The sequence below is a fragment of the Martes martes genome (assembly GCF_963455335.1).
Source record: "Martes martes genome assembly, chromosome: 6".
NCBI lineage: Eukaryota > Metazoa > Chordata > Mammalia > Carnivora > Mustelidae > Martes > Martes martes.
Window position 1 is genome coordinate 98689642 of NC_137893.1, and position 121896 is coordinate 98811537.

Below are 121896 nucleotides of genomic sequence, written 5' to 3' on the forward strand. Positions count from 1 at the left end.
GTTCCCTTTTCATTCTGTTGATCATGTCCATTGATGCGTGGAAGTTTTTAAGTTTGATGTCATCCCATTTGTCTGTTTTTGCTTTTGTTGTCTGTGCTTTTGGTGTCATCTCTAAGAAATCATTGCCAAGTCCAATGTCCTAAAGATTTCCCCCTATATTTTCTTTCAGGAATTTTATAGTTTAAGTCTTACCCTTAGGTCGTTAATCCATTTTGAGTTAATTTTTGCATCTGTTGTAAAGTAAGGGTTCAACTTCTTCTATTTTTTTTTTTTTTTTTTGGCTGGTGGATATCCAGTTTCCTCAACATCATTTGTTGAAGAAACTACTCTTTTTCCATTGTGTAGTCTTATTAAAAATTATTATATACATGCAAGGGATTACTTCTGGGCTTTTTATCCTGTTCTACTGGTCGATCTATGTGTCTTTACACCAGTACCACACCAACTTAGTGACTCTTGCTTTGTAGTATGCTTTGAAATCATGAAGTATGAGGTCTGATCTTTGTTCTTTTTTAAAATTGTTTTAGCTGTCATATTTCCCTTAAGATTTCATATGAATTTTAGAATATTTTTTCCTTTTTCTGCAAAAAATGCCTTTGGTATTTTGATAGAGATTGCATTAAATCTGTAGATCACCTTGGGTAGTATGGCTATTTTAATAATATTAAGTCTTTCAGTCCATGAGCAAGGGACCTCTTTACTTTTGAGTGTGTGTGTTCTTTTATTTTTTTCAAGCAATGCTTTGTAGTTTTCAGTGTACAAGTTTTTTACCTCCTTGGTTAGGTTTATTTCTAAGTATTTTATTCTTTTTGATGAATAGTAAATGGGGTTATTTTCTTAATTTTCTTTTCAGATTGGTCGTGGGTAGTGTATAGAAATGCAAATGATTTTTGTGTGTTGATTTTTTATCCTGTAACTGCTAATTTCTTTTATTAGTTGTGATAGGCTCATGTGTGTTTGTACATGTATGTATGGAGTGTTCCACATGTAAGATCATGCTGTCTTTGAACAGAGATCATTTTACTTCTTACTTTCCAATTTGGGTGCCTTTCATTTCTTCTTCTTGTTTGTTTTAGATTTTTGAACACTAGAATTCAGATTCTAGTCTGCTATGCGGCCCTTGGCGAGGAAAACCAGGGCCCTTGCTACCCTGTATGGCATCTTTACATAAGTAAGAGAAGCAAGCTGCCTCTTCCAAGCAGTGCAGGCTGCGCTAGCAAATACGATGTGGACAGCAGAGCACAGGATGAATGTCAGTCCTTCTGATCCCCTTGACTAAATGCTCTTGGGCAGTGGACGCTTGTGGTATATCACTTCACATCCTCTCGGCCTCACTTTTATTCCAGCCCCAGCTGCAGTGACCAGTTCTGTGCGGACATCAACCACTTTCACACAGGTGCCCCTGAATAATGTCTCACCTAACACTCCAGTCCTCTCATTTCTTGTCTGGGGGCTTTTGAGATTTCCCTTCATGGAGATGCTCATAGGAACCTTCTTGGCGCTCACACATGTGTAAGATTAAAGTGGGGGTGAGGGTGAGGAAACAGGGACAGGAAGGGATGGGAAGGGATGGGTGGGGAAGAAGGGACAGGAAGGGAGAAGAAGGGACACTTAAAAAAACCCTATGAACCAACCTTTGACGAATGGTAGAGAGGGGTCAATGAATACATGTTCTGCTCCCCCCTAGAAACTTCCATGGAAGTTTCTGAGACACATTTCATAAGACTTGTCAAAGTTTCCCACGGGATAGGGCAACTGAGTCCCCTCGGGAAGGGCACCATGAGACATGTTTGTGGAACCGTATGCAGCAGTGCTGACCGTAACCTCCGACAGCCCCAGCTTCAGATCCCACCTTAAAGAGACTCATTTGTCCTTGATGCCTCACACGCCGCATAACTGCTTCACATTTCTGAGTTCTGCATCCTCTTTATAAAACAGAAGTAAAGTGTGAAGCACTAAATACATTTAAATTACTAACATAAAATCACTATTTCTCTTTTTGAATCTCACACCCACTACCATATAAACGAATATTTGCCTTTGTAGAAAATCATTTATATGGATGTGTAGACACGTGATGGCAGGCATTGAGTGTTTTAGACTGAGCTGCTGACTCTAGAGAGAACTCCTTTCTACTTTATCTTTGACTCTATCTGGACAGCAGAACTGTTAAGCTCTATCGGCCTGATCTGGACTCTGGCACGGCCCCACTTTTCCAGAAGTTTATGCCAACACCGACCCCATGGTCTAGGTGGTTTAGACAGCCTGCCTGTGTCCCATCTTAAGCACTACTCATACTACATGGATCTTTGAACATTTTTAGAGGCCAGTGGTGCCAATCAGGTGAGGGCAGCTCTGATTTTCTTTCCCTCTACCTAGCCCCCCGCACCACTCCAAATTTCCCCTCACTGCACAGTCTTCTCTGTCAATACTTCTGAAGGTACCACTATTTGATGCCAACAAGGATCTATACTTTGTTGCTATATAGGAATTTTTTGTTCGGAATTTGCTGCTGTTGTTCTCAGAGATAGCCTGCCATTCACAGATAAGAGAAAATGCTAAATAAAAGCTATTTTCTTTCCACATTAAAATATGATCCGATTATTGTCATTTATTAAAATGTCTTTGGTTCTTCATTTGACCCTAAATGTTTTCATTACTGGAGTCAAGCTAGTATCAGAAAACACTGCCGTTATCTGTTTTTTTTCGAACACAAGATTATCACATTATCGACTTCATTGTCCCATTTTCGGTACTGTGAAATGAAGACTGGGTGTTTAGGGACTTAGGTCAAGACCCATTTCTGCCACTGGCTGTGTGACCTTGGATAGTCACTTAATTTCTCTGGGCTCCAGCTTCTATTTTATAAAATGTGACTGCTGGACTAGACACCGCCTCCTCTAAATTCTGAGTGTCTCACAGAATTGGAGTCAACCAAGCATACACCTGGGTCAAGATGTCAGTATTAGTGTGTCTTCATCTCTGTTGTCCTTTCGTTGTCTGCTTATTTATTTTAAAGTCATATGAGTACTTGGGCTCTGAATCTTACTATGGCATATTGTCCCCAAGTGTCAAAGCCTTCTATAGTCGAGACAGACATGCCACGTGTCTTTCCCTGTGTGTTTCTGTTCATGGAATACCATTAAGCATAGAGTCTTCCACCCATCTTCTAACATTCTCATTTCCTATATAGTACAGACTGTTCTAGACTTGATGTTTCAACGTAATGATTTTTTGATATTAGGTGCAAAAGTGATATGCATTTAGTAGAAACTATATTTCCTGTTTTGAGTTTTGACCTTCTCCTGAGCTAACGATATACAGTACGATACTGCCTCATGATGCTGGGTAGTGGCACAGTTCCTAGTCAGTCATGCTATGAGTCCAAGGTCAAGGTGTCAGAAGCTTTAGTTTCTTCTGAGGCCACTGTCCTTGGCTTATACATGATCACCTTCTCACTGTGTCCTCACTTGGTCCTTTCTCTATGTGTGTGGATCTCTGGTGACTCTTTCTGTCCAGACTTCCTCTTATAAAGACAGATCCCAAGTCCAATCAAACTGGATTAAAGCCCATCCAAACAGCCCCATTTCAACTTACCCATCTCGTTAAGGGATCTATCTCCAAATATAGTCCCATTCTGAGATACTGAGGGGTAAGTATTCTCTATACAAACTCTGGGGGAACAGAATTCAATCCATAACATTCTCCATATATTGGATGAGCTAAATCAGCAGTTTCAAGACTTTTATGAAAATAAGGTCATGACAGGGCACCTGGGTAGCTTAGCTGGTTAAATGACTGACTCTTGGTTTTGGCTCAGGTCATGATATCAGGGTTGTGAGATCAAGCCCTGTGTGGGGCTCCACACTGAGCTTGGGATTCTCTCTCTCCTTCTGCCCCTCTGCCCCCCCCCCCAGCTCGCACATGCATGCTCTCTCTCTAAATAAATAAACAAAATCTTAAAAAAAAAAAAGGAAAATAAGGTTATGATAAAAAAAGCAGTTTTTAAAAATATGTATTGGAAAAAACATATTGAATTATTTTAACTTTCCAATCCATTCTGAGAATATTGAGATACAGTGGGTGTCTCGAAGAGGAAGAAGACCAGATGCAATACTCATTTGCTAGGTGTTGGCCAGGCTGATTTTTAAATTGTTCTGTCAGTTGCTGAAAGGCACTAAAGATTCCGCTTATGGCTGCGGGTTTGCTTATTTCTCCCTTCTGTTTTGTTCGTTTTGTTAGTTTTCATCTCATGTATTTTGAAGCTCTACTATCAGAAACATACACATTAGGAGTATGCCTTGCTGGTGAATTGATCCTTTTATCGTATGAAATACTATTTTGCCTTGATGTCTACTTTGATTGATACTAATATGCCCTCACTTTCTTACGTTTACTGTTTGCATGATATATCTCTTTCCTTCAGTATATTTGTGTCTTTATTTTTAAGTTGCACCCTTTATAGGGAGTATATAATTCAGTCTTGCTTTTTAAATTCAATCAGACCGTCTACCCATTCATTGGGGTATACAGTCCTTTGACGTTTTATGTAGTTGCTGAGGTGGTTGGGTCAGGGTCTATCAGTTTGTACTTGTCTCCTGTTTGCCACATGTTCTTTGCTCCTCCGTTACTCCTTTCCCACTTTCTTTTCCTTTAATTGAATTTTTAATATTCTTACTTGTTTCTCCTATTTTTTTAAAAAAGCACAGTCTATTTCAAATTAACATTGCGGCACTTCATGTAAAATGGAAGATGTTTTCAACAGGATAATTCCTTTTACTCCATTCTTTATGCTAACTTACCATATGTTTTATTTCTATGGACTTTATAAACCCCTTACACAACAGTGTTACTACTTTTACTTTAAACAATTGTCTAAAGGATCTAAGAGAAAAGAAAGATAGGCTTTTTAATATATCTACATATTTCTAATTTTCTATACTCTTCATGCCTTCCTATAAATCTGAGATTCAATTTGGTTTTGTTTTTCTTTCAGTCTGAAAATTCGCTCTTAACATTGCTTATATTATAAATTAGCTGACAACATATTCTTTCAGCTTACATTCACCTGGAAATGTTTTTATTTTACTCTCCTTTCAATGATAATTTTGCTGAATGTAGTATTTTTTTTTAAATATTTTATTTATTTATTTGACAGACAGAGATTACAAGTAGGCAGAGGCAGGCAGAGAGAGAGAGGAGGAAGCAGGCTTCCTGCTGAGCAGAGAGCCCTATGTGGGGCTCGATCCCAGGACCCTGGGATCATGACCTGAGCCGAAGGCAGAGGCTTTAACCCGCTGAGCCACCCAGGCACCCCTGAATGTAGTATTTTGAGCTGATACTGGTTTACTTTTTTCCCCCTGCAGTGCTTTAAAGATTCATTTTCTGTCTTTCTGTCACCACTGTTTTTGCTGAAATGTCAGTTTGCGTTTGTATTATAGTTCACCTGTATAATATACATTTTTCTCTGGCTTCTTTTAAGATTTTCCACCTCATCTTTGATTTTTCTTCACTGTGACTATGAAATGTCTCGTTGTGTTTTTCTTTGTGTGTGTTTATCTAGCATGAGTTTCACCCAGCTTCTTGGATCTGTAAATCGGTTTTCTAAAATCCAAATTTAGGAACATTTCATCCATCTTTCCTTCAAATGTATTTTTCCTGCTCTGTTCTCTTTCTCTTTTTGTTCTGGTACTCTCCTTACACATGTTAGATCATTGGTATCTTTCTAGAGATCACCGAGGCTCTATTAATTGACAATTTTTTTTTCTCTTGTTCTTCAGGTTGAATGATTTCTTTTGATTTGTCTTCAAGCTTACACTTTCTCTTCTGTGATTTCTGGTCTGCTGTTATGCTTATTTCATGAATATTTTATTTCAGATAATGTAATTTGCCAGTACAGAACCTCCTTCTGATTATTTTTTATAATATCCACTTTTATGTTGAGGTTTCTCATCTGTTTGCTATGTTTATCTTTTCTGCTATGTCCTTAAATGTATTTACAATGGCTACATTTCTGTCCTTGTCTGCCCACCCTAACACTTAGGTCACCTTCAAGTCTATAAAGAAAGTTTTATGGGAATGCAACTATGCGCATTCATTTACATGTTGTCTGTGTCTGCTTTCATGCTACAATGACAGAATTGAGAGGCTGTGAAAGAGAACATATGACTTGTAAGCCTAACGCATTTCCTATCTGGCCCTGTGACAAAATTTTGCCAACCCCTTCTCTAAAGAATGACCCAGATTTGAGAACATATTACATCCTCCTATCACATGGGGGTCTTTCTTTCTGGGGTCTCAGGAAGTGGTCAAAGAGCCTAGCAAGGTCTCCCACTCTGTCTGGGCTGGAGCTCCAAAGACTCCCAACACTGAGCTACCTCATGGAGCACTTAACCTTGCAGCAGCCTCTCTTTTGGGCCTTGCAAGGGTTTTGCCCTGCATGTATGCAGCTCTGCCCTCAGCCACAGATCTGCCCACAGCTCCCACACAGACTTCTAGGAACCCATCTTTGCAGCTGCATTCTCTCTGGTACTATGCCTTACAAATTCCTTCAGCAGCTCTGAATTTCACTCTCTGCCTTTTCAGCCCAGGGAGACTTCGGTGCCCTGCTAGAACTTCACTTCTTTGTCCCTATGGTTTGGAAGGTTTCCCTAGGCAAAAATCCAGGGTGAATGTGCTGTTCATTTCATGGGCTTTCCTTCTCTCAAGGACCTCAGTCCTGTGCTACCTGGTGTCCAATGTCCAAAAATTATTGCCTCATTTATTTGTCATTTATAGTTGTTACAGCAGGAGGGCAAGTCTGGTACTGGTTACTCTGAAGATGATGAAAGGCAGGAAGTTGCTCTTTATCCCTTTTTTATTATTAAATTTAATCATATATAATTATGACTGAACTAGCCCAGAACCTTTGAATTACAGTAAGGGAAAGCATAGTCTTAGATGAGACTTTAATTAAATCTACCTAACATCAATTTTTCTTTTTTGCTATTGGGTTATCCCTCTATCTTTTTTCTTTGTAATTGGAGACATCCTCCATTCATGTACTTTGCTTTTCTTTTGGGGAAAAGTAAAGATTTTATGACTACCATGTTGTTCTACAGTCATAGGAAATGTTCAAACCCGTTACAGTATTATGTGTGTATGTATTTGTTTTACTTTATTTTTAATTGAAAGTTGACATATAATCAACTTTAACATATAATATGAGTGTGACATGTAATCACACTCAAATACTGTGTTGAGTGTACAATACAGTGATTTGACAATAACATACATTACAAAATGGTCATCACAATAAGAGCAGTTACCATCCATCACCTTCAAAGTTATTACAGTACATTGACTATATTCCCTATGCTCTACTTTTCATCTGTTATGTATTTATTTTATCCTTTAAAACTACCACTACTAGAAAGTAATTCAAAGCTAATAGTCCTACTTCCCTATGCTAGAACAATATTTGTAGAATTGAAAGAAAATTGATGGCTGCATCATCTTGTCAGATTGTGCTAAGTAGAGTGTTTTTGTTAATGTCCCTAAACTTCAACTTCAGGGAACTGGAGGCAGGTTATTTTCTAGAAGGTAATGCATTATGCTGACTGGACAAACTGCCAACATGTAAGGCTTAATTTCTGTGCCACAAAGAAGTTCTACATTAGTGGATTAATTTGGACTGTTTCTCAAAATTTCAGTTCTTTTACATTTTATCTCAATTTTAGAACTTACATAATTGCACCAAGAAATCTTGGTGATTTTAAAACACTAAGCACCTCTTAGATGTTAAACTGATAAGCATCAATGCAAATTTTTGGAAGACGTGCTCATAGGCCCAGTGATGAACTACAGTTTGGAAGAGGTAACTGAAATTTTGAGATGTGTGTAAATCATGTCATATGCAAGAGGAACCACCAAAGAAATGAGGGCTGGTGATTAAAGCACTAAGTGTTAATTTTTCAGCATACTTTAATAGGCTGTTTTAAGTTCAGAAAAGGCTATGCAGAGGCTTGTTCAGCCTTTGAAGCTAATAATACATTTATTAGAGTTTCAGATTCAAAATCCTTAAGGTTTAAGGTTCAGCTTACAAATCTTGTTTTATTTATAAACCAAGCACATTTTTGCAATCACTTGTAAGAGTCTTTGACTAATATTTGGTTCTACTTATAGATTTGTTAATTAAGCATCTTTGACCCTTTGACACTGCATGAATATATTTACTCTATTTAAATTCTGTAGCTTTAAAAGTTATTTGACTTACAAACCTTTCTAAGTGCTTAAATAATTCTAACAAATCTGACCCATTAAACTCATAACTATAATGTAAAAATCCTTTTTTTTTTTTTAAGGAAAAAGCTTGAAAAACAAAACTTGATTAAAATTAAGAACTTGTGTTCATCTAAAGACACCACAAAGAGAGTGAAAGGCAGGCCAAAAGACTTGACATTTGTGGTAGGAACCATGTTAGAATATGTAAGGAATTCCTAGAAATCAAGGACACAGGCAGGTGACTTTCCTTAATACCCCTTGACCTTTGAATGGGGAGGACCTGGAGAGGGGGAATCTGTGAGATGAGTGGCTGCCGAGGTAGCTCTTGAATGATGGTGGCAGGAAACCAGGAGGCTGAGTGTTGGGTATTTTCTGGTGGCACCAGGGCTGTAGGAGGTGGAGAGGTGGTGGCAGGGTAGATGCCCGTGGCGGAGGCTGGGGAAGGGACTTCTGGGAGCAACGCTGACCCACAGCCTCCTCATCTGTTCATCTCCTCAGGGGGCGCTGTTCCCAGAATCTCTGCAGAAGCTCTGCAGGGCTGCTTCTGTCCTGTCCTCCCTTCCTGGCCTCACGGAGAGGGGAGAGGAGCCCTCAGAATCCCCTTCCACACTCTCACGCTCTTGCTCCAGTCTCTTCTCCAAGAGTTTCAGGGTCAGTCGGGTCATTTCATCTGCCTCTGAGGAGTCCAGCATCCTGGGACCCTAAGAGAGGAGATGCCACAGGCTCACCTCCCTGCCCCCTTCCCCCCACCTCTTCTTAGGCTATCTCCAAGAAAGAACTGCTCAACTGAAGAGTAAACTTAAAATTCTCTTAACTGTTCCAGTGCTTCCTCCCAGTTTAGAAGATTTTGACTACAAAATAGAAGTCTATATTGAGTATTCAACTACACATTTAAATTTTATTATTATTATTATTATTAACATATAATGCATTATTTGCCCCAGGGGTACAGGCTTGTGAATCATCAGTCTTATACAATTCACAGCACTCATCATAGCACATACCCTCCCCAATGTCCATCACCCAACCACCCTATCCCTCCCTAACACCCCCACCCCCAAGCAACCCTCAGTTTGTTTCCTGAGATTAAGAGTTGCTTATGGTTGGTCTCCCTCTCTGGTTTCTTCTTGTTTCATTTTATTCTCTCTTCCCCTATGATCCTCTGCCTTGTTCCTCAAATTCCACATTTAAACTCTAATTAGAAGGTTGACACTCTGATAGACTTATTCTCTTAATATAGAAAATGCTAGATTTGCGCACACACTCTAGTCTCAGTAGAGCAAGCTATGACAGAAATTGTGCTTGATTCTGAATCTTCCTGGAGTGGAAAGGTACTTCTTCCCCATGGAAACAATTTCATTGACCCATACAATTCGGGAGTTAACTGTCTCAGCTTGCCTGGTGTTGCTTACTGCCTGGAAATATCAGCCAGGAGGCTTACTGTATACTCTTTATGGCAAATTTGATGGGGCACACTGAATCTGATTTTGTAGCTTTATCATTGATTTCCAAAGGCACAAGTTCACTTAGTCCTCAAACTTCTACTTCTCTCCACAGGGAAATCCACATCCCTCTTTTCTTCACTCTTATGATTTGTGAACAAATGTCTTTTACAAAGTACTAGGCTGTTGCTCAAATTTTACGGACCATCGTAGAACTAGTGTGCTTACCGAAATGATATCCAGTTGAATTTTTGAAATCTCTTCTGACTAGTTGGTCATAACTTCTGAAGTCATTCTCCTGATAAGTCTGTCAGGGATTCCCCCATTATGCTGCACTACATGACTTGCAAGACCCCTTGTAACCACAGACCCAACAATTCTATGATTTTCACAGAATAATTTTATTTATGTACTTGAAGCAGACATCCACAGGTGCCTCGTTTTGTCTATGTAACAGGTGTTTTTCAAGCAATCTGGCGGTTCTATTGTGACTCATCTTAGTTTATGGTCCTGGGTTATTGTGTTCATAATGTTCCTCTATGCCTCCATTCACCGTCATCCATCCTCCTGTCTCTCTTCTTCTCTCTGTAACACACAATAAATGAGTGCCTACTTCAAGTTGGATGTGGTTCTAAAAATAAAAAGGTAAGCAAGATACGGGCACTTGGCTGTTTCAGTCAGCAGAGCATCTGACTCTTGATCATGGGGTCATGAGTTTGAGTCCCATTTTGGGTGTAGAGATTACTTTAAAAAAAGTCAAAAAGGAGAGCAACATAGACACAAACAGATATTAAATAAATATACATGAATAACCTTTTAAAACTTAAAAGAATTGAGATATAACTTTCATGTGGTAAAATGCACAAGTCTAGAGTATAAGCTCAATCAATTACCAATAACTCAGGAGTTTTTATAAGTGCTAGGAAGCTTATTCAAGGATAACTGAAATTTTACCAATGAGCACAATATCCCCAATTTTTTTTTTTTTTTAAAAGGACTTTGCCTTAAAATGTCCGTTTGAAGGCCGCTACTCAGATATCTGTGAGTTGTTGGTTTGGAGCGGGATCAATAAACTATGGGCTGTGGGACACCAGAGGCTATTTCTGTATGGCCTATGATTTTTAAATCTTTACATGATTTGAAACAAAATAGAAGGAGGAGAAGGAGAAGAAGGAACAGAAACTATATGTGAACAGCAAAGATTAAAATATTTATTAACTGAATCCTTAACAGGAAAAGTTTGCTGACCCTGGAGCTACAGAGGAAAGAATGTTAACCAGAAGCCAAGGACAATGATTCTTTTTCTTTGCTCTCTAGCCTAGTAAGTCAGATGTGTCAACAGGTTCTCTCTCACTGGCACTAACATGTTGCTCAATCAGAAAAGGGTTTAAATTTTTACTAGCTTATGTCAGCCCCACCTAGTGATATTAAATGTGAGGAAGAGTTTGCTAAAACACCATGCCAGACCACTAAATTAGGGCACTCAGAGGTGGTTAATCGCAATATTGATAAGAACTGGTTTTTTCAGAAATACAGGAATAGTTATGGCTATATTTAGCTCTTTTCAAGCCTATGGGTGTGTTTTGAAGACATTGTCATAGATATGCCATAGATATTGTCATCCTCTGGACCTTTGCTGTACATTGGGGGGTAGGGACAAAGCAGGAAAATATGCATGGGGTTCTGATTTAGGAATTTCCAGCCATATATCCTGTCCCTCTTTTTCTCTCCAAGTAACCCATATGCTTTTTGCTCAAGTCTATTCCACCTTGCAGTGTGATTCATTCAGCAGTCAACATTCTACTCTCTGGAGGGAAATTCAGACTCAAATCAGGCCAGTCTGGCCAGCATTTGGTCTGATGACTAGATGGGGGTCACATGGGAGTTTCTAGGTGGTGTTGATGTAATTGTTGCTGCGGTTTGGGTTGCTCTGTTATTGGATCAACTATGGTTATTGGCATGGAGAGGAGGTTGGAAATAACTAGGAGAATGTTTGAGCCCTAATAAAATGGGTGGGTCTCAGGGGAAAGTTTGTCCTGGAAAGGGAAGTAGGGTGTAAGCCAAGAAATTTGTGCAAAAGCCAAGAACAAAGATGACTGGGTGTAGAGACAGATTGCAACTGTTGGGCTCAAGGCTGGGTTGGGGCATACTTCATACCAGGCTAGGGGCAGGAACATGAACTACCCATTTGCAGGGTCTCTAGTAGCCTTGGGTTGGCTGCTGGAACTGAACTGGCCAGTTGAACGCTGAATGGCAATTGCTGAGTGTGATTGCGTTGGTAAGGCCCAGGATTGAGAAGACTAAGTTATTATTGGTATTATTACTAAAAAAATATTTGATGACATTTGCCATTTTATTGAGTATTGCTTTTATTGAGACATATTGTAAATAATATCTCTACTCCTTACTACAACTCTATGGAAGCAGTTGCTATTTTTTTAAAAGATTTTATTTATTTGTCTGAGAGAGAGAGCGCATGTGACCATGAGTGAGGGGAGGGGCAGAAGGAGAGGGAGAAGCAGACTCCCTGCTGAGCAGGGAGCCCTACTTGGGGCTCGATCCCAAGACCCTGGGATCATGACCTGCACCAAAGGCAGACGCTTAACTGACTGAGCCACCCAGGTACCCCTGAAGTAGGTACTATTGTCCCTATTTCCCAGGGCAGACAACTGTAGATCGAAGAAGGGAAGTGATGAACTTGTGCTGATAAGTGGCAGAGCTGGGCTTTGGAGCCAAGTCTCTCTGTGCCCAAAGTATAAAAGCTGCTTAATTTTATACCTGATGGTCCTTCCATAAGGGGCATTTAACAAATGCTGTAACCATAAAGCAGTTACTTATCCTACATCCTGGAGTATAGTTCTGGGTCTATAGTTTGGGTCTATCTAGGGACTTTGAATACAAAGTAAATCTAACTTCACAATCCTCTGAAGTTAGTATAATATACATACTTAGCCAATTTTAACCAAACATCTTTTTGAGTCATACAGTGTGCCAGCTGTTGCGTGCATGATAACAAACGAAATATGCATAGTCATAGCCCTCATTGGGCTTCCAATAAAATGTGTTGGATAGACATTGAACAAGGAAATAAGATAATACATCTGTAATCATAAACTGTCCAAATGTCTATCTAGGAAAGGACTGGGGTGATGTGTGAGAGAGTAATAAAAGGATTTACTTTAGGTTAGGTCATAAGGGAAGGCCTCCTAGGGGAGGTTAACATTTATGTTGGAACCTGAAAAATGAGCAGGAACCACCTAGAGCAATGGTGCTCCACTGGGAGCAATATTGCCCCTGGGGGCCTTTTGGCAATGTACAGATATTTTGCTTGTCACAACTGGCCGTGCAGGGGGAAGGGGACGGTTTGGAGGCAGGTAGGGGACTGGTGGTACTGGTGACACCTAGCGAGTAGAAGCCAGAGATGCTGCTAAACCTCCTACTATGCAACAGACAGCCCTCACAGCAAAGAAGTTTCAGGCCCCAAACAGCAGTGGTGCCATGATTGAGAAATGGCAGTTGGGATTATCAGTATTTGGAGAGACTCCATGACCCAAGCAAGCTAGTACTTTGTGCAGTCCAGAAACAGGAAGAACAGCAGCACAGCCAGAAACTAGTCCATGAGGTGGGGCCAAGAAGGACCCCATCATGCCACGAGGGCCATAGAGTCCATCATAATAAGGATCTAGGTTTTACTGCAAATACTCAAGGGGTTTGTTTGTCATCCATTTCTAAAGTAGCAATCAAGTCCCCATTTATTGTCAGCTTAACTCTTAGATGAAGTATTTTTTTAAGATTATATTTATTTATTTGAGAGAGATAGAGATAGAGATAGAGAGAGAGAGAACACAAGCAGGGGTAGGGGCTGAAGGAGAGGGAGAAGCAGACTCCCCGCTGAGCAGGGAGCCTGATCTGGGGCTCAGTTCCAGGACCCTGGGGTCATGACCTGAGCTGAAAGCAGATGCTTAACTGACTAAGCCACACACAGACCCTTAGGTGAAGTATTGTAATAATGCCTTCCTTACTGCTTTTAGAGTCTGGTAGAAAAGCTCCTGGTACAATTTTAAGCATAAACTAAGCAGGTCAAGTGCTGGCTACTTTCTTACATCATAAGATTTTTCTCTCAAAAGCTGCACTTGTCACTGTGACCTCCTCTGCACATGCCTATGTTCCTCACAGGGGCTGACTATGTACCCTCTGGACAGGGTCTGACTCAGTCCTTTCTTTTTGTTGTTGTTGTTTTGTTTTCAGTTTTTATTAAATTCTAGTTAATTAACATGTAGTGTAATATTGGTTTCAGGAGTAGAATTTAGCACTTCATCTGACTCAGTCATTTCTAATGGTTTCGTATGTCACCATTCTGAGCACAAGGCAACACTATAGAAATTTCTGTCAGTTTTTCTAGATTATGTGGGAGCAAAGAGGTAAAAAAAATCTTGCCACGTTTGTCAGTGGGGGACACTGAGCAGCTTCTGAACATCACTGTTCTTGTTTATACCACTGGCAGTTCCTTCATGGAACAGTTTCTGGACTATTTTGGTATCGTTGCAGTTCAGAGCCAAGTTTGAAAGTCCTACTTGCTTCAGGGAGGTGATAAAAGAAAATAGAATTTAAGGGGGAGAAAAAAAAAGACATGCCTTCTTTCATTCTGTTGATGGTACTTTATAAAACTAGCAAAAAAAAAAAAAAAGCCCAAAAGACAAAAAAACAAAACAAAACCAAAAACAAACAAAAAACAGCCAAAAAAGAAGTGATCTGATCAAACTAAATAAAGGTGTAGGAGGGTTCTGTAAATAAGTCGCTTCGACAGGGCAACGTTCCTGCTGCAATACCGACGTGTGTACCTTTTCATCCGCTCTGATTCAGGCATTGCAAACAAGCCACTGGTTCTCAGCCCTGGCTGCCTTTTTGTGAAGCTTTCCCTGGAGAGTCTTCCCTAGTCTGCTGGGAGCTCCTTGTGTGAGGGGCTGCCCTTCCATTTTTGATTTTTCAATAACTTAAAGCTTATTTGTTTGGTCCTTTCGTGACTCCCCAGAATGTTGGGATAGATGGATGGTAGAATGGAAGGGGAAGCTGAATATTAGATGTTGAACTGTTCTATCCTTAGGGGTTTGATTGGAAGAACAAAACATGATGATCTCTCTGATTAGTGTGCAGTCTGTCCATATTTGAACAGCTGACAGGGCCCTGCCATTGACTTCTTTGTGTCCTATTGGGTTTTCTCTTCCTCTTGTTCTCTCTACAGCAGGTTATACTCTTTAAGACTGAAAGTGAGTGTTACTGAGGATTTTTCCCTATTGTGTATTTCCTATGTTCTTTGTATATTTAATTGCTTATGATTTTAGGTGTAGGACATGGATAGTCAAATCAGATTTCAGACTGTACACCACAGCACTTAGCAGGGGGCGTCAGAATCGGAAATGCTGCTCCAAGAACTTAAGTAAAATTTTTAGTTCTCAGCTTACATATTCGAATTATTTAAATGCCTTAATAAAAAAACCCTGCTGGTTTCATTCTAGAATAAGATTCTGTTATTCTCTAGCCTATAGCTCTGTCCTTTCTCCAGCATTTGACACACGGCCTGGTTTCCATCCTCTTGTCTCATGCAGATACTTATCTCTTAACCTTGACTGTTGGAACTAGAGCAAATGTTTTCAGACACTGGAAATATGTCAAAGTAAATATGGTGTTGACAATGTAAGGGCAGTGTCCAGACCTAATGCTGACTATTTAATAGATCCTACCCCCCCTTTTTTGGACATGTATGATTGAGAGCAAAATATGGTTCATGGCCTCTACTGTGTCCAAAGAAAAGGGAAGGAGACATACAGTTATCAAATAAACCGTTGTCATGTTTTTCTCAGCGACAAAAGCACTAATACTTGAAAGTCACCCGAGAAGAAAATGCCCACTTTCACCAGGTGGAAGGTCTGATTGCTTGGTCAAGGAGGGGAGGAAGGATCAAGACCTAGTGGAGTGGGGAATGTGGGGTGGGGGTGGAGGGACAGAGAAGGGAGAAGACGGAGCCTCTTCCCTCCTTGGAAGCCGGGGGCGTGAAGTTATGGTGAAGGCATGGAATGGTACACTGTTCCTTTGTGGGCTTAGGAGCATTGGCATTCATTCACTCATTTCTCAGTGTTCATTGAGCACTCACTACGAGCCAGGTACCGTTCTAGGTGCTTGTGATACATCAGTGAACAAAACAGAGATGTTCTTCTGGAGTTTATGCTTTAGCAAGGAAAGACACACAATACATACAGTAAATAAGGAACCATATAGGAAGTCAGAAAGTGATAAGTGTTATGGGGGAAAAAAGAAAAATCAGAGCAGGGGATCCAGAGTGGGAGGTTAGGTGCATGGTTAGGACACAATATGGCCCTGATAGAGTAGCAGGGTGGTTAGGCCTTCTTGAGAAGGAATGATTTGAACAAGGACTTGAAGGAAGTCTTGGGTGCAGCCAAGTGGCTATCTGAGGAAGAGCACTGCAGGCAGAGGAACAGCCAGTGCAAAGGCCCTGTGCAGGGAAGGAGTTGGAGCAGTCATGGAACAGGAAGGAAGTCAGTATGATGGGAGTGGTGTGTAAGGGGGTGGGAGAGGAGGCAAGTCTAAGAATTGCACAGGAGTCTGTGGACTCTACCTTTGTCTCTTCTATCTCACCTCCTCTCCCCAGCACCAACTTTGAAAACCCTTCTATGAATCCCTCTGGAATTCACCATCCATTGTCACAAAATATAGTATCAGCCCACACTCTAAATAGTTTCTTCCTCTTCCTAGTCTACCATGGACTCTACTTCAGCAGCCCTCCGGGTGGTGGTGGCGGGATTCTTTCATAGTACTCATGCTGCTAGGCCTGGGGGTGGCTCAGCTATTCTGATGGGCAAATAGTTTTCCATCCTTTAAAGCTCCATTTATTAGGTGGCTTGCTGTAGTTGATTTTTTAAAAATGGTGCTTGGAAACAGAAAATCTGGGTTCAATTCCTGCTGTGCCCATTAACTGTAGGACTTTGACACATCATTTAACGTCTCGTATCCTCTGTTTCATTCCTTATAAGAAAATGGAGATAATAAAGCTCTATCTTTCAGGTTGGTACTGAAGGTACAAGGTGGTAATGTCTCTGCAAGTGCTTTCTGAATTACACGAGGGTTAGCCCTATTATCCTGTGTGGCTGATGGGGCCAGTGGCCCATCAGCCTACCCATCTAGCACTCTTCTCTCTCTGCCCAAGACTGCTTACTGTGAACACCTGAGATTCTCTACCTGAGGCTTTGTTCTGTTCCTGGGAATGTGCTAGCAGCACTGTGGCAAGCCAGAGGGCCAGGGAGTTAATGCCCTCCCCTGCTCCAGGAGCTGCTCTGAAGCAATGGTGGCTAGTGGTTGGTGGATAAATACCCCGGCTTCCTAGCCCTGGGTTGAGACAACTCTGAGGTAATCTCTGTTCTGTCTGCTAGGGTTCCCCAGCAAGACTCTGCTCCATTTGCCCCCTGTGACAGATGGTTTGATAACATACCCTTCATTAGCTTCCTTCCTTTTCTTAGTTTATTTCCTCTCTTCCCACCTGATGTTTCCTGGGATTACTTCCAAAATAAGCGGCAGAACTAGAACTTTGTCTCAGCATGTCTGGTTCCAAAGCCTTTGTCTTCAACCACTAAATTATAATACCTCTGCTGTTGCTTCAAATATTGTTTCAGATAATAACCTGGATGAGGGTTATGCTCTATGTGTGATTGGATTTACCTGCTTCACAGATTTGAGTACAGCTGGTCACATTCTTTTTGAGTTTCATATTGCGTGTAAGAGTACTCGAGAACCTCAGTGGCCAGATTAACAGGAATTCTAATAGCTCCCTTTCAGGGTCCTCTCTGTAAATTTTTGAAACAACCCGCCCACCCATCCCCCTACCCCTGCCACACCATCGTACTTCTAAAATCTGGAAAGGGCCTTTGTCTAATTTTTAAGTAATATATCAGCTGTTGCCATCCACCCCACCCCCATCTCCACCAGCTTGTTATGGAGAAAACAAATCCTCCCCAATCTGCAGGTGATGACAGTCCCCTCTGAAATGGTATTTTCTGCTCAACTCCTGTCACCTCAGTTCTTTGGGGATGGGGGGGAATCCCATCCATCGGTTCTGGGCCCTAATGCAGGTACCTCCCTTAGGAAGACTGCGCTCAGCTCCTGTTTCTGGATCACAAGCCCCATGTCCTGCTGGCCGGCCAGGAGGCATTCCACCTTCTAGTAAATCTATGTTTAATGCATTCTTTCCCCGTTCACTCTGGGGCCCGTGACCTGAGCTCCCCTCATGCTTTGAGACCTCTGTGACCCTAGAGTTAATTTCAGAGTCATCCTGGTCCACCTCGATAGCTCCCTATCTTCACGTATCTGCAAACTGGTGTTGATTAAACCACTTTCTTGACTCCCCGAAGACCCTGGACTCTCTCAAATTGACCCACTGTATTCCCTGTGTTGAATTTTATGTCACAAGGATCTCAGACTTGACTGAGACACAAAAGCTTGAGTTCTATCCTAATCCCAGGACAATGCCTGCTTTCTTGCTCTGTATTTATTTGCCTAAAAAGGCCACTCATGTGACTACCCCAGGGCAAAAGAAGGCTCACCTCTCAGGACAAATTATTTGAAAACTATTCACCCGTGCACACCCATCTAAAAAATCCCGGACAAACCTTTTTTGGCCAGCTTCTGTTTTAAGGAGATACTTTATTTTATTTTTTCTTTTTCAGAAGCTCTAATTCCAAAAGAAAAAAAGGATAAAATTGAAGGGAGATTTATCCCCATTTTGTTCCTGGAAGAGTACTTACTTGTAGTTTTCTCGTAGGGGAGCTGGTGGCAGAAAGAAGTTGAAAATGTTTCTCTCCTTGTCTTATGGAATTGGGACAAATATCCTTCTGGAAAGAAAGGCGACACAGACTCCGTCAGAAAAACTCAAAACTCCCCTGTGAGGAGAATTTGCTGAGGAGCCGCAGCCTTGGTGGCTATCTGCTGTTTACATCCTAACCTCTTGTGGCTTGAACTGCACCCCCCCCCCCCCCCCCGTCTGGCACAGGATTCATGATTAACAGGCATATTTCTCTATTTGTTTAATGTATATAGCTCTATTTCTCCGTGTGAGTTGAAAGCTCCTCAGAGCCTAGCACAGTGTGAGCACAGCAGGCTTTTGCTCGTGTCCAGGAATTACCACATTCTTCATTTCAGGTAACCCTATCTACTGGTCTTATTCTCTCACAAAGTAGCAGAAAGGGAGAGGGTCTGGAGTAGGGTAACAACTGTGACTATGAAAAAAATGTGATTTTCTTCAAATCTTTCTGAGAAGGAAAATTGCACTTAGTGTCCTGAGGAGGTGTTTTCTTTACTCTGTGTTTCTTTTGGCGCACCTGTTCTTTTTTCTTTCTTTCTTTCTTACTACTTTGACCATGTTATTTGTAAATCGGCATTCAAGGAGCCATATTTTGGGTATTCTTAGCACTCAAGCTACTTTTCCCAGCATGTGTGATGTGTACCACCCCTGTAGGCAGACCCTCTGGTTGTCTGGGAGTCCAAGTGGCCAGACTCCCTGGCAGTGAGGAGCGGCCTCATGGCTTGGTTTTAGCCTCCAAGCTATAATTGGAAGTATTCTAGGGGAGGTTGGTGGAACAGCTTCTGCTTTTCTAGATAGAAAGGGGCAGGGGGCTCCTGGGTGGTTCGGTCCGTGCAGCCACGGACCCTTGGTTTCCACTCATGCCACGATCTCATGGGTCCTGGGATCAAGTCGAATGTTGGGCTCTAAGCTCAGTGGGGAGTCTGCTTCAGATTCTCTCCCTCTGCTCCCTCTCCCCTGTTTCTCTTTCTCTCTTTCTCAAATAAATAAATCTAAAAAAAAAAAAAAAAGGCAGATTTGGTTGTAAGGGCCCTTCCCCTTGCCCTTCCTGTCTCAGCACGGGTGAGGATGCTTTGGCACACCTGCGAGGAGCCGTTCTCCCAAGTTGCAGCTTCCGGAAGCGATAACTACCTACAGCCAACTTGGGATTTCTTGAGATCCCATTGCTTCTCTGCTTGTGCCTCTGCGGCCCTAAGAGTTGGGGTTAGGAGTGTGACTGGTTGGAGCTCCAGAGGTGAGAAATCTTCTCAGGTTCTTTTGTGTTTTGGGATGATTTTTAAATTATATTTTCCCATAAGAGGCATGGGTTTTATTAATTTTTTAAACAGTACTTTAGCCATTAAAGTAACACACGCTTATAAAAATATTTAAACTGTCCAAAAGGAATTAAGGAAAAGTCTTGTCTTCTTCCTCTAGGGGAATCATGGTTAACATTTCTTTTTTTCTTTTTTTTCAAAATTTTATTTATTTATTTGACAGAGAGAGAGAAATCACAAGTAGGTAGAGAGGCAGGCAGAGAGAGAGGGAGAAGCAGGCTCCCTGCTAAGCAGAGAGCCAGATGCGGGGCTTGATCCCAGGACCCTGAGATCATGACCTGAGCTGAAGGCAGAGCCTTAACCCACTGAGCCACACAGGTACCCCATGGTTAACATTTCTTTTGTATTCTTTCAATTATGTGTATATATATTTATTTACCCAAAACAATCATAGTCCATGATATTCAGTATCTTGCCTTTTAAATGTATCATTTTCAAAATACATACATATATCATGGTCTTAATTGGCACATAGTGTAAAACATTACATGGCTAAGTCATTAGCTTAAGAGGAAAGCAAATTACAATCAGAGCAGGGTACCGTTGAACATCTATTACAATGACTCAGATTAAAAAAAAAACAACAACAACCTGACAATACCAAGTGCTGACAAGGATGCAGAGCAACTGAAACTCTCATAAATTGTTGGTGAGAATGCAAAATGTTATTGCCAGTTTGGGAAATGACTGGCAGTCTCATATAAAAGTAAATGTATGGGGCACCTGGGTAGCCCAGTCATTAAGCATCAGCCTTCAGACTCAGGTCATGAATCCAGGGTCCAGGGATTGAGGTCCATGTTGGGCTCTCTGCTCAGCGGGAAGCCTTCTCCCACCTTCTCCCACCCTCACTCCCCTTGCCTATGCTCCCTCTCTCTTGGTCAAATAAATAAATAAATAAGATCTTTAAAAAAAATTTAAAAAGTAAAAGTAAATGTATATTTCCTATACAACAAACTCCATGCCCAGACATTTATTCAAATGAAATAAAAACATAAGTTCTCACAAAAATCTCAACATACACATTTATAGTGACTTTATTCATAATTACCCCAAACTTGAAACAATGCAAAATTCTTCAGTTGGATAATCCAGCTGTGGCACATCAACACAGCGGAGCTGGCCCAGGAGCAGGGTGAGGCAAATGACGTGCTTGCCTCAGGCACAAAATCTATGCGCTCCAGAACATCCAGTGATCAAGATAAGTAATAGTAGTGCAATACTGAAAAAAAGAAAAAAACTGGTGCAAAAATACACGATGAACAAAATATGCAAATTTAAAACAGAACATGATCTTGCACTTCTAGAACCCTGAGAGTTAAGCCAGTTGTGGGTGAAGGTGCAAGGAAGTAAAAAATGATCTAATTTGCCTTTTCTTTGAACAGTCGTGACAATTGTTCCTAAATGAAGCAAGTTCTTTTCATGGTTTGTAACTTTAATCCATAGTTCCATGGGATAAATGAGAAAGTTTTGTTTTATTACAAATATATGTGTGTGTGATTTTTTTGTTAAGATTTTATTTATTTATTTGCCAGAGAGAGTGAGTGAGCACAAGCAGAGGGAGCAGCAGGCAGAGGGAGAAGCAGGCTCCCCGCAGAGCAGAGAGCTGGATGCAGAACTCGATTCCAGGACCGTGGGATCATTGTGACCTGAGCTGAAGGCAGATGCTTAACCGACTGAGTCACCTAAGAGTCTGCATGTGTGTGTGATTTTAAAAATAGAAAGAGCATTGAGGTAAGGTATACAAATTTTATTTAATAATATTTATTTGTAAAATAAAATAACCATTTTTATTTTCATATAAATAAGTAATATTTATTTCTGAAATACATTAATTATATATCTTATTTTTCAGGAGTAAAACTTGATCAATTTCAAACATTTTTATGAAAAAAATTTTAACCAGGAAAATAAACTTAAGAGGCTTTTATACTTTATTAACTTAAAACAATGATACATAGTTCACTCTGTTTCAGGTCTTTCTATCAATCTTATTTTTTAAACTACTTTTGTTTTACCAACTTGTCTAGAAAGCTGGTGTGTAATTTTTTGCTACTTGTAACTGGTAGCTTTTAATTAAAATTAAAATTTTAATTGAAGTACATTTTTTTAAAAGATTTTATTTATTTATTTATTTGACAGAGATGACAAGTAGGCAGAGAAGCAGGCAGAGAGAGAGGAGGAAGCAGGCTCCCCACTGAGCAGGGACCCCGACGTGGGGCTCGATCTCAGGACCCTGGGACCATGACCTGAGCCGAAGGCAGAGGCTTTAACCCACTGAGCCACCCAGGCACCCCTGAAGTACATTTTAAATGGTGGTAAAATACACATAACCAATTGACCATCTTAACCATTTTTAAGGGTACCGTTGAATTGTGTTATATATGTTCACACTGTTGTGCAATCAATCTCTAGAACTTTTTCATCTTGCAAAACTGGAAGTCTCTGCCCATTGAACGATAACTTGCCTTTCTCCCATCCCCCAACCCCGGGCAACCATGGTTGTACCTTCTGTTCTTATGAATTTGACTGCTCTTGGTACCACATATAAGTGGAATCATACATTATTTGTCCTTCTGTGACGGGCTTATTCAGTTAGCATCATGTCCTCAAGATCCACCCATGTTGCAGCATATGTCTTCTGAAAGTTCCTTCTTTTTTAAGGCTGAATCTACTCTATTGCAAATGTATACCATATTTTAATTATCCATTAATCTGTCAATGGACACTAGGGTTGCAACCACCTTTGGGCTATTGTAAATAATGCTGTTATGAATATGGTTGTATCATGTCTCTTGGAGACCCTGCTTTCAATTCATTGCTCTATATATCCTGAAGCTGAATAACTGGCCATATGGTAATTCCATTTTTGAGTTTTTGAGGAACTGCCGTGCTGTTGCCCCCATTTGCTTTTCTACCAACAGCTCACAAGGGAGTTTCTATATTTTTGATACAAACTTTTATGTACATATATTTGATTGTTAAATATCATAATTTACATGCATTGAGGTGATTTGAATTCACTGTTATATTTACTTGAGCCTTATATGGATTAAAAATAAATATGTTGTACATTTATACCAAAAACTCATTTTTCAGAAATATGGCATCTAAAAAACCATATTTGGTGATGTGATTTTCAGGAAAAAGAGAAAAAGAATGCATATGGAAATGGATCAAAATTATGTGGGGCAGATACAAGTTTGACTAGAAAACAGTACTTTGATCACTGAAAATAATTAAGCCCCTACTATTGATATTATTAGAATAGAACCGGCAAACTCAGATTACCTAAAGAGTCATTTTTGAATTGTGAAGAAAAAACTGAAGAAAAGGAAATGTACATTTCAGAAACTAGTAAGAAAGAGTATAAACAAGAGAGCAAGAAAATGCTATTTATAGTAAATTTTAATAATGTTCCATTGTGGCCACCAATTTTCAGTACAAAAAGTGATTTTAATAGACTTAACCAGATTTTTAAAAAAATGTTCTAAAGGCAAATTAATTCATCACCACTGGCCCATTTATTCTAAAATTCTTTGTCTTTATTTTTTTATGCATCCTTTTTATCAGTGATACTACAAAATCATATTTGCAACTCAAAAACAGGTTTCAAAATCAGATATCTGCAATTCAAAAACAGGTTTTAAAGATTGGAAAATTTAAACTTTCTTTTTGCCATAAAAATGCCACCTTTTATCATAATGCTTTTCTAAAATCAAGTTTTTTTTTAAAGTCATTCAAACTGTTTAATAGATAATGCTTTGCAGAAGGAAATGAAATTGGAGATATAAAAATTGTGGAATATTTTGCCAGTGATTTTAGCTTTATATGTGGTGCAAAAATAATTTACTTCTTAGAAAATAGCAATAAATTATTGGAAGTCTAGATGCTGATTCTGAATTTAGTCAATGATTCTGAATTTAGTCAAACTTAGAGATATTAATGTCAATAAAACTAATCACATGGCTAATCATAAAAATGAATCCATGAGTCATGCCTAAAAAATTTCAAGCAAATTAGTAGTGCTACTAGGAAACCAGAGTAAATATTAACAGTTATTGAGAATAAAAGAAGCAAAATAATTTTGATTATTAATTTGATTATTTTGATTAATAATTTCATTATTATTATAGTTCATTGTGAACAGGTGTGTGAGATTATTAGGTATTTTCATATTATGAATAATGGCATCAGTATAAGAAAGTTCTGCCGATCACTGAAATAAGATAACAGGATATGGTTTAGCTTGTGAAATTTTAATAAATTGGAAAAAATGGTATTAACATAAAAATGCTCATGGCCAAAGATATGATAATGGAGCAAACATGGCTGGTGTATATAAGGACTTAGAAGCCAGTATTTCTTCCTAAAATTGATTATGCCAAATTTATGCTACACTCAGCTCATAGTCTTAAGATGAAAAAATATTGCTTCTGTGAATTGAAATGTAAACTGTTTTTAGTATGGGATAAAGCACATATAGTATTTTTGGTGAATTCAATGTCAGATGTTTGTCTTAAAAATGATATTATGGGTGGCACCTGGGTGGCTCAGTGGGTTAAGCCTCTGCCTTCAGCTCAGGTCATGGTCTCGGGGTCCTGGAATCGAGTCCCGCATCAGGCTCTCTGCTCAGCAGGGAGCTTGCTTCCCACTCTCTCTCTGCCTGCCTATCTGCCTACTTGTGATCTCTCTCTCTCTCTGTCAAATAAATAAATAAAATCTTAAAAAAAAAATAATATTATGGGACACCTGATGGCATAAAGATCAATTGTATCAAGGCACTTTATATATAAATTTAAAATATTTATCAAATATTAAAAGATATAACATCAAATGACAAAATACAGTATGCAGTAACTAAAAGCATCTTGGTGCAATAGATCACACATTTTTATGAGACTTATGTGTATGGAATGATGTTTTATTTTATTTATTTATTTCAAAGATTTTATTTATTTACTTATTTGTCAGAGAGAGAGAGACAGCACACAAGCAGGCAGAGTGGCAGGCAGAGGTGGAGAGAGAAGCAGGCTCCCTGCTGAGCAAGGAGCCCAACGTGGGACTCAATCCCAAGACCCTGGGATCATGACCTGAGCAAAGGCAGCGGCTTAACCGATTGAGCCACCCAGGTGTCCCTGGAATGATGTTTTAAACCAACAAAAAAACTTAACAAAGCTGTATATTAAAAAATCTATGACTATACATAAAGTTACATGCTTAATAGAATGCCTATCCCTTGCTTATAACAAGTGAAAAAATTCCTTTTAAAGCATATTTGATGAATGTAAAACTTTAGTAAGAGATATGAAAATACTTCCTGAATTTGAAAATAAATGAAAAAGAAAATTAAGAAGTAAAAAGTTTACAAATTACTGAAGAAGAGTATCAATTATTATGAAAAAAATGCACATCAAACAAAACCTATGGAGAGTACAAGTATCCTAATTTCACATTTGAGGTAGAGATATGAAAAATTAAATAAAGCATTTTCAGATTTTAAATTTTTAACTAGAAACTGTTATTTCTCTATGATTACATCTGATTTACAAAAATCAGCCACTGATTCGGCTCTTAAGTATTATGACAACTTAAGTCCTATAGAAATTTCATCTGAAATAGTTTTAAGCAATATACAATATCAATAACTTGAAATGTAAAATCGGTATTGAGTTTGGATTTTCTAAAACTGACTGACCAACTTTACTAAGAGCAATCTTCTCCAAACTTGGAAGTGATCTTTTTTTTTTTTTTTTAAGATTTTATTTTCAAGTAATCTCTACATCCAACATGGGACTCAAATTTCACAACCCTGAGATCAAGAGTTGTATGCTCCACAGACTGAGCTAGCCAGGTGCCCCTGGAAGGTGATCTTGAGATCTTTTTAAACAACGCTTATCTTAGTGCAATAATCTTCTGTGAAAGAAAATGAGATAAGCAAAGAAGTTGATTTTGAAAATACTGATGATGAGTTTGCTTCCATTAAAGCCAGGAAAGTAAAATGACAATAAATTGTGTTTTGGTATAAATAAAACTTTTATACTTTTTTGTTTGTTGTTTGTTTTCTTTAAAGATTTTATTTATTATTTATTTGTCAGAAAGAGAGCAAGAGCACAAGCAGGGGGAGCTGCAGGCAGAGGGAGAAGTAGGCTGCCCAATGAACAAGAAGCCTGAGGCAGGACTCGATCCCAGAATCCTAGGATCATGACCTGAGCCAAAGGCAGAGGCTTAACCAACTGAGCCACCAAGGCGTCCCAAACTTTTATATGTACTGTGAATTTTAATATACCTATTTTTCAAATTTTCAATATTTTTCAGCTACTTAAAAGTTCTAGAAAGAAAATACCCATAAAATACATAAGAACATGTATGTAGGGGGGCATGGTTTTCCTTTTGCTGTAGACGCCAATACGGCTCCTTGTGACACTGCAGTGGGAACCGTGCTCAGTAACAGAAAGGAACAAACTCTTGACACGGGCCACCGCACTGCGGAATCTCTAAAGTATCCTGCAAAGTTGGGAAGCCAGTTCAGAAGGACCTAAATGACATTTGCGAATAGAAAAAACGATAGGCATCGAAGGCAGATCACTGGTTGCCAGGGGCTGGGATTGTGGGAAAAGGACAGGCTGTATAGGGACAGGGAAGGGTTTGGGGGATGAGAGGAGTGTTCAATATCTTTTTTTGTTAAGATTTATTTATTTGTTTGTTTGTTTGAGAGAGAGAGAGAGTGAGAGAGAGGAAGAGGGAGAGCATGAGCAGCGGGAGGAGTGGAGGGGGAGGGAGAAGCAGACTCCCTGCTCAGCAGGGAGCCTGGTATGATGCAGGGCTCCATTCCAGAACTCTGGGATCATGACCTGAGCCGAAGGCAGATGCTTAACCAACCGAGCCACCCAGGTGTCCCGGTAGTGTTCAATATCTTGACTGTGGTTATGGTTACACAACTGTATGCTTTTGTGAAAACCTAAAGAGTTGTACGCATTTCTTTTTCTCTAAAAAAGAGTGAGCATTTCTTTTTCTGTGTGAACCTTAGCCTTCACAGCAGAACAGCATGTAAAAGATTCTCCTCGGGGAGGATGGCTTTGGCTATGGTAAGCAACATAAATTGGTATTAACGTTTGTAGAAACAAGGAGACCAGTTTAAACATAGTAGAATAGAAGATAGATATAGAATAGATTAATAGATAATAGAACAGATACAGAATAGAATAGATTAATAACCCTGTAGAAAAGGTTCAGTCTGAATTCCTTTTTGTCCTTCTTGATTATTGTGGTTCTCCACTTTGCCCTACTTCTTTTGTGGCCTATTATCCAAGTAACGTCTTATGTGTTTATGGGGTCTACATGTTCCTTGCAAGTAATAGACTTAAGATGTGAGCAGAGTCGTCCGGAATTGCCTAACTCCACTTGAGGCCGAGAGGGTTCAAGAGGCTCTTGAGAGCACATGGTTTTTCAAGGTTGGGCTTAATTACCTTTTAGTAAAATCTTGGCATAGGGACAACCATATTCAGGGTGCATGTCAGAGCAAAGACTTTTAGTCTTTGGAGGTTTTCGCCCACATCTCAATTATGTTTTTCATTATACTCTTGGCAAGCTAGCTAGATTGCTAAATCACACGGAGTTCCCCTAAGACTTTGTGTATTAGGAGCTGTAGGATGTCCTCCCAAGCGACTAAGAGTAGTAAACTCTTATAACTCTATATTTTCCAGCTTGTTTCATAGATTATGCTTTTATATAGGCATATATAAGTCCCTTTATAGAGCATGATAACTTGGGGTTGGAAGAAGCTGTAGGACATTCTTATTCAAAACGTGGTCCTCCAGTCAGCATCTGCGTCACCTGGAACTTTGGGAAAAATGCAGAATCGAGAGCCCAGCTGCAGGCCTGCTACATCAGAATGCATATTTTAACGGCTTCTGCCTCCCCACTTGAGTGCACATTAAAAACGGAGGAGCGCTGCCGTGGCTGTCCCCTGCCCTCGTCGCTTCCGTGGGGCTCAGCTTTCCCATGGAAACCCTGCAGAGAGCTCACTTAGGGTGAACATGCTGCATTTTTGTACCTTACAATACTCTTTGTATTCTATTCATGTGATATCTTTCCTGTACAACATAATACAGATATTGAACAAGATGACACATCGGGTACCTTGGTTATTGTTTATCATGGGGATCAGTGTATTACAGTAGGAGTTTGATCATCACTCAGAGCATTCACAGAGAGCTACTAGGTTTCATTTGTATGGCAACAGGGGTCTCTGCTTTGATATTTTCAGGCAGAGGATCATCTCAGAGTAGCAAACAAAAGCAAAGATTTCTCGTGCAGTTACTTTAGCTTTTACACTAGACATCCTGTGGTGATACGGGGGGCCAGGGGTAGGGGCAAATAATAACATTAAGTTGTACTACTCAGTGACATTTCTGGGACTACCTAGGACTGGTTTAGCATTCAAGTGCATATAGTGTTTAAAATTGAGAAATAATTCTTTCTTTTTTTAAAAAAAAGATCTTATTTAGTTATTTGAGAGAGAGAGAGAAAAAAAAGCACAGGCAGGGGGCAGGGAGGGGCAGAGGTAGATGGAGAACCAGACTCCCCACTGAGCAGGGCTGGATCCCAGGACTCTGGGACCATGACCTGAGCCGAAGGCAGATGCTTAACCAGCTGAGCCACCCAGGCACCCTTAAAATTTAGAAGTAATTCTTGATGTCTTCATCGTAAGTGACTACAGAAAGGGTTTAAGTTCCTTAATTCTAAGCAGCATCCTAATTTGACCTTTTTCTAGGTTCTCAAAATTTCAGGATTTCTTTCTTTCTTTCCTTCTTTTAATTATAGTTACTTATGCCACTATCCCGTGCTTTTTGCTAAACTATATATTTACATTGAGTTTATCTTTTTCTTTTTCTTTTTTAAAAAATATTTTATTTATTTGAGATAGAGAGAGAGAGAGAACATGAGAGGGGGAGAAGGTCGGAGGGAAAAGCAGACTCTCTATGGGGCCGGAACTCCATGCGGGACTCATTCCGGGACTCCAGGGTCATGACCTGAACCAAAGGCAGTCGCTTAAGCAACTGAACCACTCAGGGGCACAAAGTTATTTTCTTAAATGTGGTTCCACAATCCCCTATTCAAACCATTGAATAGAAGTATTTAGGAATTCAGAAGTTTTAAATTTAGATGATAGTATTTGTTATGTCCTATTCCAAGCAGAGTCTGGGGCAGCACTCCTTAAACATTAATATTTCTTTAACATATGAAATAAATGTTCACTCTAATTCATATGAATGAAGACTCTAAATATCTTTTTCTCGGGTCAGATCAAGTTTTTACCACAAAATTGGTTGTAACGTTTTTTCTGTTTTCATAGTTTTTGTCTGCCTCACTTTTACATTTTGCAGTTGTGAATAAAGAAAGAGGGACCGGTTTGTCACCACAAAATGAGAGGAGATTTTCGGAGTGCTTTAGTTCATTTTTTGGCTACAAGCAGGATGGACTAAGCAAAAATGAATGGGAATACGTGTTTATCAAAACTAAGATGTGTTGGAAGAGTCCCTAATTTTCCCAGTGTCTCATCATCAACAGAATCGTAGTATCACGTGAGGCCAGGGGTAACCCCTGTACCGGCTGATACCAATATTCATCCCCTCTCTCTTTCTAAGAGACCCTAATTTTGTCCACGGTGCCGAATTAAAACTATTCTCTTCATCAGAAGGTCTCACAGCCAGAGGGGTCACGTGACCCTGCGGCGTCGCACGAGGTCCTTCTGGAGGGTTTCTGTAGAAGCTTTGGTTTTCCTGACACAGATCGAGCCTTCCTCTCCCCGCCGGGGTACAGATGCAGTGCGTGGGCGTGCAGCGGCTCTCTTGCAGCTAAGAGGTGGCAAAAACCTCATGCTCAGGATGGTGGAAGTGAAAAAACAGGAAAAGCCTGGTGAGCCTGCGGAACAGTGTTGGACTTCCCCAAATTTCTTGTTGCACAGGGAAACCATAGTATTTAAGTTACTGTTTTTGAGTTTCTGTTATTTATAGCTAAACACATTCCTAAATGCTACACAATAGCACTACATTCCCCCCCCCCTTATTTATTTTTATATGCAATAAATTGGCTGTACCCGCCCGGACTCCCTGGGAGGATAATGATAACTCTGTATCGTGTCCATATCCTTTATTACCTACCTTACCTACCAGAAACGCCTTTAACTTGTGTTGGTTTTCAAGGTTTCCAGTCCGCGAAGAATTACAACGCAAAGCTTCTCTCATCAGTAGCTTTTGGCCACTCTTCACCTGCAACATGTGTTTACTCAGGTAAAATGACGCCCCTTTTCTCCCAATAAAAATTGCTATCGGGGCACCTGGGTGGCTCAGTGAGTTAAAGCCTCTGCCTTCGGCTCAGGTCATGATCCCAGAGTCCTCGGATGGAGCCCGGCATGGGGCTCTCTGCTCAGCGGGGAGCCTGCTTCCTCCTCTCTCTCTGTCTGCTGCTCTGTCTACTTGTGATCTCCGTCTGTCAAATAAATAAATAAACTCTTAAAAAAATTGCTATCAAACAAGGACTGCAAAAGTTGAGACAAAATATATAGAATGATTCTTTTAAAGTAATTTTCCTAAATAATTTTAGAATTTTCAAATCATTTGAATCGTCAAATTCGTATTTGTTTCCTTCATTTTTTTTCTCTATTCTGAGGCAGAATTTACAACAAAGTTTAGTTAATAATTGGTCAGCTTAATGCTCAGTTAATGCTCAGATCAGTAGATCATAACTTGACCCATACCATTTAACTCTCTTTCAAATCTACATGCCCTTTTCTTAAAATGTTCTTTTCTTACCTTAAAGATTCTCTTCCTTCCTCTATCTCTTTGACATTTGAAAGGTTTATTTTAAAGTTCCTTTCAGATGGTTCTGTCACATGTGGTTCATTGAGTGTGGGTCCTTGTACATGCCGTCTGCTGACTCTTTCTCTCCCTGGCGTGCGAGCATACCTCCAAAGGTAATCAAGACCTCTGCTTAGGTCCAGTTTAATCACAGGGTTGTAGAGAATCTTCATGGGTTGGTTTCTTGTTACAGAAATGTGCCCCAACACAAATAGAATTTAGAATATGATAAAAATGGCATTTCAAATCAATAGGAAAAAGGCAGTCATTTAATAAATGGTGTTTGTAAACTTGAGCGATCATCTGGAAAAAGATGGAGATTATATCTGCCGCTAACATCTTATACCCAAGTAAATTCCAAGCGATTCAGACATTTCAACAAACAAACAAATACTATTAAAACACCAAAAGAATTCATGAGAGAATCTCCTCTTATAATCTTTGAATGGAAAGGTCAGAAGCCACACAATAAAATCCAACTGCATAAAAAACTATATGGCAAATACTAATATAGGAAAGACAAGAGAGAAACAAGAACTTGGGGGGACATGTTTACAAGACGCTTCACAATTAAAAGCTAAATTTCTGAGTATATTAGAAGTATCTTCAAAAAGTAAACCAACAATCAAACAGGAACATGAAGAAATGGTATAAAAAGAAAGTGCACAGAAAAGGACCTACAAATGGTCCTTATATCCATGAAAATATGCTCAGCCACACTTACAATAGGAGAAATGCAAATTAAATCTACAAAGAGGAAATTTTTTGTTCTTACCAGACTGACAAAGATCCAAAAGTTTAATAACAGCCTGCATTGGTAAATGTGTGAGAAAAACAGGCCTGTGGAGCTTAAACTGGAAAACTATGTCACTGGAATAACTTTATAAATCTATAAAAATTGCAAATACATGTGTCTTTTGACCCAACAGTTCTGCTCTTAAGAATGTTTTCCTATAGATTTCCTTTCCTGTGTGTGGAATAACATTATCTAAAAGTTTATCACAGCAAAAAATTAGGCAATAAATAAATATGTATCAGTAGGGGATTGGTTCATGAAAGGAATACTCCACAGCAGACTAAAGATCACGAAAGTCTTGAATAGGAACAATATCTGTGATATCTGTGTGTGTGTGTGTGTGTGTGTGTGTGTGTGTATAAAATGTGAGATAAAGGACACTGTGTGTAGCGCATTCTGTAGACTTGTGTGAGGAGGAAAACTATGTGTACGCATGTGTGTTGGCATGTATATGAATGAATATTTCTGTAGAGATGCACACGAAACTGGTATCATTGATGGCGTTGGGTAGAGGTGTTGAGTGACTGAGGTCAGAGCTGAGAGAGAAATACCTTTCAAATGTATTGCATTTTTAAAAATTGGATAAAATTAAAGGATGTATCTGATAGATTCAAATCATATAAGACTCAAGAACAGACAAAAGAGACCATGGTGACAGAGGTCAGAACAGCTTGATGTTTGTTACCCTTGTCCTTGGTAGATACCGGAGCAATGAGGGGACCTGTCAGCCCACGTGTAGTGTTCTTTCTTATTTCTGGTGAAAAGTCACCCTGTGTCGACCTTCCTTCCCTGTCCAGCTACGATTCCATTTTTTTAGAGTCATGCTCTGTGTGGATGGGCAGCTGTGTACCTAGACTCATGAATAAGTACATACCCAGCTATGAATAGACCGAGTCACATGCTTTTAAGAATTTGATATTGGACTTTGCTTCCATAGTGAATGGATTTCTAAACATTAGCTCAGTGAAGCTTTGAATATTGTACAATGAGTCAACAAAAGCTCCCATCTAAGAGTGTGAACCAACAACAAATTCCTTTTGAAAAAGAACTTTGATCTGCGCTGAATCACTGCCCACTTCTGCCATGCAATCTCTCTTTTTTTCGTGTAACAAATACATTCTTCCTACACCAAATATGTGTTTTTCTAGCAACATTGGTGAGATTTGATAGAGCAACATGTGGGTCATAATGGAATAGCAATCGGTACCGATGCCAAAGAAGTCCGATGGTGCTGAGTCACTGTGATTTGGTAATTCTCTAGTGAGAAGGATATACCAAGAGCTTGACTTTCATTTCCTTTCTTTGGCTGAAGTAATCGGGAGGCATGGTTACATGATTACTTTTCATTCACTTAAGCTCACATTTCAGGTGCAGCTCCCTCACAGAATGAAACAGCGAAGCGCACAGGTAACCCTGCCCCAGGGGAAATGGGTCTGCCTGCCCCAAAGACTCAATTTGATTTGCCTGGGAATTCTGGGTAGGAGGTAGAGTTGGGATTGATGTCCAAGCACCAGAACACTGAAATTTAGATTAATGAGCAAAGGAATGTGTGTGTGTGTGTGTGTGTGTGTTTCTTAACCTCACTACTAGGTGTTTAAAAACGTATTCATTGAACAGAGTAAAGGTATTTCAAGTTGCTATAGAGAGAAAATGACAAAAAAAAAAATTATCTTCAGGAGCCAGACAACTTTTTGGAATACAGTAGGAGAACTCTAACAGAGGTGAGATGAAGCCCTTCTTGGTAATAACAGCAAGGTCTGAGATCTTGAGATCATCCTTCCTTGGTGTGTGTGTGTGCGCGCGCACACGCGCACACACCATGGCATCGTAGTAGAGTCAAGTCTTAGAGTAAGACAATACTCTAAGACTTACACTAAGTCTTAATTATCTGCCCGTAATTATCTGCCAGTTCCATTGGATTAGGGGGCTCCTTGACCAAAGGGGCCATATTGAATTTATCTCTATACCCCTAGTGTTTAGCAAATGTTTTTACTGAATTGATTAATAAATCCATTGCTGCATTTTTTTCCAAAACTCTGAGATGTGATGAAAAGATTAGTGTCTCAGTAGGACTTTTGCTTGTACACAGAGTGAGCACTACACAAGTGTTAACTATGCCTGCCGTGATTACTATTATTTCTAAGTTTGCCCTGAACCTTCATATATAAAACTTTAACTGACTTTGGTATTTTTATATGATCATATTTCTCTGGTTTCTTCCTTTTACTTTTTAATTTTTTGGTGGGTTATTTTTAAATTTTTATTTTAAGTGGGCTCTGCACCCAATGTAGGGTTTGAACTCATAACCCTGAGATTAAGAGTTGCATGCTTTACCAACTGAGCCAGACATCCCTCTGGTTCCCTCCTTTTAATTTAACATATATGCAGTATGGTCATATGCATAAAAGTTTGAAGTTTTATTTCTAGAATCCCCACAATTTCTGCACAAATGTATTTATTTCCCATATTTCCTGTTTCTTCTGCACATCTTCCCAATGACAGGAGTCATGAAAGCTGTCCTCAGGAGTAGATTTTTTTTAAAAGATTTATTTATTTATTTGAGATTGAGAGAGAGAGAGAAAGAGAGAGACTTCACAGAGAGAGAGAGAGAGAAAGAGGGAGAGGCAGATTTCCTGCTGAGTAGAGAGCCTAATGCGGAACTCGATCCCAAGACCCGGGAGCATGTCCTGAGCCAAAGGCAGATGCCTAACTGACTGAGTCACCCAGGCACCCAGGAGTTGATTTTATATCTATGGCCCTGGTTAGACATGGAATTTGTAACCAGTGTATAGTGTTCTCTCTTTCCTTAAAATCATCCCTCCCTTGACCTCATTACAGTGCCTAATTACCATTTCATTTTTCACAAATATCTGTGACAAGATGCATAGTATGGGGAAATCAACATTTCTACCCTACTCACCTTCACCTCAGCTAGGGGTTGCTTGACTTCAGCTTCACTGCCCATCCAAACACATCACTTTCTATAAAGCCTCAGTGCTTTTCTTCTGACCCTGAGGCAGGAGGCTGTTTTCGTACTCCTCTTTCAATCTTAGTTGGTTTGCCGTTATTAAAAAAACAAAATGGAACAAAAATCCGTCTTCAACCAAAAGTCCTTTCTCCTTTGAGATAGTCTCTTCTTCCTGGTAATTATGACCCCGAGCTCATTTTTTTTCCAACCCATCTGTTGAACTGGAGGGGTTAATGCTGATCACCCTTGGTGTTCGCATCCTTTAGCTTCTTGAAGTGAGCCCTAGGCTGTCCTCCCTCTGTTGATTTCGGTCCCCTGTGTGTGGTTCCCTCAGAGCTGTACATCTTTACTCTGCTCTGGACACTCTTAACTCCACTTAGCCCCGTGGTTCCCCCCCGCCCCGCCTTTTTTTAAAAGATTTTATTTATTTATTTGACAGACAGAGATCTCAAATAGGCAGAGAGGCAGGCAGAGAGGGGGGGAAGCAGGCTCCCTGCTGAGCAGAGATCCCAATGTGGGGCTCAATCCCAGGACCCTGAGATCATGACCTGAGCAGAAGGTAAACGCTTAACCCACTGAGGCACCCAGGTGCCCCGGTCCCTTGGTTTTCTAAACCTGTTTTAAAACTCATACATTCAAGGAAAATCTTATCTTCTTAAACTTTCCCTACTCTAACAGCTCTCTTGGGTTTTGTGGGAACAGTGTTTTTTTAATGTAGTATTAATACATCAACACATTTTCTTCTTAGTCAAGATTCTTAAGCTCTCATCTTTTCCTAAATGGGTATTGCTCCCTAAGACCCTTTTTTCTATTTGGGTTCTTGCCAAAATGCATATGATCTTCCAGACGCAGTGGGTACGAGCTACCTTTTGGTGAAAGTGGGTAACAATTAAAAATGTGCTATTTACTCCTGCCAGCTAAGTCAATATTTAACTTACTTAAAATGACTCAGTGATAATTTGTTCAGATACTGCTATTTCCTGCTTTCAGGGAACTGCTGTCTGTTGCTAACTTCATTGCCTCTCTTTTTCCACTTAGATCAGATGGAGAGTATGGGGCTTATGAATTAGACCAGAACGTTGTTCTTATGCATTTTACTACCTGAATCACATGCAAACCTATCATAAAGGCCAGATATTCGTTCGCCAGCCTGAATGCTTATAATAGTGGTGAGGAGATTTATTTGCGAGAGAAAGGACCCATAGAAGCTTCTCGTGCCGGATTGCTGGGGTTGAAGTTCAGGTTTTGCCACACTCTAGCTGTGCAATTTTGTCCAGTTGCTTAACTGCTTTGTGCCTCAGTTTCCTGTTATAAAAAGGTATAAAAAATAATTGTATTACTCTCCTGGAGTTATCATCAGGAGCCAATGAGTAAATATATGAAACAGAGCGAGCTCCATATAGTGCAAGCTACCACCTCCCCAACTACTATTTTTAGGTTTGCTTTGAGTCCTTGTATGTGTATGTGGATTCAGATGTTACAAATAAAGACTCACGAAAATCAGTAGTTGGGTTTATTCACCCTCAAGGAATAGATTCTGGAAGGTTAGAAGAGCAGACACTGGAACACTTGGGTGGCTCAGTCAGTTAAGCATCTGCCTTTGGCTCAGGTCATGATCCCAGGATCCTGGGATTGAGTCCTGCATCGGGCTCCTTGCTCTGTTGGGAGCCTCCTTCCCCCTCTATCTCCCGCTCCCCCACGTTGTGCTTTCTCTCTCTCTCTCTCTTGCACACACACACACACACACACACACACACAGATAAATAAAATATTTTTTTAAAAAAAGAGCAGACACCAAGTTTCCTCTGTTAAGGCAAAGCCAACACCAGAAGGGGTTGAGAAGAGTATAAATTATAGTGCTCCTGTTCTAGGGACTGTCTGCACTCTTCACAACCATCACTGTCAGACAAAGAAAGGCTGAGGAACTCTTCCAGATGAAAGGAGATGAAAGAGGCATGGCAGCTAAATGCAACTCAGAATCCTGGATTGGATCCTAGGTTGCTAGAGAGGACATGATTGGGAAAATTGGAAGAATTTGAATATAGACTGAATGGTAGATAGTAATTATGGTATTAATGTTAAATTTATAATTGCAACGTGGTTATGTGAGAGGATGTTCTTGTTCTGGGTGTGCATGTGTGTGTACGAGAGAGAAAAAAGAGTGAGATGAAGAGAAAGATTGTGCTAAAACATTAACATTTGGTGAATTTGGGTTATACAGGATTCTTTTTCCTGTTTTTGCAACTTTTCTATAAATTTGAAATTATTTCATTTCCTTTTCTAAAAAGTGAAAAAAAAATTAGTCCTGTGATTTGGAAACCCAGTTTTCCAACTCGAAAGATGGAGGAGTTTTAATTTATGGTCTTTAAGAGTGATGATAATATTTTCTGAGCTGCAGATTGGACTATTTTGTCTGAGGAGTCTGCTAAAATGTTTCAAATATAAAAATCCTCCAAAGATGGTATATTAATACACACATTGAAGATAGTTCTATTGAAGAGAATAAAAATATATAAGAAAAAGTAACTTAATAAGATTACATTTATTGGTCAATAAAGAGTTGTCATATATCCATTTCAAAGTCAATGCTATATTCATCCTCTTGCTGCTATCGATATATACTCCATGGGATGCTTTACTACCTGAAAAAGACAAGATGAAGGAAAATAGATAATATTTCACTCTTTAGTCCTGAAATGTCAGGGATATGAATGTGTTGCTTATACTTGAAGTTGTAACAAAAGGGTATAAAAAAAATTGGTTACCTATATTGGGAATAGGATGAAGGAAACACATTAAAAACTACACTTTGGATTATACCTTGTTTTGGGAATTTGATTTTAGAAACATGTAAAGATTTTATGTAATGATAAAAATCAAATTAAATTTCAAAAATAATTCCTAAAAACAAAGTAAACTAAAAATTACTGTGTTGAGTTAGTAGCTTAACTATACAGAGAAAAATTATTTCCAGTGGCTTAATAAACAGTAATTTAACATATAAACAAATCTATTGGGATATATCTAGGAATAAAAAGAATTGCAAGTACACCTTTACATGATATATATTAAGTATAGTATATAGTTTATATACAATAAAATATATACACACACACCCCTACCTATATACCTACATATACATATTTTTTTTTTTTGCCAGAATGCTGGAATTTCTGGAATATTCTGATGATTCAGTAGGACAGAATATGGGACAGAATCCTGGAAAGTTTCTAAAGACTTAGAAAATCTAAGATCAGAAATTGTGAACCCATCTAAGGGTTATGTGTTACTGAAATTTGCAAGGTGACTGACTGCCTCTGCTGGCACCCAAACCTGATAAGACTAAAACTTTATTGGAAAAATCTTTTAAGTAAAAGACTAGTTTATTAAGTAGAGGTATAGGGTGTATGCAAAGTCTTCAAAGCTTGGAAATAGAAAGTTACAAGCAATTCCTACATAAATTTTTTTGTCTAAATATAAATATATGTATAAATGTAAATGTATCTCTCTGTTTAGTTCCTGAAAACAATCTTTTCACTTCCCAGGAGTTCACACTATTGCTGAGATTTGCTTTCTTGCAAGATTTTCCAATGATATAATAGTCCTTATTTTTGAACTGTCAGGTAGAAAAAAATCATTTAATTTGACAATAAGATAAAATTTTGATTCTAAGATGACTTAGTAGAAGATTCTGAGATGTGCACTGGAATATTTTTGAAATGTCCTTCAAATAGGTAAAATTTAAACTGGAAAGAGTAAAAAGTTAAACATTTTCTATTTATAAAAAGTCAAACAATTTTTTCCTCACCTGGTTAAAAAGTTGGTACCGAAGTCACTAAATAGCTTCATATAGTAAACAATTAATCTTTTGTTGGATTCATTCCTAGTTCTTTTTCAGGAAATTACCTTTGTTTTCCCCTTTGGTTTCTACCTCTATGTAACTTATGTTATCAAGCTATCTTTTATAAAATCTTCTAAGTGGGCTTTTAGTCTTTATGGAATATGGTGCAGGAATAACTAACTCATTAGTTAAATTTAAAAACTACTACCAACTAGGGGCACCTGGGTGGCTCAGTTGGTTAAGCCTCTGCTTTGGGGTGAGCTTCTGCAGTGGGCTCCTTGCTCTCCTGGGAGTCTGCTTCTCCCTCTCTCTCTGCCTCTGTCGTGCTGCGTCCCCCCTCCCCCGCTCATGTGCACCTGCGCTCTCTCTTGCTCTCAAATAAATAACATCTTAAAAAAAAAAACTATAACCAACTAAACATTGACACAATGATGTGACTTGCATTACTGTCTTCACACGAACAACCATAGACTTTATTTTCTAAGATACTTCAGAGAATGAAATGCCCAGCCACACACTCAGCTAAGTTCTCTCGAACTCATTATCTGGATTTGGTGTTTCACCTGCATGGTCAAAGCTTCGAATCTGAAAGGTCAAAATTTCTTGGAATCAAAAGTTACTAAACGAACAAAATTTATTTCAGGAAGCGATAGGTTTAAAGTCTTTGCCAACAAAGAGTCAAAGAGATTTATTAAGGCTCTAAAATGAATAATTTAATTTTTTTTAACATGTTAAGGGACATTTTGTTTCCCCCAAAGGACTCTGAATTGGCTAAGCATTTAACAATAAGAATGACTTCAATCGTTTTTTTCCATCTCAGTACATAAACTCAGTTACTTTCATGTCATCACATTGTCATTCCCAAGTAACCTCTTTCACAATAAAATTTTATCTGCCCAATTCTGGTTTTGATCCTTATGCAGCATTGTACTGAGTTCTACTGCTCAGCATCCTGAGGTTTTCAGGGTATACCATATGGTATACCATAGTGTATATGGAAACATATTCTCCCCATGAGGGCCCAGAAGCTCCCTGGAACAGAAAAGCCTCTATCCTCTGCCCCTTGCCTCTTAAACGTGTCCTTCAACTCCACACACTTTCGGACCTACACTTATAGTAGCTCTAAGGAGGCAAGTACTTTGTTATCTGAGAAGGGAAGGCCAGGACTCCCCCTTCACCCCCAGGAAAGTGTGGAGAGGCTTCCGGGTGCCTGCCCTCAGCCTGGAGATGTGCATTCCATCTAGTCAGCAAGAGAGAGAGAAATCACCTTTGAGAGAGAAGAAATCTCCATTTTTTAAAAAAATGTTAAATTCCAGTAAATGTACCACACAGTGTTGCATTAGTTTCAGGTATACAATATAGTGATCCAACACTTCCATACATCACCTGGTATTCCTCATGACAAGTACCCTCCTTCATGCCCATCACCTGTTTCACCCATCCCCTGCCACCTCCCCTCTGGTAACCATCGGCTTGTTCCCTGCAGTTAGGAGTCTGTGTTTTGGTTTGCATCTCTCTCTTTTTCCCTGCCTTTGCTTGTTTTTTTGTTTGTTTCTTAAACGCCACATATGAGTGGATTCATGTGGTATTTGTCTTTCTCAGATTCCACTGAGCATTAGAGTCTCTAGCTCCATCCATATCATTGCAAATGGCAAGATTTCATCCTTTCTGATGACTGAGTAATATTCCATTGTATATATATACACCACATCTTCTTCATCCATTCATCAATCAGTGGACACTTGGGCTGCTTCCATAATTTGGCTATTGTAAATAATGCTGCCATAAACATTGAGGTGCATGTATCCCTTTGAGTCACTGTTTTTGTGTTTTGGGGGTAAAAACCCTAGTAGTGTGATTATTGCATCATAGGGTTGTCCTATTTTTACCTTATTGAGGAATCTCCACACTGTTTTCCACAGTGGCTGCACCAGTTTGCATTTCCACCAACAGTGCATGTGGGTTCCCTTTGCTCCACATCCTCGCCAACATTACGGTCAAAGAAATCTCCATCTTACACACTAGGAAATTGAGCCCAGGGAAGTCACGGGACTGCATAGTTGTGTCTGTCAGCCTGTCTCATCCAGAGACTTTTGCCTGCACTACTACTTCCTGTGTGAACTGGTACCACCCACGGTCTCAAGGCAGAAGGCAGAGCCTTGAGGAAATGACCACTGACTGATATGTGTTGACCAGGCCATGGGCAAGAGGGAAATCAGGCAGTTGTGGGTACATGGGGGTGGCAGTCAGGAAGTTAGCACAATAATGTGGGAGGTGGGGCTCTGCAAGAAGCTGGGGAAATAAAATTTTTCGAACTTTGCATTTCCCCATTAAGGCCAGACCAAGTTGGATCTTGTTTTATAGCAGGAATGAAGCAGCCCGACTGTCTGTAGGGCAAAACGTCTTTGTAGAAAAGCCCAGTAAGTATCCTTCTCGCGAAACAGTCTTTTTCTAAACCCAGGGTCTTTTCTTTTATGTACTCTGTAAAATGGAGTGTGTGCATGTTTGGGTGGGAATATATTGGCCATAAGTCTCCATCTTTTATTTTTCCTGTCCGTGTAGTTTAGTGTCCCTTTTCCTCTTGGTCTGTGAAAAGATATTGGTCAAGGGGGGCACCTGGGTGGCTCAGTGAGTTAAACCTCTGCCTTCTGCTCAGGTCACGACTTCAGGGTCCTGGGATTGAGACCCGCCTTAGGTTCTCTCCTCGGCGGGGAGCCTGCTTCCCCCTCTCTCTCTGCCTGCTGCTCTGCCTACTTGTGATCTCTCTCTCTGTCCAATAAATAAATAAATCTTAAAAAAAAAAAAATACTGGTCAAGGGAGCCAAGCAAAGTGCCTCCTTCTATCCAGAGTTAAACACTCATATATGGGTAGATAGATGGCTGTGTTAGGTAGGAGAGCACAGATCTGGTTATAGCAAAACTGGGCAGCACATCTGTAGCTCCAGACGCTGAGGCAATCTTTCTGTCCCCCTTCCGCTCCCCACAAGGCACTGTGCTCTGATGGCCCGGGGGAGGCGGGGCATGGGCCTGTCAAAGATTTTTTATTGCTCTCCACATGTCCTTTATTTACGGTCCGTTTCAGCATCACTTGTTTGTAAGGATTGAAAGCACCTGAAAACAGCTCAAGCAAAGGAGGGTTCACTGGAAGGATCTGAGCTTATGCCCTGGAGTCATTTGCAGGGAGGGTGTCGGGACCTCCTGGGAACTCTTTCTGGCTTGCACTATCTCCCTGATTGAGGTTCCAACAGCTCCGGCTGTTTCCTAGGACTGCTGCAGCAAGTCTCACCTCATGACGTGACTACAGGGTTGTAACAGCTACACAATTGGCTCAATTTTATTTTAAAAAGCGGTGTTCGTTCCACTTAGCCAACGTGTTCCAAGTTGTTATAAAGGATGCCGCAAAATGCTTGCAATTAAAGTCTTGTTCATTCACAGTCATTTAAAAACATTAAATGAGTTGCATTTCATTTTCATGCATGTGCAGGATGGGAGGCTGTCATATCAAGACTGGACGGTCAAGTAGATAATGATAGCGTGCCAAGATTCCTAAAAGGTTGGGAATCATGTTGGGGGTGGGCAAAGAATTTGTTTCCCCCACAAGGCATGTGGCTTCGAGCCAGTGTACCTCCTAGTTGGTTTCCCTCCATTTCCTTCTGTTTTCCACCCCCTCCTTGTAGTCAGTTGAATCAGGGGAATGAGGAGCGTGAGGTACCTCTGTTAGTCTTTTAACATCCAAATAGTTGTTACTTCTGAGAGACATGGAGACTTGTCGGGGTTGGGTGTGCTGTTCTGGTTCTTATCCTTTGGAAGTTTGAAAATCTTTATTTTTTGTATTAGATATTTGCCAGAGGTCTGAGTCCAGAAGGTCAGACTCAGATGGTGAACAAGTCGGTTGTTAAGAGCTACATAGAGGTCATTGAATCTGCACTGATCTAGAGTGAGGGACTAAGATTAAGGAATGTATAAGAAACTTAGATTCATTTAAAGAATTAATATAAATGGAGTAATCAGGAGGATAAAGAATGGAAAGAACATCTGTGGTCTTTGTTCTCGGGAAAGGGGCAGGTTGGTCACCTCTGTCGTTACAGCTGGGAGCCTACTGCCCTTTTCATCCCACTGTAACCTCCAGAAGGTGGGATTTGATGAGTCATGCACACTTGCAGAGGGTTTGGTCAGGACAACACTGAACTACTGGAACGGTCAATGCTGTCAGCAGTAAAGGATCAAGAGATGCTCTTTGGTCAGATTTGATAAAGAAATGACTTTCAGAGACACAGAGATATGGCAGCAACTTTCTGCCGTCCTAGGAGAGGATATGCACTAGATCACGGCAAGCATTTGGGTGAATCCCTCCATCTAGGCTTGGGGGGAGTTCAGGCCCCCTGGCAGATGGGTGGGAGAAATTTCATTATCCTCCGTGTTCTTCCAGTATCTCACATCCAGAGCTTTTTAGATTTAAGGCGAGGGTGGGACAATATATTCCCGGTCCATTTGTGAATGACCTCAGAGAATGAGGTAGGGGAGAGGAAGACACCACTTTTAATCCACCCTGGAGGAGTCCCTAAAGCCTCATGACTATCTCAACTGTTTGGTCTAATTGAAGGGTGTAAATATAGTGTCCTTTTTAAACCTAAGCTTGATTGATTGATTGATTGATTGATGAATTAATGGATTGATCAGTATGCATTGGGGACTTAAACATGAAAATCATATGATCAAAACTCTTAAGGAGCTCAGAGTTTAAATGGGGGATATAAACATTTATGATATTTGTGATAACAAATTGATATTGTGACAACAATAAAGCAAATAAAGATATAAGGAATCTTTTGGTCTTTGCATGGGACATAATGTCCCTGGGAGGTCCTTTGCTTGCAAGCCAGTATGGGCCCCACTCCAGCTGCAGCTATTCTAAATGAGTCTAAAGATAACGTATTATCTCACACCTGGAGCCATGCCCACAGTCTGAAATTTCCCAGTGGCTACCCAGTTATTGGTCTGGTCCCTACAGGCCCATTAATTATTATCCATCCCACAGGGTTACTTCTGGAACAGACACCAGACGGGTAGTATCAGGAATAGTACTGCATGGGTTTGGCCCCCACGATCTTTGAAATAGGCCTGTTTCCACTCTAGCTCTTGCTGGGGAACCAACATCTTCACTTCCTGATTTCTATCACATGCCTTCCTAGAGCCCTGTCCCAAGGCCAGCTGGTAGAAGAGCTCAAAGGGCAAGAAACCAGGCATGGAGGGACCGAAAGCTCCAGAAGTGAGCAGCCAACCCTCAGCACATCATTATCATGGATAATTTAGCAAGGCATGAAAATAGATGGTCCCAGTGGAGTCACACTGGGCTAACCGAAGGCCTCTTGCTCTTAGTGGTTCCTTCCGGGCTAGTATTTTCTTGCCGCACACGAAAGCGTAAAAGACATTCTGTTAGGAAGATGAAAAAAAAAAATGCTTGTTTTAGACAAAGCTGGTGAGGGTTTAAGGATCACCTATCTATTGGCCGTACTGAGTTTCTGTGGCTTAAAAATAAAATAAGAAAAATAAACTCAGGCAGTCTTTCCTTCTTCAAAGGCAAATCTTCCAAGCCTTTCTTTTCCACCTGAAAACAGGAATTGAGAAACAGTAAAAAGAGATACTGGAGAAGACTAGAGTTCCAGCATCCAATACTGTTCTTAGAAAGAAATGCTTGGTTCCAAAAATTCTCTGAATACCACGTAGCCCTGAAGAAACTACAGTTGCTGGCTCAGACCTTGATAAAATAACATATATTAGAAGCTTTTCATTGCCAGGCACACTTCTAAATGATATACAACCCCCACACACACTATTTATATACATACTATATACACTAATATACTATATATATAGCATGTAGTATATAATGTAAATATATATTATAGTATACACACACACACACTAATTTCTTTATTCTCTTAGAGCATAAAGGATAAGCAGACCTTTCAAGTTCTGGTATGTTCTAAGACAAGTTAACCCAGAAACTGTTATGGAAAAACAGATTCAGCAAAAAGGGACCAGCCAATATGTTACGTGGAAGTCCCCATGGCTTAGTGGCAGGGATTGGACGTGGTGCCCTTAGGGGAAAAACGATGAGGTCAGAGCAGACAGGGAGAGATCAGGTCTGGCACTTCTGCAGCAGGCCTGGATTCAAAGATGAGCTGATGGGAAGCCAGGCAGACAGTTCGACCGAGGCATTCATCCATAGGGGCTGGCCAGAGAGGCAGTGTTTGGATTGAGAATGTGGGTGCCCTAGATCAAAGCAAGAGGCCTGCGGAAGGGGTACAGGGCCTTGGAGGGCAGTCTCAGCCATGGGATAAAGCGGCAGTGACTTTTTATAGAGCTCTGGTGTTGGGAGGGTACTCTCTGGGAACCCTGAGAGGGGCATGGGGTCTCTAGCACTATTTGGGTATACCCTCCCACAGTCTGGATCCAGGCAAAGGAAGGGGCAGAGTACAAGAATCACGAGAGCAGGGAGAGGCTGTGCCAGATTTCATCCCAACACCAAAAAATAGTTGCAAAAAGTAGAAGAGGATTTTTATTCCCTACTGGACTGGAATTCAGTCTTCTTTTCCATCAGGTCTGGGATTCTAATTGTTCATGATACTGACTTTTGGCATGGGGATGATTATGATTACTCAGGGTTTTGGTAGTTTAAATCCTACTTGGCTCATACCAATAGGCACTAATGCCAAGCTTTTACCACTGAATCCAAAGGCTTGTTAAAGACATGGCAATGCCAAGAGATTTGCCGCAAGTCACTACTTGTAACCCGTTCTTGCTTGCTGTCTTGTGGTATTCTTCAGTTCCTAACCCCCTAAATCTAAGTAAAGGGTTGGCAAAGTTTTTCTGCTCGGGGCCAGATGGTAAATACTTTAGGCTTTGCTGGCAACATTCTGGTCCACCATTGTGGTGGAAATCTGCGATAGACAGTAGGACCAACAGATATGCTGTGTCCCAGGACAACTTTATCCACAAAACAGGCAGCAGTGAGGTTTGGCACGTGGGCCACCCTGGCTGAACCAGGATAGAAATACATAGACAGATAAATACCCTTTCTACTCCCCACGAGCAACTGTCTTATTCTAATTGTCTCTTCCTAAAGGACAAGGGGAAGGAGAAACCATTTTGTCTGCATGGAACTATAGACACTGTCATTTACCTTCTCTCTTACATTTGTAACTTCGGAAGTTAATGGCCTTAAACCAAACTTCTTGCCTGCTTTTAACAGATACAGAAGGGACTGGAATGTATTCTGGTGGGTTTTTTAATTTTAAAGAAGGGGACCCCATTTGCTATTTTTTCCTCCCATCTAGTGAATAGTCTTCCCACACAGGCAACCTCTGGTAAGAGTTGAGTAACGTCCCTTAGGCGGCCCCTACTCTTTCTTTTTCTGAGTTTCACTGGCAACAGTGACCATGTAAATAGCCTTTGTAATTTTACTCTCTTTGGAGTGGCTTATCCAAGTAAAGAGTTAACAGATTTAAAGATGAGGCAAATGTGATTCCTCCTAAAATGCAGAAAATGACCAGAGAACTTGAGTGAGAAACTACTAGAAGAGAGATATCCTGGCCAAAATCAAGTCCAAAGGTTAAACATGTTTGTTCTCCTTATCTAAGGAATGAAAACGCTCAGATGGCAAGATAGCACTAGGTTGACTCTAGATTCTCTTCAGCAATTAGCAGATTTACCACCTGTTACTGGTTGGACTCTGCCTTCCTAAAAGATCCAGTGAAATGCTGACCCCCCGGGACCTGTGAATGTCACCTTATTTGAAAATAAGGTCTTTGCAGATGTAATCGAGTTAAGTTCAAGTCATTAGGGTAGATCCTTATCCAGAATGACCAGTGTTCTTGTAAGGAGGGGTAAATCCGGACACAGACCCACACACAGAGGAGAGTGAGCAGGGAGAAGATGGCCACTTGACAACAGAAGCAGAGACTGAAATGAGGTAGCCGCGAGCCAGGAAGTATCCGGGAGGACTGGTAACTTCCGGAAGCAAGGGAAGAAGCATGGAACAGGTTCTCTGTCAGAGGCCTCCAGAAGGAGCTAACCTTGTTGGCACCTCAATTGTGGACTTCCAGCCTTCAGAACTGTGAAAGCACATGCTTCTATTGTTTGAAGCTGCTGTTTGTGGTAATTTGTTATGGCGGTCCTAGAAAACGAATTTGCCAACTGTAGGCTGACGTCAGATAGCTCACATCGATTCTGTAGCGTGCTCCCCACTGCTCATGTTCATTAAATGTCCTCCTCCTCACCATCTGGATACCTCGGTAGTGGGGTAAGCTTAGTGATTCTGTCATCATAGGCAAAGGCTACATTCTGATTTTATTTTAAGGTATCTTGCAGATAACCTGGGACTTTCAAAGTCCAATGGAAGTGATCATTTTAATACTTTCCCTCTTTTCGTGATGTGAATTCAGAGCCAGGCCAAAGGCAGTTTGGCAAACGGTCAGCAACTGATAGTATGACTGAAAAACCTGATATGTCAGCTATTGTTCTCCTGTACGAGCTTCTTTGGGTCCTCTGAACTCATGGAATATAACAAAGCACTGTATTGCCCAAACTTTTCTGAATATATGACCAGTGGTCACGTAACTCCTTTTGTCTTCTGCTGTGCCTGTCTAACAGGAATTCTCTGGTGTCGTTGTTTCCCTTTAGCACTTTCCCTCTAATGTGACCTGTCCTTGATGACATGGTTATAGAGAAGGCCAGGTACCTGGTAGAGCAGAATGGCACGGAAGCATGGCAGAAGTCAGGCTGTGATGCAGGAAGGAACATTCTACACAGAAGAAGTGTGAGAGCTGACATTTCTTGAGTGAGTCCCATGTGCCAAACACTCCCCTAGATGCTTGACAGCAGATAATGGTTTTATTCTTTTAAGGACCCTAAGGGGCAGGTGCTATTGTTCTTCCCCCCTTTATAGCTAAGGAACCAATTTATGGCAATGATAAGTAAAACTTACCCGAGGTCATAGGACTGGGGTGGGTCAGGACTAAGATGATGAACCCAGGTGTTCCGGTTGCAAAGTCTTTTCTTTAACCATTACTCTGTTTCTTTTCTACCTGGGAAATACTCCCATCCTGGATGTGGACATTGTCATGTGTTCCTCACTGAAAATCAGTGTTTTTATGTCCTTTTCAGCTAATGCAAACTTTGGATCTGTGTACTTGCCCGAGGTGGCAGGGTCGTCTTTGCAGGAAGGGGACTGAATGGGAGCCTCTGGATTTCAGCTCTAGAACCCTGCTGATTGGACAATGTTTCAGAGGTCTCTTGACCTTTGAATGACCTAGGCCACATGGGCACCATTTTTAAGCAGTCATATCTTCTTGAACTAGACCCACTAGCTAGAAATATCACAATGTTTGCAAAATTAAATGCTTTATTTTTGTATCATGTTATTATACAATAAAATTAATGGTAGTGATTGTGCGTGATTGAATGCAGGTCTACTTACCTCTGTACATAACACATCATCTGGGGCGAGGTATCAGAGACCCAGGAAAGAGAGGGCCAGAGTCCGATGCCTCCCCTGAGGGACCTCCTGCTGGCCAGTAGCTCCTAATGTTGAAGCGGTCAGGAGGAGAAAGGATTAGGGAATGGAGGGGTCAGAGTTGCTTCTAGGACCTGGATTTAATCCCATTGGTCCCAACACCCCCTATTCATAACCATTTTTTCATTAAAACCCTTTTATCCTAAAATGACTTTCATAGATAACATAACCTACTGCTATACATAATTAAAAGTCAATGTAATGCCCCAGCTTAATCATAAAGAAAAAAAACAAAGGAAAAGAAGTAGAAATAACATAGTGTGATATTTATTGCTCAGGACAAACTGTAGGAAAGTCATAATGATGTAGTCGGATGCTTGCAGCCGAATGTGCAAATGTAAGTATGCAGGATACAAGGTGTGGTGTGACTTACACCCGGAGAGCAGACTTACCTCTGAGGTGAGTCTCCTGGTGGTGAGTAATCTACATAAAGTTATTAGTAAAACAGCATGTAATCTTCCCCTGATTAAAAGAACAACAACAGGGGCACCTGGATGCGTCTGTGTGTTAAGCCTTTGCCTTCAGCTCAGGTCATGGTCTCAAGTTCCTGGGATCAAGTCCTGCATCCGGCTTTCTGCTCAGCAGGGAGCCTGCTTCCTCTCTCTCTGCCTACTTGTGATCTCTCTCTGTCAAATAAATAAATAAAATATTTAAAAAACAACAACAAAAAAGTTGTCAATAAAACAACATATAATTTCCCCTCAATTTTTTTCCCCAAGAATTTGCAATTCTTTATTTTTAAATTTTTTGAGAGATTTTATTTATTTGTCAGAGAGAGAGAGAGCGCAGGCAGGGGGAGTGGCAGGCAAAGGGAGAAGCAGGCTTGCCGCTGAGCAAAGAGCCTGATGTGGGACTCAATCCCAGGATCCCGGGATCATGACCTGAGCTGAAGGCAGAAGCTTAACTGACGGTGCCACCCAGGCGTCCCTCCCCTCAAATTTAGTGGCATTGCTGAGATATTCAGCCTATATCCAAACCAAGAAAAAACACTGCATTATTGTGGGAAATAGACCTGAGTCCCGAATTTGTCACTTACTTGAATTAATACGGCAGTTAAGTAGGATGTGGGACTATTTAGTTGTGGGGCCATCTCACACATTCCACGGTATCTACCACACCCGAACTTCAGTTGTTAGGACAAACAACCATCCCCGGAAATGTCCACACCTCTAGGGGTTGTTTAACTCCCAACTCATGGCCATGAGGTTCAGGCTTTTTTATTTATAAATCTCTCTCGTCTCCTTGTCCTCTCCTGTCTCTGTCTCTTCTCCCTTCTCCTCTTTCCCTCTGCCACCACTCCTGTTCATCTTACTTTTTCCCTTACTTTCTCCCCTCCTTGCTCTGCTTCTCCCCCATCTCCTCCTCCTTCTCCCCTTCATCAGGGAGGAGGTGGTAGCCCTCTTCTAACCACAGAGCTGGGGGCTTCTTGTCTCTCGAGGAGAGTACATCTCCTAAGACTGCCTACAGCTGTCTTTCCAGCCCTGAGCATTCTCAGATTGCATTTTCTCTCTCTCTCTCTCTCTCTCTCTCTTTCCCTCCTAATTTTGATCTGTGATTTCAGCTGTACAGGTCAGAAAAATACGGTCTGAGAAACATGGTGACATCAGAGCCTTAACTCTTTAATATAATTTAAATATAGACTCTTAAACACCAAATAATGGCTAAGATATAGATATGCATTATTGCCTTTAATTTTCATCTTCTCCCCATTTTGCAGAGGAGGGGCTGAGACACAGGAACTAAATGACAGGCTAAGCCCACAGAGTTCATAAATGGCAGAGATGGGATGTTCTTTTCAGACCTAGGCAAGGGGTGCTCTGGAATCAGTTCCTATCCCAGAGAACTGGCTACCTGGGTGCAGATGAAAAACCTGTAAAGGAACAGATGAGAATTGGACAGTGAATATTTATTGGGTATTGCCATGTGTCATTAATGCTCTACATGCCTTACCATTATTATTATATTTTTTTGAGAGAGAGTGTGTGTGTGCACATGCACTGGAGCAGGGGTGGGGGCAGGGAGGGGCAGTGGGAGAGGGGGAGAAAATCTTTTTTTTTTTTTTTTTTTTTTTAAAGATTTTATTTATTTATTTGTCAGAGAGAGAGAGGGAGAGAGAGAGAGCGAGCACAGGCAGAGGCAGAGGGAGAAGCAGGCTCCCCACCAAGCAAGGAGCCCGATGTGGGACTCGATCCCAGGACGCTGGGATCATGACCTGAGCCGAAGGCAGCTGCTTAACCAACTGAGCCACCCAGGCATCCCGAGGGGGAGAAAATCTTAAGCGAGTTCCACCCCCAGTGTAGAGTCCAGCAGCCCGACAGGGGCTCATTCTCATGAACCTGAGATCATGACCCGAACTGAAATCAAGAGTCAAGATGCTTAACCAGTTGTGCCATGCAGATGCTCCTTGTTAACGTTTTAAATAACCCTGTAATGACCATGCTTTTTGTTGTTCTTTTTTAGTGTTGCCACCAATGTCCCACTGACAGATAAGGGAATGGAGGAAGACAGCTGCTGGGATTCGGACGCAGATAGACGGCCTTGGGAGCCTGGGTTCTCACCCACTAGTCTAAGCCCAGGGATTTCGAAAGAGGGGGATGTTTCCGGCAGCTGGAATGGGGGAATGAACGGCATTGCAGCTGAGCTTAGCGCTGGGGAGTTTCCCCCTAGACATGGAGGAAGTGTCTTCCGTGCCTTGAATGCGTGGAGCCTGGCGGACAAAGAGGAGAGGGAGTCAGGTAGGGCTTTCTCCTTTTAAAATTTAAAGGCATTATTATTATTATTCTTTTTAAAATTCTGGTTGAATTTTGAGGAGAATGAACTTTACGGCTGAGCATCTGTAATTGGAATAGATATATCTTTATCTGTTCTGGGTGACTTGAAATAATTTTTTAAAAATCTTATTTGTTGAAATTTATTTTTTTTTTAAGATTTTATTTATTTGACAGAGCGAGCGAGAGAGGGAATACAAGCAGGGGGAGGGAGAGAGGGAGAAGCAGGCTCTCCACTGAGCAGGGAGCCCTGTGTAGGCTGTGATCCCAGGACCCTGAGATATGACCCCAGCCCAAGGCAGATGCTTAACGACTGAGCCACCCAGGCACCCTCTATTGCAATAATTTGTGAGAAGGCACCACGGTCATGCCTGTCTCTTGCTCTGCGTGCTGCGTGTACCAGGAAATGGTCTGAAGGCGAGACCTGGGGCTCAAGTCTTGATTCTGCCTGTGGATCTTGGGCCTCTTACTTCACCTTCCCCATTCTCCTGCAAGTGTGGAGTAATGACGCAGGCCACAGCTCATCCTGGCAAGTTATTAGAAGGCCTAAGGAGGGAACAGAGCTGCCAAGCTTCAGAGGAAAGGTGCTATGAAACTCTAAGGCATCAAACATTTTTGTTACTCTGGTTACTGTCTCTTTTAATACATAGTAGTAATTAATATTGGTCACCAGCAACTCAGAATAGAAATGGTGTGACCTTGATTAATTTTAGAGTGACTTGGTGTTTTCATATACATGCTCTAATTCAATCTTTATAATTGTCCTATGAAGTAAGCAGGATGCTTATGGTCAATTGCCATTTTTACAAAAACTGAGACCCAAACCATTTGTTTAGTAGGTGCTGGGTCTAGGTATAAAACTCCTGTCTTCCAACTCTCAGTTTAGACTACTTTTCAAAGATGATAGAAGAGGCATTTTGGGGTCAACCCTTGCTAAATTTCTTGGCAAAATTCAAGACAGACTAGAGTACACATAGACTTGATGATAAGGTCTTTGAACATAGTATGTAATCCACAGTGACACTGAATTCCAAAATCTTCTTAAAATTCAGCTCCAGGCTTGCCTCTTTTACTTTGACCCTTCTGGATAAGAATTTGTCACCCTTGTAGCAATCCCATAAGGCTGCATTCTTACCCCTGTAATTACACGTATCTTGTCACACAGCAATAATTCGTGTGCCTCTCTGCCTCTCCAGATTCCTCCTCCCAGTCCCCCCCGCCCTACCCCCAGGGGACAGTAAGACAAGGGCAAGCCATCCTGGGTCTCCAGCACTTAGGAGGTTTCTAGACATAGGAAATGTTCGAGAAGGATCTTTATTTTTTTCCTAAAAGGAAAACTTATTTTGACTGCCTAAAATTCAGAAACATTTAAACAGTAAGGAGGTCATGATCCCAGGGTCCTGGGATGGAGCCCCGTGGCTCTGCTCAGGAGGGAGACTGCTTCCCTTCCTCTCTCTCTGCCTGCCTCTCTGCCTACTTGTGATCTCTCTCTGTCAAATAAATAAATAAAATCTTTAAAAAAAATAAACAGTAAGGAATATAAAAAATGAAATAAAAATTAAAAAGAAATAGAAAAATAAGAAACAAATGGTTGCAAAATGACAAATCCTCTAACCTATGAATTAATAATAAAAACATTACTAAGTTTAGCTGGGGATGATGCTGCCATTTGGGGTTGTGTGTATGTGTTATTTTAAAAACCAGTCAAACCATTTTGAGTTAATATTAAGTTACTTTTATTGATTTCTTTTTAAAAAATACGCTATTTATTTATTTGTCAGAGAGAAAGAGCACAAACAGAGAGGAGAGGCAGGCAGAGGGAGAGTCAGGCTCCCAGCTAAGCAAAGAGCCCGATGCAGGACTCGATCCTAGAACCCTGGGATCATGACCTGAGCCGAAGGCAGATGCTTCACTGACTGTGCCACCCAGGTTGCCCAACGTCTACTGATTTCTAATAGAAGCTCAGAGGGTAAAGAAATGGTCGTTATTCTTCTGAATGTCTCCATTTGGTCGTGTCAAAGTTCAATGATCATTTAAGTGATAATGGACATTTTTCTTTGAGCAAAATACAATTCATCATGTATAGTCTACAGGGCCCGCAGAAGAATGATAGAACATCTGTATCTGAAAAACACTACCTTATGAATCATCATTCTGTCAGCCCTCACTAACAGTAAATGTAGCGTCAATTAAATAGTAGTAGTAAAACTAAAAAGAGATCTATCAAAATGACTTTTAAAGAGGGGGAACACAAGCATATCACCATTGGCTGTGGACACTCAGGGGTCAGGTGCTTTGAAAGTTGAATCAAACCTGCATGTGACCCAGGTTTCCAGAGACCTCCCAACTTTTTTTTTTTAAAGCTTTTATTTATTTATTTATTTATTTATTTATTTATTTATTTATCAGAGAGAGAGAGCGCACACGCACAAGCAGGCAGAGGGAGAGGGAGAAGCAGGCTCCCCCCTGAACAAGGAGCCCAATGCGGGACCTGATCCCAGGACCCCGGGGACCATGACCTGAGCCAAAGGCAGATGCCCAACTGACTGAGTCACCCAGGCATCCCTGGAGTCCTCCCAGCTTAACCCTGCTCTTCCCCTAGGGACCTGCTGATCAGGGGATGTCCGTATTCTCTTGGGCCTGTGCCAGGGCTGCTTGTTGAACAGCAGGGACTTTAGTTTTCTTCCGTTGCTGAACACATCATCCTTCCAACTGAGTGCCTTAAAGCAACACACATTTGTTGCCTTTGAGTTCTGCAGGCTGGAGAGGGGTTAACTTGGCCGGTTTCTCTGCTCCAGATTTCACCAGCCTCTGATGCAGGGCTCCAGCTCAGGATCCTGAGATCATAACTGAGATGAAATCAAGAGCCTTTAAGACATTTCTGATGTGAGTTTTGAAGGATTGGGGGGATTTTGATTCATTTGCAAGTGGCCACGTGTCTCTCCTTGAAGGCAGGCACAATGATTGCAACATTGAGGAATCACCCTGGCTAGAGGTGACTCTAGTCCTTCCGGGTCTTGTAAGAAGTCCAGGCGTCACTGACTTCACCATATTCTTCCACCTGGCACAGAAAAGCTTTTGCCTAGCTCTTTTCCTCCTCTTTAAAGTACACGGGCTCTTTATTATAAAAAGCAAATACCAGAATCACCAGGAGACCCAGAGAGAGCTGGGCATTGTCTCCAGCTTCCCGACAGCCCTGGCTGATCCCAGCACAGCTGCTCCGGACTGCTGGAAGGTCATTGTTGTCGCCAGCCGGCAGTCCCTCCATCCCTCCAAAGGGTACCGCAGCGCCACCTCTGGTTGCCAGTGCCCTTAGCCACTACTGGCACAGAACCCTGCAGACTGGTCCACCTCTGACCCAAACCCCTGCCTCCATCCAGGACAGACCATTAGTGGGACAGGGAGAGGGGGAAGCCAGGTTTTGTACAACAGGGCTGTCTAACTTTGCCCTGCCCAGGGAAAGAGAAAGTGCACAAAGAAACGGTTTGTATGGCGCAAGGGGTGGGGGTGGGGCAGCAAAGGGACAGGGTGCAGAACGGGAAAAGGCTGATGCAGCCAGAGAAGACCAGCCTGTGAGCACTGGCCTCTCTCAGCTCTCCCTGCAAACCTGCAGCAAAACCCCAGCAGCAAACCTGGGAGGCATCAAAGCAGTGCTGCTCCAGACCCCAGTCCCTGCATGTCAGGGCTTAATGGTGGCACACCCCACAGTAAAGGGCTCCCCCCACTGTCCCCACCCGGGGGAGCCCCACTCTTCTGGTTTCAAGTTTCCTTCTGCAGCCCAGAACTCTGGTTGGCCCACAGTGATCATAGGGCCCTCCCAGCCCTGAAGGCTCCCTCTCTCTTTTCTGTTTGGTCAGTGGAGGCTAGGGCAGAGGTCTTCACCAAAGGTACTCACTTGCTGAGCTGGATTTCAACTGGGAAAATTCAGGAGAAATCAAGGGGGAGCTGATGTGTCTTCATATTTCATGGGTTTTTTTTTTTAATAAATTTTTTTATTTTAATAAACATATAATGTATTTTTATCCCCAGGGGTACAGGTCTGTGAATCGTCAGGTTTACACATTTCACAGCACTCATCATAGCCCATACCCTCCCCAATGTCCATTTCCCCACCACCCTCTCCCGTCCCCCCTCCCCCCCACAACCCTCAGTCTGTTTCTTGAGATTGAGTCTTTTATGGTTTGTCTCCCTCCCAATCCCATCTTTTCATTTTTTCTTTTCCTACTTCCCCCAAACCCCCCCGCCTTGCATCTCCACTTCCTCATATCAAAGAGATCATATGATAGTTGTCTTTCTCCGATTGACTTATTTCGCTAAGCATGATACCCTCTAGTTCCATCCACGTCATCGCAAATGGCAAGATTTCATGTCTTTTGATGGCTGCATAGTATTCCATTGTGTATATGTACCACATCTTCTTTATCCATTCATCTGTTGATGGACATCTAGGCTCTTTCCACAGTTTGGCTATTGTGGACATTGCTGCTATAAACATTCGGGTGCACGTGCCCCTTCGGAGCACCACGTTTGTATCTTTAGGATATATACCCAGTAGTGCAATTGCTGGGTCGTAGGGTAGCTCTATTTTCAGTTTTTTGAGGAACCTCCACACTGTTTTCCAGAGTGGTTGCACCAGCTTGCATTCCCACCAGCAGTGTAGGAGGGTTCCCCTCTCTCCACATCCTCGCCAGCATCTGTCATTTCTTGACTTGTTAATTTTAGCCATTCTGACTGGTGTGAGGTGGTATCTCGTTGTGGTTTTGATTTGTATTTCCCTGATGCCGAGTGATGTGGAGCATTTTTTCATGTGTCTGTTGGCCATCTGGATGTCTTCTTTGCAGAAATGTCTGTTCATGTCCTCTGCCCATTTCTTGACTGGATTATTTGTTCTTTGTGTATTGAGTTTGCTAAGCTCTTTATAGATTTTGGATACTAGCCCTTTATCTGATATGTCGTTTGCAAATATCTTCTCCCATTCTGTCAGTTGTCTTTTGGTTTTGTTAACTGTTTCCTTTGCTGTGCAAAAGCTTTTGATCTTGATGAAATCCCAATAGTTCATTTTTGCCCTTGCTTCTGTTGCCTTTGGCGATGTTCCTAGGAAGAAGTTGCTGCGGTTGAGGTCAAAGAGGTTGCTGCCTGCATTGTCCTCAAGGATTTTGATAGATTCCTTTCGCACATTGAGGTCCTTCATCCATTTTGAGTCTATTTTCGTGTGTGGTGTAAGGAAATAGTCCAATTTCATTTTTCTGCATGTGGCTGTCCAATTTTCCCAGCACCATTTGTTGAAGAGGCTGTCTTTTTTCCATTGGATATTCTTTCCTGCTTTGTCGAAGATTAGTTGACCATAGAGTTGAGGGTCTATTTCTGGGCTCTCTATTCTGTTCCATTGGTCTATATGTCTGTTTTTGTGCCAGTACCATACTGTCTTGATGATGACAGCTTTGTAATAGAGCTTGAAGTCTGGAATGGTGATACCACCGACTTTGGCTTTCTTTTTCAATATTCCTTTGGCTATTCGAGGTCTTTTCTGGTTCCATATAAATTTTAGGATTATTTGTTCTATTTCTTTAAAAAAAATGGATGGGATTTTGATAGGGATTGCATTAAATGTGTAGATTGCTTTAGGTAGAATAGACATTTTCACAATATTTGTTCTTCCAATCCATGAGCATGGAATATTTTTCCATTTCTTTGTGTCTTCCTCAATTTCTTTCATGAGTACTTTATAGTTTTCTGAGTATAGATTCTTTGCCTCTTTGGTTAGATTTATTCCTAGGTATTTTATGGTTTTGGGTACGATTGTAAATGGGACTGACTCCTCAATTTCTCTTTTTTTCTGTCTTGTTGTTAGTGTAAAGAAATGCGACTGATTTCTGTGCATTGACTTTATATCCTGACACTTTACTGAATTCCTGTATAAGTTCTAGCAGTTTTGGAGTGGAGCCTTTTGGGTTTTCCACATATAGTATCATATCATCTGCAAAGAGTGATAGTTTGACTTCTTCTTTGCCGATTTGGATGCCTTTAATTTCTTTTTGTTGTCTGATTGCTGAGGCTAGGACTTCTAGTACTATATTGAACAGCAGTGGTGATAACGGACATCCCTGCCGTGTTCCTGACCTTAGCGGAAAAGCTTTCAGTTTTTCTCCATTGAGAATGATATTTGCGGTGGGTTTTTCATAGATGGCTTTGATAATATTGAGGTATGTGCCTTCTATCCCTACACTTTGAAGAGTTTTAATCAGGAAGGGATGCTGCACTTTGTCAAATGCTTTTTCAGCATCTATTGAGAGTATCATATGGTTCTTACTCTTTCTTTTATTAATGTATTGTATCACATTGATGGATTTGCGGATGTTGAACCAACCTTGCAGCCCTGGAATAAATCCCACTTGGTCGTGGTGAATAATCCTTTTAATGTACTGTTGGATCCTATTGGCCAGTATTTTGGTGAGAATTTTCGCATCTGTGTTCATCAAGGATATTGGTCTGTAATTCTCTTTTTTGGTGGGATCCTTGTCTGGTTTTGGGATCAAGGTGATGCTGGCCTCATAGAATGAGTTTGGAAGTTTTCCTTCCATTTCTATTTTTTGGAACAGTTTCAGGAGAATAGGAATTAATTCTTCTTTAAATGTTTGGTAGAATTCCCCTGGGAAGCCGTCTGGTCCTGGACTTTTGTTTGTTTGGAGATTTTTGATGACTGTTTCAATCTCCTTACTGGTTATGGGTCTGTTCAGGTTATCTATTTCTTCCTGGTTCAGTTGTGGTAGTTTATACATCTCTAGAAATGTATCCATTTCTTCCAGATTGTCAAATTTGTTGCCATAGAGTTGCTCGTAGTATGTTCTTATAATTGTTTGTATTTCTTTGGTGTTGGTTGTGATCTCTCCTCTTTCATTCATGATTTTATTTATTTGCGTCCTTTCTCTTTTCTTTTTGATAAGTCTGGCCAGGGGCTTATCAATCTTATTAATTCTTTCAAAGAACCATCTCCTAGTTTTGTTGATTTGTTCTATTGTTTTTTTAGTTTCTATTTCATTGATTTCTGCTCTGATCTTTATGATTTCTCTTCTCCTGCTGGGTTTAGGCTTTCTTTGTTGTTCTCTCTCCAGCTCCTTTAGGTGTAGGGTTAGGTTGTGTATTTGAGACCTTTCTTGTTTCTTGAGAAAGGCTTGCACCGCTATATATTTTCCTCTCAGGACTGCCTTTGTTGTGTCCCACAGATTTTGAACCGTTGTGTTTTCATTATCATTTGTTTCCATGAATTTTTTCAATTCTTCTTTAATTTCCTGGTTGACCCCTTCATTCTTTAGAAGGATGCTGTTTAGTCTCCATGTATTTGCATTCTTTCCAAATTTCCTCTTGTGATTGAGTTCGAGCTTCAGAGCATTGTGGTCTGAAAATATGCAGGGAATGATCTCGATCTTTTGGTACCGATTGAGACCTGATTTATGACCCAGGATGTGGTCTATTCTGGAGAATGTTCCATGTGCACTAGAGAAGAATGTATATTCTGTTGCTTTGGGATGGAATGTTCTGAATATATCAGTGATGTCCATCTGGTCCAGTGTGTCATTTAAGGCCTTTATTTCCTTGTTGATCTTTTGCTTAGATGATCTGTCCATTTCAGTGAGGGAAGTGTTAAAGTCCCCTGCTATTATTGTATTACTGTCGATGTATTTCTTTGATATTGTTATTAATTGGTTTATATAGTTGGCTGCTCCCATGCTAGGGGCATAGATATTTAAGATTGTTAGATCTTCTTGTTGGACAGACCCTTTGAGTATGATATAGTGTCCTTCCTCATCTCTTATTATAGTCTTTAGCTTAAAATCTAATTGATCTGATCTAAGGATTGCCACCCCAGCTTTCTTCTGATGTCCATTAGCATGGTACATTGTTTTCCACCCCCTCACTTTAAATCTGGAGGTGTCTTCGGGTCTAAAATGAGTTTCTTGTAGGCAGCGTATTGATGGGTTTTGTTTTTTTATCCATTCTGATACCCTTTGTCTTTTGATTGGGGCATTTAGCCCATTAACATTCAGGGTAACTATTGAGAGATATGAATTTAGTGCCATTGTATTGCCTGTAAGGTGACTGTTACTGTATATTGTCTCTGTTTCTTTCTGATCTACTACTTTTAGGGTCTCTCTTTGCTTAGAGGACCCCTTTCAATATTTCCTGTAGAGCTGGTTTGGTGTTTGCAAATTCTTTCAGCTTTTGTTTGTCCTGGAAGCTCTTTATCTCTCCTTCTATTTTCAATGATAGCCTAGCCGGATATAGTATTCTTGGCTGCAATGTTTTCTCGTTTAGTGCTCTGAATATATCATGCCAGTTCTTTCTGGCCTGCCAGGTCTCTGTGGATAGGTCCGCTGCCAATCTAATGTTTTTACCCTTGTATGTTACAGACTTCTTTTCCCGGGCTGCTTTCAGGATTTTCTCTTTGTCGCTAAGACTTGTAAATTTTACTATCAGGTGACGAGGTGTGGACCTATTTTTATTGATTTTGAGGGGCGTTCTTAGCATCTCCTGGATTTTGATGTTTGTTCCCTTTGCCATATTAGGGAAATTCTCTCCAATAATTGTCTCCAATTACCTTCTGCTCCCCTCTCTCTTTCTTCTTCTTCTGGAATCCCAATTATTCTAATGTTGTGTCGTCTTATGGTGTCACTTATCTCTCGAATTCTCTCCTCGTGGTCCAGTATTTGTTTGTCTCTCTTTTGCTCAGCTTCTTTATTCTCTATCATTTGGTCTTCTATGTCACTAATTCTTTCTTCTGCCTCATTTATCCTGGCAGTGAGAGCTTCCATTTTTTATTGCACCTCATGAATAGCTTTTTTGATTTCAACTTGGTTAGATTTTAGTTCTTTTATTTCTCCAGAAAGGGCTTTTATCTCTCCGGAGAGGGTTTCTCTAATATCTTCTATGCCTTTTTCGAGCCCGGCTAGAACCTTGAGAATTGTCATTCTGAACTCTAGATCTGTCATGTTACCTATGTCCGTATTGATTAGGTCTCCAGCCTTCGGTACGGCCTCTTGTTCTTTTTTTTGAGGTGAGTTTTTCCGCCTTGTCATTTTGTCCAGATAAGATTTGCTTTCTCCTGCTGTGGAATTCCGCTGTTCTTGGTGAGCGAAGTTGGTTTTGGATGGGTTTCTTGTTGATCTTCTGGGGGAGGGGCCTGTTGTAGTGATTCTCAAGTGTCTTTGCCGCAGGCGGAATTGCACCGCCCTTGCCAGGGGCCGGGCTAAGGAATCCGCTCGGGTTTGCTTTCGGGAGCTTTTGTTCCCTGAGCGCTTTCCGTAGAGTTCCGGAGGACGGGAATGAAGATGGCGGCCTCCCAGTCTCCGGCCCAGAGGAGCCGAGAGCTTGGGGTTCTGCTCCTCAGTGCGCTCTCAGAGCAAAGCGCCCACCGCCCCGCCTCCCTGGCCTGTGGTCGCGCCTTGAGGAAAGCAGTCAATTGCTGGAGCTGGAGAAAAGCGCCGGGTCGCTTTCGTCTCCGTGGCCTCCGGCCGCGCTCCGAGCCCACCCAGCCTGCGACCGGCACAAGGTAACCCCGGGCTTAGAGCTCACTCCTCGGCTTTGTCACTGTAGCCGGCTTCCCCGCTCTAATACCTGTGAGCTCTGCAGCACTCAGACACCCCCAGTCCTTCTGTGACCCCGCGGGACCTGGGGTTATGCTGACCCCGCCTGGGTTTCCCTCCAGTTTAGCCTCTGGAGCGATGTCTCCCAGTGGAGCCGACTTTTAAAAGTCCCGATTTTGTGCTCCGTCGCTCCGCCGCTTGCTGGGTGCCGGCCCCTCCCCCCGGGGTCTATCTTCCCGTCGCTTTGGATTCACTTCTCCGCAGGTCCTACCTTTCAGAAAGTGATCGATTTTCTGTTTCTGGAATTGTTGCTCTTCTCTTCGATTTCCCGTTGGATTTGTAGGTGTTCACAATGGTTAGATAAGCTATCTAGCCGATCTCCTGCTACCCGATGTCGTCTCAGCCTGCTACTTCTCCGCCATCTTGACTCCTCCCCCCGGGTTTTTTTTTTTTTTTATGGAGCCGGTTTGTCTACATTCAATGCAAGCATTCCACGGGGAGACTCTCTTCCAGTGGCCCTGTCACCCTCAAGAGCGCAGCTCCCAAGTGTGCGCGGGGCTGGTCTGCGGTCCACCACATCGCCTTCAGAAGTGTGCCTCCATGTTGTGTCTCTGAAGAACAACAGGCAGATCCCCCTTGCAGCTGCATTTGCCACTTTTTTATTTTAAAGATTATTTATTTTAAAGATTATTTATTTGTCAGAGAGAGAGAGACAGAGCACACAAGCAGGCAGAGTGGCAGGCAGAGGCGCAGAGAGAAGCAGGCTCCCTACTGAGGAAGGAGCCCGATGCGGGAGTCAATCCCAGGACCCTGGGATCATGACCTGAGCCGAAGGCAGTGGCTTAACTGACTGAGCCACCCAGGCATCCCTGCATTTGCCACTTTTTATCTTTGTAATACAACATCTCATTCTCCTAGTATCTCTGGTCACCTCAGGCCCAGAGCCTTACCGTCTATCACCCAGGACTCTCCCTTGTCCTCAGTATCATTAACTTTGAAAGAAATGAGAGAACCACAGATGGAGGCGGGTCTCGGGGTTTTGAAGGGGGCCAGGGTTTGGGCTGCGAGTGCCCTGCTGAGTCCCTCCTTCTAGCTCTTATTCCTGAATTAGAAGAAGTCCTCTGGGTGTTAATGGGTAGGCTCCAAACTTTTCAGGTTCCTCCATGTGGCCAGGAACATGGCCACCCTCAAGAAGTATTTAAAGAAATGGGTAACCCTGGGGGGCTCAGTCGATTAAGCATCTGTCTTCGGCTCAGTTCATGATCCCAGGGTTCTGGGATTGAGCCCAGAGTCAGGCTCCCTGCTCAGCAGAGATAGTGCTTCTCCCTCTGCCTCTGCCCCTCCCCTCTGCTCGTGCTCTCTCTCTTGCTCACTCTCTCAAATAAATAAACAAAATCTTTTTTATTTTTTTAAGATTTTATTTATTTGACAGAGAGAGAGATCGCAAGTAGACAGAGAGGCAGGCAGAGAGAAAGGGAGAAGGAAGCTCCCCACCCCCAGAGAGCCAAATGCAGGGCTTGATCCAGGATCCCGAGATCACCACCTGAGCCGAAGGCAGAGGCTTAACCCACTGAGCCACTCAGATGCCCCTAAATAAACAAAATATTTTTTCAAAAAAAGGGTACTTAAAGAGATGAACATTACCTGTCAACTCATTTAGCTCTCATGTAAGCAGGAGATGGAGTGAGAAGAGCTATAAATCTCACCGCAAGGATGTAGCGACAAGGTAAGATATAAATATAGATATGCCTATGGCTCTGTCCCTATCTATCTCCCTCTCTCGACCTCTTAGTTGAAGCGGGCTGACGCTGCTTTGACAAAATACCAAAGACCAGGGGGCTTACATTTCTCACAGTTCTGGAGGCTGCCAAGTCTGAAATAAGGACCCCAGTGTGGCTGGATACTGGGGGAAGGCCCTCTTCCTGATTTACGGATGGCCATCTTCTCTCCTGGATCCTCACGCAGCGTGGGGGAGAGTGAACTCTCCTCCTCTTCTTGTAGGGACACCGATCCCATCGTGGGGCTCCACTCTCATGACCCCACCACCTCCCCAAAGCCCCACCTCCAAATGTCATCACATGTGGTGTCAACATATAAACTTTAGGGGACACATTTGGTCTCTAACAGTATAACGACAGGTCATCACATATGGTTTCAACGTATAAATTTTAGGGGACATATTCAGTCTATAACAGTATAACTATATATATTCACACACAAATATATATATTTGTAATAGGACTAGTTTCGGCATTTAGCTGGTGTTTATTTAGTGCTTACTAAATATACATACATATGACATACATATATAGATACACACACATCATTTGACAGAATTCATATAAATACAAATATACACATAAATACCAGTATCTATACCTATATTCTATCAAATGTATGTATGTATGTATATATACAACTAAACATATTGAATAAACAGTTTAAATACTGACACCAAATATTACAAAAGAAACACTAAATGCTGCAAGAAGCCCCACACTGCTTTTGAAGATTTGGCAATTAGAAAGAGAAAACAAGGGATTCTTAAAAATTTAATAATAATATTAATAACTCTAGAAATGTTTTCATCTTCTGATAGATTTTTTTAAGAGTCTCATGCTCTACCGACTGAGCTAGCCGGGCACCTGGTAGATTTTTCAGAAACAGAAATGTACGGTCAAAGTTTGGTTGGATAATTCCTCCCACCTGTACTCTTTCTTGGCGATGTAACTTTTGGCTTCCGCTGGTCTAGATAAGACCTGGTTACCATGGTTGTGTGATTTGTGCTTACCTCTTCCTGTGGTAAGGGAAAGGGCTTTGAATAGAGTAGATGCGCAATAAATATTTATTGATTAAATAAATGAATAATATTGGAACAGGAATCTAGCAAGCAGGGAGTCATGACGGTTTCATTCATTCATTCATTCATTCACTCAACGAAAAATACTGATCCCCTCTTCTACCCCAGCAGCTGTTCTAGACACCCAAGGTACATCAGGGACCAAGGCAGACAAGGTTCTCACTTTCAAAGAGCGGATTCTGAAAGGGGTGGCAGAACACACAGACAGCAGCAAGAAAATACCCTGGAGTGGCAGGTGTGACGTGGTGAGGTTGTATGTACCAAGCCAGTAACTCTCCAACTACAGCTCCTGCCGGCCGGGCCTGCCTCCCTGGCTTGGTCGCAGGGTAGTGCTGAAGCCTAGAATGGAAAGAAATGTCCCAAGCACTCTCTTCGGCCCTCTACCTTCTCTGTTGGATCAGTACAACCTATGGAACAAAGGGTCCAAGTCCGGAGGGTGGAGTCCCTGGGGGGTCAGCCTCCTAGAACACAAAGCAGGGCAGAGAAAAACAGCAGGATCTGAAGTATGGGGTTGGGAAACAAAAGGAGAATAAACTCCAAATGGAGTCAATGAGAAAAAGTTTCACCACTAGGCTCCTGGAGGGCAGGCTCTAGGTTGGGCTTGTCTTTCTCTTCCTCCCTGGACCTAGAGAGCACAGAGCTTGGCGAGAAGTAAATGCCTGTGAATGTAACTGCGCTTCGTGGGGTCGGTTATGCCTGAGCGTGAGTGTGCTTTAGGCAGCGGTCGCCCCTGGGAGTTCTGGTTCTTCACCTGCCCTGGGGAAACACAGCGCCTTTTCGAGACGGTATTCCAACAGTGTGCTTGCTACATGGTGATGTTCAGGGAACATTCCCTACACAGGGAAAGCATTCTTTTTGCATAAGAATTTCCCCTGTTACCTACATGCAAAATTGTGATAGAATAAGACACTTCTCAACTTGGAACTCTGCAGCAAACGGAAAGACTACATAAAGGTTAGGGAAGAAAAAAAAAAAGGTTAGGGACAAAGACCTGGGAGTCAGATGATAGCCATCTCCTTTTCCTTCTCTTTCTCTCGGAGGAATCCTCTCTTCTTATGGTGATTAAGAGTAGATCCTTGCATTTCCTCTTTTTGACTACATCACGTGTCTGTTTGCCAAACCATCCTGCACTGGGAACCACCTCGTATGGCTAGAGTGAGAGGAATTTAGTCACAGATGTATGCTTTATAGTCAATGTTTCAGAAGAGGTAAAAATTAAGAAGAGTTTAGAGTATTCTGGAAGTAGAGGGACAGGGAGACCCAAGGAGGGAGGAGGGGGTGATTCTGATATTGGACGGATTTCCCTGATGGTTTGTGGGAACCAGATTTATACTGACAGTCAAGGCTTACTGAATACATTTAACGCCTGTGTAGACCTGTGAGGGCCCTGAGTTGAGAAAAGGCCACAAGAGTTGTTCGGGCTTGGCCTTCAGAAGGGAAAAGGCAAGACACACTAGAGGACTTCAGTGCAAGTCTTATGAGCCAGGAAAAGGAAAGAGGAGAATGTGGATCCAGAGACTAAGGGGAGGCAGTTGGCCTGGGAAGCTCTTTGCTCCGTGGGCAACCAGGAAGGCAGCTGGGAGCAGTGGTTTCCAAAATGTAATCATTCAATGTGCAGGGATGATGCTGTATGAAATCCTTTCTTCTTCCTCTTGGGCTCCCTTGAAGTCTTCTTCTCCAGCTCCCTTGCTTCTAGGTATGGCCAGATGCCTAGTGCTGTGATGTAGTGATGTAGGCAGAATTGACCTAAGTCACTTCATACCTGGCTCGCCAAAAATGGATTCTGCTCAGTTTCCCCCTCTAGTTGATGGTAATGATGTCTCCAGGAAGGAAAAAGAATTTCTGAATGGAGAGCCTACGGGGATAATCTAAATGTGAGCACAAAGCAAAACCAGCCAGATACAAAGACACAAGTCCTCCATTCATATCAGGGGGCACTTCCTTCTTGTGGGTACAGGTTGTGATGGTGGGGGTGGGGTACAGAGACATGTTTGTTATGAAATCATGGTCTTGTTTCTTCCATTTTGACATATCACCCCATCTGAGTGAGAGAAATAGTCATTTTCAACGACTTTTTTGGTGACACTTGAGTGGTTTGGTTGGTTACGTGTCTGTCTTTAGTTCAGGTCATGATCCCAGGGTCCTGGGAATGATCCCCTTATGGGGGTCCCTGCTCAGGAGGGAAACTGCTTTTCCCTCTGCCTACAGCTTCCCCTGCTTGTGCTCTCTCTCTCTCTCTAACAAATAAATGAATAAAGTCTTAAAAAAATAAAAGGTCTTTCTTGAACATTGCTTCTATAGTTATGACTGAATATTGAGGCAAAATCTGAATGGTCATTTCTCCAAGATGAGTCAGGCTGACTTTTAAAGGTGCTTCTCTGAAAGGGATAAGAAAAGAAGCAATATAGGATCTTTGGCTGGCTAACCAGAAGCTACTGCATTTGTCCAAAGGTTAGGGAAAAGTGCCTCCCTTCCTCACCACTCTCTAAGGAGCAAGTCTGGCCTGAAACTGGGTGGAAGATTGGCATTGGCTAAGGAATAATTCATCACACACCTATGTTCATAGCCCAACTTGTGAATGTGGCTGGAAAGGAAAATAAGAGGGGCTGAGCAGAGTATTTCTAGAGGGCACAGGTTGGATTTCCTCTCTCCATCAAGGCCTGTCCCCTTTCCTGAAGTGGACTTCCTAATGCACTTCTTTATCACCCAGATGAGGAAAAAGCATAGAGGTGGGTTTGGATATCTTTTTGTCTCTAGTCTTTCCATCAAATTTGCCAAACACAGTAGGTGCCAAATGGTTATTCCTTTGCTACATCCTGGAGTACCTTAGATGTCCTTCGTGTCATTAAATAATTTCACACGTGCTGTGAACTGGACAGACAGACTGGTATGTGAACGTGGGAGGGGGTGCAGACCCGTGGGGAAGCTTGGAGTTCTAGATGTGGGAGTTCAAAGAGAACTCAAGGAAACTCTGGGGTCCTGCAGGTATGCTCAAAACTGGGCATGTGGCACCAGCTTGTTTCTGTGTGGGGGCCTTCTAGTCTCTTTTCATGATTACAGAGCTTGGAGAAGTTTAAGAAAAAGTAATTGCTGCCATTTCGAATTTTCTGGAAATGACCACCTCCACTGAGTTATTCTTTAACTGCCAGATCAGATGGAAGACTGAGCATCTTATGTGGGTTATGCTTCCTTTGCTCATCTGGAAGGCGAGGTGGAAGAGTCAGGCGGTGAGAGTTTGCCAGGACAGCAACACGATTTCATTTCCGAAAATGCAGCTTCATCGCAAGTGATGACGAACCGGAGTCCATGACCGGTCGGCCGTGGTGAGGGCGGGAATAAGGCTAGAAACCACCACACTTTATCTGTGATTTCTAAATGGTCAGGGCTGAGAGAGACAAACGTAGGCTTTTGTCTGAGCCACAAGCAAGTCACTACTGACGTTTTATACATTCTCCTTTTACTAGACTGCAAGCTATTGGAACAGCTCTTCAATTATTTGTCATCTCTTTTGTTGTTGTTGTGTTTTGCTGAGATGAATCATCATGAAAACTAACTAGAGGAGAAAACCAAGCACCCCAATCATCACACAAAGGCCACTTCAAAACTACCCACATCTGATCATTGACTAAGCTCTCACTGAAAACAGCTTTATTGATAGTGATGAGGATACAGATACACATACATTTTAGTTTGTTGTTCCTTATATAATACCAGAATGTTTTAAAGAAAGAATTTGTTTTGTTTCGCCAGAATTTGCTGAATAAATACAAGGGTTTTTTGGTTTGTTTTGTTTTTTAAAGGAGTGTCCAAGACAAGTATTTTTATCCCAAATTCTCTGGGAGGGAAATTTGGGTGGTCTTTACCCTCTGAATGTGCTGGAAGGTAAATCTTTAATGTTTTAGAATCTTTAGTTCTTATAATTACCACGGAGGAGTGTTGAGGTAATTATGCTGTAGTTTTTACTGGTATGAAGAGACATACTGAAAAATAATTCCTCGTAATGCTGTCTTGTGCTAAAGATTGTATTCATCAGTGGCTCGGATGAGGACGGAGCTCATTCAGAGAACATTTGTTCGGAAGAGAATGCAGAAGACTCCTTTAAAGAAGATTACATAAACATGTTTCTTTGTAACTCGGGGGAAAAAATGAAATGAAGTGATTCCAGTTTGCCTAGTATCTTGGATCAATTTCTGAAGATACTTGGCCAAGATAACCATCAAAAAATTGGCCTTTTAACACTCACGTATTTCCAGGGAAGCCTCTAGTTACATGCATGTTTGTAAAATATACTCACTATAATTGCTGCTCTGCCTTAAATCGGAACCATTTAGTACATTCTCACTTCCTTCTTTCCCCGGTTATACCTCTTCGCTCCTAAAACCCCACTACCATCGAATCACTGATTAGAATTATATTAATCTGCACCATCACTGACTTTCTATACTTAACCAGTCTTACACCAGAAGAAGTAAACATGAAACTCATCCAAAGCCACTTAAAACAACTAGTGCATCAGGGACGACAGCAAAGCATCAAGAGTCTAACTCAAAGCGGACAGACTACATTAAAGTCTTGCTTCCTTGAGACTAGCACATCAGGAAACTGGCCCATTCAGAAAAAGACAGCTTATCCCTTCAGCAGCTGGGGAAATTGCTCCGGCTCTGATGGATTGAACTGATGCTTTTATTTAATCGCAGGACTTGGCAATTACAAAAATAATACACATTACAAAAATACTATGTCCTTTTCTTTCAGAAAAATAAAAGGAGGTCTGGGGTTGGATCTTGAGGCTGGAAGTGTACCTAAATGTAAGCTCAAAACACATTAGAAATGATGTCGTTTTCCAGCTGGGAAACATGGACAAACCGTCACATTTTCTAGGAGCAATGGCTCCGGCACGTGAAATGGGACACACATTATTTTGATTCTCTAGACCTCCATGTCTTTCAGTTGTCAGTGAGAGATGTTCCAGGATAGAACAACTTCACCCACCCTTATATTCCACCCTCCTTATCAATTTGCTATGCCAGAAATCCCAGGATTCTAAATTCATACCGTCTCTATTTATTGACCTAACTGTTGAAACAGAAGATAGAACAGCAATGCACCCGGGAACCTGGTAAGCCCCGACGGGTGTGTTTTTGGAATCTTCAGATAAACACTATGGAAAATATGTTACATGGTCATTTTAAATGATTTATCCAGCGCTAACATGTCTTCACTCTCATGTCTAGAAAGCCACTGCCAAGTCTGTGGACAACCTCCTACCAAGCCCTGAAGGCTGAAGAATCCTCTAGTTTCAATCTCTCCTCATTCTTCCAAGATAAAATGTTACAAGTGATTGATTCCTATTTCATTCCAAGCCTTAGGTCCTCCACTTCACAAAACCTCTAGAATCTCAACGGGAGACACATCTACTATTGTACATCAGGAATTATGCCTATTTGCCCCACTTATGACCTGTGATCCACAATAAATCACCTTTCTTCCTTTCAAAATTTATAAGATACTATAGGCTGCTCAATTGTACAAGAATATATATTGATACCAAACTAAAAGATGTCATAGCCACCCTCACATAGGTTTTGTCAGTTGTGGCCAAGCTAATTTATTAAAAATGAAGTTTATTTTATCAAAGATCCTGCAAGGACAAAAAATTAGCTATAGTTAGTATGCTGATAGCTTAAGGGGCTCAATGATTTAACTTGTTCCATAAATTTGTTTCTCATACAGCTTTATTCTCCAGTGTGGACGGAGAATGAGTCAAGGGAGCAGGTGCTTTTAGACCTACTCCCTACTTGGAGAAGCTCCGAAGTTCTGTGTGGGCTGAGGAAACAGCCCAGTGTTTTTACATTAATAATGCCTTGTTCTTAGTTTACAGTGTTGTAGGCTTTACCAAGTGTTACTGTTAAATACACATAGACTGAACTTTTTATAAGGGACGATGATATAAAATTGTTCCGCAAAGTGTACTATATGAACCACTTTTCACAGTTCAAATAAAATATTTTAAATATAAATATTGTAACTCTAGCAATAACCTAGCTACACAGGGTAGGAGAAATGGGATTAATGAAAACCCAGTTAGATTTCCATACATCTCATGGTTAACCATTTAAATAGTTTTATTTTTCAAAACCCAATTGCACATAACCCATAATTGATAGGCCACATCTCCAAAACAAATAAACCACCAAAGAATAGAGTGATAAATTGTAAGAAAGGAAAATATATATCATTTACTACAATCATTCCCTTGCTCTAAAACTTGGCAAATATGTAAGAAAAATGATATCCAGTGGATACATTTTAATTTGCAAAGCTAATTTGGAGCAGATGAAGTTAAAACATATAGAACAGAAGGGCATTATTATTTCCATGTGAAATGAATGTGTTAGAGTTTTAATTAAGAAATCAGGAGAATTGCTATGAAATGGGAAACGGTGACATTTACCAACAGGAGAAGCCATTCATCCTGTTACTGCCAAACCCAAGAATTCCAAATGTTCCCTTCATTCTCATCCATATATAAAATGGGGGAAATCAAATTATTGCTCTCAGTCGTATAACCTACGGGCTATATAAGCCTTAAGTTAATAGTCCTTATGGCCATAGTTTTATCTGGTGTTCTTCTTGGGGCTTATATTCGGGTCAAGGTTGTATCTTTTTAGGGTCAAAGTAAGACTCCCATGATTCTGGCAATTCCTTTAATAGGGGACAAAGGTTAAAGTGCAAATACTTCCAGGAGAAACAACAAAATGACTGAAATTTACAAAATTTACACCATAAACTAAATGACTAGTGGCTTCTTCTTTGAGGGCAAGTATTTTTCGATAGCAAATACCCTGGGGACTGAGGCACAGAAGAAGAGGAGAATTAAGGCATAAACCAAAGGGATCAGTGTGACAGTCCAGGGAGGAATCCCTGTTACTCTCCAGTCAAACCTTGTTTTAAGTTTTAGGACTTTATCATGGGATGCCTTTCAATATTCTTTATTCAGTAGCGTATGGAAAAAGAAACTGCATTTAAACGTAGAATTTAATCTTTATGGATACAGATGGACTTCCATTTTAAAATAAAAGCTATTATTGAATACTTTTAATACTTTTAATACTTTTAATTTCCTAAAGAAAAAGACGAGAGAATAAGATCAACTTTCGTACATGAAATTGCTTACTCACGAAGCTTCATGTGTACTAAAGGGTAGAAGGAAACTCTCCAATGTGGGTGTAACCGCTGTCCATTAAGGGGCCATGCCCCGGTGGGAAGAGTGCCTACGGCGAATTCTGTCTGCCATCCAGTGGCCGCTGAAATAAATGGTTTCTTTTCTTTGTTGGCCAGGGCCCCGTATTTTGCTTTTTTTTTTTTTTTAAAGAGGTAGATTACGCCCGCCCTACCGGGGATTCAAAACTACCAAGACAGACGCCTCGATACGGCGTAAGATACAATCATAGTACATACAATATATAGTAAATGTTATATATTTTCCTTTCCGCGAACCCACCACGAACGCCTGTTTGCCCTTCCTGCGTCCCCGCATCTACCTGGGTTCAGATACTGACTGGCACCGAGGACACCGAGCTGGCTCGGGACTCCCGGGTCACGCTGTTGGGCATCGAGAGGGTGCAGCAGGACACGCCCACGGTGGCCTCGGGCAACTCGTCGTCCTCCGTCCACTCGTTGAGCTCCGGGCTGAAGCACTGGATGCACTTCTTGTACTTCTTCTCGCCCTCGTTCCAGCCCCCCAGCAGGTAGGCGCGGCCGTGCAGCGCCGAGGCGCCCGCCGTGCTCACGCCCACCAGCAGCGGCGCCGCGTAGCTCCACTGGCCGCTGGCCGGGCTGTAGCACTCCACGGTCAGCACGTCCACGCGCTCCCCGCGCGGCCCCAGCTGGCTGCCCCCCATCACGTACACCCGGTCGGCCAGCGTGACCGCGCAGTGCCAGCCTCGGGGCGTGCTGAGGCCCGGCAGCTCCTGCCACGAGTCGCCGGTGGGGTCGTAGGCGCACACGGAGCGCGAGTACGCGCTGCCGATGTAGCCGCCGGTCACCAGCATGCGGCCGTCGGCGACCGCGCTGGCGTGGCAGCAGCGCGCCATCTCCAGGGGCGTCTTGGGCTGCCACTGATTGGTGGAGGGCACGTAGCACTCGAGCGAGGCCAGGCTGCCTTCGGGATTGCGGCCGCCCACGGCGTACAGGAGCCCGTTGAACACGCTCAGGCTGAAGTGCGTGCGCTTCTGGGTCATGTTGGCCAGGTGGATCCAGGTGTTGAAGCGGGGATCGTATCTGAAAATGGCAGAGCAAGTGTGACAGCCAGGTTGGCGGCAGCCAGGAACCCACGTGACTGCACAAACCACAGCGTGGCCACTGTGACACTCTTCAGCAGGGAGGCTACGCTAGGCACAGAACGCACTTCCTCACCTGGAGGCTGGGGTTTGTTTCTCAGCCAGTGAAGTGCGACAAGTTTGCGACTCCCCCTCCTCCCGTTTATAAAACCACTGCCTTTATCGGGCCTCTTGGAGAAGTCCCCACAGACGCCACTCCTCCGTCTCTCTTCTTCCATACTCCACACTGTCCATCATGGGGGGAGAGGGGTGTTTATGAGACGGGCTCGGGGAGGCAAGTGGAAGCTGGGTATTGGTGGCACTCAGAAAGGGAACACTGCAACATTTAAGTCAGTTCCACACATCTTCAGACACCAGCCATCCCCAGCTCATTCTTACTGCTTAATTAGATAGGAGTTGGCTAACTGGACTTCTCCAGGTCTGGCAGACACCTGGCCACTGGAAGAGTAAAGCTACGTCACTCAACCAAGTCTTCTATCTGCTTAGAATGAGATCAACGGAACTCATGTCCAAAAGCATCACCAGAGGCTTAACTTTCGATATTTCTCTATTTTCTAGCACTTATCCATAGGTAAGATTTTTCAGTTTAGAGATCTGTTTTTTCAGTGTTTGATATTACAGTTATTATATCATAAGTACTGAAACCAATACTGCAAAAACGGTTGAGTACTCAACAGAGTTATCAGCAGGAGGAAAATAAGCTGTCCTAGAAAACCTGTTTTAAACTGTTTACATAGTTACAAAGCATTGTAAACGCAGACCTCCCTGCATTAGTTTGATGTTCCTTCATTTTTGTCCCATTTAACCTCCAAATCAAAACTTAACTATAGTTATAAATTAAAGGGCAAAAATCAGTTAATTGTTTGGATTCGTTTAAATGACACAGACATATAATGAAATAATAAAGGATATTTTCGTGATATACTTTATAAATTTTCAGATCTTGCTGATCAGTTATGTTTGACTTTGTACTTCTACCATGATATAAGCATGACTTCCTGACATTTCATATATATGAAAGTGTTTTTATTATAAATATACACAGACAACATGGCATTCGAATTCCATTTTCTGAAGGATATATTATACCCTTACTGTTTCTACGTGCATGAAAGAAATTGACAGTTTCTATAGTATTGAGTCTTCAAAAAATATTTAGAATTAATGACCTGCCACATTTTTTAATGATCTCATTGTATTTGCCAATTATGAATCTGACAGTCATCAGTAACAGTCATTTAAAAGAAATTCTGTATTATTTTGACCTTTCTTATCACTTAGTGTTAAAAACTAAATTTGTACCAGTTTGTTTTCAGAAAAACAGTGTACTGTGAAGGGAACCTTACAATAAATGAGAGAATATGAATTACCACTCACTTGTGGTATAACTTGTCTGGGTATCAGATTTCTCACATGTAAGATCTGAATAACCACATTTTCCCAGCTCATTTCATAGGCTTATTCAGAAATCTGGAGTGCATTTTATATATGCATATACTTTATGTAATGTGGACTTCTGTATACATGTAATGTGGCATTATTGATTTACTGAGCCAATGAACTAAGCTAACAGGCAGGACTCATTTACTTCTATGTCAGGGCAATTTCCTCACAATATTGAACCATTTCAGTTCCTAATAAAGGATCAAGTACCTGCAGAAATTGCTGACTGCATGCTTGGCTTGATTTCTAGCATCATTCTGGTCTTCACCACCAGCCACATAAAGAAATCCATCCATCACAGCCACACACTGATTAAAACTCTTGGCTGGCATTTCTGTAAGCTTGCTCCATCCGTTTTCAGGATCTCTGTACAGGATGTCTCTACTAAGGGACTTCTCCGTAAGGCCTGGACGTCCCCCAACAGTGATGAGGACTCGACAGCCCCCGCGGATTCTTGTGCGCCTAGACTGCAATGTGTTTTGACGATACGGAAGTAAGTGGTAGTTCATGGCATCTACAAGAAGTTTGTGACAATCAGCGTCTTGCATCATTCTTGGTACAGACTGAACGTAATTGACCAGGTCTTGTGCAGAGATGGTACCAAAGCGGATATTGCTCAGAAGATCTGCAGCATATTTCACTCTCTTTTGGTCAAATTCTAACCATTTCATTGCAATCTGGAATGCTACTATTTCAGAAGGCAACTGTAAGTCATCATCTATGAGAAGTTCATTAATTTGCTCAAATGTAAGTTTCAAAAACTGATCTGATTCTGCAAATTCAAGGAAGTTATCCCGGATAAATTTTTGGGCTGCTGCTTTGGCGTTTTTCAGGGAGTATGTTTCAGCAATGTTAGCAATGTACATGCAATTCTCAACACTCATCTCTCGTATCAGAAAATCACTGCACATCTTTACAAGGGTATGGATCTGAAGATAGACAGCAGCAGAAATAATGCTTCCTATAGTATACAAAGAGAGCGTCAGCTTTCCAGTATAGGCATATGCAATGACAGTAGCCAGGCCCAGCGGTGAGATATCGTTGAGATCTATCCTTTGGGTAGATGGGTCTTTTTTTAGGATGTTGTAGAAGTATTCACTGCATGAAGCCATCACTGACTTGTGAACATCAAAGGACTTCGTTTTGGTGCCAATGACTAGGTCGCAAAGGAAGTTCTCCTGCCTCATTTTACTTAAGCCTTCCAAGAGGTTGGGGCCATAAGAAGCATCTGTTAATTCAGAAGAAAGGCAGCTAAAGCCATTGCCTCCTTCTAGGAGCCCATTCAAAGTGTTCAGTTTGTTCAGAGGGCTATCTTCTACGATTATGGTCATCTCATTAATATCTCCTTTGCTCTTTTTCACAGTCTTCTTTTTGGGGGCCATGTTGGCAAACACACTGTCACAGGCAAGATATTGCTAAAAAAAAAAAAAAAGTATGGTTTTATTTTAACGGCTCTTTGGACTTTGAAATGCAACATTGAGAAACCGTTCTTTTCCTTAATAGTTTTTAAATGATGTAATGTAGATTAAACTTCAAAGGGAATTTAAAGACTTACATTAAACTAAATGCACATTTTATTGAGTTTACTTCAGCATCAAGCACTGAAGACAATTCTAGAAAGATTTATATTATCAAATGTGACCTCCCAGTAGCTATACTGCAAAGTCATTTTATTAATTTTTTAATTTTTCAATAAACATATAATGTATTATTAGCCCCAGGGGTACAGGTCTGTGAATCGCTAGGTTTACACACTTCACAGCACTCACCATAGCACGTACCCTCCCCAATGTCCATAACCCCACCACCCTTTCCCTACGCCAAGTCATTTTATACAGCAGAAATGACCAGATAGTCTCTGATCTAGCTGTATAGCAATTACAGAATAGTAGTTAAACATCACATGAAGGGCTTAAAGATTAAAGGGCTTAAAGATTAAAACTCTAAAGTTTTCCTCAAAAAAATACTGAAGTTCAGAAATCCATATAAAATGTGTGTGTATTTATACATATCAGAATAAATATGAAACTTAAAAATCAATGGGTAAGGACTTGAAGCGATACATTAGTTCAACTGATTTCTAATCTATGCAGTCACTAAAATAACTTCCAGATGGATGAAATCGCTCACACTCACACACACAAAAACTAGAACAAAGTAGGTTTTTGTTTGTTTTAATTTTAGGGTAGGAGAGGCCCTCTTAAGCATAACCCAAAATCCAGAAGCCATAAGGAAAAAGACTGAAACAGCTGAACACAAACAACAGCAGCAACAACAACAAAACCCCACAGCTTCTATAAAACATCAAATGTTTAAAAGACAAGCATTGATACTGAAAGATGTTTGTAACATTCTTTTTTTTTATTTTAAAGATTTTACTTCTTTATTTGACAGAGAGATATCACAAGTAGGCAGAGAGGCAGGCAGAGAGAGAGGAAGGGAAGCAGGCTCCCGGCTGAGCAGAGAGCCCGATGTGGGGCTCAATCCCAGGACCCTGGGATCACGACCTGAGCCGAAGGCAGAGGCTTTAACCCACTGAGCCACCCAGGTGCCCCTGTTTGTAACATTCTTGACAAAAGGTTAACTGACATGTTTAAAGAACTCCAACAATTAATTAATAAGGGACAGGTAATTTAATTCAAAATTCTCAAAGACTGTGACTAGGAAACTAGGTTGTTCACAGAAAATAAAATACAAATAGTTGATCAACATATTTTTTTTAAAGCTCAACTATAATCAGGGAACTGTCAACTGAAAACACAGAGATCTTTTTACTTTTTGGTGGGCACATTTTGCTTATCAGATGGTTAAAATATTTTTTAGTGTTCACAATATCAGATTTTGTTGTGGCACTCTCTATGGGAGTATGACTGATACAGTCTTTGACATTAAATCTAAGTGTAGGAATGTGCTCATAGAGATAAATCCTCATAAGGACATATTTATATGGATTCTATATACATTTGGTTCTATATATAATAGAACCATTTTCTGTTATCAGTGTTATAAATATTTGAGCCAGTTTTGTTCGTGTGTTTGTTTTTAGAGAGAGAGAGAGAGTGAGCACAAGTGATCAGGGGAAGGGCAGAGGGAGGAAGAGAGAGAGAATCTTAAGCAGACTCCATACCCAGTGCGGAACCCAACGCAAGCTCAGTCTCAGGACCCTGAGATCATGACCTGAGCCAAAACCAAGAGCTGGATGCTTAACCATCTGAGCCACCCAGGCGCCCCAATATTTGAACCAGTTTTTTTTTTTAAGATTTTATTTATTTATTTGACAGACAGAGATCACAAGTAGGCAGAGAGAGAGGAAGGGAAGCAGGCTCCCCGCTGAACTGAGAGCCTGATGCGGGGCTCGATCCCAGAACCCTGGGATCATGACCTGAGTCGAAGGCAGAGGCTTTAACCCACTGAGCCACCCAGGCGCCCCTGAACCAGTTTTTAAACCTGTATGAAATGGTCTGACCCTTTAAGGCAGCTCTAAGCAGCTTTAGTATTAAACAGACTTGAAATATATTAAGTTTAGCAAATACATGCAGAACCCTTAAAATATCATTGATTAAATTGTTTAAGAATTTTTCAAAATACTGAGCATAGTTATCAGAAGATGTTATACTTGGACTTTTCAATGGATTTTACTTACAGCATGGTAGCATTCACTTTTTTGTGAGACTATTCTTTTTTTTTTTTTTTTTTCATTTTTAAGATTATAAAATCAGGGGCACCTGGGTGTCTCAGTTGTTAAGCGTTTGCCTTCGGCTCAGGTCATGATCCCAGGGTCCTGGGGTTGAGTGCCGCATCAGGCTCCCTGCTCCCACTCCCCCTGCTTGTGTTCCCTCACTCCCTGTCTCTCTCTGTGTCAAATAAATAAATAAAATCTTTAAAGAAAAATTATAAAATCAGTATGTGTAAATTCAACAATTCATGGTTTGGTATGTATTATTCCAGATAACTGGCTATGCTTACACAAACTTGTATCTGCACATTTTTGAGCAGTGGTGTGCTGATAAACCAGCTCTCTAAGGAGGCAAGGGGTTGAGGGTGGTAGTGGGGGTGGGGGGAGAGCCCTTATTTGTAAGGTATAGATTTCTTTGGTGCAAATACACTCACTGTAGCTGATTTTAAAGTATCTACTGTTTAACAATCAGCCTGTCAAATTCATGAAAATGTAACAACTGCCTCCCATGAGCCAGTATAAGTCACTTCCAGCATACCACTCTAGGAGAACTTGCATCAAAGCATTTTTATGCTTTATTATTGGGCAGTTTGCTTTGTTCACCTAGCAGTAACTAATGGGCCTCCTTCCAGATTGCTACACACATAAATTTACATTATTCATTTTTAAAATTTTATTTTTTTTCAGTGATCCAAAATGCATTGTTTATGCACCACACCCAGTGCTCCATGCAATACGTGCCCTCCTTGATACCACCGGGCTCACCCCACCCCCTACCCCACCCCAAAACCCTCAGTTTGTTTCTTTCAGAGTCCACAGTCTCTCATGGTTCATCTCCCCCTCCGATTTCCCCCAACTCACTTCTCCTCTCCATCTCTCAATGTCCTCCCTGTTATTCCTTATGCTCCACAAGTGAAACCATATGATACTTGACTCTCTCTCATAGTCTCCCATACTAAAGATATGCAAAACTTATGCCATGCTTCGACTGATGGACATTTAGGTATTTAGGTGTTTCATAGTTTTCTTGAGGGGTGTGCGTATGTATGTGTATGTATCTCTCTTAAGTCACACTGCTGAGTTCACCCTGAAGGGTAAAACTCGGCTTTGATCCCCCTTGAAAAGCCCTTCAATTTAATTATGGGAAAGTATGTTTAAGAATTCTATAACCTTTCTATTGTGTTTGTCCTTATTCCTTTTCATGTGGAAGAAGCAAAGCAAGTAGGTGGGAAACAGAAATCTATTCCTTTGTCAGGGACTTTGTCTTCCTCATTAAGCTCAAATTGTCATATTCATATTCATATTTGTCTACAAACTACAGCCCATTTGTCCTCCCTCATTCTTTCTTGCAAGCAATGACAAGATGCAGCCTTACCTTGTGAACCAGATTTCCAACCTACCATCAGTTTAGTCTTCAAATGCATTTGACTTGGTGGTAAGTGTCCCTGTGATGGACTTTTCTGGAGCAAATTTTAAATTTTAAAAATTTTGTTCAGTTATCAGACACCTACTGCTGTGTGGGCAGCACCATGCTGGGAAGGATGGAGCCATACAATATGTAAGTTATGTGAGACAGACAAGACAGGACAAGTACAAAATGATAACAAGTAACTAGGGAAGCACAGCGGATTTTTTTTTTTTTTTTTTTTTTAAAGCATCAGTTTCTACCATATGAGTAGAAGCACCAGTGAGTCTTTGGGAAAAGCCTTGTCTATTTTCCTGGAAGAACCTCTTTGGAGATGTTTCTATTCATGCAGATGTAGGGCTCATGACCACTCCTTCTTCTGAAGGCAATCCTGACCTTGAGGAGTAACGTGAATATTTTAGACTGAAATGGTAAATATTCTGTTTATCTATCGGTAAATGATTACAGTAGTCCCCTTTTTATCTGTGGTTTTGCTTTCCTTGGTTTCAGTTACCCATGGTCAGCTGTGGTCAGGAAGCAATGATCCTCCTGACATATCATCAGAAGGTCAGTGTTAGCATAACGCTATGTCACAATGCCTACATCATTCCTCTTATCCTCTTATCATGCAGGCGTTTTATCATCTCCCATCCCCGCAAGAAGAAGGGTGAGCACAGATATTTTGAGAGAGACCACGTTCACATAACTTTGATATCGTATGTTGTTATAATTGTTCTATTTCATTATTAGTTACTGTTGTTAATATCTTACTGTGTCTAATTTATAAAATAAACTTTATCACAAGTATATGTATAGGAAAAAACATAGTGTATCGAAGCTTCAGAACTATTTGCAATTTTAGGAAGCACCAAGGGGCTTGGAAGGTCTCTCTGTGGATAAGGGGGACTCCTGTTTTCCTTGGTAGCTTGCAGGGTGGTATTTCAATATTCAACAATGGATAAAACAGGGCACCTACTAAATAGTATGGATTCACAGGCCACAGCTCTGGAGCTGAGTTCCAGAGGCTTCCCTGGAGAACTCTGTGTAAGTCTTCAGTTGCTGGATAATAGTGGGGTCCAGGGGCTTCTCAGGGAAGGATGGAGCGATGGAAGGGCTTCAGGGGGAGCTCAGGGCAGCAACTAGTTGGCTGTTTATTAGCCCACTTACCAACTCCGTACAGAAGGATCTCTCTATTTTAACAACGGTATACTGTACTCAATCATTCTTGTCCCAGGGACAGGGTGTGATTCTGAGGTGTCCGGAGAAAAGAGGGAATCTGGCCTTGATAACATAGCGATATGATGAGGCAAAAGAGACAAAGGGCCAGCAGGGAATTCCAAAGGAATCCAAAGGTGAACTGTAGGGGCACTAATATATGATTTCCCGTTTCAAATCTTCCTTTGCTATATTGTTATTCTCCTATATCACACTTAATTGAGACATCCTCAAGTATCCTTAATTAAGTTTGATAGATTGCTGACTAGCTCACTCTCTGCCTTTAGGACTATCATATAATATTGTTGGGAAAACCCCACCCTCTGAGGAAGGACCACTTGAGTTTAAGAAGGAGCTCTAGGGGGTGAGGGTGGGGGGCCATGGATTGGAGGGGGTAGAGAGAGAAGTAAGGGAAACTATCCACAGTCTGTAGGGAGTATAAGAAACAGGATAATTTCATAGAGGAATCAAGAGTTGGAAAAAAGAAATAGCATGGCATGAGTCCCCCTACCTTTGCAAGATTTTGGAGTGTTTTTTGTGGATTTTGTTTTTTTGTTTTTAGGGGTTTTTTTAGGTGGCTTTTCGCCCAAGAGCAGACTGCAATTGGTACGTTACAGGGCAGCAACAACTCCAACAGAAAGAATCGCTGCATTGAAGAAGCAGAGGGTTTGTGGCAACCACATCCCCTGGAAAGTGAGCTGGGAATTCTGGGCAAGAGAGATCCCAAAAGGGGAATGAAGGAATGAAGAGCATCAGAAATAATAAATATCTAGATGCATATAAAAGACTCTGAACTTCTTTAAAATTCATATAACTCTTCAAAGCAAAACTGATAACATTGTCTCATGGGGATTCTAACATTTCTAGATGTAGCACATATGATTATTACAGCATAAAGGATGGGGTGATGGTAAGTGAATCTTACAGTGGCAAGGTTTCTATATTTTATGTGAAGTAATAAGTATTAACTTCTATAGTTGTGGGAGTTTAACTGTATATTGTAATCTCTAGAGTAGTGCTTGCCAATAGAGATATAACATGAGTCACATATGCAATTAAAAAATTTCCAGTAGGGACATTAAAATGTTAAAAAGAACCAGGTGAAATTAATTTTGATGATAGCGTTTATTCAACCTAATATTTATAAAATATTATCATTTCAACATGTAATTGGAATGAAATTATTAATGTGATATTTTACATATTTTTAATCCTAAGTCTTCAAAACACAAGGTGTGTTTTATATTTACAGCACAGCTCATTTTGGATGAGCTGCACTTCAAGTGCTTAATAGCTACATGTGAACTGATGACTGGTAATGGATAGCAGAGCCCTAAACAATCACTTAAAGAATGCAAAATATAGCTGAAAAAACCCAATAGGTAAATTTAAAAGGAATTCAAAAGAGGGCAGGAAATTTGGAACAGAGGGACAAAAATTAGAGGAGACAAAAAAAAACTCCAAATAATTTAATGGTAAACCTAAATCCAATTATATTATTCATTATATTAAATGTTAAAGGGTGAAACATTGTAATTAAAAGGCACAGGATTTCAGAATGGTTAAGAAAGGCAAGACCCAAATACATGCTGTCTACAAAAGACTCACTATAAATACAAAGGCACATATAGGTAAAAAAATAAAAGGGCACAAAAAGATTTACCATGGAAATGGTAGACCTAAGAAGACTGGAGTGGATATGTTAATATCCAGGTGAAATATGCCTCAAGAAAAAAACAGTTATCAGTGATGAAGAGGGAATTTCATAATGATTAGAAGGTCAAATCATCACAGATACAGCAAATATAAATGTATATGTGCAAATGACAGACTTTCAAAATTATGTGAAGTAAAACAATGTGACTGAATTAAAGGGAGAAATAGCCAATTCCTCAATTATATTTGAAAATGTTCATAACTGTCTCTCAGACATTGACAGAAGTACTAGACAAAAAAAAAATCAGTAAAGGTATAGATTATCTGAAGAACATTATTAATCATCCTGACTTAATTGATATTTCTAGAACATTACACTCAACAAATGCAGAATACAAAATGTTCTCAAGTGTACATGGTACACTCACCAAGACAGACCCTATGTTGGACCACAACACATGTCTCCATAAATTTAAAAGCACTGAAGTCCTACAGAGTATGTTCTCTGATCATTTTGACGAAGTGGTGTTGGGATGGGAAGATTTGCAGTTAATAGGAGTCTTGCTGGTCCTGGTACCAAGCCAAGGATTTTTAAGAGGAGTGGGTATAGGAGGGAGAAGGTCATTAGAAGTAGAGGAAATGCCTCATGCTGAAGCAGGGAGCCATGACTCAGCATGGTATGCAGGGACTCAGATAGCTGAGTCATGAGGGAGACAGTGGGTGGGCATATTAGGCCAATACATAAAGGATGGAGACAGTGGGTAGGCATATTAGGTCAATACATAAGGGATGTTGGATGCTGAGAAGAGTTTGGACTCAATAAATTCCTTTGTGATCAAGAAGGATTATAAAATCTCCAGGAACGGAGAAGACAATCTGAGGCCCTAGCGAAATCGGTAGTTCTTCCAGGCCTTCCTTCTCTTATTTCCTGTTGCCACTTTTTATTTCCTTTATATATATATATACACATATGTATATATACGTTTATATATGTGTGTGTGTGTATATATGTATATATGTATATATACATATGTATGCATACACACATATATGTATGTATGTATGTGTGTATATACACATACATACATGTGTATATGTGTGTATATGCACACATATGTGTATACATACATACATATATATGTGTGTATATATATATATATACACACACACACACACACACACAGTTGACTCTTGAACAGCACAAGTTTGAACTGCATGGGTCCATTTACACAGGTTTTTTTCAATAAGTATATTTTTGGAGACTTGCAATAACTTGGAAAAAAAACCCAGATGAACCATGTAGTCTAGAAATATTGAAAAAAATTAAAGAAAAGTTTGGTCTTTTATGAATGCATAGAACATACATAGATACTAGGCTATTTTATTGTTTACCACCACGAGATATACACAAATCTATTATAAAAAGTTAGAATTTGTCAAAACTTAGGCATACAAACGCTTACAGACCATGCATGGCACCATTTATAGTTGGGAGAAATGTAAACAGATGTGAAGCTGCTATATGAAGTCATAGCTGCATAAAAGCAACAGTGGTCCATACTACACTACCTAAGAATGTGGTAGAACTCACTGGTACTACTGCGGTGAACTCAAGTGTTGCAAGTATTCTCTTAACATGCTGTGTGACCCTAATCTTCTCTGCATAAAGAGTTTGTTTCCCCAGTAACTTGTGTATGGCAGTAGTTCAGTTTTGGGGGAGTCAAAAGTTATATTCCGATTTTTGATTATGGAGGAGGTTGGCACCCCAAACCTCTGTGCTGTTCAAGGGTTAGCTGTTTATTATGGATATGTCATTTTATTCTTTAAATTCTATTTTAAATAACATCAATTGATTCAATAATTTGATTTTAATATTATTAATATTTTCAAAGATTTTATTTTCAAGTAATTTTTACACTCGATGTGGGGCTTGAACCCACAACCCTGAGATCGAATCACATGCTCTACCGACTGAGCCAGCCAGGTGCTCCCATTAATTAACGTTTAAAACAATATTTTAATATATACATTTTTAAAATATGAGAGGGCTTTTAGAGCCCTTAAAATCACTCTGTAGAGGTAAGTGGCTTCTTTAGCTCTAGGGGAGGGAGAGGGAGAGAAACAGTCAGGAGACCATTTAACAGACCACTGAAATCAGAGCCTACATTCCGCTTCCTAGTGGCCATATTTTCCCAGATATGCTTGCAAATTCAATCTTTCTTTACGAGTGCTGCCACTACATCCTTTTCCTACGTGTGCACCTTGGAGGTGAGGCTGTCTACCCACCTGCCCAGGTGTTCTCAGTCTGTGTCCTCTTCCTTCAATCAGGACTCCACAGATGCCTCAGAGAAACCTGAGGACCACTCACCCCTGTGAAGCTGGGCAAATCTAGAGTATAACCTAGACATTAAGTAATAAATTTTGAAAGCACCCCATTCTTATTGATTCCCTTATATATTAATTCAGAGTTCGATGAGGGTTTTAGTTATTGTTATTTTTTTAAAGCTTTTTTCTTTTTCTTTTTTTAAAACTGAGTGAGTGCATTGTGGCTGGCTGCTCAGGGATTCTTTGGGCTTGGTACCTGGGCAGTCGCCATGGCTACCATTGGCGGAGGCGGGGGGGGGGGGGTGGGAGGGTGTAGGGCTTTGACTGGGGTTGTGGTCTGGGCTGCATGGTGAGGAACACACAGCCTTGCTGAGGTGCCCACGGCTAGCAGAGTTTCAAGATTGTTTCTCTGTTTTTCTTACAGCACAACAGGCTTGATTCTCCCTTCCCACCCAGCTCCAGTGAGCTGCAGGGTGGGGGAGCCCTCCCAACGAGGGGGTGAAAGAAAGGAAGAACCATACACACTCCCTGAGACCCTTAGAGCTTGCACTTTTCCCACAGCCCCTGCCACAGTAAGACTGCCGCTGGAAAGAGGACCAGCTACAGCAGGGGAGGTTGTGTAATGGGATGAACAGCTCTTTAGAAGCACTGGAAATCCTTTCCCGTTCTTCCCTTTTTGGGTGAAAGAAAAGACTTTGGACAGGGTGCAGAGGGTTATAGAAGGCTCCCTATGCTTCCAAACTATGCCTTCATTCTGTGCAGAACACACAAGAGAATTCTTTTTCTCTGGTCACGGACACCACAGCCTCCTTCCTCTCTCTGCTGGATCCAGGATTACCCAGAACAGTCTCTCGGGTTCCTGGAAGAGCTGCCCATTCGCAACTAGATAGAAGGGTAATAGAAAGGAACCTCCACACTCTCCTCCCATTGTCCCCCACAGACCTTGGCTCCCGTGCCATTTCTATTACGATAGCGTCATACATTCGACATCCAATAAACAGCTGGGCAGTCATGTGAGCCATTGTATTTTTGATCATCTTTTGTTTTTGCCAAATTTAAGTACATTAATAATTATTCCTAAATATAAGTCACCGGGCATGAATCTATATTATGTATTAATTGTAAACTGTTACCTCCGCTTCTAATTGAAATAATAATTATATTAATTTATTAATTGAGAACTGTGTGCGGAGCCCTGGGTTTAATACTTTACATGACTTTATTATTACTATTTTTTAAAATTTAAGCACCACTGAAATCCGAAAAGAGGGTTATATTATGTTCATTTTACAAATGAAGAGATTAAGATTCAGAGAGACTTTGAAAACATATCCAAGGCCACTCAAGTGTGCAACCCATAGTGGAGCAAAGACTCAAACCCAGAGTGAGTCCTGGCCACTGTAATCTCCTCCCGCAAAGGCAGGGTAGGTTAAAAGCTGTAGCAGGTTAAAAAGTTAGCTCTTTCCAGCATGAGAAGAGAGAGACTGAGTGACGCAGACCTGAGGTTGTCAAATAAAATTTGGATATAGAGAACATGAAATGGTTCTTTGTAACTCCAAACACTGAAATAAAAGGATTGCCTTTTTGAGTTTAAAATAAATCTGAGGATGAAGTAAACCTGTGGATTTCTTAATCCTGTTACAGGTAGTAAAGACAGAAAACTCCCATAGGTTGGGTAAGCCAAAAACAAAGGTTCAAGAAGATTCTGCATGAATTGGTTACTCTGATCAGAGCAAAAAGCACTTCCTTTTAAGTGTTGGGTTGAATATTAAATTATCAACCCAACCCAATTTGTTGTTTGAAAACAAATATTTATTCCATATGTTTTAATTTAGCTAGAGGATTATGCCTGGCTTTTATCTAAGTATATAGAAACTATGCACAAAGTTAACTATAATTCCAATCACCAAGGCTGCATACAGGACACAAGGACCCAGTGCTAAAACTTTTGGTTTGGGTTTTATTGGAATTTCAGGAAAACAGCTCTTTCTCTTCCTAGTCTTTTGTGTGTTTATGTGTGGGAAGGGGTGGTTGGAAATGTAATTTTTCAGATTCATGTCTCTCTGGTTGTCACAGAACTGGAAATCGAGTTTTAGTGTTCTTTTTGCTCTAACCATCTAATAGACCTAGAGCAAAACATCAATGAACTAGGAATTCAGTTTAATCATCTATTAGGTGGGGATATGTGTAACTTTCTCCTCTAAAACTTTACACAGAGTTAAGAATAATCAGCTGGCTTTGCTGCCAGAACTGTCAAAGTCTGGTCTGGTATCTCTTCTCCCCTCACTATGGTTTTTCAGAATCCTAGGATCAACTCTATCAGATAGAGACACACCGACTGGGACAGGGGGTTCTTCAGCTAGGAGGCACGCGGTGGGGTCTAGGTTGCCAGATTTAGCCAATAAAAATACAAGATGTCCAGCTAAATTTGAATTTCAGATCAACCATGAATCATATTTTAGAATAAGTATATCTTCCGTGCTATTCTGGGACACGCTTATACAAAAAACTGGTTTGTGGTTTATCTGAAATTCAAATGGAGTCTGGCTGTTTTGTATTTTATCTAGCAACCCTGCTTTGGGTTGCGTTTCAAGTGACTCCATGAATTCCATGGAAATTTCTAGAATATTAAGAAACATGTTACGCATGTGTGTTTATGTGTCTTTTTCTGAAGAGTGGGCCTAGAGCTTCCACGAGGTTCTGAAAAAGACCCATGACCCAAAACAGACCTAGAACCTTTGGGCTGAGGACAGTGAAGAGGAGAAACGGTGATGTAATTCTACTCTCTTTGAGGAGCCGGCAAGTCCCTGTGGAGGAATTACCCTAGAGAGAAGCTCCTCCTGGCCTGACACAGCCCTCAGATGCAAACCTCTACAACTGATTATAGAAAAGAATTTTCACTTTATATTTAAGAACATTCTCTTTTCTGACGCCTTCTCTCCTTGCCTCCTGGGAGAGACTCTACACAGGGCAAGCTACAAAGCCATGTGTGTAAAAGTGTCACTGTCACTCTCATGCCAGAATGAGCTGGGATCCCAGAATGTGTCTTTGCCAAAGGGGCAAATCAGCTGCGCCTTCGCCCTGTCCTGTCACATTCCAGTCGCTGCATCTGTCCCAGCTCATCAGCACGGACTCCAGGAATAGAAACATTCCAGCTTCTGCCGCTTGCCATTTTAAGTGAAGTCCGACTTAAGGGGGGGTTTTCCATTTCACCGTTTCACTTCTAACGTAAAACTGAGGTCAGGGTAGCCAAGGTGCACATTAAGAACAAAAACTCATTTTATGGTTAAGTAAAACCTGTGTTCTTTTTATAGGGGGAGTTTTTATGTTGCCAATATGGATATTTCTGGGAATTCAAGGAGTTCTCTGACTTTTGTGTTACCGATTGAATTAAACTGATTGTATTTCATCTAAACCAATCAGGTACTGAATGTTTACATGGTTCCTGATAAAAATGAAGATGGAGTTCTAAACTTTGTGAACAAAACCTACAAATTTTACTTTGTCCCTCCTTTCTCTATAAAACGGAGGAAGATGAACATGCATTAGGCTTTAGAGACTGAAAATTATTAATGGAAATGACACGTCATTTTACTTCTTAAAAGCAGCCCTCTCATGCATTTCTGTTACTATGACATTCTCCTGATCTCTGGCATACCTTACACTGGGAGAGACTGTGTTCTGGCTCCCGATTTCAGATCCAGAACACGAGCAGCGTGGCCCGGCTATAGACCGCCTGTCAGTGGCACAGCCCCACCACCACGAACACACAGATACCTCCACCCTCTCCCACCCACACACCCATACGCACCCTAGAATCTAGAAGTCAGGAATTGGAGATCGTGGTCCCAGCTCCTTACCCTCCTGTGTGGTGTCTGGATGTGTAATGATGAGTTTTCAGCAGCAGCAGGCTCCTCTTGGGAAGCAATCTGTGGGGAGAGAGAGGGAGGGAGGGAGGGAGAAGGAAAATGCAGTGGGGAGCCACCAGCAGCCACCTGATGAGTCCCAGCAGCAGCAATTTTTAGAGTGACCCTTGACGGTCCTACTGGATGAGGCAGCAGAGCCCACGCTCCCCCACCCAGAGTACAGTCCCCTCTCCCTCTTTGGCCTTCAACTCCAGGCCTCCTGGGGCAGAGGCGGGGCTCTGGTTGGTGGAGAGGGGTTGGGTTTCTTGGCCTGCTCAGCTGTTTAAACAAAAAAATAAGTAAGTCAAGAGTCCGTCACCCTGGGTACGAGGAAAGAAAATTAATTAGGTGGGAATTGAATGGTTGGAAGCAGGGATTTCAGGGTACATACTTGGTAAGAAGAAGGGAAGTTGGTGAGGAAAATATTAGCTTCTAGAAACGTCAAACCCCTGGTCACCTCAGGTCCTCTGAAAAGATCGAGTTTATAAATAGGCTGTTCTTTAGAAGCGGAGCGCATGTTCAGGAGGACAAAGTGCTTTCTTTGGTACCTCAGATAATGGCATCAACATGATTAGGGTCATGGTATAGTTGCACAGAGTGAGGTCTGGGACCAGTGCTTGACTCTCCAGTGATCCCCAGGGATGTCTGAGACTAACACACACTGTAGCACACGGGCAGGTGTAGAAATACCTACTTCGGCAACACTCCATAGGAAAACAAACAAACAAAATCAGAGGATTACAAGTGACCACAAGTTTTTAATAGATGCCAAGGGTCTGAAACGGCTGATAAGAGTTAATGTGATATTAGACTGCAATAATGGAAAAATAGGTCCTGGAAAATTCATGTTGTAATTATTTTTCATTTGTCGGATGATGTGTTAGGCATCGCTTTGCCTGTTGGCACACTAGGAGATTATTCTGCACCCTGAAGGAGGTGGCGGGAACGAAGAGAACTTCGGAAGCTGTGACTATTGGGACAATCTGAAGAAAATACCGAGAGAGGACTTAGGATGGATGAGACACCTGTGGCAAGTGTATTGGGGGTTGTTGGGCAACAAGTGGATTTAGTGAACATTCTTAGACCCTATTGTGGCCAAAATTGGGCCCGATGGGTGGATATTCCAGGGAAATATTAAAAGTAAGGAAAGAAAACTCTGATAGCAACTGGCTTCTAATGATTAAAATGGGTCCCAATGATGAAAAGGAGCCAGTTCCTTACGAGTGGAAGTGGGTAGGTAAAAGGTGATGTAGGGACTCTTGCTCCAGCTGGGCACTTGGATTAGCTCATCCTTGATATAATTCCAACTCTAAGACTCTATGATGCCATATGTATTGGCTTCTAGACTTCCCACACCTCTCAGCTCACTGGTTGGCATCTTAGTTACCACTTAGACTTAAATTCCATTCAGCTTTTTAGCAGGGAAAACTATTTTGATTTTTTTTTAAATTCTTTGTTTTCACACATAGCCATCCAGCTTCAAATGTGCCAGAAGTACAAAGAACTTTATTGTATGGTTTACACAAAGCTAACAGAGGATCACTCCCAGGTGATCCTTCATGTTTCCCCCTCCTTGATTCCAGTCAAGGGCCAAGACGTTCAACTCTCTTCTTAGTAGTATGATAAAAATAAGCTTTAGATCAGTATTTATGATAATGATTACATGATTATGGAAAGGTCCTTCAAGAAGTAAGCAGAAAATTACTTGGGAACTTTGTTAAAAATCAGTTTTGAGGGGCGCCTGGGTGGCTCAGTGGGTTAAAGCCTCTGCCTTCGGCTCAGGTCATGATCCCAGGGTCCTGGGATCGAGCCCTGCATCGGGCTCTCTGTTCAGCGGGGAACCTGCCTCCCCCTCCCCTCTGACTGCCTCTCTGCCTACTTATGATCTTTGTCTGTCAAATAAATAAATTAAATCTTTAAAAAAAACCAGTTTTGATAAAGTAGGTCTGGGTTGGAGCCCGAGATTCTGTTTTTCTAATAAGCTCATAGGTGATGCTGATATTGCTGATCTAAAGACCACACTTGGAGTAGCAAGGATTTAGAATGTTTTGGCTCCCTAACACCTGAAGGGAAAGGGTTTGTTGAAAAGGCTGTAAAAGCCACTCTATCAGAACACATTCAGTGTTTTAATACCAAATCTACAAATCCACCAGGAAGAAGTCTACAAGCTCTCTTTCTTTGCCTTGTTACAACGGAGGAGCCCTCCTTCGAAAGTCAGCCCCCACACTGGTACTTTGGATTACAGATATAAGCACCTGTTCAGGAACTTTGCTGCATCAGTTCATCCTACTCTTACCCAGCAACCCCCTGCCCCGTCTCTGCTAGCCAATTTCTACCTGTTTAATGGTACACAAACTCTTCTATTTAAAACCAGTGCAACAAAAGAAAGCTTTCAATTTAGTCCATTTCCCCCTCTAGATGAGGCCGTATTTCTCTCCACTTCTTCAAAGGCAAACTTCTCAGATGTATTTTATGTATTTGTATCTGTAGCCTCTATCATGTTGCTTCCCATTTTCTCCTCAAATCAGTCCAACTAAGCGTCCCTCTTTGCCCTTCTACCAAAGGGCTTGTGCCAAAGTCATAAATAACCCTGGGTCACCTCATTTTTTGGGACATTTGCCAGTGCTTGACCTTTCGGAATTACTTCACACAGTTGACCAATCACTTTGACTAAAAATTCTCTTTTCCTGTTAGTTTGTTTGTTTGTTTTTTTCCAGTTGCTCTGGTCATTTCTTCTCATTCTCTCTTTCTAGAAGATCTTCGATGCAACTCTTGCAGGTTAAAGGACTTCAGAGCCATCTTAGACTCTCTTCACTTCTCAAAGCTGCATTTGGCAGATGAGCTCATACATCCTTAGATATCTCATAGGGTCCTTAAAAATCATTATTTCCAAGACTCAAGTCATACTTTCCCTCAAAATATGCTCTTTCTACAGTATTCCCATTGGTAGTATACAAGCCATTACTCATCTAGTTCCTTAAAGGGTGGACTTGGCATCACCATTTGCCTCATCTTCTCCACCTTGCACCTCTGTCTCCTCATCTCATTATCCACCATGTCCTGCTATTATATATCTGTAATATCTTTCCCACTGCTACCATTCTGGTCCCAGCTATTATTACTTCTCACCTAGACCATTGTGAAATCCCTCAAAATGGCCTTCCTGTGTTCACTCTTGCTTCTCTCCAATCCATCCTTCCCACAATGTAGCCAAAGTGATATTTTCAAATTTCATCATGTAACTTCCGTGCAGAAAATTCAATAGCTTTCTGTTTCCTCAGGATAGAGGCCCAAATCCTTCTCTGGTTTATAGTGCCTTTCAGCACCTGATTCCTGATTTCCTCTACAATATCTTCATGCTCCAGCAAAACCCATCCTCTCCAAGTGTCTCAAATATACCATATCTCTCTCCTGCCTTAAGGTCATCATACTTGCTCCCAAGATGCTGTCTATTTCCCCTTCCACTTCACAGTTCAACAATCCCTCACTGGACTATAAGGGCCATAAACAACAAAAGCCAGCACACACTTATTCTTTACCAGGTACCTGTGGTAGGTAGCTTCTAGGATGATCCCTAAATGATCTCTGCTCCTTGTGATTCGGAGCATTAGATAATGTCTTAACTTTTAGCAACTTACTTCTAAATAATAGAATACCTTAATGTTGAAGGGATATGATTTATATGAGTAGATTACAAAAGATTCCAACTTCCATCTTTAGAGCAGACTTTCTTCCTTGCTGGCTTTAATGAAGCTCAGTGTCACATCTGAAATACCTAGGCAAGGAACAGCCAGCTCAGAAATGAAGCCCTCAGTCCAACATCCCCCAAAGATGTGGGATCCCGCCAACCACCCCTGCATGAACTTGCAGGTGGATCCTTCCTCAGCTGAGCCTTCAGATGAGACTTCAACTGTTGTGAACATCCTGGATAAGCATAGGCAGGTGGGTAACCCAGTGCTGCCATCCCTGATCAAAGCCATTGGCTTGGAGATCATTTGCTCTATGTTGGCCAAAGCTCAAGAGAGTGCTTCAGTTAAAATCAAGGAGGGTGAAACTACTAAGGACTAGCTTTGCCGCCCTGTTGCCCTTGTTTCCAGCACCAGTGATCCCTAATGTGCACTAATGTTGTATTTTGAACATGTCAAAATCTGTCAGTTAAATTGTCATACATGGTGTTTGTGGCCTTGGCCGACATGAAGCTGTTCTCTGAGGTTTGCTTCTCAAACTGCACAGTGCTTTGTATAGTACTTTGATTTCATGAAAGAAAGACTCTAGTTAAGCTCTGCTTGGATCCCTGACCTACTGAAACTGTGAGATAATAAATGTATAGTGTTTTAAGCTGCAATTTATGCAGCAATAGGTAACTGATAACAGTACCCTTCTATGAGCTTATCCTTATAAACTAACATAGTCCTCATAATATTTTTATCAGACAGGATTCATGTTTTGTAGATAAGGAAACTGAAGAACTTTTAACTTATCACAGAGCACATGCTGGTAAGGGGTGGAGCCAAAATTTGGACACACATTGTCAGGCTCCATGGTCTGTGCTTTTAACCACTTCATTCTGCATGAAGCAGTGACTGTAACTGATTTGTTTACAACTGTAGTCTCAATCAACAACACAAGATTTGACATGTACTAGTGATCAATAATTGGTTAATTCATTACTTCATTTAGAAAATTGCTAAATGAGTGATGAATAAATTTTGTTTTTGTTCATGCAAAGGAATTTTATAAGAGTGTTTTCAGTATAGTTTCTTTTTGGTCTCAAAGGCTTTTTCCATTTTGTGGTATGTAGTGATAGAATGGGCTACATGCTGACTGACTGAAAATTACAGGTGCATACCAACAGCATTTTTCACAGAACTAGAACAAACAATCCTAAAATTTGTAGGGAACCACAAAATACCCAAACAACTGGAGCAATCTTGAAAAAGAAAAACAAAGCTAGAAGGATCAGAATCCCAGACTTCAAGTTATACTACAGAGCTGTAGTAATCAAAACGGTATGGTATCCATGCAAAAATAGGAACATAAATCAATGGAACAGAATATAGAGCCCAGAAAGAAACCCACAATTATATGCTCAATTGCGCAAATGCTTAAATGCTCAATCTTCAGCAAAGTTGGCAAGAATATACAATGGGAAAAAGGCAGTCTCTTCAACAAATGGTGTTGGGAAAATGGGACAGCCACATGGAACAATGGAACTGGACCACTTTCTTATACCATACACACAAATAAACTCACAATGGATTAAAGATCTAAATGTGAGACCTGAAACCATAAACATCCTAGTAGGGAGCACAGGCAGCAATTTATCTGACATTGACCATAACAACATCTTTCTAGGTATGTCTGCTGAGACAAGGAAGATAAAAGCAAAAATAAACTATTTATACATCAAAATAAAAAGCTTCTGCACAGCACAGGAAACATACAATACAACTAAAAGGCAAGTTATTGAATAGGAGAAGATATTTGCAAATGACATACCAAATAAAGGGTTAGTATCCAAAATATATAAAGATCTGATACAACTCAACACCCAGAGAACAAATAATCTCATTAAAAATGGGCAGAAGACATGAACAGGCATTTCTTCAAAGAAGACATCTGGATGGCCAACAGACACATGAAAAGACACTCAACATCAGCCATCATCAGGGAAATGCAAATCAAAACCACACTGAGATGTCACCTCATCCCTGTCAGAATGGTTAAAATTAAAAACACACACACACACACACACAAGAAACAACAGGTGTTGGAAAGGATATGGAGAAAAAGGAACCCTCATACACTGTTGGTGGGAATGCAAACTGGTGCAGCCACTGTGGAATCAGTACGGAGGTTCTTCCAAAAATTAAAAATAGAGTAATTATATGATCCAATAATCTCACTGCTGAGTATTTACCTAAAGAATACAAAACACTAATTCAGAGGGACACATGTATCCCTATGTTTACTGCAGCATTATCTATAATAGCCAAATTGTGGAAGCAGCCCAAGTGTGCATTGATAGATAAATGGATAAAGAAGAGGCGGTATGTGTGTGTGTGTGTGTGTGTGTGTGTACATATCGTATATATATACACACACATATTATATATATATGATATAAAAATAATATGTCATACTCTATATATGATATATAAATATTCTGTATATGTATATACATATGTTATATGTATATACATATATGTATATGTATGTATATACATATAACATATGTATATACATATACGTATACAGTGGGATATTATTATATTTGCCCCTTGCAAACAACATGGATGGATCTAGAGAGTATAATGCTAAGTGAAATAAGTCAAAAGAAAGACAACATACCAAATCTTTTCATTCACTTGTGGAATTTAAGAAATAAAAAAATGGAAAAAAGGGAGGAAAAAAAGGGACAAACCAAAAAATACCCCCCACAAAAACCAAAACCCAACAAAAAAACAAAAACCCAGTCTCTTAACTGGGTTAACAGTTTGGAGAACAAACAGATGGTTACCAGCTGGGTGGGAGAATGGGTGAAAAGGGTGAAGGGGAGTAAGTGCACTTACCATGATGAGCCTAAGTAATGTATGGAATTGTTGGATCACTATACTGTAACCCGAAACTAATACACTGTATAACCATACCAGAATTAAAATAAAATAAAGAAATATATAGGTGTATTTCAGAGTGCAAAGCAGTGTAATATAAGCATTATGTAATCCACATATGTAACTTCAAATTTTCTAGGAGTTGCATCAGAAAATGGAAAAAGGGAACAGGAGAAATGAATTTTAATAACATTTTACTGAACTCAGATATCTATAATATTGTTTTAACAGACAATCAATATAAAATTATGAGGTGTTTTACATGCTAAGTAAGTACTAAGACTTCAAAATCTGGTCTGTCTTTTATACTTTCGAGACATTTCAAGTGCTGAAATCTGGATGCACCCTATTTCAAGGGTCCAGTAGTTAGTATTAGACACTGAGGATAAGGACAATGTAGGTGCACAGTCAGTGCAGGTGTAAAGAAAACTTGGAAGGAAGACAAAGAGTCTGGAAGTCAACAGAGTTATCTTTTGTCCTTATAGTTACTCCTTAATACCAGGACGTACTAGAAACAGTTCAAAATAAGAACTGAACTTCAGGGACAGAAGTTGTCTTAAATTTTTTCCTTAAATGGAAACTGGAAAAAAAATCATGATGTGTCATCTCAAACAGTAGGGTTTGAGCACCTGCCTTGATGCTTCTAAAATTTAGGTTGCCTGAAATATGCAGTTTCATTTCAGGCAGAAGACAGGAAAGTCTGAGAGAACCAAACTGACACTTTCTGCGCTCCTAGAAGGCAGGGGTGGAGAAAGTCTCCCTTTGTTTCGCAAAGGTTATTGTAAGTCTTTGGCTGGTCAGGGCCAAAAGGCCAGGAGACAAATAGGCAATGGAAAGTGATAAGGACATTTTTACTTTGGGCTCTGAAGTGAACTCTGGACCTCTGAACCCCTTTCCGATGGTTGTGTATTTACTTTCCCACTGTATGAGGCTGGGTGGGAAGCAGAGTCTGTCTCCACCATACAAGCCAAAAAAGTCGGATGCTTTTGTCTGGCTTCTTGTCCGCTATGGCAGGGATGGGTCATGGGTTTGACTGATCGGCTGCCTGTACCCTGCATTAGAAACTGGGAGCCAGTGATGCAGAGAAGCAGGTCAGAGAGGAAGCTGTTCTGGGGTTGGCAGGCCCCGGTGAGCAGCACCAGCAACAGCGGTTTGCAGGACCGTGCGCAGGTGGCAGGGCCGGTGCAGCCTCTGCGTCTGGAGCCGGAAGCAAGAGGACTTCCGGCAGTGGCTTCTGCTGTTCCATAGGGGTAGCCGTGGTGCCTGGGGCTCTTCTCTCTGGCTGTGGAGTCCTTACTTGTTCCTGTCCTTTTCCTGGCCTCTTTGGCCGTCCGGGACTGAGTGCGGGAGCTGCATGGTATCCTTTCAGTAGATTTCTTTCCTTGGTTACTCCGCTGGCGGGCTCAGGAGCTCAGCTCCTCTGTGTAATGAAATGAGGAGACCCAAGGGACAGAAATGGAGAGAGGGCAGCCTGGAAAACAGGGAAGCCCTGAGATGGTGGGAGTCCTGAGGGAGACAGGTGGAGTTACAAGACCGGAGCTGTGGTCTGCTGGTGTGGGGGAGGGTGGGGAAGCCAGGGAGGATGAAGTCATTTCTGATGGCTGGGTGGCTGAGGGACCTGTACCAACAAAGGTGCCTAATTATCCATGTTGAGCTTTCAGTTTGCACTTCTGCCCTGTAATTGATCTCCACGGCACAAAAGTTTCAGTAAAGATGGCTCTACGTCTCTACGTAGATATTCTGGGTGGGTGTTTTCAGTGGAAATCAATGAGAAGTCACCCAGGTTGGCAAAGAACAAAAATGGTAGGAGAGTATGGAGATGGGCTGTGAGGGACAGCTCAACAGAGCAGTAACTTGGATTCAGAGGTGACAGCACGTGAGCCTAGGGCCCTGGCTCATTCCCCCAAATCCTGGTGAGGGCATGGAACGGCTGTGACTTAGAAATGTTAAGGCAATTTTATTTAAATATTGAAAAGGCTTGGAGAAGTCAGCTGACATCAGGGTCACACCCATATTAATCTGTTTGTCTGTATCAGGACTGGTTCAGGGATGGATCCCAGGGGACAACCAGTAGTTTCTCATCTTTATCACGGGATTAGTAATCTTTGAAAGAGGAGCTGTTAGTGAATCTCTAAAACAAAGGGAAGGGGCAGAGCTAGGAGAGTCCATATGCCAAGAATTTTCAGATAGCAGACGTGAAGCATTGTCTTTTCAAGGTGACACAAAGGGTTCTAGTTCATTATTTTAAACACACAGGTGTTAAGCAGACAACATTGACTAGCAACATCCAAGACAGAGGTATTCATAGGTCCCATTAAGTTCTTACTTTTGGAAAATAAACATGAGAGCAGTCAATGACATAAAAACTTACATGGAAACTGCACCTAATGCATGAGTTTATACACCCTACTCCAATAGCGTCCACGGATGCCAATTGTGCATGGACTGCACTTGTTTTAGTTAAGAGGTTCTTGACGTAGGAGGACACGCGAAAGCCACATGCTCTGTTGTGACATTTTAACAAAGACACACTTGTAAAGGAGAAAATGTATTCATTGCAAGCCCTGTTAAGAGTCTGATCGTTTTCAAAACACAGAGCACATTTCTCCAATGATTGTAAGCGTACAGTCACTGAGGGTTGCTTTTCGATACCAAATAATAAAAATGATCTATATATGAAAGCTGAGGACTGACACTCATTTGCTGTGGCACTACTGCAGAGTCAACCCATCTAAAATGTAGAAACCTCTTATTCAGGAATTTGCTTTAATGGCCACAGTCTTCCTGTGGCCATATTGGGTTAAAATGAGGTAACTTTCCCTATTAGCAAAGGGTGAATGGTGTTTCTCCATCAATTACCTTCTTCTTGCACACTCCTTCCCTGACCTGTCCACCTCCCCTTCTTCTACCCACTTTCCAGGCCGTATTAGGTGACTCCTTCCATGTCCCTGTGATGCCATGGGTATAGCTGTCTCTTGTGGCACTTACCACATTATAATAATGTGGTTTTCTCCTCCCTGACCTGGGACATCTTGGAGGACAAGGTCCTTGTAGTGTCTTTTTTTTTTTTTTTTAAATCTCTATACCCAGTATGATGCCTGGCACCTGGTCAGCACTCAAGAAAGTCTCTCACTCTAGGAATGACCCATTTGCTTGCATTAATGACCCACTAACTCTGGAATTAAACAAGTTTTAAACAAGATTAGACAAGATGCTGAAGATTGACTTCTCATTAGTCACATTGTCAAATTACCTTCAAAAGGTAATTTAAAGACTGAAAGTGCCTTTTACTCAATGCCCTAGATAAGTGATGGCCCCACTCTCTCCTTCCTGCCCTACTCTCCTTTTTCACCCATCCAGCTCTTTCATTGAAATCCTTCTCCTCTGCCTCACCATGATCAAAAGCTTTCTCATTATGCACGATTTCAAGAATTGAAAGAAGAGATGTGATGTCTTTTTGGTAAAGTTCATTCAATTTCATTCCAGCCTCCACCCCTCTTTTAAAAAAGAACAGCAATCATAAAATCTTGAAACCATAGTGGCTTGTGTTTGTGCAAGCTGGAATCAATTCTAGGTTGTCTTAAAACAGATTTAAATTGTAAAAGCTATTTCTGAACAGAAGAATTTATTAAAATTATCTTCTGAAAGCTTGATGGCTGTCCCTGAGTCCTTTCAGGCAACAAAGTGACTCCATGCTAGTGGAAAACAGCTGGAAAGAATAAAATGATCAAAACCCAGATATTATAGGTCCCTTATTCTTTCCCTATAGGAGGTCCCGTCACATCCTCACTCAATACATTTTCATTCTTTTGTCACATATTTCAACAGGTTGGTTCCCAGGCAATCAAGAAGGCATGCATGGCAAGAAGTGGCCAGTGGATTGGGATGGAGGCCAACTGTTGAAAACATGGCACAGGAATTTCCAAACCCTCAGTTTTAGATCTTTGAGGGTAGGAGTACTCTTTCTGAGCATCACTGTGAGGACTTAAGACAGTTGTCCTATGGACCAAATTTGGGTCCCCAAGTGTTTTGTTTGGCCTTTACAGTGTTTTCATTTTTTTGTTTTATTGAGCTAATATTTTTGAATAAAGGGGTGTCCACAGAACAATATATATTTTCTAAAGGCACTTTTTACACTTATTTATTTTTAAAGATTTTATTTGTCAGAGAGAAAGAGAGAGGGAGAGAGAGTGAGCACACAAGCAGGGTGAGCGGCAGAGGGAGAAGCAGACTCCCTGCGGAGCAGGGAACCTGATGCGGGGCTCGATCCCAGGACCCCGAGATCATGACTTGAGCCAAAGGCAGTCATCCAACCAACTGAGCCCCCCAGGCGCCCTTCACAGAACAGTATATTGTTCCATAGAACAATGTCCATAGAAAAGGCGGTTTCATGAGCAATCGTACCATCTGGCAGGTACATGGGAAGAGTAGTTAATGCTCAGTGGTGACTGCACCTGAGAGAGAGGGCACATAACCCCTGTGGGTCAGTTCCACTGCTGACATGTGGGTTGCCCGGCCCCCATCCCGGCTGTTTGCCACTGTAGGCAATTCAGTTTGCCACAAAGAGCTTCACATCATGGTCCATTTTCTAATTGTCATACCATTGACGTTTTTACGGTGACAGGGAATTCTCCACTGCAGCAAGATGTTCTTGCCTCCTGCTCGCTTAGATTTGGTTACTTTTATTTGTGTAAAACCCCAAGTATGTTCTGTAGAACCTTCATTCCAAGGGATGTTAAAATTGGTGTTACAGGGCGCCTAGGTGTTCAGTTGGTTAAGTGTCTGCTGTTCGGCTCAGGTCATGATCTCAGAGTTCTGGGATCGAGCCTGGCCTCAAGGGCTCCATATTCAATGGGGAGTCTGCTTCTCCCTCTTCCTCTGCTCTCGCCCCACTCGCACTCTCATATGTGCTCTCTCTCTCCCAAAGAAAAAATAAAACCTGGGGCTCCTGGGTGGCTCAGGCGGTTAAGCATCTGCCTTCAGCTCAGGTCATGATCCCAGGGTCCTGGGATGTAGCCCCGTATCAGGCTCCTTGCTTGTTGGGGAGCCTGCTTCTCCCTCTCCCTCTGCCTGCTTGCCACTTCCCTTGCTTATGCTCTTTTTCTCTCACTATCTCTCTCTCTGTGTCAAATAAATAAACAAATAAAAATCTTTAAAAAAAGAATAAATAAGATCTTTTAAAATTGGTGTTACATAAAAGAAAAATTTCAATAGTCAGGTATTTATTCATTTATCGGCAAAGATAAATTACTACTTTTTTTCTTTTCTTTCTTTCTTTCTTTCTTTCTTTTTTTTTTTTTATTGAAGGACTTCTTAGAGCCTTTAAAATATTATTGCTCATTGTTGGTCTCTAATAGGAGGGTAAACATGTAGCCTTTCTTCATATATATTTGGCCATAAAACCTATTTTCATGGGACTACCCTTGGATAATTCATATAGGGATTCTTAAGGATTTCTAAATTTTATTATGTTGTCTCTACCGTTTCTGAAAAGTCAGCTGGAAACAAGATACAGCAACTTGCTCCAGAACACAGAAAGTGGCTGTGATGAAACTGAGTTGGAATCCCAGAATCCTGACATCGGCCGTAGTAGCAGGATGCATATGTAGTGTGTACACTGATCACTAAGTTTGGGGATAAATAGGCTTAGTTAAATCCATAATAGTGGGAGAGGAAAGTGTGACCACCTTGATAAACATCGACGTTAACGTAGAATCAGTGATAGCAAAATACATAATAACAATAAGAATGGGAGGTGGTAAGGAGGTTAAGGAGGTAAGTAATGGGGGCTTAGCTTTATTTTTGTAAAAAGTTAAAGTACACTTTCCTTTGATGTTCATATTTTACATAAGACTTTAATATATGTAATATATGTTATAAGCATATCCATTATAAAAGCAAGTCATACAATGATTACCGTTTCATTTGTACCTCCTGTCAAAATTAAGTCCTAATGAAGGAAAAATTGAAAAGAACAAAACAAAATTTCCCACTATCATCATTAAATTATCATTGTTAAAGACAGGCAGTCTCATTAGTAAGTCTCTTTTTGTACTCGGGATTTAATGTTAGCTAAAATATAGAGATTTATGTTTTGGGGCCATCTCAAAGGAATAATATAGCTTTATCATCACACTATTAGGTCAAGAGTGCAATAGAAGAATGGTAGAGAAAATTGGGAGCTAAAAATAACCAAAATCCCACTCTCATATCATAGCTATGAACATTTGTATTTATTTCTTACTAATATTTGCTTATGTTCTTTGTATTTTTTATCATTATAACCATATACTTATAATTTTGCTATAATTCTTTATTATGGTAAAATATACTTAACAAAATTTATCATTCTAACCATCTTTAGGTGTACATTTCAGTGGTTCTAAGCATCCTCAGCTTGTTGTCCAAACATCACCTCCTGCCATCTCCAGAAATTTTTATCTTCATAAACTGGAATCCTGGACCTGTTGAAAATAACTCCCTACCCCCTCTCCCTCCAGTCCCTAGCAACCACCCACCATTCTCTTCCTGCTTTTTAATGAGTGTGTTCTTTTAAAGATGTTCTTTGGGATAACATCTTTTTACCTATCAGAGGTAATTCTGTTCTTAGGAGTTATAATGAAGGTAAATAATCATTCATGATGTTTTTGGTGAACCAGTTACACTCTTGTTTCCAAGAGTGATTAAGGCTTTATTCATTCACTGGGTCGTTCATTCATTCTTCCAACAACAAATTGTTGTATCATGTCTTAGCCTGGATCTCCCTGAAAGCAGAGCCTGAGACAAGAGGTATGTTTGGGAAGTGATTCCAGAGAGGATTAAGAGGCCAGGAGACTGAAAAAGGACAGAGGGGAAGACAGCAGCACAAGGATGCATTAAAAAGTTCGCTAGCACCGTGGGCTGCTGTGGCCCAGCCCCCTGGACCTCTTGAGAAACTTTCTGAAGTGGATCTCGGAACTGTCCACACGGACCAAGAGTTGCCCCACAGGCATTAACACTCTGGCCTCTGGCTTGTGTATTCTTGTGAGTCAAGTGGGTTCTCCTGGGATTCCACACCACGGGCCAGAGAAGCACCGGTGCAGGAAGAGAGAGCTATGTGGAGTGGGCCCAGTGAGGTGCTGACCAATTATACCTGTGCCATGTAGGTGAATGCTTGCAAAGAACTGGGGGCTGGGGCAGCGGCTGGAACAGAAGGTGGGCGTGGGTGGTACTCCATACACACAGGCACTGAACTAGGCATTGGACTGGAGCCACAACAGTAAGCAAAAGAAGGCATGGGCCCTTGCTCCTGGAACATACAGACGTGGATGGATGCTAGCAAACAGGGGCACTGGGGGCAGCTGAAGAACACTGGGTACGCATGACTCGGGATGATTACGAACCAGCCATCCAACCACTTGAGAATGGGGCTGGACACTGGACAAGGCAGACGGGTGAATACAGTGAGGAGCAAGAGGATATAGGTCCCACCTCATGAATATAGTGGAGGAAGGCCACCACAAACAAATAATTCCCACCAGGGACACCTGGGTGGCTCAGTCAGGTAAGTGTCTCAGGTCATGATCCCAGGGTTCTAGGATCGAGCCCCGAGTCAGGCTCCCTGCTCAAAGGAGAAGCTCCCTGCTTCTCCCTCTGCCTGTCCCTCCACCTGCTTGTGCTCTCTCTTCTTCTCTCAATTAAATAAACAGACAAACGAACAAACAAACAAATACGTAAATAAATACATAAATAAAGTCTTCAAAAAAATAATAATTCCCACCAAACAATGAACTACCATTGTAACAGCTACTGTGAATGAGAGAAGTTCACCAGATTTTGAGAGGCATAACAGGGGTCTTGGTAAAGTCAAGTGAGTCAGGAAAGATTGAATACCTTCTTCATAGAAATGATATTTAATCAGAGACCTGAAGGATGATAGGTGCTATTAAATAAGCATTAATCGGCTATTACAGCTTAGATGCTCGGAATATCCTGTAAATTACTACTTTTTTTTTTTTCTCAAATTGCTCACAGTCCAATTGTGGACACACACAATGATTATGTAATCAGTAACAGGCTAACTAGAATTAGGTATAATGGAAACCCAGGGAATCAACCCAAGGAAGCTAGTGATGCTTCAGCACAGGAGATAAAATCTGGTCCTGAAGGATTTGTCAGTGTCTTCCAGGTGAATCAGGTAAGGACTCCATTAGAGTGAGTTTCTCCAATGGGCGGAAGGGATTGCCATGCAGTCCATGAAATTCCTTAAAGAGAACTTCAAGTTTAGCTTTTACTTTTAGGAGAATGTTTTTGAAGTTAGTTAAGCAAACCTGCATTATCTGTGTGACCCATCTTACCGTTGGACAGCGCTGTACAATTTCAGGGCCTACATTTTCAAGTGTGTTTGTTATCACAGGGTATCAAGAAACAATGTTTGAGTTATCCATCGCCATGCAGGAATTCAGGCCCGTTATGTCGAGAGAGATTCAAATTTTAAGGTAAGAAAAAAAAATCACCACTTCACATGAGATATCCTAATATCTAAAGGTTGGAAATGAATTTTTTTCAACATTACCCATAGTAACAAAACAAAAACGACTCCCACCCGGCAATGTCTTTGGGCATCAGGGTCATTAACAGGATACCGCTATCCAACTAATCGCCCTGTAGTTTCACCACAGTTGGAAGGTCTTCAAGGAAATTTGCTTCTTGCAAATTCTTATGGAGAAAGTTCTTGAAGAGCCAGGAATTTCCCCCTTTTCTTAGTCGGAGGTGGGGGCGGGGAGACATGTGCTTCCTCATTTTGCCATCCAAGTGAGAAAGGCTTTGAGGGAGTCACTTGAGGAGCTTGATGTGTGTTCTCTGGAGTTCAGTGGACTTAGTGTCTGAACTCTGAGGATGATTGTTCAGGTTGCACACTGCACAACTGCAGGGGGTGCCAACCACTCAAATGACAATGTTTATAACCTGTATGACGGTACTTGGAGACACCGGGAGGAGGCAAGCTCTTGTGGCTGGAACAGCAGCTATGTAGTAGTAACACAGGAAGCAAGTTGTACTTTCACCAACATTGGGACAAGGAGGTGAGAGATTTTCTCGTTGGTTGTGTGGGTTCACGTGAGGGAGCTGGCCTGGAGTCTTCTCAAGGACCACCCAAAAAAAGCCTTCTGGAGAGTTCCTCAAACTAGCAGCCTGAGGTTGAGTGTTGGCAGTGAGAGCAGGAAGGGGGAGGACTTAGGGCTTTCACCATGCAGTTTTCAGTGAGGATTCTCAATGGGGAAAGTACCTCATGAGCGGGTCAGGCCTGCACACCTAAGACCAAAGAGCAGCAATTTCGGGTCACAGAGGCACCATCCATGGAAGACTGTGTGCGTTGTCCAACCCTGCGTGCCCTGGGCCCAACCGTGGAGGGGCTAGAAAGGCAGCTAGTAAGGGGAGGCATTGAAAGAGGTAGGACACCCACCAGCCCTAATGGCCCCCGTGCCCCTGATTCCCAAGACCCCAGTTTTCTTGGCCTAAATAGAGCCTTAGAGAGGGGAAGAGAAAAAATCTGGAATTTTATGATTACACTAAACTGGTTATTTTAATTACTAAAGTAAGGCTTTCCGTAAGACTGAAGGTGACCTCAGGACAATTCACACGCAGAGTGACTGGGAAAGCTGCTTGAGGACTTCAGATAAGGACAGGGGACAAAATCAGGACCCTCAGTGGGTACAAAGGAGAGGCGGCCACAGAGACAATTTCTCTTTGGGCACTGCTGACTGCCAAGCCTTCTGTGACCAGAGCCCCTGGGAAATCTTTCAGTGAGATGCCCATCCATACTGGAAACACTTTATTTTAATTTGAAACATATAAATAAATACTCATCCCCAATCTTTTTACCTAGAGCAATGCTTCTGTGTGAGCACAGGTGAATGGATCTTTCTTAAACTCACCCACAAAACATCAACTGTGAAGTTGATTTTTGCCTCCTTATATTGGATGGAAAATTTTACAAACCTTGCCAAGCAACTTGAATATAGCTACATACATGTATAGGATTTTATTTCTTTTGTCTTCTATGGTCATCTCACCCATACCCATTTTTAGAAATGTGCATTTATTGGGTCTAAAGCCTTCAATTTAGTGTTTCATAGAAACAATTTTCTTTTTTGGACTCCTATTTCATCAGCTTACATAGTATTTATTTTATTTTTTTAATTAACATATAATGTATTATTAGCCCCAGGGGTACAGGTCTTTGAATCACCAGGTTTACACACTTCACAGCACTCACCATAGCACATACTCTCCCCAATGTCCATAACCCAACCACCCTCTCCCTCCCCCCTCCCCCTGGCAACCCTCAGTTTGTTTTGTGAGATTAAGAGTCTCTTATGGTTTGTCTCCCTCCTGATTCCATTTTGTCTCATTGATTCTTTTCCTACCCCCCAAACCCCCTATGTTGCTTCTTGACTTCCTCATATCAGGGAGACCATATGATAGTTGTCTTTCTCTGATTGACTTATTTCGCTAAGCATGATACCCTCTAGTTCCATCCATGTAGTCACAAATGGCAAGATTTCATTTCTTTGGATGGCTGCATAGTATTCCATTGTATATATATACCACCTCTTCTTTATCCATTCATCTGTTGATGGACATCTAGGTTTTTTTCACAGTTTGGCTCTTATGGACATTGCTGCTATAAACATTCAGGTGCACGTGCCCCTTCGGATCACTATGTTTGTATCCTTAGGGTAAATAACCAGTAGTGCAATTGCTGGGTCATAGGGTAGCTCTGTTTTCAACTTTTTGAGGAAGCTCCATGCTGTTTTCCAGAGTGGTTGCGCCAGCTTGCATTCCCACCAACAGTGTAGGAGGGTTCCCCTTTCTCCGCATCCTCACCAGCATCTGTCATTTCCTGACTGGTTAATTTTGGCCATTCTGACTGGTGTGAGGTGGTATCTCATTGTGGTTTTGATTTGTATTTCCCTGATGCCGAGTGATGTGGAGCATTTTTTCATGTGTCTGTTGGCCATCTGGATGTCTTCTTTGCAGAAATGTCTGTTCATGCCCTCTGCCCATTTCTTGATTGGATTATTTGTTCTTTGGGTGTTGAGTTTGATCAGTTCTTTATAGATTTTGGATACTAGCCCTTTATCTGATATGTCCTTTGCAAATATCTTCTCCCATTCTGTCAGTTGTCTTTTGTTTTTCTTAACTGTTTCCTTTGCTGTGCAAAAGCTTTTGATCTTGATGAAGTCCCAATAGTTCATTTTTGCCCTTGCTTCCCTTGTCTTTGGCGATGTTCCTAGGAAGAAGTTGCTGTGGCTGAGGTCGAAGAAGTTTCTGCCTGTGTTCTCCTCAAGGATTTTGATGGATTCCTTTCTCACATTGAGGTCCTTCATCCATTTTGAGTTTATTTTCATGTGTGATGTGAGGAAATGGTCCAGTTTCATTTTTCTGCACGTGGCTGTCCAATTTTCCCAACACCATTTGTTGAAGAGACTGTCTTTATTCCATTGGACATTTTTTCCTGCTTTGTCGAAGATTAGTTGACCATAGAGTTGAGGGTGTATTTCTGGGCTCTCTATTCTGTTCCATTGATCTATGTGTCTGTTTTTGTGCCAGTACCATACTATCTTGATGATGACAGCTTTGTAATAGAGCTTGAAGTCTGGAATTGTGATGCCACCAACTTTGGCTTTCTTTTTCAATATTCCTCTGGCTATTTGAGGTCTTTTCTGGTTCCATACAAATTTTAGGATTATTTGTTCCATTTCCTTGAAAAAATTGTTGGTATTTTGATAGGGATTGCATTAAATGTGTAGATTGCTTTAGGTAGCATAGACATTTTCACAATATTTGTTCTTCCAATTCATGAGCATGGAACATTTTTCCATTTCTTTGTGTCTTCCTCAATTTCTTTCATAAGTACTTTATAGTTTTCTGAGTACAGATTCTTTGCCTCCTTGGTTAGGTTTATTCCTATGTATCTTATTGTTTTGGGTACAATTGTCAATGGGATTGTGGTTTATATAGTATTTAATTAAAGTATGTGATTCCATAACAAGTACTACTGGCATAAACAGGGTTGGGAACACACCCAGCCGCCTCTAGGTAAACACAATGTTGACCTTGCGGAAGCAGAAGCACTTGGGTGCTCTGGAGAGTACCCACCAGCTCGTGTATCCTCAACATTGGTCTTGTCTCAGAGACAGAAGGGAGAGCACAGGATTTTCTGATGAGTCGGTAAGGGGAGGTTGGTTGGGTGAGCCATCTACTTTGGAGGTGCAAAGTTGGAAGTGATCAGCAAAAAAAGAGTTACCATTACTTAGTCCCTACTCTGTGCCTGGTGGGACACTGGACCCTTTATATACACGAGCTCACCTAGCTTCCACAGGTATTATTTCCCCCTATGTTACAATCGAGGAAAGTAGAGTTTACAGACATTAAGTAATGGACTCTGAGTCAGTAAATGAAATAGCATTTCTCAATCTATGTGCAAATGAATTGCCTGGGGGATGTGATTTAAGGGCAGGTTTTGATGGAGTATGTCTGGGGTGGGGCCTGAGAGTCTGCATTTCTAACAAGCTCTCAGACCATGCTTCGGGTGAGATTCTGACTTACTTGTCCTGAGATAATCATTATTTTCTAAAAGCTTTCCAGGGAACTTTTATACAGAGTAGAGGTGATGAGTAGCTTGGGCCCCAGTAAGGTCAGGAAATTTGGACTCTCGGACTGAGAGAGAGATACTTAATTTTAAATACTTCAGCTAAATTGAGTGTTTTAAAGACAAGAGTAATAACATTTGAAACTATGTAAGAGTTTATAAAATGAAAATGAAAAATCCCCCGTTCTCCACATAATATAAATAATAAAAAAAAAACGAATTAAAGGATGTCTGGGTGGCTCATTTGGTTAAAAGCCTGCCTTTGGCTCAGGTCACGAGATGGAGTCCACATCAGGCTCCTTGCTCCGCAGGGAGCCTGCTTCTCCCTCTGCCGCTCCGCCCCCCCCCCCCCCGACCCCCGCCACTTGTGCTTTCTCTGTTGCTCTCTGACAAATAAAGAAAATCTTTAAAAAAAAAATTGAATTAAGCTATCCCTGCACACATTCATGCAACAGTTTTCTGAGTGCTATGTCACGAGCCTCTTTCATCGTTCGTACGCGCAGACCTATTTCGCACTTATTGACCCCGCATTACATCCTCTAGCACAGTTATACCAGAATTCACCTCACTAATCTCTCACACGCGTTCAGTCAATTCTAGCTTTTCAGTTTTTTAAAAGTGATTTTATTTATTTATTTGAAAGAGAGAGTGCACGAACTGGGAGGAGCTGGAGAGGGAGAGGAAGAAGCAGACTCCCGTCTGAGCAGGGAGCAGGGCTCCATCCCAGGACCCTCAGATAATGACCTGAGCTGAAGGCAGAGGCTTAACCCACTGAGCCACCCACGCGCCCCTAATTTTTCAGTTTTATAGATAACACTTTGCCCACATATCCAGGGGTATGTGTACAGATTGTTTTGTGGAATGGACTTCCAGGTGTGGAATTGCTGGGTTACTTAAATATTTATTCTCAAATTAACCCCCCAAAGGCTCACCAAATTACATTCTCAGCATCACATCTAGAAATGCTTTTCCCCACCACCTTGCAACTACTGGGTATGATCATTCTTTTCAATATTAACCCTTCTAATGTATGAAAAATGGCTCCTACTGATGCTTTAGTCTACATGTCATGACGAATGCATGAGGATGAATGTCTTTTAATATAATCATTAGACTTAAGTAATTGGAATTTTTTTACTGAAATTGCATTTTAATACACTAATGTGGATTTTTATAGTATTTTTATAGTATTTACTGTCCCATGCAGGAACAAGATGTCTCTCTCTATGTGTTTATGTGTGTGTGTATCTTTTAATATTTCTTCACAAACATAGATCTTTCACATTTCTTGTTAAGTTTATTCCTAGGTGAACTATATATATAGTGACATCTCTTTCCAAATCATCATTGTAATTGATTATGACAATATAGGACAACTGCTGATTTAAATATATTTATCTCCTAAAAACAAATTTAAAAAATAAATATTTATGTCCTAATTATCAATCTTACCAGGTTCATAAGGCCTAAAAATTTAATCGATTGTCTTTGGAGCTAGCTTTGATTTTTACCAAATTCACTTGTTAGTTTATTTTTTCAAGTATTATTGAGTACATCAGAGAAAAAATTAGAAATGTAGAAAAAATTACCCCAATAACCAAGGAAAACTATTACCATTTTACTTGGATCAGTTTTCATTCTTTTAATATTTGCATAGCTTCTGCCACATAATTTTAATCACACAATTTAATTAGCTGACGTACTTCTTAAAAGAACAAGTGTGTTCAACCTGCCAAGACTGTTTTGCTGGAAGTTGCTTTTGTAAAGAGCCACGCGCTTCTCACTAAGGGGCAGGAATGCGCATGTCACTTCTGCTCCTGCGATTACTGAGTTCAGGCCCTCAGTCGGCTGCCAGCCCGGCCTGCTGGTGTTTCCACTGGCCAGTTATAGTCCAGTGTCACGGAGCCCTCTGGCCCTCGCACCACACATAGATGCTGACCTCACCATGCACTTAGCCGCTCCATTTCAGGCCTCTGCCGGATTCACTCTTGCTAGGGGGGTTTATAATTCCGTTCGAAAAGCTGACGAGATCATGACATAATCAAGATTTCCCAAGAATTTGTTCAAAAACCATTTCTCCCATGGCTTTCGTTGACATGAATGTATATGGGGTTTGGGTATGGATGGGCTGATTGGCTGCTTCATCTGTATTCCTTTAAATGTGATTTCCTCACTTGCTCATTTTGTGACCCATATGGATTGCTCTTTCATTCCCTCAGCTCTCGGCTCACTCACCGTAACAGGGACGGTGAATTACATAAAATAGGAATCCCCACGCTTATCCCCCGGCCAGATTTGTCCTTAACATATACAGGGCTGGAGCATGAGCATGAAGAGAGGCCCACACATCACAGGTTGAAGTAGTTTAAAGGTCCCGCAGAGCTTCATGTACACACATGTGACCTGTCCTAGCTCTCCCCATGCTCCTTCCCCAAAAGCCACCTTTGACATCCTCTTGGGCCCGCAGGTGCAAACACTTGATTTTTTTCTTCTTACACAGTGATTAATATATTTCTTGGATGTGTTACTTTTGTGGCTTAAACAAAAAAAGTCTAACTATATCTTTTTCCCATTGTTTTATCTAGTTGATTGTTGCTGCTTGCAGTAGATCTTTCTAGCCACCTCCCAATGTCTCCTTGTCCTTTTGTTCCACCTTTCTTTTTCCTTTTCCTGGTAAAGATTACCTTTTTCAAATTCTCGTGGCTATGTGAGTAAGTTCTGGCTAATGAGGTGGCAGCAGACGTTGGATGTGGGCATTCTAAGAAGTCTCATTCCTAGGGGCACCTGGGTGTCTCAGTTGGTTAAGGAGCTGATCTTGGTTGTGGCTCATGTCATGATTTCAGAGTCATGAGCTTGAGCCCTGCTTTGGGCTCTGCACTCAGCACGAAGTCTCCTTGGGGATTCTCTCTCCCTTTCCCTCTGCCCTTTCCCCTGCTTGCACCATCTCTCTCTCTCTTTCTAAAATAAATGAAATCTTAAAAAAACAACAACACAAAAGAAGTCTCCTTCCTAGGAGGGAAAGAGGGAAAGAACACAATTAGCTTCTTCTTTGTCTTCTCCTGTGGTTATTATTCTAGTCAGGTCTTCTAAGCCTTTTTCAACTAATCTTAATTTGTGTTTCTCTAGAAAACTCTCTGAAAAATTATATAGACTTTTAAGTTTATTGACTATAGCATCATCTTCAAGTTGTTTTATTCCCTACTTTATTTATAACTGTAGACTCTATTTTATCCCTAATGTTGCTTATACATGATCTCTTTTTGGTGTGATTGTTTGCCAGATTAGATTTAGTAATTTTACTTCTCTTTTCAACTTTTCTTTTTTTTTTTTTTTAAAGACATTTATTTATTTATTTTAAGTAGGCTCTATGCCCAACATGGGGCTTGAACTCATGACCCTGAGATCAAGAGTTGCATATTCTACTGACTGAGCCAGCCAGTCAAATTTTCAAATTTTTATTTTTAATTGCTATTCATTTTTTCTTCAGATTTTCTATTTGGTTGATTTCTGCCTTTATCTTCATTGTTTCCTCCCTTCATTATCTTTTTTTCTGTCATTTTCTTTGTTATTTTTTGGTTTCTTGAGTTTTGTGCTAGAATCATTTACTTCGTTTTCCTTATTTTCTAATATATACACTTCCAAGCCATAGATTTTCCTTGAAGTATGATTTTGGTTACATGGAATAGCACTTAGAAAGTTCTGGCACATGTAGGCATGACTTTTTAAAAGCGTACTTTTGTGTATCAAATAAAAAGTCTTTACAATTAGAAGAACTGCTTACATTATGATCTTGACTAAATATTTTCCCAGACATATTTCCATATATTGACATTTCCTATAACCAAATCAAAAAAGAAATTCTTTTGGAAATATTTATTTTGTATGCTTATTAAAATTAAACCCTTCTTTTCTTTTAGAGCAGTTTTAGTTAACTTCAAAACAACACTGAGAGGAAGGTACAGAGATTTTCCTTATTGCCCCTCCCCCCACCATATGCCTATGTCTCTTTATCACCAGCCCCCACCAGAGTTGTGCATCTGCTACAATTGATAGAGCTACACTGACACATGGTAAGCACCCAAAGTCTACAGTTTACATTGGGGTCCACTCCTAGTGTTGTACTTTCTATGGGGTATCGTTTTTTCTACAGAGTATTTTTTATTGTTGTTTCTTTTTTATTCCTTCTTCATCTTGGCTGCTTTTTAGAATTACCCAGAAAGCTGGAAACCTGATACCAAGGCTTCAACCCAAATTTTATCAGAATCTCTAAGCATTGGACCCAGACACTGTACATTTTAAAACTCCCCAGGTGTTGAGGTGCCTGGGTGGCTCAGTTGGCTAAGTGTCTGACTCTTGGTTTCAGCTCAGATTATGACCTCCAGGTCGTAAGACCAAGCCCTGCATCCAGCTCTTTGTTCAATGTGGAGTCGGCTTGAGAGTTTCTCCCTCTCCCTCCTCTCCTCCTTCCCCTTCCTCCTTCTCTCTAAAATAAATACATAAATCTAAAAACAAACAAACAAACAAACAAGTAAATAAAAAGCTCCCTAGGTGATTTCTTGGTATTCCCAAGGCTGAGGTTTACATTTATCTTAACTTTCTCTCCCTTCTTTCCTACTCATAAGTCACAGCCATTTGGAACTAGTAAAAGTCTAATAAAAATCAACTGATGTAAATGTAATGCAGAAATTTTAATGCTTTCTGTAACACTCTGGCAATATTTTGCTCATTGACATTGGAAATCCATAAGATGTAACTGAACATTACTCTAAGTAAGTATTAATAAGTGAGTTTTCTCAGCAATTTGGTGGACTTATCATAGGGAAAATAAATTTATGGGGTGGATAGATTTTCAGACTAGTTCAGGAAAGCCTGTATGACCCACAATGTAGCTGGAAGTTATTTAAACAGAATTTATTAGGCACAATTGAATTAAAGACATTGTTTTTTGAAGGCTGATGATCAAGTAAAATCAGTTCTAATTAGAAAATGAAGTAATGGGAGGGTAGGATTTCCCAAGGTAGTATGCTATTTAATTATTTTCCTTGTCTTTGAAAGGGCATCTTTATTGTTGTACAAGCAGAATGATCATTTATAGCTGAGAATTTGAGGATTTTAAGTCTCCCTTAATACCCACCATTTAGGTGAATTTAGGCAGGAGAATATAAACTCTCTGAGACTTTGTATTTTAAAATTTTTTAAATTTAATTTATTTTTTTTTCAGTGATCCATAATTCATTGTTTATGCACCACACCCAGTGCTCTATGCAATATGTGTGCTCCTTAATACCTACCACCGGGCTCACCCAACCTCCCCTTCCTCTCCCCTCCAAAACCCTCAGTTTGTTTCTCAGAGTCCATGGTCTCTCATGGATTGTCTCCGCCTCTGATTTCCCCCAACTCACTTCTCCTCTCCATCTCCCAATGTCCTCTGTGTTATTCCTTATGCTCCTCTAGTAAGTGAAGCCATATGATAATTGAGTCTCTCTGCTTATTTCACTCAGCATAATCTCCTCCAGTCCCATCCATGTTGATATATTTTTCTTTTTTTTAAGATTTTATTTATCTATTTGTCAAAGAGAGCACAAGCAAGGGGAGCAGCAGGCAGAGGAAGAAGCAGATTCCTGCTGAGAAAGGAACCCAACCTGTTACCCGGTCCCATGAACTGAGGGCAGACGCTTAACTGACTGAGCCACCAGGCATCCTGAGCCTTTGTGTTTTTGAATGCAAAATGAGGACAATCTATTCTGAAGGGTTCTCTGAGGTTACATGGCATCGAGTAGGTGCTTGGTAGATCGTTTCTATGACACTGCCAGTCCTGCTTCTTATTTATCATTATATTAAGCCTAAGACATCATCTCTCTTCTTTGCTGCAGGGACATCTCCAGGACTATTCACTAGCTGCAATGAATTGTATAACCAGGAAGGAAGAAAGAAATGCTGTGGTAGTCGCTGTTGATCTCAGATCATCTAGGGTTACTTTTTCTGCTGAGCCTGGAGGAGGAGGCATTGCGCAACCAGACTTCCATCTGCGCAGGCTCTTTAAAGGTGAAAAGTCAAGTCACACTCTTCTGAGAGCTCTTGTGGTTTTTGTTGTTGTTGTTTTGTTGTCTTGTAAAAGTCTGTCCAAATCTTAAAAGGCATATAGACGTGCTTTCCTTCCTTGGATTATTTTTCTGGCCGCTTTGGATTCATGGTTAAAATATGCCTAGATTAGATTCTTTTCCTCCTACTTTTGTGTTGCCACACAAAGGAGTCATTCTGTGAGTAGAAGAAAACTTACAGGGGTACCTGGGTGGCTCAGTCAGTTAAGCATCTGCCTTCGGGTCAGGTCATGATTTCGGGGTTCTGGGATTGAGTCCCACATTATCGGGCTCCTTGCTCAGCTGGGACCCTGCTTCTCCTTCTTCCTCTGCCCCTCCCCCCAGCCCGTGTGTGCTCTCTTTCTCTCTTTAATAAATAAATAAAATCTTAAAAAAAAAAAAAGAAAGAAAGAAAACTTATATATCAGCAATTTACTCCTAAGATTGTACAGCTGGATGGGTTTCAGGAAAATTGATGCTGTCCCAGAGCCATTGTAGATTTTCCTCTAAATTAAAAGCAGGATGAGGGAGAAAGGAATTGCTTAATTTGTATTTGTGCCTAAGACTTACAGAGAAACAGAAAGAGTCAGAGACCTTCTTAGGGACTGAATTACAGTAATTCTAGTACTGGGTTGCAGTTTGATTGTGGAATGCAATGCTCATGTACAACCCTGATGCCAATTTACATAGCTAATGAGCTTGACTGGCTTGAGTGAGTAGTTATGAACAGGAAAGCCTGAAATATTCACCCTTTGGTCCTTTGCAGAAATAGTTGGCTGGTCTAGAAAATCATGCAGGCAGCTTGGAGAAAAAAGGCTAAGATTACTGAGAGCCTAAAATGTCTCAGCAGTGCCACGGACCTTTGCTTACTCAGAGTTTCATCTAACCCCAACAAGTGAGCAGGATCAGAGGTAATTTCTCCATTTCACAGGGGAAAAAAAAATTGGTTCTGGAGACGAGAAGTCTAAGTTGGCATGGCTAGTGAACGTGCGGCTTGAATTACAGTACAAATTGGTCTGACCTCAAAGTTCCTTGATTTCTTTCAACAATATTTCTTCCTTCTGGATCAGCAATGTCCAAGTTCTGAATTTATGTACAGCGAGGTGTGGCCCAAAGTCAAGAACACTAACAGCAAGCATTTGAGCAAAGGGAGCCACAAAGAACTGAAGGCAGGGTCTTGGGCTTCTGTTAGAAATAAGGATACTGGAATGTTGGTGAAATAGGAATCAATCAGTAGGATGCATGTTCGGAGGCCTGAGGGTGAAAGTAGGCTCCGGCTGCAAAGCAAGGAGAGGCAACATTTGGAGTTCTCCTGGGATGCTCCAGCTTCTAATCAGACCGGTCATCAGTGTGACCTCTGCATGCCCAGCCAATCAAAGGATCCTTCCATTATGTTACCAAGGATGAACTGACATACTAGGAATTAAATTCTAATCACTGCATTAATTTTTTTCTTTTGGATCAGAGCTATGTATTTTCCAACCATCTTTCTGATTTCTCTACCAGGTAACAGAAACCAGCTTGAGTATAGAGAATGTCTCATCGATGGCATTGACGCCACTGCTGAGCGAGAGCAGCTGTCCCATCTTGGCCACAGCGGGAACCTGCACCTTAGTAAAGTCATTATAAGTCCAAAGTCTGAAACTGAACTTTGGAGTCTGAGGAACAGTATTTTCTTTTCTTTCTTTTTTTCTTCTCCCATTTATTTGTCAGAGAGAGGAGCCCGACGCGGGACTGGATCCCAGGATCCTGGAATCATGACCTGAGCTGAGGGCAGATGCTTAACCGACTGAACCACCCAGGCGTCTCTCGAGGAGCAGTATTTTCATCAGTTCACCTAGTTGCGATCAGGATTTAAAGGGCAGGTTCGTATCGATTAAAGCCAACCAATTGAATAATCCTATCACAAACTGACAGAATGAAACAGAATGCTCATGCTTATTGATCATGATCCATATCCTTTGGATCCTCCAAATGTTCTTCCTATTTAGCATCCTTCTGGTTTTTTTTTTTTTTTAAATTACGTTATGTTAGTCACCATACAGTACATCATTAGTTTTTGATGCAGTGTTCCATGATTCATTGCTTGCGTATAACACCCAGTGCTCCATGCAGTCTGTGCCCTCCTTAATACCCATCCCCCCCATCTGAAACCCTCGGTTTGTTCCCAGGAGTCCATAGTCTCTCATGGTTTGTTTCCCACTCTGATTTCCCCTCCTTCATTTTTCCCTTCTGATGTCCTCCATGCTATTCCTTATGTTCCATAAATAAGTGAAAGCATATGATAATTGACTCTCTCTGTTTGACTTATTTCACTCAGCATAATCTCTTCCAGTCCCATCCATGTTGATACAAAAGTTGGGTATTCATCCTTTCTGATGGAGGCATAATACTCCATAGTGTAAATGGACCATATCTTTATCCATTTGTCTGTTGAAGGACATCTTGTTTCTTTCCACAGTTTGGCAACTGTAGCCATTGCTGCTATGAACACTGGCATACAGATGGCCCTTCTTTTCACTACATCTGTATCTTTGGGGTAAATACCCAGTAGTGCAGTTGCAGGGTCATGGGGAGCTCTATTTTTAATTTTTTGAGGAATCTCCACACTGTTTTTCCAAAGTGGCTGCACCAACTTGCATTCCCACTGGCAGTGTAAGAGGGTTCCCCTTTCTCTACAACTTTTCCAACATTTGTTCATTGTACGTAGGCCCCCAAATGTCTGTAACACGTTCGCATTCTATGGTGCTCTGAAATGCTCTATGAACGAGGACCCTCTGGTCAGATCTAGGGTGGACATTCTCATTTCCTCACTTTCAAGCCCTATGACCTGGACAGGTTACTGCCCAAATCTCTTTCCACCTCCATTTCATCCTTAAAGTGGGAATAATAAAGTAACATGGTTATTATGAAGCTAAAATGCAAAGATACCTGAAAACAATAAACACAGAGCCTGGCACCGAGTACACATCTCAAAATATTTATTTAATTTATTTGCATATGTATTTAGCAATTTATTTATTTATTTAAATATTTTATTTATTTAATTGAGAGAGAGAGAGAGAGAGACCATGAGAGGAGAGAGGTCAGTGGGAGAAGCAGACTCCCCGCAGAGCAGGGAGCCCTATGTGAGACTCAATCCCAGGACTCCAGGATCATGACCTGGGCCGAAGGCAGTCACTCAACCAACTGAGACACCCAGGCACCCCGAATATTTAGCTTTTCAAAAAAGATTTTTATAAGCATAAGCATAAGCAGGGGGAGTGGCGGGCAGAGGGAGAAGCAGGCTCCCCACTGAGCAAGGAGCCCAATGCAGGGCTCAATCTCAGGACAGTGGGATCATGACCTGAGCTGAGGGCAGATGCTTATCCGACTGAGCCACCCAGATAAATATGTATTTATTTCTTAAAGGAAGACCTTCTTCCTCCCACCTTAGCATTACCAGCAGCATTAGATGTTTTCTCCTGGAACAGGATCTCTGATGATGACCATTTTCTATAACATCAATTCTTACCCCTCTGAATCTGAAGCTAAATTTTCTTGAACTTGTCTCAAAATTACAGAGTGTGTCCTATGTGTCTGGAGCATTATCATGCTTGCCTTCCATCCAGATAAAGAATAGCAGTGAGGGATGGTCATTTTCTATACATTACCTCTAACAGTTCCACCAAATGTCAGCTATACTTGCAATTTCTTATGAATGGAAGCCAAGGCCAGTGTTTAGAGGCTGTATATGAAAAATGTTAACTTCTGGGTGTTGGGATTATTTTTTTTAACCACTTTCCGTATTTTTCTCTATTTCTGAATATTTCATAATGAGCAAATATACATTGCGTATGTGTGTGTGCATGCATATGTGTGATCAGAGAAATAAAAAGCTACTTGAAAGTAAAAACTAAGAATTTTCCCAGGTCACAATCAGTAAGTAGGGTAAATCAGTGTTAAACCTATCCCTGGTGATGAAGCCCATGTTCAGTCTTTGTCTCATAAACTCAACAACTATTTGTTGGTTGTCTCCAATGCTATGTGCCAGGCACTGTTCTAGGAGCAGTGGAAGCAATGAACAAAACAGGCAAGTCTCTGCCCTCCTGGAGAGCATGCTGGGGAGAGAAAGACAATAAGTAATAAACAAAGGCAAATCATATACCAGATGCTGGTCAATGCTGTGTAGAAAAAGAAAACGGAGGGAAAAGGGATAAGGAAGTGTAGGGTAGGGTAGGAGTTAACTAGGCATATGACTGAGAGTGATCGTACCAAGTAATCTAATTTGTTTAACCTGGAATGTCAGCCAAATCAGTAGTTTGCAATGTACCAAAGTGCTTGCATGCCTCTCCTCCAAGGAGCAAAAAGAATGATACTCAACCTTTCCCCCATTCATCTGCAATGAGTGTAGGAAGGCTTTTCGCAGAATCTGGTAGACTGTGAACACATTTCAAATAAATTAGTCATGTGTGTATTGTCCAAATCTTCTTTTGCCCTCCCTCAGATTACAAATGAAATCAAAGTGCCAATGTTGAAAGAACAGTCCACCCAGTCAGTAGGAATTGAATTTCACACTCAATATAGAACCTAAATTCTGAATTAATGTGTATTAGGAAGGGCCAAACCAAGAAACCAGTTATGGAAAAATTTAGGCACATTCAAAAGTCTAAGCATTTTTTTTTAAGTCTTTCATGCAACTGATTCACTCCTGTTCTTTACCCCATTCGTTATCATTGATGATTACTTTTTAGTCTACACAAAATAACATATGGGGAGGGAGAAGTTAATGGATGAAAGAGAGGACTAAAATGTGCCTTATATGCAGAGCAGGCATCATATAATGCGAACATCATCTTGACCCACCCCACAAAATACAGGTGGAAGGTCACACTTGATCATGCTGGTGTGCGTTCTTTCAAATCTGTATTTGCCTATATATGCTGAATTGGCTTCTGTAACTAGGTACTCTACAAAACCCTTCCCCACACTCACACTCTTGTGACTTTTACCTACTGAACCTTGCTTGCTTCTTGCCACTGACACAAAACCATCTAAGTCATATCTAAACTGTTTTAAATTGTCCATAGGAACCATGCGTGAATGTGATTAGCATTTGTGGGATGCAGGGACATGACACAGGGATGGGACATGATCGAAATACCAACACGTATGTACTTAAGAGATGATAGAGTATATGGAAATGGTCTTCTTTAGTGGGACCTGTCTCATCTTTGACACCAAACACTGAAGTTACAATAGCACAAAGCCAGTGTCATCTGGAACGGTGGGCCTGATAAGCTTACCTTCAAAGGACAAATTTTAGCCTGAAGAGTGGCCTTAAAGAGTCAGACAAAAAAACCCACCAGATATTTCACTTGTCTACACAAAATAACAAGTGTTAAGGATTTCATCCCGTTGAAGGTGATTTCAGATTCTCCCTAAGAAGAAAAAATTTTTTGGCAGCATATATCACTTGTCTCTCTCCCCTCCATGCAAAACCACCGGTGGTGGGTCAGAATGGAGATGGCCTGACCTATGAATTGTTTAATAATAATCTCTACTTTCTGAAGTATTTCAGTTACTTGAATCTTCTAACTGAAATATCTGTAAGTACTTTCCTTTATCTGAATTCCTTTCTGGGAGGAAGCCCGATACTCTTTTTTTTTTTTTTTTAAGATTTTATTTATTTATTTGACACACAGAGAGAGGGAACACAAGCAGGGAGAGTGGGAGTGGGAGAGGGAGAAGTAGGCTTCCCGCGGCGCTAGGAGCCCGACATGGGGCTCGATCCCAGGACTCTGGGATCATGACCTAAGCCAAAGGCAAAAGGCAGACGATTAATGACTGAGCCACCCAGGTGCCCGGAAGCCAGATATTCTAAGAGCTTTGTTTCCTAGGCTTCCCACTGAGGTTGTCGAGGACTATCTCTATGGTAATAAAATGAACACCCTAAATGCAAGATGCCCCCCGCTGAATGAATACTCGTGTTCTGGAGCGTAAGATCCAGAGGGCAGAGGGCTCCCTGAAGAGTGATGTCCGAACTGAGCAACGCATGGCCAGAAGGAGACATGTATAAAGAAGGATTCCAGGCAAAGAGACAGCCAGTCCTAGTGACCCTCCTTCTATGTTCCCCTCCCTCCAAGGGAGACTTGTGCCAAATGGTGGATGCCTAGGGTGCCCCTCTACTGCCCCACAGCCCTGCCAGGCTGGGGTGGATTGACTTAAACAGAGGAAAAGAGAGGCAAGGCTCCCTTCCTGTCCAGAGTTTGGGGAGAGGAGACCAACTTCTCTTCTCCCACCTGGCTATCCTATAAAGAATGGGGTAGAGGTGGGTAGGTTAGGGAGCAGTTCTCGAATGGGGGCTTCTCCATCAACCCTGTGGGAAGGTGGCTGCCTCCAGCTGCTGGATATGGTAGTGACTTTTCCCTTTTCCTCCTGGCTTCAGCAAAATTCCCTACAATGGGAAAAAACATGTACTTAATACCCTATTCCCCTAGTCTAATAGCCATCATTTGGGGAGTACTGGAAGGTCGGATCTGGAGTGTGAGGAAGCCTTTGTGAGCCACTCAAGCCAAGAAAAGTAAAAGACTTTCTGGACAACTGCAGCCTTTCAAGGGACGAGTGCTGGGACTGAACTTGGGACATGAGCTTGGGATTCCACCCTTGCTCGTGTGGAAATGAGCAGAAATATCCGCAAATGGCAGCTGAAAATATTCAAAGTCTAGACGAGGCTTTTGCCATTTGGAAGCGAACCAAGCTCAGTAATGACTTTTACCTGTTTATCTGAAGCCTCTTAAAATGATCATCCTAAGAGAGCAGAAATATTAATACACTTGAACAAGTCAGGGTTCGTGAGTTGAATAAAACAACCAAGTTTATGAATTTTAGGACCCCAATGGGTCAGAAGTTGGTCAAGATTTCACTTCTTTTCCTTCAAGACAGCTAAACAGGCTTCACTTTTCTTTTGCCCCACTTAGGAAGGGTCTCAGATAATTCAGCAGCATAACTCCATATGACTGGAGGTTGTACTAAGTGATGATCTCAGCTGCAGGTTTGAATATTTAAAAACACTGTGTGTGGGGTGCCTGGATTAAGTGGGTTAAGCAGACGACTGTTGATTTCGGCTCAAGTCATGATCTCAGGGTCCTAGGATCAAGTCCGCCCTACCCCCACCACCCCCCAGCCCAGGGTCCGGGCTCCATGCTCAGCAGAGAGTCTGCTTGAGAATTCTCTCTCCCTCTGTCTCTCTCCCTGCTCATGCACTCTCTCTCTAAAATAAATAAATACATATTTTTAAAAAATAAAAACAAAACAAAACAAAACAAAAAAAAACACTGTGTGGAGAATACTCAGAACTGTGCCCACAATCAGTTCTAAGGAGCTGATCAGACTGAGTATAGCCCTTAATTAACAGACACCATGACAGACACCAGAGGTGTCCCCTGAATGTGTGCCTTTCCTCTCTAGCAAATGAAATTTTCCATGGACAGCTGAGCTGTGCCACTGGACAGAATTTGACAAGGGCTAGGCATTCCCAAGCCTCATCTTGGCTATCTCCTGTGAACTACTAGACTATTACAGATTGAGAACAAAAACTATTTTCTCCCAGCCGGTAAGAAGCTGAGACATCTTCCTTTGTTGCAAATAGCCTGCCAATGTTCAGAAAAGAATTCATTTCGTCGGTAGATTTGACTACTGATTAAGTGGGCTCCCACTGAAGCGGTCTAAACCACCCATACTCAAAGTACCCAAACAGCCACATTACTTTAAAAGTGGCCTGTAGTAGGCGGTTAGTAACTATGTGCGGAATGGAAGAACAAAGCTGTCTTAACTGGTGTTTATAAGGTGAGCAGGGAGATGTCAGGAAAAGACTGGCAAGGTCGTTGGACTTCATGTTTGTGACTGGGGATCTCCTGACACCAGCTCTGTGACACAATGTCCATTTGGCCCTTCAGTCCAAAACCCCAAGGGTGATTCTGAATTCCTGCTGCCTGCCTAGATCTCCGCAGCCTGTCAGCAAGTCCCGCCAGGCCCGCCTCCAAAACAGAACCAGGTTTGCTTCCTTCACACAGCTCTGCTGGCGCTGACGAGCCCCAACTCACACCCCCGCAGGAGCCTCAGAGTCTGCCCTGTGACACCACACCGCTTACAACCCTTCAGACCATCCCGTTCATCCCAGCCTGCAAGGCCCTGCAAGACCCGACCTCTCCTCTTTCCCTCCCCTCCCCTTGTACCTTCTGTCCCTTTGCTTGGCACTCTTCAGACACATTGGTCGGCTTTTCGTTCCTTAAATGTGCCTCGTGGCCTTTGCACTTGCTGTTCCCTCTGCCTTGAAGGTTCCTCGTGGGGCTCACCCCTTCCTTTCTCTCAGGTCACAGCTCAGGTGTGATCTTCTCAGAGATGCCCTCCCTGGCCTCATCAGTCACCACTCGGTAGCTCTCTATGAAGCAGCCGTGCTTCATTTCCTTTAAAGCAGGTACCGCAATCTGACAACCTATTTATTTGCTTACTCTCTCCCTCTAGCAGAGGCAGTGACTTCATCTGTATTACTCACCGCTCTATCCCCAGCACTTACTCATTGTTCAACTAATAATTGTTGAGTAAATGAAGTGAATGTTACTCTTCTCTTGACATTTTCTTCTATTTGGATTGTGACCAAAAGAAAAAAAAATCACAGAGATGTAATGTGACAGTTGGTAGGAAAAGTGAGGTCATCTATGCCCGTTTCTTCACTTTCGGATGGGCAGGTGGGGGCTGGGGCTCCAAGGTGACTTGCCAAGCATCACATGGCTTATCAAGGGCAGAGTCCAGAATAAAGCCTCGTCTCATGATTCAAGCTGGAGCCCATGCACAGGGCCAGGCTCCAAAACAATTGGATTTTGTGGCCAAGTGAACAGTAGAAAGGGATGTATGATGAAAGGTGGGAGGAAAGACCGGAAAGAAAATATTAGAAGACCTCTTAAAATAACAGGGAGACGTAAAAAGATCTCACAATAACAAATAAAGGAAAACATATGTGTGGGAAGAGTAGTCATTGTTATCTGCAGTGGGAAAATCAGTATAATCTGCTGCATTCTATCCCAGGGACTCCCTGATAGCCAGTGTGTGTGAGAAGCAGGTGTGGGCTGCTCTGTGGGGACAACGTTGACGTGGAGGTGCCATGACAGGCTGGGGAGGGCATGCCCTGCCTGCAGACATTCACCACCACTTACACGCTGTTCTGGATAAACATAAGCTTTTTGGGGGTTGGATTCAGCCTAGGGGTAGTCCCTAGGCTGACATAAACCCTCAAATATGCTTGGTTCTTGGGTTATACCCAATATATCATGAACTTGAATTGTGGTCCAGTGCCAAGCAGATCTGCTCTGATGGGAGAAATGAGGGAAAAAGCCTCATTTTTCATTTGGGTTCATTTTCATTTGGGTTGCTCCTAAATCTAAGTCATCTTCTTTTTCTACAGAAACCACATTCAGGGTTTGA

The 121896-nt window shown here is 41.4% G+C and overlaps 1 protein-coding gene across 4 annotated transcripts; it reads right to left on the bottom strand.

Annotated features, from left to right (window-relative positions):
* Window positions 1-66745: 66745 nt before the first annotated feature.
* On the bottom strand, window positions 66746-121004 carry KLHL31 (kelch like family member 31). 4 transcript variants are annotated; one of them, XM_080805474.1, is made up of 4 exons: window positions 87013-87304; window positions 73135-74339; window positions 70684-71422; window positions 66746-67235 (listed from the first exon to the last, which is right to left on the bottom strand). In XM_080805474.1, exons 2-3 carry the CDS (start codon window positions 74304-74306, stop codon window positions 70690-70692), a joined length of 1905 nt encoding a protein of 634 aa, XP_080661600.1. In that variant the 5' UTR covers window positions 74307-74339; window positions 87013-87304; the 3' UTR covers window positions 66746-67235; window positions 70684-70689. The 4 variants fall into 4 exon arrangements, with proteins under 4 accessions (XP_080661600.1, XP_080661598.1, XP_080661597.1 ...); XM_080805472.1 differs by lacking the exon at window positions 66746-67235 and adding an exon at window positions 120651-121004 and having other exon boundaries at window positions 69240-71422; window positions 87013-87130; XM_080805471.1 differs by lacking the exon at window positions 66746-67235 and adding an exon at window positions 87498-87619 and having other exon boundaries at window positions 69240-71422; window positions 87013-87130.
* Window positions 121005-121896: the final 892 nt, after the last annotated feature.

What these genes read in the sequence shown, in the direction of transcription:
- KLHL31 (XM_080805474.1), bottom strand. Translation starts at nt 74,306, where the DNA reads ATGGCCCCCAAAAAGAAGACTGTGAAAAAGAGCAAAGGAGATATTAAT. An exon ending in GCAGTCAGCAATTTCTGCAG is followed by an intron (nt 71,423 to 73,134) that starts GTACTTGATCCT and finishes TGCCATTTTCAG; the next exon opens with ATACGATCCCCGCTTCAACA.